The sequence below is a fragment of the Clinocottus analis genome, unplaced genomic scaffold (genome assembly GCF_023055335.1).
Source record: "Clinocottus analis isolate CAN_PGR_092001 unplaced genomic scaffold, fCliAna1.0.p SCAF_5, whole genome shotgun sequence".
Taxonomy (NCBI): Eukaryota; Metazoa; Chordata; class Actinopteri; order Perciformes; family Cottidae; genus Clinocottus; species Clinocottus analis.
Genome location: NW_027176207.1, coordinates 13,173,417 through 13,288,479, shown reverse-complemented (window position 1 = coordinate 13,288,479; position 115,063 = coordinate 13,173,417). Strand labels below are relative to the sequence as shown.

The 115,063-nt window shown below is 41.3% G+C and overlaps 4 protein-coding genes across 7 annotated transcripts; 1 reads left to right on the top strand and 3 right to left on the bottom strand.

The window, feature by feature from the left end:
- Nucleotides 1-5,536: 5,536 nt before the first annotated feature.
- Nucleotides 5,537-21,853, bottom strand: zgc:100829 (uncharacterized protein LOC445149 homolog). 2 transcript variants are annotated; one of them, XM_068599689.1, is made up of 9 exons: nt 21,779-21,853; nt 20,509-21,030; nt 17,266-17,410; nt 16,957-17,059; nt 15,790-15,828; nt 15,652-15,693; nt 14,015-14,297; nt 6,448-6,667; nt 5,537-5,803 (listed from the first exon to the last, which is right to left on the bottom strand). In XM_068599689.1, exons 2-9 carry the CDS (start codon nt 20,693-20,695, stop codon nt 5,710-5,712), a joined length of 1,113 nt encoding a protein of 370 aa, XP_068455790.1. In that variant the 5' UTR covers nt 20,696-21,030; nt 21,779-21,853; the 3' UTR covers nt 5,537-5,709. The 2 variants fall into 2 exon arrangements, with proteins under 2 accessions (XP_068455790.1, XP_068455791.1); XM_068599690.1 differs by having other exon boundaries at nt 5,537-6,667.
- Nucleotides 21,854-24,060: 2,207 nt separating this feature from the next.
- On the bottom strand, nt 24,061-32,693 carry puraa (purine-rich element binding protein Aa). Its single transcript, XM_068600714.1, has 2 exons — nt 32,532-32,693; nt 24,061-28,276 (listed from the first exon to the last, which is right to left on the bottom strand). Exon 2 carries the CDS (start codon nt 28,194-28,196, stop codon nt 27,339-27,341), a length of 858 nt encoding a protein of 285 aa, XP_068456815.1. The 5' UTR covers nt 28,197-28,276; nt 32,532-32,693; the 3' UTR covers nt 24,061-27,338.
- Nucleotides 32,694-33,825: 1,132 nt separating this feature from the next.
- Nucleotides 33,826-103,845, top strand: nrg2a (neuregulin 2a). 2 transcript variants are annotated; one of them, XM_068600587.1, is made up of 11 exons: nt 33,826-35,195; nt 66,859-67,027; nt 69,076-69,194; nt 87,136-87,256; nt 90,598-90,656; nt 94,029-94,052; nt 95,673-95,775; nt 96,094-96,217; nt 96,363-96,490; nt 96,797-97,018; nt 100,691-103,845. In XM_068600587.1, exons 1-11 carry the CDS (start codon nt 34,787-34,789, stop codon nt 101,343-101,345), a joined length of 2,133 nt encoding a protein of 710 aa, XP_068456688.1. In that variant the 5' UTR covers nt 33,826-34,786; the 3' UTR covers nt 101,346-103,845. The 2 variants fall into 2 exon arrangements, with proteins under 2 accessions (XP_068456688.1, XP_068456689.1); XM_068600588.1 differs by lacking the exon at nt 33,826-35,195 and adding an exon at nt 57,082-57,285.
- A 6,089-nt stretch (nt 103,846-109,934) lies between these two features.
- On the bottom strand, nt 109,935-114,015 carry slc22a6l (solute carrier family 22 member 6, like). 2 transcript variants are annotated; one of them, XM_068600970.1, is made up of 10 exons: nt 113,611-114,015; nt 113,431-113,534; nt 113,087-113,241; nt 112,800-112,968; nt 112,518-112,641; nt 112,314-112,429; nt 111,996-112,210; nt 111,809-111,917; nt 110,493-110,696; nt 109,935-110,276 (listed from the first exon to the last, which is right to left on the bottom strand). In XM_068600970.1, the coding sequence occupies exons 1-10, from the start codon at nt 114,013-114,015 to the stop codon at nt 110,189-110,191; spliced, it is 1,689 nt and encodes a 562-aa protein (XP_068457071.1). In that variant the 3' UTR covers nt 109,935-110,188. The 2 variants fall into 2 exon arrangements, with proteins under 2 accessions (XP_068457071.1, XP_068457072.1); XM_068600971.1 differs by lacking the exon at nt 109,935-110,276 and having other exon boundaries at nt 110,489-110,567.
- Nucleotides 114,016-115,063: the final 1,048 nt, after the last annotated feature.

The following is a 115,063-nucleotide window of genomic DNA, read 5'->3' as shown; positions in this document are numbered from 1 at the left end:
GTTTCTACTAAAGCTTATATTCAAGCTATTGTTCTGTAAAATGTCCATTCTTTTCATGTTTTTTTTAATACATTGAAAAGGAAAGGAAAAAGTAAAGCAAAAACTCTTAGATAGGAAGAAAAACATTTTTTAATCTGAGTAACGGGCCATAAAAGTAATTGAATGGTGTTATAAGTGAGTTTATGCACATTCTTTAAAAGTAACTAAAGTTCATCTTTAGAACGCAAGCTAAATTGTTGAAATTCAAACAGGTTCAGATTCACAAGGTCATCACTCACCTCAATGGCTATTTTATTGAATGAAGCGCTGTCTTATCCGTCACTCTGTGTTATCTCTTTCGATGTGTGTACATTTCACGCGCAGGTATGTCTGGGAACATTTTTCTGTTATCTGGATAAGTGCGATCATTGTTCCCTGATCTCTGAACTGTTGAGATTCTTGCTTTCTCTCTGTTGCCGAAAAGATATGTGTGGTATTTAGCGGCCACTACGTTTTATACCTTACTCCTGGTTGGCTTTTCTTCTGTCATACCTCAGTCTCCCACTCTGCAGCGACCAATCCCATAGGCATTAGCCAATTTCCTAGCACCTTGAATGTCTTGCCTCCTTTGCACCTAAACACCTCCTCGCCTCCTATGAGGAGGAAAAACTGACCACCTTCCAGGCAGCTTCGATGATCAAGTGCCCATGACATCTTTTCCGGGCGACCACTCATGTTGGATTGGTCACCGTTCTAGGGAGTGAAAGCTGGCTCTGTTGGTCCTACGACTCAGGTGTTGAGGGCGCCCCCTAGAGACAGGGGGAGTCATTACGAGCAGTCCCTGATGAGGCTGATGACGACGACTGCGGGGTTTGTTTTTTTTTTATTTCTCCGTGGCTCTTTAAGGTCCTTTCACACACGCTCCATGAAAGAGTATTGAATCCTTGTCCTTCTGCACATCGGAGCATGGTGGGGAACAGCATCCACGCATGGCAACACCAGCCCAACAACCATCTCCTAGCAACGCACGTCCTCTGCCCCAGGAGGAATCTGGAGGTCTCCGCTGTAGTCACACCATGCATTTCCTGGAGGGCAATCAGCTTTTCCTCATCTCTTCTCAAACTCCCTCGCTCTTACCCTACGTCTCGCTGCTTCTCGCATCCAAATACTTCATTCCAACTGGCTTAGCTGTTTTGGAACGAATCTTTCTCGGGATGAAAATAACAAGCCCACAAAATGTAAGACAAATAAAGTGAAAGTAAATTAGCCTGGACACCTCGAAACTGCTTGGCAAAGTGAATTGAGACCAATGCAAGGAATATAACTTAAGCTGAGATGGGGTTTCTTGTCAGCGTTTTCTCAATTGTATTTACTTGTACTCATTTATCATCCTATTACCAGAACTAATAATCAACTGTATCCAACAATGTAATGTACCTTACCAAAAGAGAAAGTTTTTGCATGACTTTGCGTGACATTTTTGATTTGCTTTTAAGAAACAAAGCAAAAAAAAAAAGAGGCTAAACTCCAACGAGCCCTCGTGTGACAGAAGGTACCTAATCAAAACAGCCTCTGCACGCATCTGCTAACATGCACGCTCGTTCCCCCGCTCTGTGCTAGTCCCCTTCCTCCCAGCCCCATCGCCACAAACCACCGTTCCCACAGTATTCCCATGACTCTCGGCTGCTCCCCCTCGCTTCCCTCCAAGGGCCCAGACTCCACCAAAAGGCAGGAGGGCTGCGTTGGCGAGCAGCGAGCTGCTCGAGCCCACCTTCCTCACATCTGAGAACCTCTGTGAAATCCTAATCCCCAGAGCAGGGTGAAACGCAGGCCCAGCTTGCCTGACCTCTCTGGTTGCCATGGATACAGCGCACTATAAATAAAACAGAGGGGGCTTTTTTTTCCGAGCAGTTTGGCAGGGCTGTGTGGCCTGCTCACTGGTGGGGCTTATTTTCTCTCTCCCTCCCTCGTTCCGTCTCTCCTCGCTCTCATTCTACTCCCCTTCTCACTTATTCTCTCAATCATTGAGTGTCCGTTCTCATTCTCTGTCTCGTGCTTCCTCCCTCTCCTCGGCTCATTCAATAATTTTCATTCAACCCTTTCGAGCCGAAACACCTGTATTAGTACCACAGCTGTATTTAGATGTGTTTCTTGCGAAACGTGGCAGTTTAACAAGTCACTGTTCAAATTGAGAGAGTAAACGCGCAGACGGGCAACTTGTTTGTTTGTGAAATACACTCTGTGAAGTAAAAACGCAGAAAGCCATCTCGACAGAGGCCAAGTTCGCGAAAAGGAAGACTTTCGGTGATTGTTGCAGAAAGTCACCGAGAGACTAGGGAGGAGTGCTTGTGCACTGAATCAGGACTGTGCTGCAGATTTTTGTCTGGCTCGGCACATCTCGGGAGGCTGGAAAATAATTTGGTCATGGCTGTGGGAGGTTGTTGCGAGTGGGAGGCGTGTGGGTGATGTGGGGGAGAAGGTTTGAGGGGTGACTGCTCGGTGGGAGGAGGAGGAGGAAGGGGTCGGGTTTTGACCGTCTCGCTGTGGTGAAAACATGCTTGACACTTCATTCCTTTCCAGTTAATGTGGAGCGGACTGCAGGATGTTAACCCCTTAGCCAGCCTTTTGATGCTTGGTTTCCACTGTAAGTCCTCAAACACTTCCTGCTTGGCGGCTGGGCGGAAACTTTCCATGGCAGTCCTGGGAGGATATCAGCCTTGCTGGTCGTAGGAGGGACGCTTACAGTATACATTATTTTCTGGTATCATGTCTACATTAGCTGAGTGTAATACTGTGAGACAATATGACAGGCCTGCTGTGCAATCTTCAGAAGCTGTCATCATGATTTGAAAATTTGACCATCACATGCCAGATACTCTTTGTCTGGGAGAATTTTGAAGAGTAAGCTACATTTCTTGGACCATCTGCCTCGTATGAATTACACAAAAGACAAGACCGGCACCAGAAAACATCCACAATGTTGCCTGGGAGACAGAGGTCACATGAGAGGATGAGTCACAGAAACCCAGAACTACCTAGAAATCAACACTATCGAACGGCCTCACTATCGTGGTGCTCTTTACAGTTTGGCGACATGCAGGAGGATTAGTGTCGTGTCAGTGCATCAACGACGGTGAGACGGCGCCCTTGGCAAAAGACAAGTAAACGGTTAAACTTAATGGGGCCAGAATGTGATACCTCAATAAGAATCCAGTCACTATCCTTTTCTAGATACGCACACACACACACACAACCCTGTGTGCATATCAACCTATGTCTGACCATGTGTCTAGTGCTGCGCTGTGTGCGTGTGTGTGTGTGCGCGTGTGTGTGTGTGTTCATGCAGACCTGGAGAGTAGGGAGTTAATGCAGGCAGGGCTGTGGCAGTCCTCCTGCCCCTCAGCCAGATTAATCATGCAGGAGAGACACAGCAGGCCCCCGTTCATTCTGCCTGGGGGTGAAGCTGTGCCCGCATGCTCTCTCCGTATCACATGGCCTCGGCTCCCCTCTCCTCTCCTCTCTCGCTCTTTCTCTCTCTACTGGGGGTGCTGTGGATGGGGCTAGCGGTGGGGGAGGAGACGGAGGGGGTTATTGGTGGAGTGGTGGAACGCCACAGCACGCAGTATATAGCTTCCTTTCTATTTTTTTCTCTTTTTTTTCCCCCCCTCTCTCTTCCCCCTTCACTTACCCTTCTGTGGGTGTGAAGCGAGCGAGGCAGAAAAAAAAAAAAGAGAGAAACAGGCGTCCGTCTCTCCTGCGAGGAGACAACAACAGGCTCTTTTTTATCTCCCGTTGGAGGGCCCTGACGACAGCAGTGGCCGGGCTCGGTGGATGAAGAGTGTGGGGTGTGGGGTGGTGGGGGTAGGAATGGGGAGGGGGGGGCATACCGAGGGACTTGCCACAGATATCTCCTGGAAACTGCTCGACGATGTCTGTGCGCATCAGAGAACAGCCACGGCCATTGTCGGGCTCTTCGGGAAACAGTTATCTCGGTGGCATCGCACAGTTTTTGCAATGTTTTGCACAAGCACTTACAGTGTGTGTGTGTGTGTGTGTGTGTACAGTATAGAGTATTATAGTATTCATGTTTTGTTATGTTGCAGGTCTTAGATATGAGCAGTGTACTGTTAATTTGACTGTGAATAGTACATTTGTGCATTTGCTAGTATTTGCATGCAAGCAATACTGCCTGTACCTCTGTGTGGACATACACGTACACACACATACACTCACACACAGACACACACATACACTCACACACGCACGTACACGTGACACAAACACACACAACAAGATCCATGTGTAATTAGCTTTTTGTTTTTCTCAACATTTTGAACCACATCAAACGAGCCTTTAACACACTTTTTTTGATATATAATCATTGTCTTTTTGTATTTTATCAAACAAAGCAATGATTTTACATATGTGCCACAAAAAACACCAGCCTGACTTTGATATATGTTTCCCCAGCTGGTAAATGTGTACGGGAGAGGTGACCAAGACACACTTTCACCCCCTGTAACAATCACTGTAAACAAGTTGTATTTAGTTTCACTACAAGTTAAAAAGTTGAAACACACAAAGCTATTGAACTGTGCTGCATATTTTCCCAACGTCCTACAATTTGGGGTCAAATATACTGTACTATTATATGGACTAGTTTATCATGGCCGTATTGGAAGTGGTTTGTGCAGGGGCATTTTTCTAACTTCAGTGTGCAAACAATTCTGACATTTAATAGGACTACTTCTTTCTCTTCAATGCCATCTTTAGTCATTGATAGTATACGATATAGTGTCTATACTTTCTAAATCTGTCTTTTATCTGACAGCATATAGCTCCTGTAATACACAGGTAGCACTCTTGCTCACCTGCAACCATATTCTTCAATGGAAATTATTCTGCCACTGTACCGCAGCAGAGAGCATTTCGACTTCATCATTACTGTAATGACGTATACAATGTTAGAGAGTTGCTTTTATTCACCCCAGTGAGCTGATTTGTACAGATTAGCTGACTGCCAACCATTAGCTGCGGTAACTGCGGTCTACAAAGGAAGTTACAGACGCAAATGTGAAAATATGCCTTATAATTTTAGCATTGGCAAACATTTGAATTTTCATGCAAAGCTTGGGGAGCATCGCTGGAAATTAAGCAAAAAATGTCTGCGCACAGTAATAACAAGCGTGGGGGTGGATGTGTGGCCCTGCTGAAATTCAAATTTTACACTGGCTCTGGTGATGCGTGCAGATCTATTTGCTGAGGCATTTAAAAAATTGCATAAATTTTCAGTGAACTAGCTGCAACCTTTAGAGCATGTTAGTGTTGTGCATTGCATTCTGCGAATCAAAGTTTCTATTCTTAATAAAATAAACATATTTCATTGAAAGGAAACATGTTCATTTCAGTCTGGAAATTTAGTTCGCTACAAAAGCAGAGTGAGAGGGGGATAAATAAAAGTAAAATACACAATAAGAGAGTACTTTAAAGATACAAGGTGTACAAGTTACACAATTTTATTATTTCTTTGATTTCATCATACAAGCTTGACAGCAAAGATAAAAATGTCTTTCATTTTACAAGTGAACATTGCAGTAATGTTAAATATCCCATTACAAAACATCTTTCTCCCCATAGAAAATGTGAAGAAGAAAAAAAAACGGAGAAAGTACAACCAAGCGTCTCTAAAATATTACTGGAAATATTGCAGAAGAGTAACACGGAGCTGGATTATTTGGCAGCTACTGTCTGACTTGATCCGCTGGGAGTGACAGACGATGCATTTGGCACTTTCACTGGTCCACAACAGGTCGCACTGAGGCTCCTGCCAGGTGGCAGAGGGAGACATACATTGCATTGTGACAAATAAACAACCCTAAAGTATTCCCAAGGAGGAGACAGCAAGATGAAGGAGGACCCTACTGCGCCTTATTCTACCCCATTATGCCTGCCCATGCCCAGCCTTTTGTCCTGAACCGCACACGTGTGTCTGCATATGAGCTCATGCAAACTGTCTTATAAGTGATGGAAATTATGTCATTGGCAAGTAAACAATATTGTGTGTCTACGGTTTGTGAATTGGACACGAAAATGTGTGTTCTTCCCGCATGTGACACAAAGTGGAAAGCATCAACATCAAGTGAATACATGTGAACAATCAATTCCCCTGGGAAAAAAAAAAAAATACATAAACATCGCAATCAATTGTTTTGGAATGTCTTTCCCATGAAGAGTGTTTACAGTACTGGAGCTTCCAAAAATACAACAAAACCATTACATTCAAGCATTTCCATTGCTGTGCTTTGGGAGTGATAGCAACATTGTTAACATTACCATTTTCTTCTCTTTCACTTTAGTGTTGTTTATCCCATTAACCCACTGGCTGAGGCTTCACCTTCGGTGTCCAACATTGTTCAGTGTGGCGTTATTTGATTCACTGGGATGCGTGAAGCAGAGTTTCAGGATTACCTGACGGTAGGTGTGGTCTTTAGACGCAAGTGGCCAGGCTTGTTGGGTAGAGCAGGCTTGACGCTGCGAGAGGCGGTCTGTGTGGGGGTTGCCGCGCCTTCAGCGCTGAAGGTTTTCATCAGCTGAGCCACCCGGCCACGCCCTGCGCAGGTTGGGGCGCTCCCTGATGACCCGGCCTTCTCCGAGCCAGCCCTCCGAGACGCTTCTGATGCACCAATAGCTGGAAAACGAGAGAGACGATTTTGTTAAGATGGGGGACGGCCGTAAAGAAATGGGTTATTCGTTGAAGTTTTGGTTTTGTATTTCAAAAAGGATAAACAAATTGGAGTATGTATATTTCAAAACTGGCTGATAATTGGATTCAAACACCATATACAGAATCGATAAGGCCAACGTATATTTAAGTACATCTTTCTTAAACTGTATTGCAATTGCATTTTCAGTTGCTTTGTTTTAAGTGCTACACTCTGCATCTGCTATACCGTCAGATCCTGAAATAAACTTTTTCCTAACTTCCTTAGAAGGATTTTGATACATGATTATTGCTTCATTAGCATTCTCTCTGTTTTTCTCTTCATTGTGTATTATGGGATGATTTTCGGGGCTGCGCCTCAAGTAGTCGTTCTGTACGGTAAACGACAACGGTCAGTGTCTCGCAGCACCAACACAACACCTTTTGAGCATGAGCACATCAAATCCAGGTGGAATTTAGTTTAAAACCATCAACCTTAAACAATGATAGTTACACAGTTAATACAAATATACTAGTGTTGCAAAAGCAGGAATCCAGTCTATCCACAATACCTGATAACGTTCTCTCCAAAACACAGCGTCTACATTTTTCCTCACTCTTTTCTACCGGCTTTATTCTCATTTTCATTCGCCTCCCTTTATCCCACTCTGGCTGAGCAGAGGTCATCCTCACTGGAAGTGTAGGGACACAGCTGGGTGTAGTTGGTGTGTGTGTGCTTGCTGAGGTACTGTGTTTTGAAGAGGGTGTAATTGCGGGAGGAACGGAGGGAACAGGAGTAACCGAGGGGAGGGAGGGAGGGAGGGGGGGGGGCCACAGGGACGGCAATGGAGAGCAGACAGACGCTGCTCAGACACCAGAAGGCTTGAGGAGCCACATATTTTTAGCGTCATCCCCGGGGGACAGAGATATGTGAGAGCGCCCGCGTGCACGGCTCCGACTCACACAAGCTCACACACACACACACACACACACACACACACACACACACACACACACACACACAGGCATACACGCATACACGCAGTTTCGGTTGAATTGAAAAGACACACGCATGTTCTCGTGTTACATTCAGGTCCGTGCATGGTCACACACAAACATACACCTTCGCACAGCCCTCCTGCTCATGGATTCAGTCACGCATGCAGCCGTCTCTGACTAACACCATCGCATAGCACACACACACACACACAAACATACACACACAGACACAGATGAACACACATACACGTACACACACACACACACATAGAGGTGGGGTACAGCCAAAACCACACAGGCACTCCCGGGGCCAGGAAGCCTTTAAAGTTCTTGATGTCTTGCAGGCATGAGAGTGGGAGACCTAAAGTTTCCTTTAAAGCTTGTGTTATTTTTTATTGTTGTTTACCGTCTCCCCTCGCTCTCTTTCTCTCTTCCTCTTTCTCTCTCTGTGGCTCTAACGCCTCCCTCCACCTTCCTTTTCATCCTCCTCTCCCCCCGTCTTGCCCTGCCTTCCTCTGCCCCCTGACCCGCAGTTCCTGTGTTAATGTCCTCTCGCCGCGCTGCGTGGGCTCGCCTCTGATTGTCTCGTTGTGTTGTGTGGTCACCACGGAAACCTTGGATAGGCTCCAGCAATTGAGGCTGACACACATTCAGGCACGCACCGAGCACACACGCTGTCGCACACACAGAGACGCATAGACACAGACGCAGGCACATACACACCCGTGGTCAGAGAGTTTTTTGAGCTCAGAGCCTCGGTGCAGGTCTGAGTGGAATGCTTAATAGAGAGACGGAGAGAGAGAAAGAGGATGGAGAATTGGTGTTGTGAGCTTGGACTTGAGACTTGAAAAGAAATAATACAAATATATATATGTGTGTGTGTGTGTGTGTGTGTGTGTGTATACATACATATGTATGTATGTATGTATACACATACATACATATATTTGTAATTTGTATTTTGAGAGTATTTCTTGAAGTAAAACCCAACCTTCCCACAGGTAACCCGACTAACCTGTCTTCGCACACCTAAAAAAAAACCTACAAAAATGCTCAATCCCCACGCCTTCTTGCCTGAAACTCTGCCCGGCAGCTGCACTCTTCGCCCTGTCAGCAGAAACCATCATTAAAGCTACCTGCGAAAACACCTATTAAAAAGGAAAGAGAATATCCGCATTAAATCACTCGCCTAGATTGATTAATCTCCCATTTGAGCTTTCGAACGCCACTCCTCACATCTCAGTCCAACTCGTAAAATGTACAGGGAGGACAAAGAGGAGGGGGCGGGAAGCACTGTCACTGACCAGGCGAGCACGAAAATTAAAGACCAATCTTTCTTTTTAAAGACCTCCACGTCTCTGGGAGAAGGAGGAGGGGAGGGGGGGGGGGGTTAGGGTGAGGAGGCGTGGGGGGGCAGAAGTGGGGCAGAGGGCAGAATTCCCGAGCAGCATGTCTGTGTACTGAAGGGCAGGGAGGAAAGGAGGTGTGTGTGTGTGTGTGTGTGTGTGTGTGTGTGTGTGTGTGTGTGTGTGTGTGTGTGTGTGTGGAAGCAAGAGGGGGGGGGGGCCCTCCTGTGTGGGGGCTGGGGCCCCTGTCACTTATCAGCTCTGGCTGAGCGTCGCCCTGGGCTAGAGTCGGGAAGCTGCGCTGGAATGTGTGTCCTTCCCTCTGAAGGTGAAGAGAGAGGAGAGGAAAGCCGGCCGACGGACAGAGAAGGGTTTATAAACACGAACACACGCTTATGAACGCATACCGCCAGCTGCTGGAGATTGATACTTTTTCATGCGTACACGCATATGCTAAAATTGTATGACTCTTACGCAGCACTACACACGTTTTATCTGATAATGTGCCTTCACTCTCGTTTTATGCAGATGACACATCACATTAGCATAGCACCAACTTGACAGTTTGCCTCATCACTTTCCATATTTACAGATTTTAAAGGGAAAATCCCCAGGCTTTTTAGGAACAGTAGAGTTTAAACACATTTCACCTAGTCTGTATTTGTCCTTGTTATATTTCCTGCTGAGAGAGGACACTGATCAAAGTGGTTTGCAGTAAATTAGGTCATCTTATGACATTGAAAGCACATAAGATGTTTCAGGTAATAAAGAAAGATTTGAGAAAAGAGGATTAGTAGTTAGCAAATGATAAGCACGGAGTAAATAGACACAATTTCTACTTGAAATCGCATTATATTTAATTATTTGTTTACATTGATTTTTTTACATTCCACTATTCTTTCTTTTTATTTATGTTTTAGCTGACTATCATCAAAACATCTTACAGCTCGTCATTAAACAAAACTAAACAATCATTTCTAAAGTTAAGATTCCTGTGTTTCAAGCAACAGTACCCTATTCGATTCCTTAACCTTCCAAAAACCCTCCAACTCTTTCCTGAAATCAACATGTCGCCAATATGTAAAACTTACCTTCTGATTTGATGATGCTTATTATGGCTTAATTAAAACAGAGGGAGTTGTTCGTCATGGCCTTCAGTCTCGTGGACCATTTCAAAGTTGTAAAAGTGTATTTCCTGTTGCAAAGTATGTGAAATGTATTTTTTTTCCAGGAATGTTCCACATAGTCCTGTCCTGCTGTGCTGTGATTGGCTAGTACTACTTACTGTGCTGGGATTTTGCTCATTTTGCTCACGAGACAGGTTTGCCTTCAGGGCTTTCTGCCAGAAAGAGATTATTTTAACCCACAGCAAGATCTTTTCTGAAACCCAAACAAGTAAGTTTGTTGCCTTAACGTTTGAAGATTTCTGTTTGAGGCAAAATCCCCAGTAAAATTAGCTAGCTAGCATGCTAAGTAACCAGCCACTAAACGAGTGAATAAAACATAATGCTTTTACGAATTCTTATCGCCGGGTAACAAAGCACATTGCTATCGTCCTACGAGTGACAACTTTGTTCGGCTAATATTTATTTTGACCAATCCTGGAAGTTAGTATTCCACCGGTGGCCGTGACAAAAAAGCCAATCGGATTGGCCATTGGATTTTGGAAGATAGCTTTAACTAAGCTCTGTCACAAACACAAGTTTATGATACATACACATCTTGTCCAGCAAGATATAGATAGATGATTTTTGAAACGTGAATCCAATCGGCAGTAGTAAAAAGCCAACATTAGGCTATAAACCAAGTACGGGGGGCTGTGAAGGCACAATGTCGGCCTGGTGGTGTTTTGTATTCTCATTTAGCCACAACACGTAAAAGCTTCAAAGTTCACAAGACGGCTGTAGTATTTTATGTTGTAGAACAAAACCAAGGAAATTCTGACAAAAATACACGTTTTCCCTCTCACCAGAGTGCTGTTGATCAATCGAGAATGATTTGGTGCGAGTTGCCTGGTTTTGGAAATACTGTCTGTGGAGATGTCTCTCTTGAATATAATGGGACTGTATGGTACTGGGATTGGGGTGCTCAAAGTGCCAAAACAAAAATACTCTGTTACTGGCTCTGTCCAGAAATCATGGCCAGGTTACTTAAGATATTCAACACACGTTGTGAGCCGTTTCATGTCGGCTGTGGTCGGAAGTAAAGTGTTCCTCCATGAAGCGGCACACAACAAGTGGTCTGCTGTCGAGCTTATTGAATACTCAAGTGTTGTACTCAGAAGAAGTTTAGGAGAGCTCCAAGGGGCACTGTAAACATATAAACAAATGCTATTAGGTTCCTCTTCTACAACTGTTGTGTGGGCCACAGTCTCTGCTTACAGGATGCAGGAATCTTCGCCATCACCCACATTCTAAAGAAAACAGCTGAGGCATGAGCCTTATCCGAACCGGCCTCCTCCTCCTCTTTGGAACAAGCTTCCTGCCATTGTCAAGGACAGACACTCTGTCAGTATTTTTTTGTCCACAGTCAAGACACATTTATTTAGCACTGTGTTCAGCCCACCTCGACTCCCACCACACCAGCTGTGCCTTTCTCTTTCTTTACCCTTTTCCTTCATTTGTGTGTTATTTGCTGCCCTGGCATTGCCCACTGGCCCCATATCCAGCTACCAATGTGGGCACACACACACACACACACACACACACACACACACACACAAACCTAAACATGCCTGTGCTACCATGATTGATTTGAGTTGTATGTTTTCTTATTTTCTTTCTATCCAGGTTTTAGTCATTTGTGATCTGTGAAACTGATCCAATTGATTCACTCACCGTACATGCCTCCACAAACAGATGTCTTACTTGATGTATTTTAAGAGCATGAATTCACTATTCGATAAAAATGTTCTATGTTTAGCCATCTGTAAACATGATTTTTTTAAATACTTCCAGTATTTTCCCTCGTGGTGACACTATTAAGAGAATGTTAGCTTGCTTGTGTCTTGCTTTTGGAAAGATTGTCATGGCCTCCAAAATCTACAATAAATTGCCAGGAATGTTCAAAATGAATTCAGCTATCAAGAAGCCAGCACACATGCAGGCTGTTTCTTTATGAGAGGATCTAAATAAATAAATAAAAAAGATTCTGATAATATTAAACAGCTTTAGCAGCTGAAGCAGTGATGCTGTATGTTTGCTTTTGTGTTAGCTTTTTTTTTTTTTTTTTACTGTTTTTGAGCGACTTAAGAGATGATGATGATGATGACAGGTTGGACTCCTAATCTCAGTCATACCATTCAACTCTCCCACAAAATATTCAAATATTGAAATGATCTTATGTTGCATTTAAGCTTTTCTGAAAAAAAAAAAAAAAAAACGTGACTCCATCTTTTCAGAGCATGTCAGCGTCCAGCAAAAGTTGCAGTGTGTTGACTGTGAATGTGCTGCAGGAGGACGGTTTTTCCAGCAGGGGGATCTTTTTATAGAGATCAGGATTTCTACCCGACTGCACTTTTTTTTGTACAGTTTCACAGTTTTCCACTGGATGGTGCTAATGTCTCTGGACACTACCCATTTTTCTAAATAACTGGGTCACTGGATGTATGGAGAATGAGTGTTTGGTCAACTCATAAATTGGGTGCTGTGTTTAAAAAGGAAGTCTGGGAATCACGTTGATAATTCAAACTAGAGGTAATCAGACTAATGACAATACAATTAATGTGAAGGCCCAAGATATATTTTGGGAAGACCCCTTCTATCTATGAGCATCGGACTCACAAAGGCAGAGATATTGAAGTAACACAGTCCACATAACAGACACAAATAGAGATACAACATCCCACTGCTTTGTGAAAAGGGGTAATAATGTTAAAATGTAATGCTCGTGATGGGTGCATTTAATAGGTTAGCTTTGCCACCGCTCTCCCCTTTACAAAGTTATCTGTTCATAATGCTTTAATGACAACAAAGGCTGGCAAATAGCACAGACGACATTGTGTAAGGCCAACAAAACTTCCAATTTAGATGACATGATTAAATGCTAAATTGCTCATAACAAAACATATGACCTTATTTTCCATTCAACTAAATTGGGGGGAAGTGTTTCGAAGATATTCAATTAACGTAAAATGATCTGCTTATTGTCTATTGAATATCAACCAAACGCAGGGTTAATAATTATGCTAAATAACTGAATAGCAGAGATGAAATGTAAGATTTTAAGTTAAATACCTTTTACTAAAATAACATGGCCGTTGGTGAAGTTTGGGGGGAGTTTCAAATATTCTTCATTCATGGACCAATGGTCCATTTTAGCATCAGTCTATTTTCTTGCATCAGCCTTGATCTGTATGGCCATGCACATCACCCAAGCTTGCTAGTCAGTGACAATAGAGCTAAGCTACCAAACAAGTAGGTGTGTGGGGGGCGAGGGGGCGACGCTGTACCACCACAACACAAATCCCAGTCACAGAAGCTTTTTCACCCTCTTGGCTGGTCTCCTCTAACTCTGCCAGACCATAAAGATTCCAGCCGGCTGAGGCACTATTTGGCGAGCACCTTAGATTTGCAGAAATAAATCCTTCATCAGCGCTGCAGCACTGAGAAACCCATCGAGTATGAAGTTTGTTCAGACCGGTTCTGCTCAGCTCTCTGCAGCCATTATTGCTCACCGAGAAGAAGCAGGAACTTGTGATGACTGTCATGTAAGATCGTTGCAATATTGCGGATTCAATTCTCAACCCACAGCTGTTTGTCACTGCTCTACTACATATGTAACACTAACACACAAACAAACACAATGGAAGTTATATTTATGTAGGATTTATGGATATCTGTATTGGCTGTTAATCCATGATGACACCAGTCATCATTAATGTTGCTGAGGGGCCAGGAAATATATAAGATCATTTATGGACTTAGAGGAAGATTTTCTTTTGGCATCAGAGCCCTTACACACCTTTACCTGTGATGCTATGCACACTCACCTTTCCCACTCAGTGATTGCTGGGGCTTCTGAGGATCCTGTGAGTGCAGGCCACCTTTGGTTGTTCCAGGGTCCATTTTGACAGTGCTGCTGAGGGAAGGGAATGGTGTGGCGGTGGCCGGCCTCAGATTTTCGAGGCAGAGCCTCGTGTTGACAGAGACTGGTGCTGCATTTGCAGAATCTGGTCTCGCACTGACAGGGCTGGCTCTCGAGAGAAGCCGGGCGCAGATGGAGGGCTGGGGAACTGAATTCTCTTCGGTCACACTGGCTGACTTCAACTCGGGCTGCAGAGGGAAGAGTGACAAAGGGGGGACTGAGGAGTGCGATCAGTGTTGACAGCTAATTCACATACAGTGAAATTACTGTCATGTTTGATTAAATCATTGGATAAATGATTCACCAAATTACAGTTCTCCAATGACTTTAACGCGCCATAATGAAATACACAGAACTATGACCACTGATTAAGAGTCTGAGGACGTGTGGAGTGAAAATTATAAGGTGACTTGGAAATCAAGCAGCCTCGGTAATCTTCCTTCCTGATCTTACGCCTTCTTAATCAACAATCTCACTCTCTCCTCCTCTCTCCGGCTGACTCCTTCCCTCTCTAAATCAACTGGAGAAAATCTGCAGCAGGGCTAGCAACAGCCACTAATATATCTGCAGCACCAAACCAGCCCCTTCCTGTTCCCAGAAACAAATGACTCTACCTACGTACAAGACATTCAACAGAATAATGAATCTTGTAAGGGGAGGCTCAGGCTGTCAGACTGGCCAAACCACCTAAGGTGTGGATGTTCATTGCCACATCGGCATGGGTTGCCCAGCGATGTGTTGGGGCCTTTAAAATAGAGAGTCTGGTATAGATATAAGAAGTGAGGGCGAGACATCTCCTTATGTGGCAAAGAGGAGGGAAAAACAGAGAGCGGCACAGAGCTCACGCGTCCAAACCTCAAGAGACTATCCCACAATCCCATCCATCTGCGACTGACGCATTCGCTATCTCTGGCGTTTTAATTCCCCGATCAAGTTCATCAACCATCTGTTCTAGGGCAGTCCAGAAATCTTGCCTTGCCTCTGTAATTCAGCTGTTCTTTCAGCGCGTGTCACCTGCACACGCACACACACACATGCGCACGAACTTGCGTGCACGTGAACAGAGAAAGAGAAAGAAAGCCAGGGGAGATGGAGAGCGTACTCCCTAGACAACTCAAGGCGATGATGGAGCCGGTGGGAGGACAGTTCAGTTCAGCTGTTCCCCCGGAGAGAACTGTGAGGGGTGCGGCAGCTCAAACGAGCAGGAACACAGAGAGAGAGGGGGGAAAGACGATCCGCAGAGAGGCTGGAGTGAGGGGACAGCTGGCCCAACCACCATTTCCTGTTACTCACAGAGGGTGGAACTGCCATGAAAAGACACGTAGGCACACTAAAGCCACATTTGAACAAGCTGAAGAGTGGATTGTTATATGCTGTTAATCACACCTGTTTTTCAAATGTGTTGCACAGTGCAGAACACTAGTAAGCTGGTCTTTGCTTAGAAACCGTCGAGAATGCGCACTGAGAGCAATATTTGTACAAACTGGATTGCAGCACCTATAAAGAAAAGAAACAACTACAATTACTTTGGTTCATAAATACCTTTTCTGTTGCGGTAGGTGATGAATGCTCACTCACTGACACCTGTGGGTTTAACGAAGACATTACACAAGTGTTACAGGCCATGATGCAACCCCAGAACATAGAGCTCAATTATAGCACGCAGTTGCTCCAACTCACCAGCAGAGGGAGTGAGGTGCTCTTCTCCTCACACCTCCCCTGCAGGGAGAGACAGTGACATGTTAGAGGAGGGACTTGTCATCCTCCTGAACTTTAAGTCAGGGGAGTTAAGTTGATCATATACAAATAAATATTGCAAATGATCAGTAAACTGTTTAGAATCAGTGCAGAGAGTGTGATGATGCGAGTGCAGGAAGATCAGTGACCGGCTGGGATGCTCATATTTCCACTGCGCGTGCGAGCGTACAGCTTTAGCTCAAAGCTCAAAGAACCGTCGTGGTCGGGCCAGATGAGACCCCGGCTCGGTCGGGCTCAGTTTGTGCAAGGTTGCCATGACGACCCAGCAAATCTCTTTTTAAGATAGCGTGGCAAAAAGCCCAATACCATCTTGTTATGTGCATTGGGTCTTTTTTAAAAAAAATAAACCTCCGTCTTTGTGGTTTTGTTGTGAACAGGAAGTTCACAACAAACCACTGTCAAAGGTCGAGCAAAAGAGTGGTTTGTGTTAACTTGACTGACATGAAGTCAAGGAAATGCCAATGTTACTCTGAATTTCATGTACAGGACAGCAAACAACAAACATCTAGGATGAAAAGATGAACATTTCACGGCTGGCATTTTTCACACGTTAGATGCAACCTGTGAACAGCCCATATCTCACTCTTTATACCAGTCAGTTGCTCTGAGCGTCTAATAATGGGTGGTTGTGGGTTTACATTGGAGTTAGTATCAGACAAATCTGGGCTAAATGGTTCAACCAACTCAGCTAACTAAATAATGATTTTTCTATATTGGGTTGTTTTGTTTCAACAAATAAGAAGACTATATCTTGAATAAAGAAAGTAGCACTTTAGTAGCACCCCTTTAGTAGCACCACAGTAAATGGCTCTTACTTATAGCACTTTGTAGTTTTGCTTTCTTGAAGAAATTGTACTTTCTTGATTCTTGTTCTTCTGAGTTTGTACTCACGGTTGAATGCACTTATTGTAAGTCACTTTGGATGAAAGCATCAGGTATTAAATGTAATGTTAAAGAGGCCAGGTCATTTCACAGAAAAATAAATAATTAAAGAGAAGCATTCGTATGAAATCCTCTCTGTTCCCCAACTTGAGAATCATGACAGACAAAAGGATTTGGTTACAGGGCCACAGACAAATAGCTACACACCTTTAAATTCAATGAAATTCCAGGTTGTGTGTTACGAGCGAGGGTCTCGCATTCAGTTCTGACAGGTTCTGTGGTTTTTCTGCTCTTCAAGATGGTTTGATGGCTGCAAAACACAATCAGACCACGTCATATTTCTTCAAAGCTCTACTGTATTTTATATGTTACATTCTGATCAAGGAAACATGAAAACACGTCAATGTTTCAGTAAACAACATTGAAACTCTAAGAGATTTTTCCATGTTACATATTGTTCACTGCCTGTAGGCAGAAATACAACACTGTCTGTTTTATATTACAAAAGTTTATTACTATGCAGTGTTCTGAAGACTCGGCGACTTCTTTTCTCCAATTCCTGAGCAGATGAATTTGGAGCTGAGCTCATCCAACTCCCCGATCAGGATGACCGTTATATCTCCATTTCGATCGAGCAGCCAGCTCACATTCTTACTGTTGGCTGGAGGAAACACACACACACACACACACACACACACACACACACACACACACACACACACACACACACACACACACACGCACGCACGCACGCACGCACGCACACACACACACACACACACACACACACACACACACACACACACACACACACACACACACACACACACACACACACACACACACACACACACACACACACACACACACACACACACAGGGAATAGAGTTAGTTTGACTATTGACACACTGAGCATAAACATGTAAACACATCTAAATAGTGCAAAGATTCTCATTTCAAAGAGGGGTTCAAGAAACCAAACAATAAGACATTGTATGATATTTTACAGGAAGGGCTGGCACACTGAAAACAGGATAGGGGAGTCTGCACTTCTGGGTTCCTCATCTCGATGTCTACAGTTTTTATCTATATTCTTTCATTTGTTTTAGGGGAGATGATTGATATGAGATCTTCGGTTAACACAAGCTGAAGAAATGATATTGTTTTGTTTCACGATAACGTCAGTAAAGACCCCTCTTGTGAGTTTTGCAGCTTTTAAGTGTCAACTAGTGCAGTTAGTTTATTGCCTTACATTGTCTTTTTACTTCTGCCAATTGCATCAACATTTAAAAAATTACAAAAGTAATTTGGGAAGACTATAAAGCGTGTAAGTATTATCAAAATGTGTTTGCCATCAAGCTTATTTTTCACAATATTGCAAATTCCCTTTAGCTTTTTGACGAGGGAACTGGTGTGACGATAACTTTGGCTGAAACAACTACTTCAAAACACTCTGTTCTTTCCAGTCATCGTCCAACACAGCTCCGTTTGATCAAAATAATACTTTACTGCTTCCATTGCCTTCTTTCTTTGACCTTCATAAATTATGTTGCAATCCTGTCTAGAAACATATTCTAGCTCTTTCAGATAATCAGCTGTAGTTCTGCACATTTTAGTTTCTTCTGAGAAGTTGAGGGCCGCTAGACCATAACAGGAGCAACAGCTGCTGGGACCCAAGCTACAAATCACAATCGAGACTGGCCCTTCAGAAAGCAGCGCTAACAGGAAAAGGCTGTCTCGTTTTGGTATAAATATACTTGTTGTTTTTATTCCCTAATCTCAACAAAGTCTGAGATAGTCATGACTATTGACTGGAAGCATACAGAAGTTACTTCATGGAGGAACCAGCTGACGTGGGCTCATAGGGTGAGAGCTTGTTGGGTTGTAAACCGTTTAACATACTTTCATGGTGAACTGGTTTTGCCAGCCTGCCCTGTGGATTGTATTGTAGCAGGGCATACCAAGATGACAAGCACACAGGCAGGGTAAGTTATTAGCCCAATCTGACAGCTACAACCACAACAACACCCTTGCCAGGTGAGAGGCATCCTGTCAGCTGAGTAAAGAGACACAACGTGACCGTGACGCCATACGTCCGGGGCCCCACTGTAAGAGGCAGACACCAGTTCAAACGTTTTGTAAAACTTCAGAGCGAAGACGAAGTACCTCATCTGAAAGGTTAAGTCGCAGAAGCTGAGCGTCTGCCTCATGTGAATGTCACCAGTTTGCACACAGCATCACATACCATGCACACAAACACAGCAGCACAAAGTCATGCGTCAGAGTACATAAACACAATTTACCACAAAGGCAGCCTAACCACAGCAAAAGTCTGAAACTGTTAACAGCAGCCGGCAGAGACGCCGGCTTCGAGCGAGGCCTACGGGCAAACTTGGCATGTAAGCTCTCCCACAAGGCCGTCCAGATACAAATCTAACTCTCTCTTTGTTTCTCAAAACACATACATTTCCTGCATGCTTCCTGTTTCACTCCCTGCTAATTGTTGAAGGGATCGAGTCTGGACTCACTTCCTATTTTTACACAGAATCACACACTATCCACCACTTCCTCTGCGCTGCAGCCTGTGTGGAGAGGAGTTGTGTGGCCATGTGATCTCAGCACGCATCTCCATCCAGCCTCCTCAGGACAGCTGCATTGGTCATTAGGAAATGAAAAGAGCACTGTTCTCTCACTCTGCACCGCGGTTGATAAGTGCTTCGTTATGAGCCAAGACAACAGAGATCACATTACTATGTCAATCAGAGCAAATGAACCCACTGCAACGTGCCGCTAATTGGCTGTAAGTAACATTCAAGTGGGTTTTCGGCAACTGTTGTGTACTTCCAAACCCTCTGTAGTTTGCTTTGTCATCTACACTACAGTAGGAATCCTTCTGTGAAAATTAAAAATAGATCTGTTTATTATGTCAGAGTCAGAACACCATGCGTTCCTCATAGTACTTGTTTCCACTGAAGATAAAATGCAGACAGGCAAGATTCTGAACAATGCGTCAAACCAGTTTCAGGAAAGAGTTTCTGGCTGTTTAGTTTGATTGCGGCGTGTACGCTGTTGACTCAGACTCTCGCTTTAGAGAAGAAGACAGTTCCTGGTAGTTTTCACACCGCCAGTGCATTTCCCCCCTCGCCGACATGCTTTTCTATCTACATATTTCCATCGAACGCACGTTCCACGTATGACTATCCTTCTCTGACTTCTCTAATTTAGGGTTGTGTGGTGTGACAGTGAACAGACTTATCTAGATGAGAGCCTGAGAGCAAAATATGTGTGTGAACACATACCCACACAGCCACATACTTTACACTCACCGTGGCGTAAATATCTCCATCACAATGACACTTCTTAAAACACTTTTCGGACACGTCTCTTCACACTCTCATTTTAGAGTGAATATTATTTTACCATGACATATACTTTACTTTGCTTGTGTAAATGTTAGCGTCAGCTGTGAGTGTGATGTCAACATGAATTCACCAACATCATCGGCCCGCTGTGATTGTTTAGGACTTTGGATATAAAAAGAACTCCATGTGAGTTAAGTATAAACACTCTTTGCTTTGTGTCTGTGTATCATGCTGCATTACAGACACATTAATGTGGAGCAGCTGGTCTGTGTTAGCCCAAGTTTATATTTCAGGAAACTTTAAACTTGCTAAATGGTCTTCTGGTAAACGCTGTGCCCGTCTTGGCTACCAGCCCACAGTAGATAAAATTCACACGAGGTGATGTGTTGGTGTTACCTTTTTTTGGCTTCATTCGCTTGCACTCAGCGTCCCCCGCTTCTCCATCTAGTTTCTCCTCCCGTTCTTTCCAGCGGCGTACCTGCTCCTGGCGCATTTTCAGGAACAGAGTCTTTTTCTGGTCCTCATTAAGAGCATTCAGCACATCGGGTTCGATGAACATGTCCTTCAAAATCTGCTGGAGCATGTTGGCGGCTGAGTTGCGGGTTACCTTGGTACCAACGGGCCAAGCCAATGGAGGAAGGAGGTGCTGCCCCTTGGCCAGCAGCTTCTTGAGGTTGACAGTGTTGGTTTATAGTCTCATGTCATTCGAAAGAAACTTTCACAGCTTCTTTATCCTGAAATCCCTCGTATTTACCCGCATAAACTCTTCTTCATCAATCGCGGTGCGTGCTCATTCTCACACACACTCGGGTACATAAGGTACAAGCTCACACAGAAAATTATCTTTCCTCTCTGTGTCGTCCCCACCCTAAAGAGATGTCAGTATTCTTTGTCTTTGGAGGTCATCTTTGGGACTTTCTACAAGAAAAAAAACAAACAGGAAACACTTGAAACAAACATTCTGAACATTCAATGGTGGGCTTTGGATACCACATTGTTTTCTTATGTCCTATCGACATCTCGATCCCTCCTTTGTCGCTTTCAGAAACTTTTTTCCTTCCAGCCATTTCTTTAGAAAGTCTCCTTCAGTAAGTAGTCTGTGTTGTCCCTCCCTTCATGAATACGGAAGAGCCCAAACCCTGTTTCTAAACTGACACACTGTAGCTCAGAATGGGAGGAGATTCCAAAGGAATGGGACTGTTTCTGTCATCAGTGCCCCCCTCCCTCCTCCTCCTCCTCCTCCTCACCACACATCCCTTCCCAAACCCCTGTTCCTTCGCCCCCCCCCACCCCCCACCCCCCCACACACCCAAACTCCCATGAGATAGCGGCTCCATTTTAACATTGTCAGTTTCTGGTTGTAAGAGAAAGAAAACAACAGGGTCTAAGGCCAGGACAGCATGAGCCGGTTTCTCTAATAAGGAGATTGCAATGGACTCCTCCAATCACAGTGGGTAGTTAAACAATGGCTACCACATAAGCAGCACTTGGAGGGAGAGAAAGCTTGTCTCAGACTGAGAAGTATCACACTGGTGGAATACAGATGTGTCTACTAAACACATTGTAGGGTGCAGAGAAGGAAACCCAGGGAAAGGGAAACGTTCGTAAGTGATACACAACACAGGAGGAATTGTAAGAGAAGGGTAGAATTGGTTGAAGTACTCACAGTGGGATGTAGACAGCCGCTCCACTGCAGAGTATGCTAACTAAGCTGAGAGAGTCAGAGCGCTATGGGTCCTCCTTGTCTTTGTGTGTATGACTGGGCTGATGACATCACAGCATTCCATAATCTCCCTCCCTCTCTGCCTCTCTCTCTCTCTCTCTCTCTCTCTCTCTCTCTCTCTCTCTCTCTCTCTCTCTCTCTCTCTCTCTGTGTGTGTGTCTCTTTCTCAGGCTGATACATCAACACACACTTAATTCTTTTTTTTTTTTTAAGCGGAAGAGAACAATTCAGGAAGTTGAACTCGCACATTAAAGAAGTTGTAAAAAAAAAAAAAAAATGAAGAAGAAAAAAAGGGCGGAATTTCTTATATAGCCTAAACTTGTAAACTCCTTTTTCTATAACCGCTCTCGTGACCACACAGCTACATCTAAATACATCTAACATCAATAGTCCATGTACCACAATTCTAATTTCCAGTTGTTTATACATAGCCAACATAACAAATTTAAATAAATACAAGATAGATAGATGTACCAAATTAAGAAATACTTGTGATGGTTTATCCAAGCATTACATAGGTACATTCATGAATATATGAGAGATTTCCTGTTTCTTCACATTACACATACTGAAACCCCTCCGCCCCCGACTTTGTACTCAGTAAATCTGCATAAAGGATGTGTTGATGTAATGCTATGTACCGTGACATTAAAACATGAGCTAAGGCGATGTACATGTTGTGTTTTGTCCAAGGAGTGTAAGCAATCAAGCAGATGTTGAAACAACAAACAATATAATTAGTGGCCTTTCTTGAATGAAGTGTTAAATTGTGTACAGATGCAGGTCGAAGCTCGGTAAAGCTCTGTTACTGCCCATGTGCCTTGAGGCACAGTGAAGCCATCTTCCTTCCCTTCGGTTGCTGAGCCTCTCATTTATAGGTAAAGAGCACCCTCTGGTGGTGAGAATCCTGCTAAGCATTACGTCACCACCATGGCCAAACCGCTTCAGCATCCTAAACTAAATGACATGAATAAAAATGGATGCAACAATAACGCAAAGGCAGCATTTACAAACATGATTGGTGGAAAGCGCAGCAACACCACAGCACAAAGAAACGTGTGTGCAGGCGCTGGTACACAAAAGGTAAAAGGTGGCACGAGTTGTGCGATAGGACATTCATAGTGCAGAGCTGTCAGGAAACACTCATTTGATGTTGACCATGTTGCAGCTTCATTAAATATGAACAGCGAGCATTGTGGCAGCCGGACCAGGCTGAACCTGCTTTCTTAATCTTCTCCAGCAGCATACCTGGGAGTTATTTTGCCATTGTACATCAAAGTACGATAACTTACATACTCACAATCGGGCGAAAAAAGAAAAAAAGGATTCCTATATATGGAGCACACAGGGAGTTCACAAACATAGTCTTATGCTTCCAAAGCTGTGGTGACATAAACTAATCCTCTGTGTGGGTTCTTGGATGAAGAGCAAACTCAGAGTTGGCATATGGGCTCAATTCAGCACATCTCCTTCTGTTTCCTTTCTCCCTTCCTCCCAGCCAGCAAGAGGGTAAGAGGCCATTGACTTCCCTCAAAAACTCCAGACATACATGTCCTGCAGAAATGCCTTTGAGCATGTCCAGACCCTGCCCTCTGACCTTTCTGGAGGGTGGGTGTTTCTGGTGGTGGGAAATACAAACTTAACAAATCCTTCTATTTATTTTAGTTTCTCCTGGCGCAATAGGTGGCCGAGGAGAAGGTACGGCCTGTTTAAAGTAATAAAAACCCTCTCAACGTGGATGGCCCTGGTGACAGCCACCTACATGTCATAGCAACTCAGCCATGTTTAAAGAACCAAACGCAACTTCAAAGCTACTGATGATCTGGTGAAGGATAATGCCTGCCTTATTTTTATACATATGGATCAAATAAACATTGTTGTCTTCTACATCTTACCATTAATAAGCATCACACCCAAACTCTAGCTTGTGACTAGAACTTGTAAATAGCTATTAACTTAAAAGTATTAATAAACGCTGCTTTTGTTGTTGTATGAATCACTAATTGGGAAACCTCAAAACCCTCATCAGAATGGTAATTTGCAAATAAAACTTATAAGACCCGGTTATGTTATGATCAATAAGCTCTCATTGTTTTTTCAAACGATAAGTAAAGCTCATAGAACAACAATTGTTGCCTACAGATGATCACAAATAGCATAGTCGGGTTGATTAGAGAACAAAGTAATGCTTTATTTTACAGCCCAGTATTATACATACAGTACTAATGTAGAAATTGCTAAGAAGACATGAGTCATCAGTAACTTGTCATTGCAACGTTTGCATTTTAAAGGCTGTAAAATTAAGCTTTCATAATTAGTATCATTGTAAATGTAGAGTCAGACATTGTGGACAACACTACATCAAAATTAAACATACTTTTCATCAGTGAATTGAGGACATTTTGAGAAGGTTTTTCCTTTTTTTCCTCCAACAAGAAATGAAAAAAAAAAACAAAAAAAACATACATTTTGAATGTAGATTTTCCCTCAGTGGGTAAATAAAATTTATTTTTGAAATTTGTCAAATGTACATAAATTATATGTAATGCATTAAAACCAAATGAGCAACTCAAATACTTCTTTCTTTAAAAAAAATAAGACATTCTTTGTTGAGATCATTTTAAACAAGTATTGGTCAGGCGTTTCATTAACCTGGGAAAGCAAAGTGCTACACACAACAACCACTGAAGACAGTTCACCATACACCTTAATGAGAATTGGACTGAAGCACCTTTTCTTAGCTTAAAGCTAAAATGGAGATTTCACTGTTTTTTTTTAAGTTTTCCTTTTCACAAAAACTCCATTGTGGGTTTATAGTCTACCTTTGACAGCCCATTAAGCCAAGTTAACTTTTTCCTAAAGAGAGGCATACTTGCAGTGACGTTGTTCTATTTCAAGTTAAAGTACTTGTGTGAACTGCTTAACCCAACAGGCTGCTAAGACCTTGGTTTACTATATTTTCCTCCAAGATGGAGCTTTGAGTGCAAATAAAGGCATACAACTCCTTCACAAGAAATAAACATGGAATTCAGTCACATGCTTTCAAATAGTAATCATATATTTAATTGATATACATATATTGCCACCATTGGCACATACGATATTGCACACAGTGATGAAATGTTGCACAGAAAAAATAGATATATTTTTTGTGGGCGAAAACATTTCAAAAATTACAAATAACGTGGAATAACGCTGAAAAGGTAAAACTACGGAACAAAAGGAAAAAGAGAGAACACAAGACTTGCTTGCTGCTCCCCATTAATTGAGCGACTTACAACTCACACATAAACCTATACCTAGCCTCAGAACGAGCATTTCAACGGGGGCTTGTCAACAATAATGGATATTATTTCAGGCTACTGATGTTCCCAATCAGCCCCTGCTCTCCCCGCTAATGTGCTTAGCTATAGCGAAGAGCCAACTCCTCTGCATCATCTAGGTGACCACCCCCTTCCATGTTTACATGTAGGCCGATACCCGGATGGCTGGAGAATGGGGATGGCAATGAGGTTAGGAAAGAAGGAAGAAAACAAACAAAAAAGTTAAGAATGTTGCTCCAAATATGTTCCATAAGGGTTTGTAACAAACCCTCTTTAGCACCACGAGTTGTGCGCTAGCACACAAGGGGGCTGAGACACAAGAAGTTGGAAGAAAGAGGAGGAAACGATAACAAAAAATAAGAAGCCAAACTGCGATCCAAAGCACCAGGCCAGCGTGTAAGCATGCGGAGTGTGTAAGGCACCAGGTTGTTTATATGCTGAGAGGATGCTCCCAATCAGGTATCACTCAGTTCTATACCAGAGGCTCCTAAAATAGGTGGTCAAGGACTGTCTAGTTTGCAGGTTTCTAGTCAATCTAAACACAGGAGCAATCATTTATTTCGATGCTGAGGTAAATCTGACATTATCTGATTGTTGCCAGTTTCTCTGGAGTTTACTGACAGAGTTTATAAAACTGCTATCACACATCTATGAGATGCGACTGAACTGGTTTGGAACCAGTTGTTTTCCGTGTGGCAGCCCAAATATTTACAATTAGACCAAAACAGAATCGAAAATGGAACTACGAATGTGTGTCCAAAGTAGCCCCACTTAACTTCACACCTTCAGGTCTTAAACTAGGATGCACCAGTGGGGGAATCGAACCCTCTTCACTGTGGCTCATCCAGTGCTCCTCAGAATGTGATGGAGATATTTTGATTACTGTTTGCAAGGTCACTCCTTTTTATGATCGTGCTTTGAAACAACTTCCACTACAACTACACCAAGCCTTTGGATGGAAATCACTCAGTACTCAAACTTGAGATTTGTACACTACAGGCAGATAAAGATACATATGGAAGAGTCCTTGAGCCGATATTTTTGGGAAACCAACGAAATCTATCTTAGTGCAGATTAACATGCAGCAACAGCACTCCTTGGCACCATTTGGACTTTTATGACTAAACAAGATCACAAAATGTTTCAGATGTACTAACCAATAATGCTCTGCCGAGTTTTGATTCTTTTTTTTCAGACCACTAAGCCCATCAGCACAGTATGGTGTTTGCCTCGTTAGGTAATCTGCAATTCAGGCCATTTGCTACACGTTGTCACTGCATTTCCTCTATCGATTACACATTTAGTACCTTTTTTAAATGAACACATTGCATTAACAACGAGACACAAAGGTAGTCTATTATATATCCATCCGCATGGCAACAATTTCAACTGAAACAAAAATTACAATATTAATATCTCTTTGAATGCCTCTGGCAAACGTCATCAAGAGCCATTGACCAGTTCAATGTATTTGATTTTTAATGTAATGCCTATTGCACGACAAATAGAGCACTTATTTCATTTGATGAAAATGCCTATGGTCCTTTTATACTGCATGACATCTAACCAGTTTTTTCGAAGCAGGCCTAGCCCTCATATGATTTATGTGTAAACACATCTCTACTCACAGGTAAAGGTAAATAGGATGGCAAGTCTACACGTGACAATCCTATTACCAAGTATTTGAATTTTGGTTTTGACAATTAAAATATCTGATTTGTGCTGAAGTCGTTAGCTCACATGAAAAGAAAACGGGTTTTTCCTCAGTACTCGGAAATATATCCATTTTGAACATTGCAGACACTTTTTTTTCTTCTTTTTTTTTTTACAATAGCTTTAACTGGTACAAAAGTTTTCTGTTAATAAGGGAAATAAACACTCAGTTCAATATTGTTTGTCAAGTAGGAAACAATGTTCAAATATAATGTTATTACTTTGTTTAGCAGCCTGTTACTGTATTAATAGTGGATAAGTGGGGTAACATCCAGCGATGAGTGACAACATGTCATAACTGTCAGGTTGTGGAGGTTTCTTATATTGTGGGTGATGCTCCCTTGGAGTTAAACCATTACAGTTAAATCTTTAGATTTCTTTCTTTTTACAGTAGAGTTTTTAATTATATTTCTCTTGTTATTTTCATTACTCTTGCATGTTTATTTATTTTTTGTAGCTATCTATAATCAATCCTCGTCTCCATCGTCCGCCTGAATCTCCTCTTGTTGCTGCAGCTCGCATGCCCTCTTCTCCCGCTGCTTCTCCTGGATCTTCTTCATCTCATCGGCATATTTACAGAAAGTATTCCCGAATTTGGACCACACTTTGTAGGGCACCGTAATCGAGTTGCGGTACGTTGGCTTCACCTCGCTCACCCTCATGAACACCCCATACTTATTGGATCCGACGTCGAAGAAAAACCGTTTGTTGTCCACAGTCAATGATGACCCTTCGGGCAACTCCGCCGGTTCGTCCTCTACACCGTAATCGTCAATAAGTTTAGCCAAAGCGTCACGAAACTCAATAAGTCCCTGGGCCGGCAAAGCGATCGTCTGGCCTTGCGTGGATCCCAAACCGGGCCCCCGGTTAACGGTCTGTCGGATCCTCAGGAACCGTCCCCTCTGGTTCTCTTTCAGATCCATGTAGTATTTCCGATTCTCTCGGACCAAGAATTCGCTCTTCAGCGCTCGCCGGGGCTCGTCTTGCACCAACGCCGGGTTGCTCGGACCCAGCTGGGCGTAATGTTCGATGAAGTCCCCCAAGTAGTCGCGGAACTCGACCGCCACGGACATGGAGAGAGTGAGGCGGCTCTTGTTTCCACCGGCCCCGACTTCTGCTATCTTCAAGAAGCGGCCTTTTGCGTTCTGCTTTACGTCCAAATAGAAGCGTTTGTTCTGGATGTCAACCCGCTTCGACGCCAGCTCTTGTGTCTCGTGCTGGAGCCCGGAAGCCGAGCCCGCCCCTCCTGTCGCTGGGTGCATGGAACCGAAGCCTGGGCCCGTGGGTGCTCCTCCCTGCTCACTACCACTGTCTCTGTCCGCCATGATGCTGCCTGCCTGCCTTCTCCCTCTGTCTGCTGCAAAGCCACGGCCAGCTACCGCGAACGCCGCAGCTCTCGCGAGATCTACACAGAAAGGTATTAAAAAAAGTGAGGAGGGGGAGGGGGGAAACGTTAATGCAGAGCGAGGACGCTGTGTTTGCTCATACGGTGTAATGTCATGAGCTGTCAGTCATATCGAAACCAAACCAACTGATTTTGTTGTGAATAAATGCACCTCGAGGAGTCTGCTTAAGTTTCGATTCGGCTGAACAGCTTCTGGAAATGATGGAGTTGGTTACCTGGAAAGACCCTGGCTTGCTCTTTGTTTTAAAGCACGAGAAAATACTTGTTTCTAACGCAGCACTGCATAGCTGATATCAAAAGTGTCTGTGCACGTTTAATGTGCTTATTATAATAATAAAAACATATGTTTTACACACAATGAGGGAGTGGTGGTAGTTTGACACACACACACACACACACACACACACACACACACACACACACACACACACACACACACACACACACACGCACACATTGTTTATCTAAAGTTTTGTGAGATACAAAATGAAGTCAAGCTCATTGACTAAACGTATGTGAAGTCATGGCAATCAAGCCCCTCAAAGCCTAAACCTTCTTCCCCTAATCAGACGAGATCACCAAGTTTAAGTATATGTTTAATAAGTGAACTGCATTGCTACGGCTAGTAGCTTAATACAACAATATCAACAATAAGACTAATAACCATGAGTGAATCTTTCAACATAGAACATAGAAATGACACAGCATTGCAATGTATGTAAATTATTTATTTAAAAACTCGTGAATTAGACTATATGGAACATCACACAATATTTTTCCGAAACATGACATGATAATGTGTTCTCTTACAACTGAAAAAAAAAACATGTTGGTCGTTTAACCCATGTTAATGTCCTTATGAACATTATTTTGGGATGCAAAGCGTACCTTGCCACATTGGGTCAAATAAGGGATGTTAAGTTGTTGAGGTTTGAAATAGAACAACGTAAAAATAACCGAAACTATTTCAGTGAACTGTAATTTCAGCTTTAAAGAATTTCAGATGCAACATTTTCACCGTGCAAAACGTTTCAAAAACCTCAATAAGAAACTTGTAAAACAACTCCATCCATATGCAGTTGCAAAGGCCCAGAGTCCAAACACACGTCCGCCCGTAAAACTATATGGGCCTAAACTTGCAGCATAAGTGCATGTAGCCCACGAGCTCGCGCATGAGAAGTACATAAAGCATAATTTCTCATCTTTGGCGATAGCGACTATCAAGTCAAGTCGATTTTGTCATCTCCAAAGTCATCTAATTCGTGACGTCAGTGTGCGCCTCGGCGCCAGGAGAATATTTTAAATTCGTCCTCACAGGAAATGTGCGCATGGTCTGACCGCGTTGCAGCAGCTGCTGCTGACAGGCCCTCCTCTTCTTCGTGGCTGCCCAGGCCCACTGACTGAATGCCGTGATGGCATTAAACTACAGGTGATGTTAATTGTACAGCTGTTTTTTCTTCTTCTACAGCAGCATATGCAGCAGAGGCCTATCTGGATACGTATTTCTGTCTGTGCTTTTATTGTGCATATTTAGACGTTATTAGACAGTTATTGTATGAAAACACCAAAACATACATGTTTATACAGGCCTACACATACATAGGCTATTTAGATAATGTTGTAGGATGTAGTATCATTTTTAGGCATATAAGTGTCATATAATTTAGGGATAGGTGACTGACAATAGCTTAGCAATTTTAATTAGAGCATTCTAATTTTGTATGTATTTGTACCCACAAAAAGTAACCAATCAACACATTCTGAACACATTTAATAGGCTTCAAACAAAATACCTTTATTAGACACTGACTTTCTCCACAGTATAATGTCCTTCTTGTTCTCACCCGCAAACCTTTCACTTGAACCATTTATATGCTACATATGGCCTTTAATACAATTTTACCTAAATTCGTTTTTGCGAATTTCCTACTGCTTTATAGCTTTTGCATTTGAGCGTTTGATATTTTTCTAAAACAAACCTTTGCATTTCTTGCAAATCATATACGAAAATGATGAATCAGCGTAATCCTGTTTTGAAAAGTTGTAAGAATGACACCATATACTTTTATATTTGAGTCATTAAACAAACGATTTGTGTGAATGTTAAAAAACTAATTAGGCTAAAACAACTATTTTTTCTTATTATTCAATCTGGCCTTTACATACTACAGGTTAATATTTTCTTTCAATAAAGTCAAATTGAATATTCACAACAGTAAATCGCCAATGTCCATCAACACATGATAATTGCACGTGCATTTTTAGCCTAGCTTTGTGAAACCTATAGGCTACATAGATGCATAATGTCATCTCAAACAACGCACGCCTTTTCTTTTTGTGACCGAAATATCTCGGAGACTGAGAGCGCAAAAGCGTTCAGTGAAGTGCGCAAAATGGATAAAATAAATAATTAGACGGTCGTTCAGACCTTCTGCAGTTCGTTATGCACTTCACAAATATTTATTCTAAAGGTGCTAGCATTGATCCTAAACATTTCAATTAGCCTAAAACAAATTGATTATTATAGGCTACTCTCTGTGTTTCTTTTTCAGGTTTTGTGATCTTATTATTTAAACATGCATATCTGGATATTATTTTCCTGCCAAAAAAAAAAAGAAGAAGAAAAAAGAAAAAACGAATACATTAAGAGTATTGTTGGGAAAAGATGAAAAACGTGGAAGTGTCTTCAGTGTCGGCGTCCCAACGGCTGCCTGAAGGCCTGAGGGGAGTTTAGTAACATGTAAAGGGAGTCTAACCCAGAAACTAAAACACTTCAAATCTATTAACGATGCCTTGTTTTATTCTATAAGCCTAATTATTGTCACACAGGGAACTATTAAGACATTAATATTTATAATAATTGTAAATCTAAAATGTTGATTTGCACTTGTAAATATTTTCGAAATACTGAATATATTTTATAAATATCAAAGCTTTCCACAAATATATACGGTAGATGTTCAACACTGAATTAACCCTCAAGTGGATGACCTTAGACCATTAAATAATATAAAATGGACAAATGTAGAACAACATTGTGATATGATAGTTTGAATGTCAAAGATGAACTAATTATTTACATTTTATGCTGGCAATTATAAGGTAAAAGAAAATATATACACACTATTTTCATATTAGAGATATATAAGGCAATATTAAAAGTACAATAAAACACCGTTATGCACATGCTAAGCATAGTGACGTTCATTAACTGATAATGAGCCTTAGCCTAAGTCTAAAATAACCATTCAGACTCAAACATGCCGTACTTTGCTCATTTAGTTCTGGTGATGAGTTACTATAATTTAGTTTTATTTATCTTCCACAACTTTCTTATTTACCTTCAATCGGCCTCCTGGTGAGCTCCGCGACAATCCTCCCGTCTTGTATCACAAAACCCATAATGTTTGGTGAAGTAAAAAAGTGAGTAAATCATTAAGAAACTCAATAAGACAAACCAGTTATAAGGACATTAAAACGTATAAATAACCTCAAAAAGAGGGCGATTCATACACCTATCATTTTGATGTTCAGCGTCAACATTATACAGTGTAATATATTCTTGAAGTTCAGCATAATCAATATAATGCTGAAACTTTGCTGGTCGGTAGTTTATCCTCAACTCAGCAACGTTATCTTGCCCAACCTTCGCAATTATTTCGCTAATTGATTTATTATTGTTATTGTGAAAGCAGCGGCTGGATTTATTATGTTACTCTTTTGTGACTCTTTGTTTTTGTTTTCATATATTTTTATTTTCATATATAACTTATTTTAGTTTTCACTAAGGTGTTGTTTTGGTATGATATCTATAGGCCCACCTATACGTAACATGTAATATCACCTTTTCCACTTGGGGCGATTATTGCTCATACAATTTACCAATTTATAATATTTGAATCATTAATCGGTTAAATCTGTCTTGATTGGATGCCGCAGGCACGTCCAATGCAGATTTCAACCTCAGCAAATGTGTCGTCGCAGTTTGTGAAAGGCTGCCGCTGAGATCACCTCACAAAGTTTTGCCCTACATCCCAACACCGGAATGCAGTGGCGCTGCTCCAAATGCAGCTCCATTATTATTTCAGGCGCACGGCTGTATGCTCGAGCATATAATATGGTCCTGGTAACTCTGCAAGGCAATGACACATATGCTTGGCTGCACGTTAGGACACTTAAATGCGCCAGGACATTGACAATCCGGATGGCATGTAAATAAAGCGTCATTCCGAGCCAGCGAGATCCCATAACCTACCTTACACCGCTCAGTCTGCAGTGGGCAGCGCCTCACAGACACGATCGCGAGCCGCAGAGGACGAGGCAAGGCAAATGGCACATGTAAATGCTCTCGGAGGCCTTTATGACACCGCAGCAGTCTTGCTTCTGCCTGCTTCACAAAATGGACAAGGAACGGCGAGTCGTGGCACGGAGAGAGACACACGCACAAGTTCAACGCCGCACGCTTCACCTCTGATGTCAACACGCACTGAGGCAACGCAGAGGACACGCGCCCCCCCTTGGCGCGATGGAGGAACTGCAGCTTTGCCTTCTGGCGGTAACAGGTAGGGCACCGGTCTTCACAACTGTAAGAGAAGAAACAAGTGAGCATTGCTTTCAACACCTCGTATATGGTGTTGAAATCTACACCTTGGGGTTTCAATCTACACCTGGGTTTCAACGGTTGAATCTCTGAGGAGATAAGTGGTGCATTCATGCACACACCCTGCGATGTTGTAACGAGTGTTGTTTAAAAACGCACAATGACGCTTCTTGTTACATTAAAGAGGGCTTCTGATCACATATGCGTATACCCTGTCTTACAGCAGCACTCTATAGGCCTTGATTTATGAGAGTGACATGTGTAGGCCTGCTAGAATTTCAGCACCACGGAGAGCAGCCAGATCTGAAAAGTATAAGTTGTGTGGGTGTATTTTAAAGATGTATAAACATATGAGTTTGTTCTGAGCCTTCCGAAATCAACATACACATGCATTGCCCCTATGCAGTCCACACATAACATATTGGACAGGATTTAAATCTGCTAATTTAGTTAATTTGCCGTTTGAGTTACAGCAACATTTACAGCACTATGTCAGAGAGTCATACACACACTGTGGTCAGCAGATGTCGCTCTTTGTGAATACTGTCGTATCAACATCCTGTATCCGCATTCTATATGCCATATAGGCGAAACCAAACCATTACAATCATAACTAAAATCATCAACAGAGCTATTGGATAACTATCTTGTTAAATTATATGTTAGGTAGTCGTGCAGCAAAGTGCTCCCTCAGAGCCTTAATATCACGTGAACACATGCAAATGTTATATGAAGAACACAGAAAAGGATACTTTCATTGAATCTTCTCCGTCCAAAGTGATTTAAATGTTTTTTTATTCCTAATGTGGACCCCGTGCTACAGCTATTTTATGGATTTAATGCGGGGCTTCAACATCTGTTTTTTTAAGAGGAAGAGCAGCGAATGTGACCTGAATGCAGGGCATGGCTTAATGGGATGAGACGCAAAACTCATTCAAAACAGTCTCTTGAAGAATCTGAAATGCTTTCGCAGCCTTAGTCATCGCAGCCATATGATTTTTTTTAGGCCCACCGGACTATATGCGGATGCATTTTTCATCATGAACCTGTTTCATTACTGGAGTAATGCCTTGGCTACAGTGAGATGCGATTTTGAGGAGGGACAGTCATGGATTTAGGATTCCGTTTGTTTCATTGTAATGTGAGATCGCCGCTGATACAACACCATGGAGTGATTGACATACAGTAGCTGGGTTTTGGGAGAGAGGAGATCGACCCTTTGGTCCGTCGGTTGCCTGTATCTCAGTGCTCCAATCCTGCGTTTTTGTTGACGGAGCCCCTTGGCAATCGGCATTTTCTCTCCGTCTGTGGCTAGTGGGGAGGCGGGGAGAGAGCCACGGTGGAAGGCGCCGTGTTAGCGTTATAGCTGCCGACCAGAAATATTCTTTTATTTTTTGGAATAAAACGTGGCTTATGTTTTGCGACCGGACTACCAAACTTGTGCTTCACTGCAGCATTTTGCGTATTTTCCCTCCGCTGCAGATGATACAGAAAACCATCATAGCGGTACCCCACCACTGCAATTTTTGGGCAAAGATAAGAGTGGCGTCGTCTTGCAGTTAAGGCTACTATGGCAGCATAGGGGGCATCTTCTGGAGGGGAGAAACCGCCAATTCCTCGCTTAGCCTATCTACAATGCCTTATTATTAGCAGAAAACAGTGACTGGATTTGAAGCCCAGCATCATCCCGCGGTTCCCTCCGTTTCAAAGCTGCTGTTTACCCATTGGAAATCACTCGAAAAAGCAGCGGATCCCGATGGCATGGACACTTATGCAAGGTCTGCCGCGCTGCCGTGCTACTGGAGCCTACTTGCCGTCTCTTCATTTAACCCAGCTCCATCGCCATCGCCCCGCCGCCGAGAGAGCCCTGCCGCAACGCGACCAGCGACCACCGAGCCAAAGCAGGCGGCATGAGGCTTGATTCAGTACATTTATCCATGCTGGTCATCGGGGTCTCATTCGCCTGCTACTCCCCGAGTTTGAATTCCCTGCAGGACCAGGTTTACAAATCCGCCGTGGTGATCGAGGGCAAGGTGCAGTCTACGCCTGTGAACGTCTCCGCGGAGCCGTACCGTGTGAATGTCAAAGTGCTAGATGTTTGGCCCCTAAACAGCGGGGGTCTGGAGCGAGAACAGCTCGTCACCGTGGGGGAATTTGGATCTGAGGCTCCGTGCACCAAAGTGAAGAAAAACCACAAGTACATTTTTTTCATGGACCCCACTGACGAGCCCTTGGTTTTCAAAGCATCGTTTGCGCCTCGGGACACGAGTGTGAAGAACCTAAAAAAGGATGTTGGGAAGATCTTGTGTGAGGACTGCGGTAAGTTAATGTATTGAGGATTACCGGTAAAGTCCAACCCGGAAGACTGAACGGTCTGTTAACAGCGCCTGGCTTCGGGCTTTTGGTAACAGCCACTCTGGTGAATTGTGGTTATTTTGGCCACAGCATGGTTTGAAGTCAGTGGGTACCCGATAGGTGCCTAAGGGGCGTCTATGCAGCAATTTTCAACAACTCTCGCAGGCTCCCATAGCCCACATGATCAATCAAACTCTCTTTCTCTCTCCCCTGAACTGCATCAGACATGCGCCTCGCACTGTTGCTTGTGAGGAATTGCAGTTTGAGTGTATCGAACTATCTGCATCCTGCAAACCCGCATTATACCTACACGTTGTAGACATGTCTAACTTCATACGCGTTGTATGCAGATTTCTGTTTCGCTACATTGTAGCGGCTTCTTATGTGAACATCGGGCACATGCTGTTCATGGACCCGGTATAATTTCAGGACCAGGGACAGCGGCCTGTATCACCGGCATCACGTGTGGAAAATCACGCTGCCCTAAGCAATTTGGTTCCTAGGCTATATTTAGGCTCCCGCCCTGCTTTAATGCTTTAATACCCCACACTATGCTACCGTCGTCCTGTGTGCACACTTGCATCTTCAGGGTAAATAAAGGGCTAGCAGTGTGTGGTGTAGCCCTAACCTGCATGAACTCATGGGGTTGTGGTTGAAAAATACCAAATTGCCAACTTTACAACACTTTAGGGGGTTTCCTCCTTAGATTCATGCACAAGTGGTTCAGGACTGGACTTTGGTCAGTAGATGGCACCCTTAAGGGAACATTTTTAATCCCACCAGGCACAATTTATTTATGATAAGGTGTTTTTTAGTATATCAAACCCGAAGCTCTTAGATTGGTTCAATAGACAGTTTCTCTTGCTGTGAGATTTTCACCATTGATAATCAAGGCTAATCATTCTGCTATTGATTGAGAACAGTGCAGAATAGTGTTGCTCTAGATGCAGAAGGCTGCACACAACTATACTCATTAATGTGCATGTGCACAATAATTCACATTCATTTGTGTTTCAAAATGATGCATTGTTTAGCCACTTACGGGTTGCTTTGTTAGTAGTTTTGCTAGAGTCGCTTGTCAACAGCTCAAATCTCACAGAGAGTGTATTTCCTGCACTTCACCAGGGTAATATGAGACTCGATTGCATGCTTTAATTATAAAGTAGTGTCACTATCTGCAATTAGATCTTAAGAACAGCGCTTGTCACAGAGCCACTCTCCTACTTGTGTCTACAACTGATGTCCCACGCTGGTCAGTCTGCAACACAACTTGTGAGGCAGCTCATCTGAAATACTTTGAATGATTGTTGAGCCAATCAGGGAATGTGCCACACATGTATTAAAACATCTCTTTTGCTACCAATGGAATGGCACAACATTGATCTTCTAATATTGTGGTAGGACATGACGTGTGCCGTGTACTGTCGCCCTCTTAAATCCTCTTAGCCTGCACTTGTGAGACACAAATGCTCCACTCTCCTCTTGATTTTACCACACTCACATTTTAAACTCATCCCAATAGAGAGGCAACACCAAATAGACCATATTACATCTTAAGTTTCTTGAACAGCCCATACATCCCCTGTCAATTCTTCAGCCACTTAGATAGGCTTGTCAGTGACGTGATTAAACTGGCACCGACATACCGCTGTAATACCCGAGAGAGTTGCCACGCCCACTTCCTGGGCCTCCGTTGATCTTTTTTTATTTAGTTCAAAGTAGCAAGACAGTTCATGTTGTTGTAGTGGCGCCGTAGTTGAGGGGCTTCTTACTCAGAGTGATTGATCTAATCATTGTATCTTCTCTGACCCCGCCTCCTCCCTCATCATGCCATTTTAAATAGACAGATAAACAGTCAGTCCCTTGACAGCTTGTCCCTTTGAGTTAATTCATTCAGCAGGGACTCTAGATCAACAATGTTCTGTGTCCTGCTTTTTTTCCTCATATTTAGTCCTTAACATCCAAACAGTGTATCTATATATTAGGAAATTACATCTTGGCTTTGAACCTTGAACTGCTCCATGAGCAGCTTTGTCCGGGTCCAGATATTGCTTTTAGGCCCACTTAGCATACATCTCAAACGTGCCTTAAATCCCTCTTGTGTACTAGCTCCCAAGTGTGTGAACCAGGGGACTGAACGTGTACAGCTCTCAAAGTGATGCAGTTGTTGTGTTCCCGCTGGTGGAAAAACAGGCTACCAACAGTGCCACCTGCACCCCTTCCTCGGGACTCAGCTGGGAGCTCTGGGTTCCTACCAAAGAGGAAAAGAAGCCACCAATACATACTTTTGTCTTGATAGAGATTACAGCAAACATATGCAAACACAGGCTGATGTTAAGCTATCAAATACACTCATACTTGCTGCAAAGCAGATCATGTTGTATTTGACTGGAACTGCAACATTATTATGCAGTAAAGAAACATGAATGTAGTACAGACTGTAACTATCTCAGTACTGGGGCTGCAGTCGAATAGTCAAATAATTACCTCCTAATGTCTAACCCTTAGCACTTTTCCTTGACCTCTGTGGAAACGTCACAGGGTCAAGGAAAAATGGGAAGGATAATTCATGAGGAGTTAGGAAAAGACAACCGCGGTGTTCAGAGAACGCAACTCCACTTTCACTAAGCGACGTAGTTGTGACGCGACGGCAGGCGAAGATAGTGACGTCAGTCTGTCTGCAGCGGTGAAACCACAACGTTGTCGTCCATCTCGGACCACATAAAAACATCTTAAATACTTCATCTGTCTTCTTACAGTGTTGCGTCATGCAGACGATTCAAACAAGGAATATTACTACTAAACTGTCTCTTCAGTTTCAAACACGCGGAATTAAATACATTATCCCACTAACAATGTGTGTCATATATGTGTGTCTCATATCTCTTTATGATGTTATGGTTTATATGCAGATTATAATCTGATCATAACAATATACAGACAACAGTTTATGAAACAACACACAACTTGATAGTGTTTTGTTGTAATGTAACAGGATACATTGAGTTGATTCAAAAGATGATAATCATAAACATGAGTCAGACTGAAGAGATCGTCCAGTTTAACTCTTTCATTAAAGCTTCTGTAACTGAAGTGAAATAAAAGAATGAGGGCTGAGGCTGCCGGTCAACACCAGAGAGAGAATATCAAATACAGCAGTTTTATCATTTTACAGCCGTGTTCAGCAACAGCCACGCAACGTTTGTAGTTTGTCATCCGGTTTAACAAATAATTGAAAGTATTTCCAAGTTACACTAATTATTATTTACATGATCTGCATTTGTTGGTCATGAATGAAACGTTACTTTAAATGTTGCCGCCGCAAAGGATTGTAGGTCGGCGTTTTCTCCTTTCCTTTCGTTCGTAGAGTCATGGGTCCTAAGCTAAAGGAGCTAAGTTATGAGGCATGAAGCTCTTTTCCTTAGGTACTTTCATCATCATTTCCATCAGTTAGGAAGGTACCTAACCAAAAAGGACTATTTGACCGCGGCCTGTATCTAAAAACATGGCAGCAAGTTTTTTCTGGAAGTCCAGTGCTGTTTGTAACAAATCACATTGAACAACACCATCAAGGAAAGAGGAAAAGAGTCTAAAATGTAATCCAGGCACATATTTTAAATATTGTTTCCTGTTTGGAAGGATAAGACAATTCACATGAAGTGAACTGTTTTTAAACAAGTTAGCGTGTTGTGAGTATCCACTAATACCACACACTGTTTCATTTGTATATGATGTGATGACACAAAGGAAATATTTGCCTGAATGAGAGTGGATGTAACAATAGTGTGGTTGTCCATCATGACTCAGTCTAAGTCTGTGCAATGAATTTGATAGGTGAGGTTCCTAGCTCTTTGTCTGTCCATACACCTCATAGAAGAGACCTACATAATTGCATTTTATGTGTGTGGGTGTGTGCAGACTGGTGGGAGCATCGTGTCAGTAAAATCGGTGCAAACACTTGTTCAGAGAGAAAAAAGGTCATCTGAGTCGAGGAGTAACACATCGCCCTAAAACCGCCTTCATATTTCTCACTCTGCATGTTTATTCATTGTTCATTAAGCCCATTTGGATCTCTGAAGCAGATGAATACAACTCTGTTGTTGTGAATGCACACTCTATCACTAATCTGTCACTGTGTGGTCCCATTGTATGCAGGTAGCAGGCGATACAAGCAGAATATTGCCTGAAGCATGTGCATTTTTGTGTTAGAGACTTCTTTAGAAGAGCTCGACATAGAACATGAATGACCGCCGCTGATGGCTCCTGCATGGGTTCTGCTGTTAAACCATAAGTTTATATGGCAGAACAAGCGTTTACCGGCTGGTCATTATACTCTAATAGCGCACTTAAAGACAATGTAGAAAACAGTTGATTGTGACAAAGGCATTCATTTACTGTATTTCCCCACCAAGATGTGGTACAAGGTGTGTGTTTGTTTGGATAAGAATGATTGAAGCGTTTTCAACTGTCAGTGCGGTAGTGTCTCAAGCCCCGGGCAGAGGAACAGCCGAATGAGATTGACCAGCAAGAAGCACAGATTTGTTTCAACTGTATGTTTGTTGGGATTGTTTTATATGTTCACTGGGTCTTTTTTGTAGCCTTGCGGCTCTGGTGAATCTCTGCTCGGCGGCTCTACTCTGACAAGACAGCCTGATGTATATTTATAAAAAAGGGCATGGCCATTTTCAGTAATTGGCCTCTTATTTTCCTCTCCTATTATGCATGTTCTCACAATCACTGTCTTTTACTCCACATTTCTAAAGACAGACTTTTACAAGCTATTATGCTGACATAGTGAGCATTTTGTGTCAACAAATGTCTCAATTCTGTGATGATGGATGCGTTTTCATGTTTGAGTTGAGGTAGAGGGATTTAGGGTCATGGTGGATATCTGTTTGCAGAGCACACTTGTGTGCATTGGCTTTTTTAGTAGTAGTATTGTGTAAGCCACTATGTTGTCTAGTCCACTCCAGTGTCAGTTGATTAATTTATTCTGTTGGAGCTGTTCTGTTCTGTAAATAAAGTTGGAGCAAAAAATTCATGTTTTGCTCCAATTTTGTTTTTCTTAGCATTTACTTTTTGAGCTCTGTACATTCAGCAGTGCTTCATACGAGGCTTCATTCTACTTTATATAAACATAAATGTACAAATAGACATAGATGTAAGTTGATGTATAAAAAGTATACATCAACTATAACACTCACCTATAATAAAATGACTAATACATAAACAGAAACCAGTTTTTTGGTGATGGTGAATTTTCAGACTTCCAATTGATTGGAATGTTTTTTGTTCACGACAGGCCAAAACAAGTCTACATTACTGACACATGGGAGAAATATTACTGCCAGTTTGAAGTATTTTATGTTAAATTTCCCTGTGCATTAAATATAATATATGTTACACTCCTATTCGCCATAAGTGTAGCCTTAATCTGTTTCCCATTGTCATTTTGTGGATGTTTTGTCATGGCCAGGTCATTAATGACAGCCCGCACGGGTGCCAGTGGGTCAAATAACGACGTTTTTTCACACTCCTTGGCATCTAATATTGACACACAAGGCACCCTGTAGCGCCTGCATGAGACCCACCGTGCTTCCAAGTTACTACAAAGTAAACCCATCGGCGTCATTAGTAGACGCTCTTTTAGGAAATGCTTTAGGAGTGTTATGACGGAGTAAAAAGGCCAAAAAAACATACAGGGAGGGCTCGAACAAACACAGGACCTGGATTACAGGACTAACCTATAATAGTGATGTTTTTGATAGTTATGTGTCCATATGGTACATTAGTTTACGTGTATATATTTTGCCCAAACATGATGTTATTTCTAAACCAAAATCTTTTTGTTTGAGTTCACATAACCAGGTGTTTTGTGCGTATTGAAAATACGCCAAGTGGTCTAACGAACCGTCAGTATGTAATGAAATAGAACAAGACATTGTTGTTAAACTATAGACAGCAGATATTAGTCATTTAGTTGTTTAAACGAGGACTCTTTTGGGATAGCTGAGACAATACTTTTTTTTTTTTAACTTAATGTCATGTCTAATTTGTAGGTATTTAAAATCAATTGTAGGAACCTGTAATTATTTCATTAGTTGTTAATAAAACTGTTAATATAAATCAGCAGCCAGTTGGATTTTCTGGACTTAAAGCCATTTTAGTATCATTACGTATTTGTCATAATATTTAATAAACGCACTACATTTGATACTAAAGTGATTCCCAATTGCTGTGGCGTGTTCTAAAGTGTGATTTATTTCCTACTTTTTCGTATTTTGCCAAATGCAAAGGTGCAGACACTATTGTTCCATTATGTTTATGTTATGTTTGCATTATCTTGTGCTGCTGTACAGCAGAAACTAATACAGCCCTGCAATAATCAGGGGCGTTTATTGTTAAAAGGGTCTAGTTTATCAAGCTAGCTAGCTAGTTAAGCTGCATGTCTTTCACTGTCCAAACACTCTAACCAAAATGTGTTTCTGGCATTGAGTGATACATTTCAATGTATGTATGTAAAAATACCATTCATAGCTTCAACTTTATTGGATATAAAATGTAATTGAACACAAATGTATGATATGTGTGGCATATTAAAGTGAGAGCACATAAATAACATAGACGTGATCAATATGAGTAATGAGCTGTGTCTCGGCTAACCTGTGTTTTTCTATTTAAAGGGCAATCTATTGTGCCAGTTAATGTTAAAGCCAGCACACCAAAGCAAAGTCCCACAACTACAATGTTAGATGTAGAATTATAATTCATATCAGTAGTTTGAAAAGAGCACAATGCAACTTAATGCTCGTTGGTTTGAAGACACTTAAATTGGTCTTTTTGGTAAGCATTCATTTGGAGTCGTCATTCTGGCCCCGTCATAAATGTAAGACCAATATTAATAATCCTTATGTGTTTGTTTTGCTCTTTACCAAGTTGGAGAGGCGGATTTGTCGCTATCTTTATTTCTCCCGTTTGGTGAAGGGAAAGTGGTGTAATGGTGGCTTGATTTAATTTATTGAACTTTTTTTTGGTAAGAGCTGCTGCCTGGCAGGCGAGCCAATAGGAATTGAGGACAGGGGGAGACAATCCAAATTTGAACCCTCATTCATTTCATACTACTCCAGGTCATTTCAGTTGATACTACTATATTCACCTAAACTGAGCCAGCTACTACAGGTTTTATTTTAAAGTCCAGCTTCTCCCTTTGACCACGTTCAGCTTTGCCGCCTGTCCTTTTTGGGCCAGAAATTTAGCCATGGCCTCACTGCTACTTTCATTTTCTTGTTGTCTTTTTTTTTTGAGCCCCTGATTTTTGAGGAGTGATTTTTTACTTCTTTGCATTAGTGTTCTGCACACACATGCGGTCGAGTTTCAACCGCAACATTTTCACAATAACAACGGAGGGTGGGTATCAGACTATTTGAAATCTATTTTTTCATCATATAAATACATGCAACTTGTATTGTAATTGATGTAAGTCGGTAATTAAATTATTGGACTTTAGACTCTAGACTTGAGCTGAAGCCATGTGTGCCCTTTGACCCCCTGGCTGTCTGGTGCTACTGGAGCAGTAAAGTGCGAGACACCCTCTGTAGTTGAAAGATTGTTTGTCATTAGCAGCAATATGTATTTAATACATTGTTTTAAAGGATTTTTTTAACGGATGCTAATTTTAAATATAAATATAAAAAAAGTCTCAGCTACCTCCTGGAGTGGCTTCGTGTACCCTCAGGGGTACACACACTCCCATTTGAGAACCACTGGTTTGGAGATATGACAGCACTAGTTATTAAAACAGATTGATAATTGACCCTTCTCAATGCGTACAGTTTGACTTGTCATACCAAGACGAGCAGAGGTGTAACAGGTAACAACGGTTGCTCTGATGTTCCAGTACAATCTGTAAACTGGGAGTATTGGATGTTCTGCCAAAGAAGACAAGGAAGTTATATTTTGATTGAAAAAGATTACAACAAATATATGCAAACTTAGTCTCATACTGACTGCCTGTGACTCAAGCAGATCATGCTGTTTCTGAATAATAGGATTTTATTCAGTTGGATTACCTTTTCATTGCAATTTGAATGTGATATTAAAATGTTACATAGCTATATTGCTCCAAAGTTCATTTTGGGCTTACAGAATTCCAACAGGAATTGTGTGAGATTTGTAGAGATCTTCTGGATTACACGCCTAAAACACTAAACATGAGAAAGTGAAAACAAAGGTTTTTTTTTAAAGACTACAGAGAGACAAAAACCTGGGATTATACTCAACATACTGCTATCACAACAAAGATCCACGTCTGATGGAAAACGACTCCCTTTGATGAGTTACAGCACTGTTTGCTCGTGAAAGCTCTGGATATGACAGAAAACTTAGTTGTCATCACTTCCTAATTCTGCTCTCATGTGCTTCACCGCAGAACTAAAACACTAGCAGCCAGTATGAGTGGTTTAACATGAGTTTAGTTCTACATGAATGGTTTAACCACTCCACTGTGACAGATATTGTCCACACACTTCTCTGTCTAACATGCCCTTTGATTTCACACACTCCAGAGCAATGCTTTGGATGATTATAAATTGACATGCTGAAATACAGAACTATGTCTGGGTTCAAGGAGAATAATGGGATTACTCTAAATTCAGCCGGATAAGAACAATGAGAACAAGCCTGCAATGCCATGCAGTTGAAGGCTTCTAACTTTAAATTAAATTAAAAAATGTAAACATTTGTCAGATCTTAGGGACCGCTGAGGTAACAGTCTCCAAAGGACCGTGTCAGAGAAAAGGGGGGGGAATAGTTTGATCGTTTTCTTATGATTAACATTGTCATCTTATGTTTTCTAACATCACAGTTAAACCAATGGCTCGATATGTATTTGTGCATTTAAAATCTGTTTTTATCTTCTTACAGTGTTCACATTTTCTATTAATAATGTATTATACTCTTGTCAGGTTAGTAACACAAAGTGATTTTTAAAGGTAATTGTGTCAGTCCAATAGTTAGATCAAACAGGGAAATATATTATTATAAATGTGGTTGATATTTTCTCAGTTCAGCTGCTTGCTCCGCTGCATGAGAGCCAGACTATATCACTTGTATTAACCAAGGATACAAGCATTCACATTACAAGAAACACTCATCACTCATCATTTTCTATATTTGATACAGCCATACTATTGTTTCATATATTACACCATCATTGGTATCATCTATGTACTGCTGCAACACTGCAGCTTAAACAGCTGGCTGAAGTCAGACACAGGAGCCGGATTGGGTCGGCTGGTGGTGGTGCGAACGCAGATTAGTTCTACAGTTAGAACATAATGTCACAACCAATAATCTCCATTAATCTCTGTCTTAAATAAAATGGGATGAGAGCTGCTTTTGAAGCAGCAAAACCACATTTCCAGAGGGGGCGCATGTCTTACGGGTTTGGAGGTAAAATTGCATTTGGATTTGTCTAATGCTCATCAGAATTATGCCGTGAGATCATTTTGTATTTGTGTGTGATTCCAAAGCTGCGTCCACAAAGCCTGAATGAAGAATATACCCTGTATCAACGTAGTGATGGCTTTTTTTATGTGGACAGAGATGAGATGACCTTGATACGAGAGGGAGATGAAGACAGCTCATGCAAACATCTTGAAGCTGTTCCTTTACTATATTACCAAGATCTTTCATATTGTGGTGTTTAACTTCATTAATGAACAGTTGTTTTGACATGTGATTACTTTGACATGTAAATCACAGATGTCCCAAGCCCCATTATTTGCGAAACAACATGAGGTTTACATGATATTTCTAGAATATCTAGAGTATCAAGCTGTATTTACAGCCATCCTTCCATCCCTTCATCTCAGCCTCGGATAAACTGTGGAACAGGAAACACAGTCCCTTGCATTGAAGTTGCAAGAAATGAATTACATATATATTTTGTGAGTTGCACAACTTAAATTGACAAAAGATTCTTAATGCTTTATATTTTAGCTATGTGGACGTTGTCCCAACTGTTACTACCATCAGCAAGTGGCTGTTTGTTCAGAACCAAACCTCTATGTACTAACTATAACTGTAATCTGAGAGGACGAAGAATAATTTACAGTAAATCTTTAACTAAACAGAACAGCAGTCTAACAAAACAACTTCCAGGATTTTACTTTAGCCTCTGAGATCACAGTTTACACCCAGTCCCTCTGCTTTTTCAACAATTAGGTCTTCATTTCTCAGCCCACTGAAGAATGTTGCCTTCACCACAATGAGGCAGTATATGATCAGGATCAGGAAGCAGGAGAAACACCGAAAAGTTGAAAGGGATGAGTCCGTTGGGAATGTCACAGCAGTTGTTAGACTCCCTGCCCCTGCGTCTGGAGCCGTGTCAAAAACACCCAAAAGCCCACAGTCACGGCACAGCCTGTGAGATATGCACAGGATAACAACTGTGAAAGCCACTTCCATTTGGTTTGTATTTTGTTCCCAAAAGGAAGTCATCTTTCCAGTGTTACTGCTTTGCTTTTAATACTGCAGTTGGCCATAAGCCGGTGTGTTCTTTTGACTAAGCTAACCATAATGGTGTCCCTCAGGGAGAAGCCAGCATGTACAGCGTTGGACCGAGGTCAAAAAGATGCCCTGTAATAACTTTGAGCTGTTGTGTTGATAGAAAGCATCCTCTGCTGCCTCCAGTGCTGGATATATTAACCAAAAAAACAAAGGATCAGTAACTTTAAAATACTACAATTTTAGATCAGATTAAAAGCTTTTAAATATGACGTCCTGAATACATTTTACGTCCTTTTAAATCACAATTAAACAAAAGAAGGCATGTGCCAACATAAAAATGTAATTGTAGATGAAGACAAACAAACCTGCTTTATAATATGGCCTTTTTGTTTTCCCATCCTGATACAACTGTTCAGTGGGTTTATATTGGCCAGCTCTTTACGGCTTGTATCCTTCTGCTTCGTGAAGGCAGTTTAAGTTTTCCCTGCCTTTTGAATCATTCAGCAATTTGCAGCTATCTTGGGCTGCAATACTCTTCCTTTACAGGCTGCAGCCAGTGCATGTAATTAAATATTTATAATGTTTTTTTCTGTGCACAGCATGAAAGGTTGTTGACTAAATTAACCCTTTAAAGTCACAAATAGTAAGAAATTGAACAAGAAATCAAGGAAGTTAAAAATAGGGAAATGTACTATACGACACATTTCGGTGCAGAGTTTTCAGCATGATCATAAATGTGTCATTTTGCAACTACAAAAAAAATATATCATTCACCTCCATTTATACAACATTATTTTCCATCTGTTTTGGCATGGAGTCTGAAATGTGATTTATTCACAAAATAAAGTATTTTTATTCCCTAAATCTGTTCCACGTATATAGAATGTGACAGACAGATTTAAAAATATTTGGTTGAAAACGCTGCCAATAATTTCTTTCAGGGCTATTACCATTCTTTCAGATGCATTTGGCTTTGTGCACATCTAGTGACCTCTCCATTATTAACGTCGTTCAGTCCGGTAATCCAGCTCTGGATCAATGCATGTAAATAGCATAACTCTGAAAAACCCAATCTGAAACCTGATTAAGCCGCTTTGCTCGCTTTAATATTAAACTGGTTTCTGTGGTATGTGACATATTTTTCTCCCCACTGGCGGTGCTTGTTATTGCTGCAAACTCTTACAGATGCAGAGTTAGATGGATAGTTGATGGATACTTTTTTTTATGAACAATATAATTGCCCAAAACACCAGGCTTGTTGTCAGGACTGACAAGATCACAAATTACTGTGGAGATCAACATTGTTTTGGCATGTTGTGTAGAAGTAACCTACTATTGCTCCGTGCAAGGAGGGAGGGTGAAGCTGGCGGGCACACATTTCCATGTTCTTTCACTTGTAGATCTTTCTAGCTCTGGGCGTAGCACCACAGAAAACACATTCCATAATATTCCATAAACTGGTTTAAAGATGTCAACAGGGATCCTCAAACGCAGGGTATCAAAGGTTTGTGTAAACAGCTTAACGCTGTCAATGTCAAACTCTGCTTTAGTTTATTTATCGTGCAACCGTGTCACATACAATTTGAAAGAATAAGTGCATTGTTTTATTGCCAATTTTACTGAAGGACACAAGTTAAAACTTGAGCAATGTTGCAATGTTGGTATGCTAGCTATCTACATTCTTTATGCGTGTTTGTGCATCTTATTTTGTTTGGTTAGAGGTGTTGGGTGAGTTTGTAAGTCAGCGCTGTTTAGAATATGAAGCTTGCAGAATGGATTTATTACAGCAGTTTGTGCATGAAGCCTGCTCGTCAGTTCTTCATTTGATTTTCCTCATTTCAGCCGCTCTTCACCCAGGTGTCAGGTAGATCCACAGGAAGCCGCGTGACACTGAAGGACAGTGCAGGAGATAGCCTTTCGTTGCAGACTCGTTTTTCTGGCATTCATTTGCCGAAGGCCCCCAGGCCACGTCTTCACTCCCATCACGCACCAGTTTCTGTGTCAACTCCTGGTTTTATTGGTATATTTGAGAATGTTATGTTAATGTCATGATTAGAATATCAGAAACGGCAGTTAGGGTCATTCTTCAGGTCATGGTATAATGTAAGAGTTTTCCAATACAGGAAACTGAGACTTTACTGCGACTGGCATATTACTTATATATTCAGTTACAAAACTATGTTTACGCATATGTTTTACCTTTATGACCTTTTTTTCAAACTAAAACTTGTCTCTTTCAATTCTATTTGTCAAGTTTAGCTTGAAGGTATAAGAACATTTCTTTCCAGCTCTCTGAAGATGCTTGCCAGTGCTTTGGGTGTGTTTTTCTTTGGGTAATTGTCTAAATTTCAGTGCATTCGCTATAATTCGGTGTCGGCAAGCATATGCATGTTTTCCTGCGTCAGTCTTGAGATAGCTAGTTTTTCTGCATTTGCGCAGTGATTCAAACATGATTAACGCCACGTAGTCCTGAAAGAAATGTCATTTGTTAAAGTGAGTGTTTGTCCAAAAGTGTAATATAACTGTCTTTTATATGTCCAGAGAAAGCTGACAGTGTCCATGACAGGAACTTCAACAAAACGATAGGGAACAAAAGGACCATGGGAAGGGCAACTGTGTTTGTGTGCAGCGTGCCGAAGTGTTGAAAAGAGGGGCTGCCGGCACTCCTGCTGGGCGCCTCCTGGTGTGTTTAAGGGACGTGTCCGGCCATGTTCACCCCATACACACAGCACATATCACGAGAGAAGGTTTGTTTCCTCAGGTATGTTGTAGGTGTGGATTGATGTGTGTCTTAACATGAAAAGACTTTAAACAGAATGGAATGGCTTGTTAGCAGTGTTTGGAAGTGGACGAAGAGAAAATAATGTTTCCCTCAACAGTGAAGGGGTCTCCTACTTTGTGCCGGAGCTTTGTTTCAGCAGACTTAAGCGAAAACATGCTTCCATGGTGGAGCAAAGATGAATTGCTTAATCCTGCGGTCTGCGATTGAGCCTTACCTTCCTCAACGTAACACAGAGGAGGAGCCGATAAAAGATCACGACACTGCTGACTCACAGAATAACTATACAGAATAAACAACTTGACCCACATATTCCTAAATATATAGAGTATACATGTGGATATTTAGACACATTTTGATTCACAGTCATCCCATTACAGAATGACTAGATACTCCACGCCCTCAGTGACCCGTGCATGCTGTCTGTGTTCCTAAAAACTGTGACGCCATCAAGTGATTTCTTTGGGAATGATAGCAAAAATCCCCCCAAGGGCCTCATCTATATTCATAAGGGACATGCTTTAACTTCACAAACAACACACTTGATGGTTCAATTCACATGCAAAGTACAAGGGACACAAAGCTGTTGTTAATTTAGACAATGTCAAATTCAGAAACATAAAGATAAAAGCATACATGTCTGTCTGTGATTACTCAAGCATGTATGTGTGTGTGGGTGTATGTTTTGGTAGAAGGCTGTTACTTTATCCTTTACCCTTGCTTTCTTCTGACCTTCCACCAGTGCTTCTGCTCATTATTGTGTTGCTCTAATCTGGAGGGGACAGGACTGGGTGCAGAAGTGTATTTATCTTCCTGCACAAATAGGACCTCTTTCCGTCTGGTCCCTGCTCGGCTTGTTGTTGAAAGATAGTGAGCAGCGTCGAGCAAGCTTCAGTGTATGCGTGTGTTTGTGTGTGGGGTTCGTGTGAGTGTGTGCGTGCACGGGTGAACTGAGATGTGTCCCAGCTGGCCCACAGACCAGCACACTAACCATCACCTCACTGCAGCAAACGCAGACAAAAGAGGAATATATCTCCTTTGTGATATTGATAGCCCTTAACTCCGGGGGTGTTTTACCCTAAATGAGAAAGCAACATTCCTCACAGAGGTCTGTTGTACTTGTAAAAGCCAGTAAGATAAGTGTTACAGAAAGTCCCTGTAGTGTGAGCCCTGTAGCCCCGTTTCCGCTTTTCCTCCATCACATCTGTTGGGATGTGTACTTTTGCTACGCATTGTCTAGGCATGTTTCTTTTCATTCCCTTGTTGTCTCCATGACATTAGGATTGCAAGCAGGCAGTTATCATGCAGCCAAGAGCCAAGGGCCAGGAAACCACTGTAAGCAAGCCAGCATTGCAGAAAAAAAGACAAAATAATACAAAAGATGTATTATCGTTTTTATTCTGTGAACAGTCTGTAATGCCATGCTGATAAAACTATTGGGCAACAGTTTGAGTTCATATTTTTTGAACTAACCAGTGCCCCATTCTGTTGACAAATATGGTTTAGTATTTATGACTGTATGCCATTTGAGCAACAATTAATACTCTGTTGGCTAAAACTCAACTATTATATTTTAGGCTAAAGCTTTTGCACTGCTCCTCCTTCGCTAAGCTGCTCAAACTGGCTTGCCTATTTAGAACAATTACAGCTTGAGCTAGCTTTAACCTCCTTCTTAGTACCGTGGTTGTCGGTCTCTGGTGCGCTTGGCTATGATTTTAAGGTGGCGAGGGTTTCGCAGTCCTGTGCAGTCGTCCTGTTTGCTCTGAGATGATCCAACCACGATTCTAGCTTCCTGTCAGCCGTGCCCGACTCGCCAGAGCACAGTGGGAGGCCGTTCTGGCACCGTCCACCGGGGCCACTCTCTTGCCCACTTATCAAACTCACTCAGTTTGAGACCACCTTGATCTGGGTTTATGCCGCCAAAGCGTGATCTAAGCTTACACATGCGTAGTGGCCTGTTTTCCAGGAAAAGCCATTGGTGAAAAACAAACAAAGAGATAAGACAGACTGTTGATAAGCCAAGCTCAGCCATGAGAGGCAGAACGCAGAAATGCAAATGATTTGACCAAGAAGCTGCTTTCACTCTGTGTGAAACTCCTCACAATGTCCTCATCGTGACATGTTTGTGCTGCTCTAAAAGCACATTCTGGAGATAAAGGACAAGTGCAGAGCGCAGAAGGAATTTGATTTGATGTGAAGAATGCCAAGCAGAGAGCGGATGCACGCATGTTTTTGAAGAGGGGGGCGGTTACTGATAAGAGCACAACTTCCCTTGTTTTCCCTTGTAGTAATTTACACTTCTGCAGTTTGAAGTGGATTTTAGACATGTATGAATGTTGATGGATGATTGAAGAGACATTCGTCATGGACTTATTTCAATATATACAATTTCTATGTTTATTGTAGTCATGGCTTTACTCAAACAAAGGTTGGAAGGTTGGGAAATCTTTCCAGAGATTTAGTCATTGGATTGTGAATAATACAGCGTCATTGTGTCCGAGTGTGCATGTTCAGACAGTAACAGACAGTAAAAATTATAACATTTATGCCTATGCGGAACATTGAAAATTATCTTTTAAGACGCAGTAGCTTCTTGGATTTGTATTCACATATTTCTTCACACATGATATGCAATGACGACATTTAACATGTATAACACGTTTAATCAGTTGTTTTTTAATAGAAAATGTGTGCGCAATGGAAAAAACACACACGCAACAAGCCTGGTGTTATGCTGTGATTCAGACGTGGTGTCATAAAAGTCTGTTTTGCAAGTGAAATTCCGGGGAATGGTTTGTATTAGGTCCACTAGGAGTGGGAATGAAGTCCATTTTGAACGCATCAATGACCCATTTGCTTCTTCTATTTACTCGTGGATGCACCTGTGTGTTTGTATGCGTATGCGTATGTGCGTGTTTGAGGGGGTATGTTTGTGTTTGAGTGTGACAGTGTATACTTTGTCGGCCCGAGGACACTTAGATGGAGCGTGTGTTGTTCTCTCTGGTGAGAGCACACATATGTGTTTGCATGAAGACCTGGTTCTATGTGGGTGTGTGTTTGATAAACTGTGAGAGCATGTGGGAGACTGTTTGTCTATTCATCTGGGTAAGAAGAGCAGGAGAGAAAGAGCAGAATGAGGAGGTGGAAAAGATCTGCTTCCAGCCTCTATCTTCAAGTCAATCTGATCACAGTCACACAAACCTCTTTATCTCTCCCTTAGACTGAAGGGAGGGAGACATGCAGCGAGAGAGAGACAGACAGAGAGGAAGAAAAATAAATAAGTTTTAAAGAGGAAAAATACAGAGGGAAAAAGAGATTAAATCAGGCGGCCTTAAGAAAATAGAGCAGATTTTTTGTTTAAGAGGATCATCAAAGCTCAGACAGCATCTGTCATTGAAGATGTTTGTGCTATTTCGGTATCACACCGATAAGCTATTATTGTCCAAATGAGAGGCTCTTTGTTATCAGGGAAGACAGATATAAATGAGGATGGAGCTAGCATGTCAACTTTGATACTTTAAACTTTGAAGCAGACTTTTACTCTTTTTTTTTTTTTTACTTGCTACTTAAGTCACATAGAAGTTTAGTTTTAATTGACCTCCTCTATTGCTTCTATTGTGTCATCACACACACATAGGATGCATACGGGGCACGCTCAAACGCTCCCTCTGGCACACGCCATTACTCAACCATGACTGATTGCAATAAGAGGCGTCAATTTTCAGTCCTAAAACTAAAATGCACATTGGTGTCTCAGCATGGGAGTGCCTGTCTCTCTGTCTACCGAACATGAATGAAGCAATAAAGAAAAATAAATCAACATGATCTTAATTGCAGGTCTGAGTCAAATGTATGGCTGTCATTGGGGATGCAGCGCTGGCAGCCGTCCAGATGAGGAAGACGATCGGTAACACTTTGGAGGCACAGAGTTCACACCGGGCAACGGGGCCGTGTGTGTGTGTGTGTGTGTGTGTGTGTGTGTGCGTGTGTGTGTGTGTGTGTGTGTGTGTGAAGCTGCCGTAGCGCTGGCCTGTTATTGCAGTATCATGCCCCATTGGCTGATGAGTTGCTATGCTCATCTCTTGTTCCTCTCAGTCCCGATCAAACCTGTCACAATATGAGTCAGCGTGGCGGTAAGTGGGAAAGATGCCTCTTACCATCAGATCAATCAGTTATCTGACACATCAGTCAGATTTTATCCAGCGTGGAGCCACATCTGAAGCAGGGTGAGGTGGTGTGATGTGCTCATGAATAGCTGGATAGGGACAGATGGAGGCTGGAATAGAGCCGGAGAACTGTACAAACTGGGAGGCGAAAGAGCTGAAATTTAATTTTCTCCGTGGCCTTGAGAGTGGAGCATGCTCAGTGCTGATGTTTGTCACGTCTCCCTCTCCGAGATGCTACTGCAGTGCTTCCCACCAGGCTTGGCACAGGCTTACTCGTGGACATCTCTCTTATGGAGCGATAGAGTGGCCAGGCTGCAGCTGCTCAGCGGATGCCTCTTCTCTGTGTGTCTTTGTTTCTTGGGTTTTTCCTCTGCCTCTCTTCGTCGCTCTCCCGCGTTACCTTTCTTTCATTTCTGCCACTCTCACTTCTTCCTCCCGTTGTATTTCTCACACGTTATCTTCTACTTTCTCGCTTGCATCTCTTCTTGTCTCTCTCCGCCTGTCTCTCATCCTCAATCCGCCCTTCCACATCTCTCTCACATCCTCTAGTTGCTACCCTTAAGACTGTGGTTACCATGGTGACAGCAATGTGCTGCGGAAACGTCAAAGAGCTATATCCACCCAGGATCACTTCCTTGTTTAACACTTAAATGCTTTCTTGCTATTTTCTCTACGATTTCTTCAACCAATCAGCCATGCTTGATGTGAATTCACCTCTCCGTTTGATATTTTGTAAACGAGACAGAGGATGTGATATTTGGTCTCTTTCTGAGCTCCTGATCTCAGCTGTTGCTGAGCAGAGTCATTAGTAACACTCAGATTTGAAATCTCAGTTGACCTTGGCACAGACGACCTTGAGAATAAAGCCCCTTCCTCAGGGCCTCCATATGTCACTGACATTGTGTCGTGTCTATCTGATAGGGGGCTTCACCAGCCCGCCCAGGGACACAAGTCCTCGGTTCCTCCTCTTTTTTCCTGTCATTCAAACAGAGAGCCACTTGCACAGACTCTGAAAGTACATACATTTGAAAAAAAACAACTAGCAAGACTGGCATTATGAAGCATATTGTATTTATGTGTTTAACGCAATCCCCTGTCTGTACTACAAAAGATACTGCTGCTGGATGTGCATGTTTTTATGGAAGTAATCGAGCAGCCTGCATGTGTTGTTCCAACATCACACTTCAGTGCACGCTGAAGCAGACGCCTTGTTGAAATGTGAATATTAGCAGGTGAGGTTGTTTGCTTTCATCTGATGAAGAGGACATTATTTACATTCCCAAATCACCTTTTCACACATTTTACCCTCTGTCCTACCCTTTCTTTTCCTCCTCTTTTTTTCCCTTGTCCTCTCCATTTATTTCTGTTGGAGGTTGTGAACCCTCCTCTCTTCCCGCCCTTACCACACCTCTGATAGCCAAGACTCCAGGCGTGCATTAAAAGCAGGCAGTATACGCTTCTCTAAGCCTCCCCACACCCCCGCCCTATACACTTTGTTGGCAAAAAAGCAGACAGATGTAAACAACACAACCTAATGGCTGTTTAGCCATTATGTCTAAAAAGATAAACTCTGGTGCCTGTGAAAGGGCAGGAGTGCTGTTGAGCTGTATTAACGTGATGATGTGCAGGTATGCTGTTGTTAGAAGGGAGCTGCTCAACTCCATCATGCAGGAAAGCTGTCTCCCCTTTTTTGGGGGGCAGTGAGAGGGGATTAGGAGGCAGGCAGAGATGGGGCCTGTGGAGCATTTATGAGCAGAACTTTTAGGGCTTGGCCTCATTTTTCTTTTCTCTTTTTTTGTGGATGTGCTACTCAAGTGGTGCTCCTCCCACACTGGCCCACTGTGCCCCTCCGCCTCCGGACCCTGATCCGAGGACGGCCCACGGCTGTTGAAAAACAGCAGATGCTTTTGAGTAGACCAAAAAAAAAATGAGAAAGAGATCTAGATGCACATGTCCATGACCATATTTGTGTCTGGGTGTGAAACATGACTGTTAATTTCAGTCACTTGTACTCCTGAGGCTTATATACGAAAGCTCAACCTTGTTCGAGGCTCTTTACCAAATCTTGAGGACAAAACCAAAAATAATGTGACTTAATGTTATTAGAGTGTGTAATAAAATATGTTCTTTGTGTATGTCCACTTTTTGCTTATCCATGTTTTATGTAACTGCTGTGGGACACAGCTGTGGCGAGTTGTGTTTAGGTAATTCAAACATTTTTGCATCCATATTTCTACAGTTTTAGAATTTGCTCACAGTTTATCAAAAGCTCGGCAAGTTTGCAAAAAATTGATCTCCACACTAACCTCGAGGTTAACCTTTTCCAAATGCTGCTACAGCTATGTGCAGTACACCCTTATAACTCATGTCAGCTCGGTTACATTTCACTAATTTGCATCTTGTGTGGTTCTGCTTGAAGACACATGTGGGCTCCTCAGGAGCTGGTTGAGAAATGCTGTGAACGGGACACAGACAGTGTAAATCAACATTCCATCATCCTGAAAGTACCATTTCTTTAGCCCTGACGTCACAGATACTCACATTTCTGACACATACATAAACCACACACCCACCCAGAGACATAGAGCTCTGGGAACAAGTCTCATCTTGTTGAATAGTAGGAGGAAGTGAGTGTTGAGGTTGGGGGGAGATAGGGTGGCAGGGGCAGCTCTCTGACACACCGTGTAGCTCTTGCCAGCCGTCAGCTACCTCTGCTGACAGATTAGATCATCGAGAACAACCACCCGGAGGTGAGGAGAGAGGAAAAGGCAATTTGTTTCTGGAAAAGGAAAAGCCTTATATCGGTGAATGGTGTGTGTTGAACTTTGGCCTCGGTTTGACCCCTCCAGTTTTGTGGCCCGCAGTTTATGCCATTGAGTGTGCTGACCTGCTAAGACACGACCCTTCTGCTGCCCCCCTCTCCAATCCCTGCCGCTGCCGCCCCCTCCCGAGAAACGTGAAGGCTGAACTGAAACCAACCCTGGGAGGGCCCCGCAGATGACTCATCTTCAGATTTATTTTTTCACCCAGCTGTTGTTTCGATGTGTTTTGTTATTTTGTCACCACTTAGGACAGCCGAGTTCAGTCAGCATGAAATTAGAAAACCTTACTTTGATACAGCAGCTTAAAATAATACTGTGATCATCATGTCGTCACAGCTTGGGCTATGTCAAATACAGATTGGCCGCAATGTTGCAGCTTATGTCATTTTCGTGTTAGATATTGTCTCACGCAAACCTAAGTCAAATGTCCTCTCGCTGTGTTAAAGTCAGGCAGGGAGCCAACTCTTCGAAAGTTTTGTTCATAGATTTCTTTTTTTTTTTCCCGCCAGCCACACATGTGCCGCTGCTGGCCTTCAACTCAGTCTTGCCCCACCTATATATGTGTCTCCCCTTGCCCTACTTTCCTCTGTGCTTTCAAACGGTCTATTGACGTACATAGAAAATACAAAAAGTGAGAGGCCCACTGATTAGCAGAAGGCCACGGTCTGGTACTATATGCATAAAGCTGAGTTTTAAAAGATAAAAGCTTGTTTTAATGGTTGGTAATCCTTGCTGCTGCGTGGACATTGATGACACCTGGCTAACAGCTACAGTGAAAGAGCGGGATGCAACCGCAGACACGCTGCGACTCGCCTGTAGTACTGAGAGGGGGCTGACAGAGAAGAAAGGTGAGGAAGGGGAGCAGCTCGGGAAGCCAGAGATGATTTTGTGTAATTTTGCAAGGAGCAGTCTGTCGCAGATTGTGATCTGACATTCGGCAGCTCACACACCGCTCTCTTGCACATATCCACAGAATCTGTGCTCGGCAAATCTGAACCAGATGTGAAGTGTGTTGGGACCCCGACATCAACCTGGCAAGGGCAGGTCTCTGACTGAATTATCTGGGTGGGGTCAGCAGTGCAGTGGGGACAACTTAAGTGGTCTCGCAGCACTTTTTTGTATGGATCTTTAGAAAAGAGAAGATGCTCCCCCGGTAGGAACTAGAAACGGAGTTGGCTCCAAGCAGGGCCAGGGAGCCTGAATGGGGAGACTTCATATTGCTGTGTGGACCATGTCTCTCTCTCTCCGTCCTCAGCTGTGTCTGCAGGGCCTGGAAGAGCCACTGCTTATCTGATAGATCCAGGGAACAGTTGATTGCCTTAAAGCAATGGGAAATGCTTTCCTTGCTCCCTCCCTCTTTCCCCCCTCCCTCCCTCTGTATTCTCTCCATTTTCTCCTTGGAGTTTCTTGAGCAGTGACTCTCTACCTTTCTCTTCCTATTTTTCTCCCCGCTCCCTCCCTCCCTTCCTCTCCCTCTCCCTCCCTCTCTGTCTTGCTCTCTCTCTCGCTCCCTCTGCCGTGTTTTAAGTAGGTGGTTCCTTGCTTTATTTGATTGGTGTGAGTCTATATAGCAGGAGAGACGCTCTAACAGGCTCAGAGTCTGGTGGTGCCTACTTGCCACACGTTCCCAATAGGACTACCTGGTTTTTTTTCTGTCTTCTCCTGAGAGGATTTACCTTCTTCTGACAGCATGACGGAGAACAAGAGGAAAGATAGAAAAGGGAGAAAGAAGGGGGGTAAGAAAGGACAAATGGAGAGAGTAGTTGATTTCACAACAGGTAAAATTTAATTAAAGGTGTTTTTTCTTTAACATTTCATGTACAGTATATACAAATACATATATGTGTATGTACACCTTTGTGTGTGTGTGCGTGTGTGTGTGCGTGTGTGTGTGTGAGCGTGTTTGACAGATAGTGAATCTTGGACAGAAAGAATCAGATAAAGTGTGTCTTGCTGTATCACGGAAGTGTGGGACAAACCCCTTTGCTTGTCAAAGCTTGCCTCTTGGTTGTCACATGGATTGGGCTCCTGATGTGGACAGCCTGTAGAGGCACATTTGGTTTTGGCAACACTTTGGAATTGCAGGGAAGTGAAACGATATGACTTGTTTTAAAAAAAATCAAATAAAACTGAAGTTTCAGCTCAACCAGCTCTGGACCTCACAGAGCCAAAGCACAGTTGTAATATAAGCTCTCTGAAAAAGTAATGATTAGTTAAAACCATGCTTTAAAAGTTGTTTGTCATTTCATGGCATAGTTTTCACGAATGTTCTCCCACATATCGTAGCTCTGAAAGGTTTATTTCTCCATACAAGTGATGTCTGTATAGTAGAATACAATATATCAGAACTCACTTTTTAACAGAGTTAACAGTTGCTCAGTTTCGTCTGAGTTAAATGTGATGAGTCATCCAACATAAAAGTCTGTCTGTATATTAGCTTGAAGCTATTTGTCTTTGAATTGAAGCGCTGCTTGTCTTTCAGAGTGTTGAACGTAGCAATGTGCTGGCTCAGTGCTGGATCCAACAAGCTGCAGCATGTCATTGTAGTTTGACCTCAGGTCACGGGGAAGCCCAACCCCCGTTTCAGGGACACTTTAAAGGACAATACCATGATTATCACTGCAGCTATGACTGCTCATTCTTGGTGTGAACGAATATTGTGTCGTAGACAGCATCTCTTGATGATGGTAGCCATTTTGTACCTGCTGATGTCACTACTGTCAGCTTCCAACAGATAACTCTCAAAACTGGGTTTGGCAGGTGTTCTAGAAATGATATGAACTTAAATGTGCTACTGTGAATGTTTTTGGTATCTGTGGTTCATGTTTGTGTTTTATTGCTCTTGAAAGATTAAATATATAAATAATTTCTCTATGGATTATGATCCATACACATGTGAGATATATATTTCCCTGAACTAAAAGGGACCCAGAATGCTGGCAGAATATTTTTTAGGTCTTTGTTCATCATTGAGCACAGCTGCCGTACACAGAGAGAAGAGCCGCGTGAGTGGAACGTAGCCCGGTTGATTTTTCAATCAAAATAAGCTGTACTTGTCTTTTGTTGAAATTGACCAATACACATGTAACCTTGTAACTGTTGTTGTTCATCTGTCAGCTGACACTTTTAGTTTTAACAAGCTTTGAGAGCTTTTCTCAATTTTTTGTTTTCTCGTCGTAGCTGGATTATAGTATTTCCCCCCAGATATATCAATAGGAACGTAGTATCTATAGGAGCACAGTGAATGGCAACAGTAAAATACCCCACCGTCGGTCTAAATCAGCTTTCTCCGTAAAGATTTGTCTATACGTTATCAAATGAAATCCAATTAATTCCAGATTAAAAATATGTTACTACAAAAGGCTATAAGCAAACCAGGGCGGTACCAATTTGTAGCTGTAAATTGAAAAGGTGTTTTGTGGTTTTATCATCCGTATATTTTAATTTCAATTTACATGTAAAAGCCCAACAAGGGACAAGAGTTGAAAATTAGCAATAGCTATAAACTCTCTTTGCAGCAAACTTCTTTGCATGTATGTTGTATTGCATTGCTCCTATCAAAATGCATTCACATTAAAAAATATCCAGAGCATGATAATCTGAAAATGGGCAAGTGTGAAACTACATGCTTACTGTACTGCCCTTTTTAAAATGGAGCTCTCGAAGTAGGCCATGATGACAACATGCTGATGGGTGATGCTTGTTGTGTCTGCTCGAGTGATACTTCACAGGCGTGCGTGACTGCATCAGGTGTTCTGGGCCTAAGGCTCCCAAAATGGGTCATCCAAATTAAAAAGAGAGATGGATCCTCTACCTATTACTTCAGTTTGATCTGGCTCTTTAATAAATGTTACCAGCCTGTAATTATGCACATATGACATCACTTCATTGAGGATGTGGTGTATCAATAAATCATGTTCAAAAGAAATGTAAAATCTAGAAAAATAAGTCTGCACAAGCAGAAGTGCAGCTATACATGATCTCTGTCTTAATTAATTAAAAGAGTAGACATGTATACAGCGTCAGAACAGCATGCCAACTTCCTGTAGACGGCCTTTGTTGTCTGCTCTGTTCAAAAGATAATTATCTTTAGCTAGCCAGCTAGCCAGCTAGCTTCACTGGTGTTCTGACGAAGCAACGCCAACAAACCCAAATGTTGTGAATTCTGCTCAAACAGACAATTTGAGATTAGCGCTTGTTTTTTGAATCTTATGCGGTTTTGCTTTGACATTGCGTACATCCACCAAAAAAAGGATGTAACATAGTTTAATTTGGACAATAATCCCATGTATCTACCAAACGTGTGTAGATAAGTAAATAAAGTGAAGCAAATTACAAAGAATTTAAAATGATATGTTTGTGTTTTTGCCAGATATTATATTGCTCAATCTTTCCTCATTATTACTTGCAGTCAAGTTATTTAGCACTCATTCTGACTTTTAGTTTTCTAGTCGTGGCTGCTCATATGCTTTGAATAGGTTTGATATTCATTGCAATTATTACAACTATCAAGATCTTATTTCAACTAACTTTTTGCATGTATGCAACATTCTGTTATGTTGCGGATAATACGTTGTATTGCGTGTGCGTGCTCATCTTCGTATGGAGACATGTGTCAAAAGATAATTACATGTACTGTAGCCAATGGGCACTTCGTTGAAGGTGTTAAGCTGTCAATCAACTCACACCAACATCGCAGGAACAAGACAGTATTGTCTATTGTACTGCACCACACTTCCCCAGAGAACTTTGTTTCATACCTTTATTTAAGAAAATTACACAGCAGGTACTTCTCAGCTATAATTGCCATTTCCTCGGCTATGACATCACCAGGATTTGGACGAGAAAGTACTTGAAAAAAAGTGTTGATTTATGGATTTCTGTTGCCTCAATATATTACACCTTAACGCACCCTCAAGTCTTTCATTTTTTAAAGGCTTGTGTTTTGTGGCTGAAAGTTGACACTCTTTAAATAATGTTGCAGGACTTTTCCAATGAAGCAAGGAGAGGGTTGGACAAGGAAAACGTCTGCAGTGCCTAACAAAGATATCTCTGTCAAAAAGTGGGTTCTTGTTGGAAAAAAAAGGGATGGAAAAACTTTGTTGTATAGACAAGGAGAGCAAAATGCCACAGACATTCCATCAAATCTGTCATCAATACAATGCAACATGAATGTATATCTCTCTTTTATCATAGTCAAAAAGCCCTGTACAGTCTGCACAATCTACTTACATAATACCCTTGTGTTGGTGATCATTTCGTAATCCATTCACATCTACCATCCGTCTTATATTCAAAACAAAACTCAACAAGTTCTTTTCTGACTGGGTTTGCGTGCGTAGTGACGGTGGTAATAATTAGATGTGGAAATGGAGAATTGGCTCCTTCATTTAGTGCCAAATGCTTCTTCATCATGCACTAATACCTACCACTCCTTTATAATTGAAATAGATGAACTCAATTATTCATCAATAAAATGTTTTGCAGAGACCAGTAATCAGAGGAGGTGTAAATCTCAGCTAACAGTTCAGGTATGATCTTGCTTTATATAATTGCTCTTACAAGATTGTTTTTCAGTGTGCCGATTCAAAAAACAACTAGAAAACTAATCAAAAATCCAGCTCATACAACTTCAACTGGTCTGTACGTTCAGCATTATAGTGCATAAAACGTACCTGGAAATCGATGCACAGTGAATGTTTTGTGTTACGTTTGCTGCCATATCAACATGGCCACTAATCAAAACCACGAAGCAAACAGAAGTCTCTTGAAGGGTGGTTCTCAAAGAAAATGTCTTGGGATAAATTATGACAAGCTTTTAATATAAAAGCTTTTTGCAAACAAACTTTTAAAGTTGGTTGACTAAAGAGCTTCCATGTACTGTTGTGAGTGCAAGTTGTACACATTAGTTTGCAGTGCTGTTAGTGTTGACCATTTTCGGTAATTACTTTAAAAGTTCCCTTCACTTCACTATACTAACAGATAATAAATACACATATCTTTCGAGCAACTACATCAAATGTAACATGTTTGGTTTTCCAACTTCGTCATTTCCTTAGCCGCCCACTTATGTTTGTTTCTTTGTAAGTCAGTCAGCAGCATGACACAATAATGCCCGTTGACCAATGTCAGAAGCCCGTGTCGAGGCCAAATGACTGTGTCAATCTGATTACACATCGAGAAACAGAGAAACAAGTGCACCTCTCTGTAACTGTTGAAATTTCATACAGTATTCTATCTGGTTTGATCTACCAACTCATGAGAAACATATCTCTTTGGCTTTCTTCACCAGCCTGGAGTTCACTAGCCTGGAGTTTACATTGTTCCCTTGCAGTGAACATCCATTAAACGTATAGCTGTTAATCTAAATGTTTTATTGATAAATTGTTTTTTTACATTCCCTGGCTGCCACTGAGAGGCAAAAGTCAAGGGAGTGATCATTCTTACACAATATAATGCATTCAGCTTTGTGTAGCACAGTTGGTCGATTCCACAGCGACTACAGTGTACAAAAATAGTCCTGATCATGAAAGTCATGTAAGACCAGGACACAGCAGATGATCGGTCAAATATAATGTTTTATTGTTTCTACTAATGCACTGTTCTTCATAAGAAGTCACAAAAATTATTATTGCAAAAGAGCAATGTGCACTGAGACCACTAAAGGTCCCAAAACAAAACACTGAGACCACGAAAGACTTTTACATTAGTTTCTACTTAAGTTGTGCAAAAGTAATGTTATTTTAGTCTTTTGACAGTTTGCAATGAATATTTATTTTTGTTTTGGCCTGAAACAATATTGCTGTAAAATGATAGATTTTGTGAAGGTAATTGAAGCAGAACTCAGTTTAACACTTGGGCTCTCTGGACTTTCCATGTTGGTGGTTTTTGCACACATGATGGTCATATAGCGGACTGAAGCAAATATGTTCTCCCTTAACAAACATGCTGTTTAGTGTTGGTGACATTCTTCTGGAAACAAACACAACGGGCAATCACAACGGGCAAGATCAGCAGAAATGATTAAGATCATGTATATTGGGACAGGCCTAGTTGTACTTCATATTTAATCATTATTGATTGTTTAACCAATAAGACTCACTTAGAAACTCAGTGTGCAGGAATATTCTCTTCCAGGGGTGGACAGAAACACAGTGATCATGCCGGATTGGTAATCTTTTGGTTTCAACGTGTTCACGGCAGAAAACTGACCCGTTCTGCTGCTTTTATGCAAATACAAATTATTTGGCTTCTTTTGGCTCTAATTCGCCCAAAGGGAAACCCGGTTAGTAGCATGTCTGCAGAGAGAGAGAGGGAGAGAAATAGAGTGTTTTGATTTACGTGTAAACAATGTAGCGGATCATTGTTTGTATATTGGTTGGGTGGGAGGCTGTTCAAATGATATCTTTCAGCAGATGTTGTGTTTCAGTGACTAGTGTGCAGTATCTGAAGACCATTCCCACATGCAGAACCCATTTCTCTTGCTGTCTCGCCATGTAATTTGTCTTTTGACAACGTGCAGTGCAGTGACATAACACCAGAGTAATCAGGGATACTTTGTCTGGAAGGGGAAATACAAAGGCATGCCTCAAATTCCTTTTCTAAGCTCCTGGAAGTAAAACAGAAATGTTAACTCAATAATACGAGCAATCCATTGTTAATTCATCAAGTGACTTTGTTTTTGAACCTCTCTCTAGTCTGAGGTTTCCAACTGTTACCCAAGGCAAGAGCTGTTGACACGCCGGTTAGGCTTCTATTCTCAAATTTGGTTTTTATAGTCCATGTCTGCAGCTGCCCCTCCGCTTCAAAAAGAGAGAATCAGGCTGTTGTTCCGGCAGGGTTTATCGTCGCCGCCTGACACTTTTTCCACTGGTGTAATGGAAAATGAGATTACCATTTGTCTCAGAGAAATTATTTTATTTTCAATGATAATGACGCTTTATTATGTTGTTGGACAATATTAAGTGGACTTTGTTATTTTAAGATGCTTTATCTCAAGTGCAGTAAACTTGATTGTATTGTACTTAAGTTTTGTTCGTCACATTATCAACTTTATCATACTCTGTTTTTCACATCATTGCAAACATGAGGAACTGCATATCACTGACCAAGTTCTTACAGTACATTCTTATATGATTTGTATAAGTTCATGGATGTTGAAAGGCATTTGTTTATATTAATGTATTTTTGTGTTACATAGATTAAGGAGCTGGAAATACTTGGCATGGCCGTGAAGACTAATCTTGATGCAGTAAAATGTTAAACATCTGTATCTGAAAGCTGGGGTGTCTGATAGACTCCTGTGTCTTCATTAGACCTGCATCCTGCAGATGGAGCAGACCCTCACACACATCTGGCTCACTGGGCTGATGAGAAGTACAGTCCTGTGTTTCTGTAACTATTCCAGGCGAGGACACAGTTTGTTTAATTTGCTTGGCAAGGACAAAACTGTGTCCAGGCAAAATCATGTACAGATGCCGACTTTTTTTTCGTGGACATTTCTTAAATCATTAGTTACAGCAGTGTAACATTTTATTTCTTCTCGACTAAAATAAAAGTTTCCTTACAAAATTAAGTTTTGAAACTTCAGAGCCGTCCATGAAAATGTACGATGAAACTGCTTATCAAACATCTGCGTCATTAAGTTCAACAGATTCAGTCAGCCAGCCTAATCTGTAAACAAGAAGGATCAGCAGACCAAAGAGCATTTTACATTCTGATCTTTCATTGATTTATTTAACATCAAGTCCCATATAACATCTGGCGTATTGGGAGTCTCATGTTCAGTACATGTTCTTGCTTGAGAGTTTTGATCAACCCTCAACACGTCAAGTTGATTTGAAATGGCGATATACGGCATGTGTGCTGCCCATATCATTTTATGATTTCAGCCTATTTTAATGTTATTGTCTCAAACCCTTTTGGGACAGTGAAATCTCAAACTAACAGCTGGAGCAGTCGCAGCACAAATATCTTTCCTGATAATACGCTCGTTAAGGTTACTGAGGGTCTCGACACAAATGCACATCTGTGAGTGAATCTCTGTCTTTGTGTTCCAAAACCCCATGAATATCATCACTCACATTTTCCAACAAGCGTCTCATAGATAAAAGTCCACGGTCTTCCAGCTGCAGAATAATTTTAGTAACAAATAGATGCTTTTGAACTAAGAATAGTCCATTAAAATTGTAATTCCATTGATGTGAGCTGTTTTGGAGCTATTTTAAATTTGACATTTTTGACTATCATCAGTGCTGTCAATGATCAGGCGACTGTAAAACTTAAGCTAATTCTATTAATAGCAGAATGTATTTCTTCAATAATCTGGGCAAACATCTACATTTTTGGACACATAGGGACAACAAATGCATTTGCAGTACACAATGGATTGTGGTGGAAATCTATGTATAATCTTCTTGTGAGAAATCCAAAATATTCTAAACTCTTGTATCTTTAGGTGTTTAAAACAGGATAAGAAATGGGAAACTTATAAATAGGGTACAAGTCATCAAACATGAGTCAACGAGTACAAACAGAGTCATAGTGTCTTACTCAGTTGGATAGGGACAGAGGTATTTCACCAAGTGGGATCAAGAAAAATCTGACCAAGTTCTCTGTGTTTTATTAACGTCAGATAGACACACGTTGCCGCCCAGCAGGAGGTAACGTTTACTTCCATGTTTGGCTTGCCAGTTCATATAAGGAATATAAACTTTAAACAAGGAAAGAAAAACATGTGTTAGTAAGGCAAGCACTGCTGACACAGTGAAATAGGTCCAAGCTATAAAAAAGTTACAGAGTTTATAACATTTATTTTTCTCCGACATGGATGCTGTTAGACGTTTGATCTGCATCAACTGAAAGGTCGTTCAATGTCAAAGAGATCCACAGCTGGAACCTCTGGCTCCTAACAGGAGAGTTAGTGCCAGGTGACCAGAGGTGGCAGGTCTCACAAGACACAGTACTTCATTGCAGACCTCTAGAAACGACCCATACGTGCCAGACAAAGCTCTTTGCATGTGATAGGTTGTGTGGCTGATACAGTGAGCTGAGTTAGGATCAATGATAAACATGACATTGACTATTTTCCAATAGCTAACGTATGTGCTTCATTGGCATGTATTCCATCTTAAAATGCTGTTTTAAATCCAACTGAACTGCAAACAAATAACTCCCCCCTTAAATCCACAAGGAAAAATAAAACGCAGCATCATTGAGGTTTTTCTTTCCGTGCCGACTTGTCGCCATTACCAGGTCAGTGAAGTAGGACAGCCTCTCAAAAAGGAGGACGACAGGGGATTATTTATGTGCACCTCTATTTCAATGTTTAATTGAAGTCATTACCTGTGTAAACTCTTCACTTTGCTTGTCATGCTTTGTTTGTCGCCATTATCCTTTAGTGATGATGCACAGCAAACAGCTGTGGGACTGCTCAGTTTAGCATAGGCATTAAATTGTAAATGTTACACATAAAGAGAGAGAATGTTTGTGTGTAAGAGCGGGGGGGCATCTTGGCCAGCCCCTGGTTGACCCTTGTTCACCCCTTCTCTCTCACTCCGCCCTGATGAGTCTTCTCCTAAACATGTGTGCAGCTGTCAGCTGGCAAGTGTTGGTGGTGTGTGTTGCGTGTGCATGTATGTGTGCATTTGGACAAAGATCATTTTTCATATTTCAATTTTTTTTTCTTCCGAGGAAAGACATATACAGAAATTACAAAACATAAGCTTTTTTTTAAAGACCATATTTTTTTGTCCCGACGCTGTTTGAGAAAAATACGTGGTCTTTATATGTAAGGTATGACTAAGCTCGAGAGAATATGAACGTTGTAAAAAGTGACTGAATCTGCACAATGTGTGATGTAACAGGTTTTACATTTTTGCAAAGTAAATACACAAGTTATAAAAAAAGATGTTTCTTTATTCAATGTTGTCATCACAACAAACTGGTTATTATAGCGCCAATGTTTTATTGGCTTTCCGTGCTTACCACTTGCCCTTAATTGTGCATCAGTTTCTGGTTGCAAATCTTCCTCATGAGCTAGTGGATGTTTGCTAAATATTGCTTCAGGTGTTTTTATAGCAGCAAAGACGGAGTGAAATGCAGCCTGTTTATTAGTCTGAGGCAAAGTTGATAATGTCTCTAGTGACAACATCTGGTGGTCACATGAGAGAGTTGTTGGCTCAGTCCATGGAGATGATGATTGGCTGCTCTGCTCTGTCCTTCTTTGTCTTGCTGTTTTTCCGAAAACACAAACACACACCAACTTAAATGAACTGTGCAAACTAAACAATCATCACGGCTGTGTCTATAGTGGTTAATAACGTTGGCTATTTCTCTTTCTCTCCTTTTAGCTTCGGCTCCAAAGTTAAAACCAATGAAGAATCCAATAATAGTGGTCGAGGGAAGCAAGCTCGTAGTTAAGTGTGAGGCCACAGGGAACCCAGCGAACCCCACCTACAGATGGTTCAAAGATGGCAACGAGCTGAAGAAAAGCAGAAAAATCAAAATAAAGAACAGCGGGTGAGTACAAGTCACCCATATTCTGTAAACATAACACAAACAGTGTAAGATAAAAAGAGACTGAGGCAGTTTTCAAATTCAAAGATCTATATCAAGAGAGCAGTTGAAAAAAAATATGTGTATATTGTTTGGGATTGCAAAGGTGTATTCGTTATTGACACTGCCAACTGTCATGATTATTACTAAATCAATACAATTCATCATCCCTCCTTATGGCCATGCGTCTTTCTCATACAAATAAAAAGCAACATTTAGAGCACGGGTCGCTAAAAGGGGGATCTGGGCCCAGACGCCGTTGTATCTGAACCCTGGACTTATGACCAATCGATAATTGAGAATTAATACATGTTGACAGAGCGCTTATATTTCAACCGCCGCAGCTTTTCCAGCCTTTACGGCACTCGTTCAGCAGTCCAGGAAACACACCGGTCAATAACGTGCATGTAAATCACATCACTTGATGGTACTCGGTCGATCAAATATGCACATTCGGGTAAGCATCGCAGCTTTATTGAGGGATAGGAGGGACTGGACGAGAGGCCGAACAGTCTGAACAGTACGCGAGTGAGAGAAGTTATTTCACCAGGCGTTCTGCAAAAAGAGAAAGGTGGACAGCGAAACCAGAGTCTTCAGCCAGACTCTTTTCTGTTAATTCTTCCCAAAGGCAGTCCAAAACTAGTATGTCTCGTGTGTTATGACGATTATTAAAAGCGCAATGTGAAGCTTTGCTACGAGACAAAGCACAACTCTTTTGAGCAAACGGACGGACTCACGCTCTAAATGAAGGAGCAGGATCTAAGAGCCAATATAATCAGCATCCTAACATTCATTTACTGTCCAACAATAATGTCAACAGAGAGAATACATCTCAATAACAGATATATTTATAGCACACACATTTTATCATAGAATAATACTGTATAATACTGTGGCTTTTTTTGGTTCACATCACTAGACACCCAAATTAACACAAGTTAAAGCTACAAAGCAAAGACAAATAAGTTAAATGTATTTTTGTAAAATGAGTCATTTATTTTAAGATTTTTCAAAACCTTTTCTGTAATGTTTTTTTTTCTTCCCATTTTTAAATCCAGCCTTTTTAGTAATTGAACTGAGATACAATATGTATTTATTATTAGAGTATTTATAAAGATAGAACCAGTTAGATTTGACTTCATACAGATGTTGAAACAACTGCTGGCTACTTTAATACGTATGGGACTGAATCAGAGCGCAAGTGAGACATTACTGGGACGTTCCGGACCTTTGCATGACGTCATTTTCTCAAACTGGACCTTGTTGAACATTAGTTGAATACCCCTGATTCAGAGGAAATAAAGCACATCCACCCTCAATTGTGATCCTGTTCCATGGCTGTGTTACAAAAAAACTGGATCAAAGATGGTGCACATATGTTTGAATATCCAAACAAGCCGCTGTGGGCCCGACTGCTCAGTTACTCTCAGCCCAAAGACTATACAATGGGATGACGTCACACAAATACATAGTCCTTTTAAACTTTAAGTTTAAGTCATAATATTACGCGTCATCATTTACATTGTTTGTAGTTTGAGGTCTTCTTTAATGATAATTGTTTTTTGTTGGGCTACACAGGATTTATTTTGGTGCAGTTCTACAGTCGCCCACTGTGGAAACAACATTGTCACCGTCATATTCAGATCTCTTAATACATCCATGTGAGACAATGTTTTGCTGAAATTAGGAAAAAATACCCAGCAGCAAAACAGCACAAAAAAAGAATGAGAAGAGGATATTGTGCCTGTCAAACCAAGAGCCCCTTTTATAATACAGAACGCTAGGTAACACTTGTTGCTATGCTTTCTTATTGTAAGCTGTTTTTTTCCCCTGATATTTGGCTCCAGAGTCAAAGATTATGTGTACCTATCAAGCAAAGAGTTGTTGCCATGCTGCTGCGTGCCCTGTTGTCTGCCTCTTTGTCCCCCATGTTTCCACTTGTTGCGTTTCCATGCTGTTTCCTCCCTGCCCTGATTCCCCTGACTCAGCTGTGCAAGTGTTGTCTCCCACAGGAAAAACTCCAGAGTCCAGATCAACAGAGCAAAACTGGAGGATTCTGGGAATTATACATGTGTGGTGGAGAACCCGCTGGGAAAGGACAACTCCACTGGCACTGTCAACGTCCAAAGCAGTGAGTACTGACTCCTAAGCAACAAGTGAAGAGGCACAGATGTACATTGTTGATGTTCTTATGACTGCTCTTTTGCCAAATGAGAGATGAAAAGGAGCCATCGCAAACAGGCGTGTGACAATGGTAACATGCATGAAGAGCAACTGTCCACACATGTGTCTGTGGCTCATTAATCAGTGGAACAGCACATCGTACTCGGAGACGAGAGGAATTTAAGTGCAATCTTTTTTTTTCCTTCACTGTAGTGTGCTGGCAATATCAAATCCAACATAACTATACACACAACAAAAGCTGTAGACTGCAAAAAGATAACTCGACAGAATATGAAAAGTATGAACGTTGTATAAAAAAAGGAAGTGTATTTGGAGTGTGTGATAGAATCTAACAGGCTCGTTCTGTAGTGGTGTGTGTGTGCATTGCTGAGTTTTGCAAAGTACTGTAGCAGATGAGAGAGTTTTGATAACAGCTGCTTCCATTTGGTGGGGTGTTGAGTTTTTGTTTGTTCCAAGCAGTGCGGGTAGTGAGTGTGTAGCTGCTGTGGTTGGCTTGTTGTCTGAATGGATGGAGCCAGTATAAAAGATACATCTAAAAAACATATATACCTTACAAAGCGGATACAATCCATGTAGCGTTGCTTCTTCCTGTATCAGGGGAGGACTTGATGTTATCTGGTTCAGGACTGTCAAAGAACTACGTGGCAAATGGTCTGGCACGCATGAGTCACAAATGGGATGTTTACCTGAAAGACCTGAAGACTACACGTAATGTCTCAAGACTTTGATGCTGTGCAGACAGAAGTCTGTGATGCTGAGCAGAGTTAGTGCAGGTAGCGTTTATTTTTTACCTAACTCGACGTGCATGACGACATATTCATTTTGGCGCAGGTGAACCGTGTCTGAGTTGACTAGATTCATATATCCGTTACTTTTCCTGCTTATGGAGGAAATAAAGTTTCATGAAAGAGGAGATACTCTAATGCTCATTGCTGACCTCGACAGCACGAGGACTTAGACATCCCACATTGGCCTGAGAGGTATAGTTGGTAAGGTAGAAAAAAGGGACTGGAGTTAAGCCATCACTCAGTGTCCTTGTATTCACATTCAGGCACAATAATCACTCCTCCTTCATCTTTCTTATTTGTCAAGGCCACCCTTTAGCACTATTGTTGACGGTTAACAGACGTAAGCTAAACTGCATTATCAGAGTAGCAGCTTTTTTCAGATAAAGAAAGGGTCCAGTGTGTTTAAAAACACAGAGATTCTTAGTGCTTCCAACATCCAAGTTTGATTTTCAGAAAACAACAATGCAGAAAAGAAGTCATCCATCTTGTATTTAAATAGGGCTTCATACCGCCTCTTTTTTTTTTCTAAACATCTGAAAAGCTTTAACTGAGTTTTATAGCTGGGTTGTGTGTATACTGTACGCTGTATAGTATGCTCTTTTTACCCATGAGTCTGCAATATTCAAATTGTCAGAGACGCAAGATTCAAAGCATCAGACATGCGGTGCTAACATTTATGAAAAATTAAACGGTAATCACTGAGTCATGTTTAATGGCAATTAAATAAAATAGGTCAATTTGTTCTGTACATCCTGCAAAGGTCGGGGGAATCCCTGGTGGTTGCACCTGTCTGCCTGAGTGTTTAATGAAGGCTTATGAACATGTGACTGGTGGCCCATGAAACTCTATATGATGATCTTAGCGGGCTAAAGGGCTCGTACTGCAACGATATGAAAGAAAATATAATATTACAAAGCAGTGAATAAGTGGGCTGAGGCGTACAGTAGCCAAAATGGATAAAACATGACTGAGCAATTATACGGTACACCAGACACTGTTTCCACTTACAGCGCACATTCTTTAAAACATGATATCCTTAACTTCTGGTGCAAAATATCCGCTGATGTTAAAACCGTGTCTGTTTGTGCCACACATCTTTGCACATTGGTGTGCGTTTTCTTTGCGTCGCTGTCTGTCAGCACTGGTGTTTTCTTAAGTCACTCTCTGGGGAAATCAAACAATGGCATCCCTGTATGTCCTATCATGTGCCGTGATCATCAGATGTCTGTCTCCGAGGTGTTTTTGTTTGTGTATGTGCGAATGTGCCTGTTCACTATTAAATAAAAAACAGTCCCATTGTGTTCGAGCAGCACGCCTAGTTCTGTCAAGCTTCAGGGGAGAAGAGAAGGCAAGACAGGGCGAAGCAGGGGTGGTATGTCCATATAGGCAAGGGGAGGGCTTCACTCAAACTACATACAGTACGTCAATGAAGGGAAATCGCAGCAAACTGCATGTGGCTGTGATTGTCACATACTGACGAAAGGCCGAAATCAGCAGATGTTTGCAGAGAATGAGTGTAACAATGATAGCCTCTCTTTGCCTTAGTTGGATTTAAAAACATCTGTTTGAGCGAAATGTGCTATTTTCTTCATTTTGATGCAGTGGACACGTAATTAATTTCCAAGAGCTTCTTTTCATCCTAAGGTTATGAGATAAATGACTACTGTGTTAAAGGGCTGCAGTGGAGTACGCTTGCCTGCTGCAGTATGTTGCCGAAGCAGCATGTAGCCGCAGTATTATCTGTGTATGTGTGCCTTTTAGGGAGAGAGAGCAAGGGGAGGGGTGCAGATGTAGATGGACAGAGAGAGCAAAAAGAAGAAGAGAGCGTGAATAAAGGCAGGGGGGGATACAAAACGAGGGAATGCATGACAGGAAGCAGACAAAGACATTACGGTACAGAACAAGAGGGGAATACCGCTGGAGGAAAGAGAGACAGACAGTAAAGGACAGAGAGAAAAGTGGGAGAGAAGGAAGACAAGAGCCTGCTGTGCTGCAGGAGGCTTTCACACCCATTTTAAAATGCAGTTATTGCTTTCTATCTTTGTCAAGGTAACTACTGTATCTGGCATGTCTACAGTTAGCTCCGAGAGCATGGGCTCTTTCTACCTGTGGCGTGCAAAGCATGCTAACACGGCTTGAACCTGCTTCATCAATGTAAAGTCTCTGAGGAAAATGCCATTAGTCATTAGAAGAATCGGATTTCCCACTGACTGACTCGCACAAGACAGAAAGTGAAAGTCAGAGAGGAGCATCATCCTCACCCTCACAGGGAGAGAGAACACAGCACATGGCTGTGTCTGCCTTGCTGTCTGTTCTGGTGAAGGCAGACTTTGGGAAACCATCACTCAGCTCCACCACATGGTGAAGACAGGCCACCACAAGCTCAGCAGCTCACAAAGACTGTACCAGTCACTGTTTTGAATCCTTGTTGTGTTTGTCTAAGGTGGAGCGTAGAAGTAGCTCCTGATTCATATTCTTTTTTTTTTTTTTTTTCAGGGCCAGGGAATATTTCTGCATTTCGATTTTTTTTCAGTAGAAGACTAACAACAGTCAGTCGTACCAAATGCAACACAACTATTTTATTAACTAGTTTTAACGTAGACCCTTTAAGTTGATACATACAACATTAATTACACAAGGAGTGCTAGACAAACCTGACACGTAGCCCTGAGTGGTAATTAAATAGGGGTTGCCAAAAAGTTCCTTAAATTCAAAGTGATTGTCCCACGTATTGCAAAATGTGTCGCGGAAGGAGTACCCTCATTATTGATACTACACATAACAGCTGGTCATTACACAGTTCAGCCAACAATATTTGTGTAGCAAGACAAATGCGACACCTTTCTAGCTCTAAACTGAGCCATGGAGCATAATGTGCAAATAGCCTTAGGCTGAAGAAATAACTAGTGTGTTCAAGGCTGAACCTATACTCAAAGTGAACCCCTCGTGCATTTTAAAGCACGCAGTACAATTTGGCTCAATGCCAGCCATGCAGTTTGCCAATAGCGTTGAATGATTGGACCTGTTTGGGGATTTTACTCATGTCTTTGTTGTTTGACCAGGAGAAGAGAAATGCACTCTGTCAGTCGGACATTGCCAGTTGTGCAATTATTCAGCACAGATGGTTGGATGTTCTGCTGAGTTGAGCGTTTAAGTTGCTTCTCATTAATGTTTCAGCCGAGTTTCAATACTCTGGCTGCATTTCAGCTACTTTTGAAACATGATATGAATCAATGGAGCAATTTTTTATATTCTTTTCTGGATCCTCCCCCTGTTTTTATTGTTGTGTTTTGCCAACTTCGGCATTGTGACAGATCGCATATGTGTATGCACGCAGCATGTGTGTGTGTGTGTGTGTGTGTTTCCTGGTGGTCTCGAATATCATATGTCCTATTAGCCATTTCTGTAACCATTGCTGCCTTTTCCATAGCAGTGTTTCCAGCCTTATACCCAACCCCCAGTGTAGAGGACCAGGGACCATTTGTTGTCCATTTGGTCTGACCTCTACCCTGTAATCAGTCTGGCATGGTAAGACCTGCTGGCCTTCTGCAGAATGGTATAGTATATCATCGACTGTTTTCTATAAGGCCAGTGTGAAGGAGCAACACGAGTCAAAGTTTGCTTGGCTCCACGTGGCTTCAGATTAAGGCCTCCCATTATCCTACAGGCTGCTGTGTTGTGATAAGCGCTTGTGAGGCAGCCATGTGTCTGCAGGCTGCAGGTCACATCCTTGGGGGGTGCTGTGCTCAGCTCCACTGAGAGAGTGTGTGAGCGTCCAGGAATGTGTTGATGGAAATCACAGCTGAACATATGATTGCTCCAACCTCAGCAGTCATGCTGGGGCCCACCAGCAACAACTTTGTGCACACACGCACACACACACACACACACACACACATATATACATATACACACACAGACACATGTGCACACACCTTTACATGTATATTTTCACTCCCCATTCTGAAGCCAAAGACGCACACACACACACCTCATCACAAAACTAATGCTAACTCGAAATGACACAACTTTTATAATGAAGTGGACAAAACAACAGTTCTCAACCACAACGTGGCACGCTCAATTTGTTGAGACTTCACCAGGTGCATCTTGGTCACACATACTATGGTTAGATTTTTGCTTCAAGTAGTTTGTTCTCCCACATCCTGTATGCTAAATTTGACTTCAGGCCACTGCAGGAAGCAGGAGTCACATGCACAATGCATTGCAAATCCTTCAGCTACAGAAAATCTACAAGTCACAATTAAAAGGTATTTCTTCATGCAAACCTTTGAGGAACAAAAGAATGGAGCTGATTGATTGTGATTTGGCACTGTGGTGTCACGCCATCGAGTGTATGCCAGAAAAACAGACCAATAACAGAAAAACACCTGAAAGTGATAAAGAATCAGAACATGTTGCACTTTTAGTTTGCAGTAAACTCACCAATTGGCCCTTACAACAAACAAACAAAAAGTAAAATTGTGTGTCATTTTCGGTACTTCAAAGGACACTGATACAAGATGCTATAGCAACTATTTTCCCGTTAAGCTCGGTTAAAACCAATGTTTTACACTTCAGTCGTTTAGTGACCTAATTGTCCAATGTGTTGTTAACCTCTATAGACAGGTGAAATCATGCTGAATGATCCGTGGTCAGGTTCATTCCTCATACTTGCTGAAGGTAGTTGGCGACACACAAGAGAAAACAAATTAAGTGATGTGATGACACTCTGACTCATGTTCGTAGATGATTCAGTAACTTTTAGCCTTCAAATGGAAAGACATTACTTGTTTTAATTTATATGTAATGTTAACAGAGGACATGATTCAACACAAATAAACACCAGGCAAAAAACCTCCCACGGCCTTTTCTGTTTCTTTAAGTAATTTGTCATATCAGTCCTATGTAAATGATGCAATACAGTAAGTAGTACTTTGAACTAGATAAACAACAACTTCCTTCGCTCCTTCTATGTCTCCATTTAGTCTGCGTAGTAAAAACAAAACTCATTCCCTCTTACTACGCAAGCGACAAGATAAACTCATTTCTAATGACGCAGAAGGATGTTGTGGTCGTGGCTGAATGTGGAGTATCTGTATGCCAATCAATTCTATCGATCGTTGTGGGTAAGCAGCAGCAGCAGCAGCCATGAGAGGAACAGACCTTTCACATCTGCCAAGCGTTCTGTATTTACAGGCCACAGGAGAACAGCGTGTCGGTTTCTGTGGATCAAGCCGCTGGGCTATTAGTCATGCCCACTTTTTCAAAATTATCTTCAGTCCCGGGGTCTGGACAGGCATTCCTCCGAGGTGGCCGTCTGATTGCACCAAAATCCCAGGTCTTGACAGTTGGCAGGTTTGACCACAAAATCAGGATCCAATTTATGCTCTGTGGAACAAATAGGATGTCGTAATCTAAAAGACACACAAGACACGGAACAAGTTGTTGTTAGCATAGGCATTGTGGTTTTAAAATGCTGCCGAATGCGTAATGCTTAAATTTAACAAAGATGCAAGGAATTGACCCTGATTCACGGCTTTGGAAGCAAAAAGTATCGTAACAAGTTGCAGTATCACAAAGTCTTCAGTTCTGTGTGGTTTTCACAACAGCCTGCAGGCAAATCTGAAAAGATGTTATCCCAGAGATACATATAAAAAATATATCCTAAAATTATGTTGCTCGAGCTTACAAGTGTTGGAAAAAACAACTGCTGATATTTACTGCAGCTGACCACAGCACAAACAAGAACATTAAGAAGTGGAAAATAACCTTGATGTAAAGGTCTACATTTGATATCTGAATAAATGCAAAACAACGACCACACAAAACCAACAGTTTAAAATACCATGAACTGAAATGACGTCTTACCTCAAGACAGCTGGCGCGTGTCAGAGTTCAGACCATGTTTAGCTATCGTCCACAATAATGTTTAGTTCTGGAGGCTGTCACAAAATGGTAACTTCACCCACGCTGCCACTTTGTTTTTGTTTATCGTCAGGAACTTTCTGTATTAGCGGGCAGCATCCGGTACAGGGGGAAGATCCAGAGTGGATGGAAGAGTTTATGTCATGAGCGGATGAACACCCACAGCATCGTAAGCACACATGGTGCATTATCGCTGAGCCATCGGGCCACGGCATTGGATGGGATGTGACGAACGGGTTCAGTGTTTACATGCAGCGCAGGACTGAGGAGGACTTGAACAACACTTGAAATGTCATCCAAAGGATTTAGGGGAAATAGTAATTCATGATAAATAGCAACCAACTTGATCAGACAAGGTTGTTGCGTGCTTGTTTCGCCTGTGAAAAAAACAACACATCCTTGTTTTGGCTGCTTTCTTTGGCTCATTTGTTTTGACTAAGCATGTAATAACTATATTTTGTGACATTTTATATGTCACAATTTGTGAACTCTTCTTTAAACTCCAGATTAGTTTTCAGGTGTATTCATGTATTTTCTCATATAGCAACAGGAGCAAAGTTTTTAAAGAACTCCAACAAACTCAATTTATTGTCGTAGGAGATAAGTAATGTTAAGTGGTTGACTCATGACACATGAATCAACCCCCTAATACGTTGGTGATTTTATCGAGTTTTGACAAGTGCTATACATGGTATGAGTTTTTAACTTTGTACATACATGGTAATGTGGCTGAGAAGAGGCAGCTGCAGAATCATTGTCAGAATGAGAGAAACATTAAGAAGTTAAATATTTTAAATAAAAAGAAGCGTTTCTCAGAGCTTCATTACGTTTCGCTTGCTCTCTTAATTCACTGTAATCTCGTCGGTCCAATGCGATAAGTGGGCGCCCTCAATCAAGTCTTAGCAAAAACAAGTAAGTCATTGAAAAACAAAACACATCTCACTTTGTAGGATATCCAGTAATCTAGCTGTGTTATGTGGGACAGTTAAGCCCTCAGTGTGAATGAGTGAGGATATTGCTATGTGTGTGGAAGGAAGCAGCTGTTACACTTGAAACGCTGAGTGATGTGAGCAGGAGGTGACATGAGGTATTACTGTGTGCAGGGCTTTGTTAACTCTTCCAGGGCCCGGGACACAACTTATCTGAGACTTAATTTAATATCATTATAAAAGATTCCCTGTCAGGCCCTCCTCAGCTGTCCTGGTGGTCTTTCCCCGATGGTGACCCCAACTGTCGATGACTGTAGAGGATTCTGTTTTAACTTGCCAAACAACGAGTAAGCACTTCTGCGTTTGTTAATACTTTGAAAGGTGCCACATTCTGGCCCAAAATGTATTGAATGTGTCATAAAGGCTTGCTTGTAGTGGGTAAGTAAGTAATAATTAGAAGTTTCTTGGAGGTCCAGTGAAAAACTGAGATCTATTGTTCACCCACATCAAACAAGATCCTTGCTCCTTCTGTTACTGAGCATTTTGCGGAATTGGACATGAGCAATCCTGCGTGTCTTCTAACTTTTTCAAAGTTTTCTTTGAGCCTAAAGGGGAACATATACTTACCATTCCATTGCTTAAAGCTCAGAAGTGTAGTACTATAGTTTGTTAACCACAGCTGTCTCTCAACCTAAACCTCCCATTACTCCATCTCGCTGCTTCCTTTTGTTAGCGATATTGTATCTGTCCTTGTCACATCACTGGCGAGCTAAGTAAGTCCTTTCCGGGTGACTCTGTATGGAGTGCGTCAGCAGAGTGTAGTGTGTGAACTGTGGATGGAATAGGCCTAACTTTAATCACAGGTACACTCATTCTTTAGTATACAGAAAGAAAACAGCCGGGCTCCACTGGTCGTTTTCCAGGACGTACAGCGAGTGTGGGTGGTGTGTGTGTATATGAGTAAAGAAGGGCTGCAGCACACACATGCAAGCAGACCGTGTGCTTCCTGGCTTTTGGGGAACAGCAGAGGGGAAACCTTTAGTAGCAGCTGGCCACTACTGTAACTGTGAGCACAAGAGCCAAATATGGAGCTGTGGTATATGTCGTCTGTATCTGGTACAAGGTTGCAAAGTTTGCCTTTGCTTGGAAATGAGAGCCAGCTGTTGAAGATGAAGGGCAAAGAAAAGCTGCAGATGCTTCAGGTTTTGTCCTGTTAAAGTGATACAATATGAAGAATCATTTTGCCAAAGTAATACTGGTTAAACCTTTAGAAATATCTGGTTGTTTCTGTCGGTGACTTCTTTGTCTGTCCTGACCACTAAAACTACCAAAGATGTGTTCTTTCCTTTCCAAACAAGCTCCTCATGCAGCTTCTAGTGTCTCATCTTGTGCATCCTGCGACTAATCAGAGTTGTACGTGGAAGTAGACATCACTGACATAAGCTTGTTCAGCAATCAGAGACTGTATTTAAGAAGTGGATCTATTGAACCATTGGTTTGTGAACTGACTTTTGAAGCCTTGAATTTGCCATCTTAGATTTTTCTAACCAGAAATAACAGTAGTGGTTGGACATACAAACTCTAAAATAATGCATTTTCATGAACTGAAAACATAGTGTTGAAAAGCTTAAAGTTCAAAGACAAAAGAAATGAAGACCTGTCAATTTCAAGGTAGCCCCGCCCTAAAGCATATGCTGCTTTATGGATCATAATTTACAAAATGAACATCATGCTGTATTAAAGACTTGATTTTGGCTCACAATGTTTTCTGAGGTAATAAATTAAGTTAAAAGTAGGGTCATGTTCTTAAAGACCTTTATACAATCAGACTTATCTCTGCAACTACAGGAGTCGCCCTCTGGTGGTCATTTTTAAGGCACTTTCGCATTGGCTTCACTTTTCAGAACCGCAGGCCGCCTGTTAGTAACTAATATTGTCAGCATAATTTAATCAAGTCAAGAAGTACAATATTTCCCTCGAAAATTAAATGGAGTTATAGCATTAAGGAGCATAACATGAAAATACTCAAATAAAGTGCAAGAACCCTAAAAATTGCACTTAAAACTACTTGATAACATCTGCCACTGCATTTAGATAAAGGATAAGACAAAACTTGAAACTTTTCAGTGAAATTTAGCTCAGTTTACATTTAAATCACACTGGCTTCATGAAATATATATCACATTGTCATCTTATCTTAAATCAGTCAGACTGGGCTTCAGTCGCTGTATGAAGTGTGCACATCCCCCATGATAAATCCTTAGGCCCCAAATATTAAATGATCTCCAGATTAAAAAGTGGTAGACATCTGTTGTTGATCACTGACCTGCTTCAGATGAGCAACATCTTGCTTCTATTATTTCAACAGCAGATGCTTGCAGCACAGAAGAGTGTGTTTTTACAGAATATTCTATGATTCTATTTGTCTACAGAGTTTAAACACAATATGGCACTATGTTCACTTGCTCTATAGTGGATGACCATATGTACTGTAAACATGTGGGGAATTTTGGTTCTGTGTGTTGTTTGTCATTAATGTCTAAGCATATGATGTCATTGAAAAGTGTTCTGTCGAGTTGTCATCTTGCTTCTACTAACTTTGTGCTCCTCATCTGTGACTGCAGTAGCCAGACAAAGATGCAAAGATGCACGCAGTAAACAATAGTTGCTCACGTCAGAGTGGAAAAATTAAAGCAACAGGCATCCTCAGTCTAAAAACAAAGGAAGCGCAGTAACATAACGCTGAGCCCGAGCTGCTTTTTGAAAGTACAGTGCATGGAGCAGCCCTGTCTGGCACTGTGCCACCAAAAAAAAACATGTGTCAGGTTGTTGCCAACTGTACACATGCCCGCCACACCAGCGGCCATACCAGCACCCGTTTGTGCAGCCGCACCATACCCGGCCTTTCCTACGTGCACTTTGCTTCTTTGCCGTGCATTCGCAGCTGTTGTGCAATCACACACTGGGCTGCTCTTTGATTTCACTTCAGTGCTGAGACAATTGAGGCAGGCAAGACCAGGCATATCAGCTATGTGACTAAAACAAGGTAATAGGAGACAAGAATATAAAAGAAGACACACTGGTTGTGGCAGTGTCAGTCTTGATGAAGAGTGGGTGGTAGATTAATGTTCCTGGCAGGCTCCATTTTGTTCATTTCTAAACATTCCTGTTTCATATTGAAGGTGTTTGAATTGTGGATAATTTTCTATTGAAAAAAAAAAAGCCTTAAGTCTGCTCTCATTCATAATGGGTTCTTTTGTGAGTCCAACCTCAAGTAAATAGTAATTTAATTCCTCTTTGGGTATTTGTATGAAATCCTTTTTGCTCATTTTGAACTCTGTAGAACATGCTGGAAGACACAGATGCTGGATGTTGCCATTGATTGGGTGTGTCGACAGTATATAGCGTATGTGTGGAAGTAGGTCCGTGCATGTTTTTTGTTGGCTTTGGCAAGCTGAAATATATTTTCCAACTTAAGATCCAGTCGACGAACCTCCTTTCTCAACCCACCTCTTCTCTTCATTACTCCTGTAGCCATCTCTTGTTTTTTTTGTACTTCCTTCTCATTGGTTTAGTTGTTTTTCTTTCATTGCTGCTGCATTTGTCTGGACTTGATCTCCTGTCAAAATAAGTTGCCATTCTAAATCTGGAAATTAAAACATATATTGTTTGCCGTGTATTAATTATTAAGAACATTATAATACAGTATACATATTTCATTGCAGCACATGCAATGTCTGTAAACAAGTCCCGGGCATTCGTCTACTTTGTTATTGGTGCAATTTTTCTCTGTCTCCACTTTCTATAGAACCATAATACCACCATTTAATACCACTATTCTTACAATATAATGGCTAAAAAAATGTCTCTTTTAATGCGAGCATGATCTTAACCCTCACTGCACATCCTCTTTCATCACATCAGACCAGCTGTCAACAACTTTTGAACAAGAACCACACACATTTGGTCTGCTGTGCTTTTTTGTTATCTGTTTATCTTGTTAATTCATTCCATCCTGGATAGAACTCAGATCGGAGACACGGCCATAATGCAGTCCAAGTGTAGCAAGGAGGCATGCAATATGAATTAGCCTCTAGTATAAAGATAAAAGATCTCGGTCCCAGCTGTAACAGGAGACATGTCAGACATTCCCTGCCAAGTGTCGGGAGAGGAGGTGAGGGGCGCTCCCAACTTTTTTCTGCTACATAAAACTGACTTGAATCTGTAATAGCTTTGCATATCTGGGTGGCAGAGCTATAACAGACACCGTCCTTTTTATGCGTCTCCTGAAGGTTCAGTACTTAAGACATTCATCACTTTCCCATCTGACAGATTTTTATGGCTTGAGTTAAATTTTTCTCTTTGTTTGAATTGTGTCTATGTATATTTTACGATGAAATAAGGAGTTAAAGACCCTGTGTGGTTTTGCTGTATTTTGCCACCTGTTGACCCGTTCCTGCCCAGTTTTGACCATAGTTTCATGGTCAATATCTTAATGGTAGATATGCGTTTTAGTTTTTGGACCTTCGTGTCCCTTAATTCTCCGTGCCTGACTGCAGAATTGTAGTAGTGGCTGAGACAGACCTGGTCTGCACACTGTTCTCGCTCACTGACAAACTCCCAATAAGCTACATAATTCATACATTTTATCCTGACAACATTGCTTTTAAGAGTGAAAACACAAAGGAATAACAAAGTCCAGATGGAACCGATCCATCGTCGATTGAATAACTGGTCTTGGCTTTCTTCCTGCGCAGAATCAAATTCTGTCTCATGTTCGGAGATGGCTTTCTGTTCAATTGCAGCGCAGAAGTGAAAAAGATTAAGCCAGCCAGAAGTAAATTATCAACATTTGTCATAAATTAGGGGCACATGTGTAAAACTCTGCACATAGACAGGCCAATTGAAAGTGTACTTAATTACTCAATTCAGCGTATTGGGCTGGGTTGTGAGGTGCTGCGCAGCACTGGGCTTCAGTGTGAGCACTTTTCTGTTTGCTGCCTATGCACGGGTGCCTTAAGAGGAAGAAAAACTGTGCTATAGGGACCCCTCTTTTCATTTTTACGATTTTCCTAGAATCCTTTGGAGAGCGTGGAAAGACAGGCATGTTTATGAAGGTTTCCAGATGGTCCAGCCTGCACCCCCAGCTTTTCTTTTCAGTTCTTTGGCCATGAAGGATTAATCAAAGTCAGCGGCAAGGGCTGATGGCTAAACACTGTGGCTTTCGCTAACCGAGAGGAAACCCCTCTTCAACTCCAACTCAGATTCAGCCCCAGGGCTACAGGGCAGAGGAAAGTTGAAACCTAGGTTTAAAAAAAAAAACCAAGCAAACTTAACTAATCCCTGGCCACATAAGTACAGATAAACGAACTCAGTTTCGCAGAGCCGCTGATCTCCTCCATGGGTTAAAGGAATTTGTGTCCGACATCCAGCCAGGAAAGCAGAGTCAACCTTGACGAAAACAACTTAACTCCTTTGTGATATTTATGGATTTTCTGTTACATGTAAAGACTTTAATGGAGTTTGATATCATTCTGGCCGTGACTCAAATCCTTTCGCAGTGATTGAATGCATTCACACTGCAATGCAAGATGAGTATGAAACACAGAGATTGCTATGATCAGGCCATGGTCTCTCTTTAATCCACCGTTTTTAGCCTCACCATTACCGCCTCGCCTCTCGGGGATGCACATAAAAGTGCTGTCTGTGGAAAGAGCATGACAACCAATAAAAAACACTAAAGGGGAGGTAGAACAAAACAGCTAATTTCCAAAAAAGATAAAGCTATTTTAGTTAACTGTGCTGTCCACTGTTGTCATTCCCTTAATTACGAGGAAACAATCTTTCAGTTGACACTAACTGGAGCAGGTGGAACAGAAGAGATCAAGTAGGACAGAATACATGTCTTGATTGGTTCATGAAATAAATTGTTTGAATTACACAGGGTTCGAAACCATTATATATTACTGATGCATGACTGTGCAATGTGCTGTCTTTGTTGGACACATGCTGGAATCACCGCCACATTAACCCGGCTGAACAGCTGCTTTACGTGACAATGATTCACTACATATGTGATATGAAATGCTGTGGTCTGCTCACAGCAGCCTCACTTTATGATCACAAATGAGTCCATTGCTGTCCACATAAAATAACTTGCTTTGGATAAAACAATACAGACCACAAACAGTCAAACACAGATTGAGAAAAGACAGAAACTCTGAGCCTTTCAGAGGTTGCGGTCAGTGATTATGGAATGTATATGTAACTCTACGGTGGTCCAATCAAAGCAATATGTTGAAGACAAAAAGGTCCGTGCTAACAGTTGTTTTAGTGCCGAACATTGTTGTAAAATTGCAGATTATGTTATATTTAGTTGGAGACAGTTTGAGTTATTGGGGAAATGTATTTTCATACAGGCTTGCCAAAAATCTTCTTGTGAGCCACACTGTACACTAACAAATAGCATTTTTCATTCACACTTTGCCACTACATGAGATGCTCCTCTGCTGTTTGTATTTGTATCTCTAACCCTGTTAATACATTTTAAGGCCTTGTCATTAGATTTAATCTAAAGTAAACATGTGCTGTAGCCTGAGTAAACACTGTATTGGCTAAGTCAGGTCACCTCAGAAAACACTGTTCTTGTAGTATCACTGGGTGCAGGGACTGCATGCAGTTTTACTTGTATGGGTTTACCGGCGATTTCTGTGGTGTTTCTGGTGTGTCACGTTAAATTTCAATCCGACACAAGTCCATGGCCCAAAAAACGCTCAGGGTCACTTCAACTCTTGCCGTTTGTCCGTCGTTACATAGTGGACGGGCTTTTAAGGTGAGAATATCAAAAAGGAAAGATTGAACGAGAAAGCAATTTGTGTTTAATTTTAAGCTTTTACCTCTACGTAAAATGCACAAATTACAGTCGTTTTTCTGTCAGTAAATGGCCTTCTGATTTAATAAACAATAATATTGTTTCTGAAGAAAGGATTTTTAAACAGAAGGATGTTCTTTGTATTTGCAAAACAATTACTTCATATATGGCAGACTCTAGGAGGGACATGGATAGTGCATAATCCAATCAACAATGGACAATTTACAAATCCAAGATTTTCCTCATTTTGCATATTCCAGGCAACATAGCATTTCTTTCCAAATATATTTGCTGTTGTAAATGATTATTGTAGTATATAACGACATGTACATAACATAATCTCTAGCAGACAAAGGTGACAAGGAATATTCTATTTATCTCTCGACAGGAATGCTAGCAAACTATTCGGTTGGTTGCTGCAACATCGCATGGGAACACATTCGCATGTTTATTTTTATTTTTGTAAATGACCTGCTAACACGTGCTCTAAAGTTCATCTTGACCTGACGGGTTGTTGACGACAACAGATACAATAGTGGAAGTATTTATGATAAAGACATGAAGTCGCTGGCTGCAGTAACAAACTGTTCTACAGAAAGTCCAACGTTTTACAGTTTTTACATACTATTGTCAGGTTTTACAGGTTTATTATAAAACCTGAAGAGAGGGTGCACCAGTGTGATTTATAGATGCTCTCTGCATCAGTTTAGTTGCAGTTCCCTCGCTCTGGCCTCTGGCTGTTTAAATCAAAGAAGCCAAACTTTAACCTCTAAACTTGACACAATAATCTGAATCGTTGCATCTCTGCTTGTTGATAGTTTCTGTTGCTTTCAAGTTTTCTGTGATTTTGTGCTCATACTGAAAACAGAACTTTTAGCCCTAACCCTACGGGCGAGTAATTGGAGGAAACAAAGGAAACAAGGAAGGATGTTAGAGAAAAGGAAAAGAGAGAAGACAACACGTCTGTATTTTCTGTGTTGTGCAAAGATTGGATGTCAGTTGGTGACTGCAGGCTAATAGATTTGCGTGCCAACTAAAGCTAGTTGAAGCAGTTAGTTGAAAGTTACAGGGGGAAATATTTCTGGAGATATATATCTTGCATACCTTTCTTTGCAGTTTAGGAAAGTGCTGAGATTGTTTTGCAAAATTAAGTGAAGAAAATGTCACCACAAATGCATTTTAAAATCACTGAGCTGCACCAATGTCGTCATCTGGACATTGAATTATCTGAAAGTAGTGTGCCTTTATTTGGTTCTGGATCATTATAATCCCAAATATCATACAAATATTGTAATTGTTAACCTCTGTGTAAAAAGGAATATGTGACCTTAAAACAGATAAAAGTAGGTTGTGGTTGACAAGAATATATTTTAAGGTCAAACGGCAAAAGCATCAGGTCATGTAGCCTTTAGTCATAGTATCCTTATGAGGTTGAGCGAAAATATATTTTGTGGCAACAATCACCAAAACTAAAATGCATTCTCAAAAAGGAACCAGATCATACAAGTTATCTTTTGGACAAAAAAAAAAAAAAGAGAAGCAGTAAAACAGTCAGTATAGTGAAACAGATTGAGTGTGACCAGTAGCCAAATAAACTTGTCCAGGGTTCAAACATCAGCCTTGATCCTTTCTGTGTGAAGTTTACATGTTCTCCACCTCCCTGTGTGGGTTTCCTCCGGGTCGTCTGTTTTTCACCCACAGTCCACCCACATGTAAGCCAGGTGGACTGGAGATGATGTGTGAGCATGATTGCCTACGTGTTAGCCCGCCCCTGCAGAGGACTGATGATCTGTCCAGGACGTTCCCCTCCCTTACACCAGTGCATTCTGGGACGGGCCACTGCCCCAGATAGAGATCCACGCAGCTTGTTTCGCTGTCTTTTGTGTAGCGTGTTCTCAAGTTGAAGACCGCTCAAGGCTTCTATTTTGAGCGTGGGAGGGTTTTACAATGTTTTCAGGTTCCTTCCTCCCGACAGCTTTGACTGATCTTTTTTTTACGAGGCGTTTTACATGCCAGCACTCCGAGCGAGAGGTCAGGTGTGACAATGAGGTAGTTCTGATTAACTGGTAGACTTGGAAATGTTTTCGGAAAATTTCTTGAGGTGAATGGATGGGTGATGTGTTATGTTGAAAACATTAAAACATCTTTATGAAACTTTAGTAAAGAGTAACAGCTTAAGACTAACTTATATCATTACTGATATAATACATTTTTTACTCCAATAACAAATGGTCAGTTATGAATACCAGCACGTCTCATCTGATTAAATCAGCTGTAGATGTATGACTCGGTTTGTTGTTTGAATGGATGTTGGTAATAGGAAACCTGTAAGTCTGCCAGAGCAAAAGAACCACCTGAATACAAGCCAACAGAAACACCAAAATGAAGTTGACATCCTTGTTTGGTATTATTGGATATTTAAAAATAACTATCATTTCTAATTTTAGTATTAATATTGTGTTTGAATATGCAAAGTGCTGACTCATTTCTGCAAGTAAAGCTCACGCGGGTGTCATCTGTTGGTTTTCTTATGCTAACTAGCATGGGAATTAACCTCTGTTGTTCTAGCTAAACTAGGCGTGTGCTTGTGAGCAAACTGACTTCTTCAAGCGTGTAACAAACGGGAGTTGGGAAATGTATTCAGAGCCGACGGCGCCAGCTCAGTAAAGTCCACCTGCAAATTTCTTGTCACAACATTCTACATGACACGAGGGTTAAGCTGCTGAAGCTGAGGTTATTGTAAAGGTCTTCCAATCTGCTTTATTCTAACCACACATCCTGCGTAGGTGCTAATAGCGAACACGGTTGCAATCATGTGTCGACATCTGACACACGGGGATCGCTCCTCCTTCCTCAAGCCCGATCCTGCCACTGCGTACTTCTCTCAGCACTCCTTCCTTCAGATGTCCCCGCTTTGGTCCCGATAAGCAGACTTCATCCCAAACATATTATATCTATTCAGGCAGGGGGATTAAGTACAGATACATGACATTTAGGGCCATTCCAAGGACCTGAGTCAACGTGTAAACAACTCCTACGCTATGTCGGGGAAATATTTATCTTTCCTCATAGAACTTCTTGAGATAGTGTCAACACTGCTTAGAGGCACAATTACATTTGTGGATGGAAAATGAAGAGTTCTTGTTGAAATACAAGTGTAAAATATGGGTAAATCTGGGAATACATGTAGAGATGCAATGCTATCAGACTGATAAAAAATAACAAGCAAGTTCATATTAAACCAAAATCCTGTGTGTGATCATGAGCCACAATGCCACCATATGTTTTTTTTTACTAAATTGTCATCATCAAGAGAGTATAATGAACAAAACAAAGATAAATTCAAGATTTTTTTTGTCTGTATTTCCTCAGTAACCACAACGCCAGCTCCAGGCTCAGGCCACGCCAGAAGATGCAACGACACAGAGAATGCCTACTGTGTGAATGGCGGCGACTGTTACTTCATACATGGTATAAATCAGATCTCCTGCAAGTGAGTTACCTTCTTTTGTTTTTTATTCACCTCGATAATGTAACTTTCATTGCCAACCTTTCTTCCTTTGTGTCACAGTCTTAATGAAAACTGCGTTCATGATGTTTTTGCTCTCGTAATATTCCTAACTAAACATTTGTTTTATCCCGCTGTTTATTTTCCTGATAGCACTTGATTTCCGTTCTTCTTTCTTTTCAGCAGCAGCAGCAACACATCACAGGAAAATGCTGCCAGTCTGCCTAACTACCCACCTGTTGTGTATTTTAACACTAATAACGGAGTGAGGCGGCGGTGTGCTCATCCTTTTAAGTCATGTTTAGTGTACTGGCCATGAAAAGCCTTTTCAAAATGTCATGAGTCACTGGTTTAGTAGAGAGCAAATATTTATGCCTGTTAGAGGCCCCCAGTGAGGTAAATAGAATCATTGCTTACATTTGAGGTTCTTGGCAGAAGGGATCAAGACCCGTGTGTAAAGTGCACTGGAGCAATCTTGTATCTCTGCTTTTCAGGAAGAAAACAAGTTGACATTAGCACTTTTTTTTTCAATCAACAGTTTTCTTTCTGTTTATCAGAACACTGAGAAAAGCGTGTAGAGAGGCGTTTTGATCATTGAAGTAATTTTCAAAACAAAAGTTCCAAACAATAACTTGTTCCCATCTTCTCAAATTTGAATCTTCCGTCATATTAAACTGAATATCTTTGGGTTTTGGACTGTAGGTCGAACAAAACAATCAATTTGAGTATGTCATCTTGTGTTTTTGGTAATTGTAATTTACAGACCAAAAGACATCAATTAATCCAGACAATAATTGTCAGATGAATTACAAATGACAATGATGTCGCTGCCTTAATCATGCAGTAAAACCAATGTATAGTGTACTTATAACACAAAATATGCACGTTATCTCTCGTCATGGTTGTCAAAGATTCTGTTGCATGTTCTGTTCCACCATATGTCATGATCGCATAAGTCCTCTGGCTGGTTTGATATAGAACTGAAACATTGGCAAGGCTTTTGTGCCCAGTTGGCCCAAGGAAGAATGCGCGACAAGCAATGAGGACATGGCTGCAACAGCCGTCCAATACGCTGTGTACAAATTGGAGGCAGCAATAACTCAATTGCTGCAGCTAATTCACTCACGACCGGGGCATGGGTCCAGAAAAGTTTGATAATGCAGTGAAGGCCTGCAGGGATTTGTTGCCCCACAGCCATCTCATTCAATATAGGCCAGGCTTCAGTGGGTATTACTCACTGGCTAAACAAGTCCTACAGACAGCTAGCCCTACTTTAATGCCTTGCTCCTTCACTTTGAAATATAAATTATGTTTTGTGGAGACGGTTAATACATGACCTAAAGTAAGTAACTCACGAAAGTAAATACATTCTTTCTTTCCGATGATTTACATCCTGTTCAGGGCTTTTACAAAAGTGATTTAGCCTCATTTGAACACATCAATCATAAAAAACAACAACTAATTGTCATTTTCACAAAATGCATAAGCGTACAAATGTCTTTTAAAGTCTTCACATTTAGGTAGATCTTTAGATGTAACACATTATCAATATGAGTCTTTATGGCGTGTGACAAAAGTAAAGGGAGTCACTGATTTTAAAGTTAAACAAGTGTAATGTTTATTTCTTTATAATAAAAGGAAAGTATTTCTTCAGAAAAAAAGAAGCAGAATCATCAACAAGGTGCATTGGGAACTTTTATCAAATTAACTCTCTCTGGGACTTCAGAGAGCAAGGGGCTGTGTAAGTCTATTGTATATACAGTACGTAGAATATAATAGATCCTGCTATATGTCTCCGAACACATGGTAAAACCTTCAGGTTTTTCCTCCTGAATGTTTATTTTTTGATCAGAGAATAATAAATAATGACAGTGATTTATTTTAAACTAAAGATAAAAGAGTGGTAATAGAGTTTGCAGCTGCACCACGCCGGGCATTTGCACGCTCATCTGATTTTTAAATGATGCAGTGACAGTTTATTTCTTTCATCTTTCAGCCAAGTTTCCTTGGTCTAGGTGGTGCTATCCCCCAGTTAAACACCATCGCTCTGGATGAGTAATTTAATGCTGAATGTTATGGTGCTCCTGGGAGGCGTTGTGTGAAACCAGTAAATCACGAGCAATGACCTTTGTTGGACTGGTGGTCTAGTTGTGAATGTGAGTGGAATGTCGGTGCCTCTAAAAGACCAACTGCTCATCCTAATGGGATTATAATGAGGAAATATGGTGTGGCTCAACGTACTTGATGGTACTGATACAGTAGTCTGTGTGCAGTTACAAAAATATATACAATCTACAGGTCACAAAATCGGATTTATATCTCAAACCAGATTTCAAGAGAGTTGTCCAGTCATGTTTCCCCTTTAAAGAGATCCCCTCAATGAAATTGCCGTTTTAGAACTAGAAATTTAGGAGTTATTTCTTCTCGATTTGACCACTTTTCCACACATACCAGGCTCTCAACAGGCACCAGCGGAAGAAAGCATATTACCCCACTTTTTTTTCCTAGGTTTGAGTTATTAATCATAGAGCAGTGGAGAATTGTTAATATACAGATATATTTACGTATTTCTTCATATATACTAATAATCTTTCTCTTGAAAAAAGTCTTAACAGTGAAAAAAGTGTCTTGGTTGTTAAGTGTCTTAACACTTGATATGAATTATTTTTAATTAAAATATGTGTCCACATTCATCGGTAAAGTTGGGTCATCTTTGGAAGTGACAACATTTCTTGCTGTATCCATATGGCTTCACCATGACCTTAAACAATGTTTGAAAGGACTTAACCCCATAATATTTACAGTGCGTTTTCTCTTTTCATAACACTTGTCTGCTCCTTCCCAGATGTCCGGATGGATACTTCGGCCCACGATGCTTACAGACTGAGCCACTGCGGTTGTACATGCCCAATCCTTTCAAAAGTATGTCCACTTGATATGAGCAGCTGAGAACAGAGACACAGTTGTCACTGGATTACCTCTGTGGACTCCTGCTGCCTCCTCCCGCCCCCCAGTTCTCTTCCTCTTTCTCTTCCTCTTTCTCCTTCTCAGGTCAACACGCAATGAGCTGTGCACTACTCCATGTACACGGTGGTGTCATCCATGGGAACACTCTGCTTCTGCTGTCTTTAGTGGTGCTGTTGTTCTAATTCTCTCTCTCTCTCTCTCTCTCCCTCCCTCCTTCCCCCCCTCTTCACTTTTTCTTATGCATACTCTCCTTTTCACTCCACCCTTTCTTTCTCTCTCTTTCTGTTTTCTCATTCTTTCTCACTCATCCACCACCCTCCTCCTCCCTCTCTTTTTGTGGCTTTGTTTCTTTCCATCAGGTGTCCGAATGACTTTACTGGTGATCGCTGTCAAACCTACGTTATGGCCAGTTTCTACCGTATGTCAATTTCCTCTTCTGTCACTCTGTCAGACTGTCTTTGTGTCATGTGTGCATGCTGGGTGTAGAGAGATTGCATTTATTTACTGGTATTACCTAGTAGTGTAGTTGCGTCTGTGTCTTTCTAATGACTCATTCACAAGTTGGCGTAGTTTAGTAGAGTCTGTTATTGTGGTATTGTGACTGCATGTGATGTTGTGCGCCCTTTAACTCGCAGTGTGTTGCATGCACACACTCGGAATACGAGCGAATAGTTAGATTGATAGCAACAAGTAGGCGGCTGAATGTAGGTGCTTTGTAATAGTGGATTTGCACAACATCAGCTGCATGAAACAACACTGTCAAATGGCCAAACAGTTACTAAAACCCTAACTTGATCTTACTAACTAAAGATGCGTGTTCATGCAATCAGTTACAAACACACGCATGTCCAATTATATTGGAGTTGATAGCGAGATGGGCCTGAACAACTAGCATTAAATAACAGGCATGAAACATGACTGAATGACTGAAGCGGTGCACTGATAAATGACTGTTTTCTGAGTAGCCAACAAGATAAGTCAAGTAGGATTTCTCCATGAATATAGTAGTTTAAAAACAGGATGCCTTTTAATATGCATCGATGAGAATGTAGGTTATACATGAGCCAGCATGACAAAATGTCTCTCATTCTTGACTAATGTGAGTTCATCTTAAACATCAAAGTCAAAAACATCATTATGATTGGGTTCTCGCTCAAAGTTGAATATACATGCACAAACAGGCACACAGACATTTTTCGCTCACTTTCTAATTGACTGCAGAACTTGCTTAAGACCTGAGTTCCATGAAGACTCTATAAACACCAGAACATTCAGCGAATAGCTTTTGGTGGTGCTCTCACGGCAAATGTCCTCAGCAAAGAGTTAATGTGCTGCACTAGAGTGCCGTGTCAAAGAGATTTGCCCGGGGTAATAGAAGCCAACCCTGCACCCCTCATCACATCCATCAACTGTAAAATTACACCTTGATTAGATGAAGCTTTGTGAAAAACAACATCTTGATAGATCTTGCCTTGAAGGTTTCCTGAATTGAAAACCTGTTACCTGTTGGTGGATTACTTGTAAAGTATCTCAAGGGATAGTGAAAGCAGTGACTCTCTGACGGAAGCATACATACACCGCAAGGTTAAAAATACTGTCTGGCAATATTATATAATTAAATGTAAAGCCTATATTCACGGCAGATGAAAGCAAAACATCTCATCTCATATCAATCTTACTGCAGATTTGGCAACGTCGTGTCTTTGCAAGCCCATATGGTTGCCATTCAAAGTAACATTACAGTTGAATAAGTAACTGCATCTGTGTTTGGAAGTTGCTCGATGTTGCCTACAGAGTCTCATCCCTGCAATCTGACTTGTAGAGCTCACACATACTGGTTGTTGTATGTTGGCTCAGAGTACAATGCGAAAACCCCCTTCTTAACTACAAGTAATTTCATCTCACATTAAGTCGTAATACACTGTGCTGAAATTACTTGTGTTTTTGGCAGAGCAGACAGTGGTGTGTGGGGGCTACACAGTTTTCTGCATTCTGTCTAACTTCATTGCAGCTGTGCGACTGCATCAAGGACATGTATTTCCAGTTCTCATCCAGCCATATGAACATAGATCAGGTTTTCATTACTTAGTTTACATTTGCACAGTATATGTTCAAATTAATGAGTATGCTCATTCATTATAGTTTATAATCACCTAAACATATGAATCCTTGTGTTTTTGTCACTTTAGAATGAGCGATTCCTAACTACACGACGAGTGGATTCTCTTTACGTAATCGGACGCCGTGTTTTTACAGTAGCCCGGAACAGACAAACCAAACTTTAGATTTAGATAGGGCTATTTGCATTTACATGTCTTTGCTTCAGCTAACCTAGTTCTCCTACATGATTGGCACACTGGAGAAGTTTGGTTGCAATTATCAAATTAACCGTATAACATGTCAGCTCACTCCCAACTCGTCAAATATCGGTGCTTTGTCGGTGGTTCTACGCTTCAAACTGAGACGCTCCACACACCACTGCAGCGTCAAGCGTGTAATAAGGACACAAAATAGTCACTCCATTCCCTGACCGGGCTGAGATATTTGACGCATTGGGAGTGAAAAAGGTTGCGCCACTAGTTGCTGTCAAATTCTACATACTGTTCCTATAAAAAGAAGATTTATAAGAACAGAATGAAAACATTCAGTTCTAATGTCCGCTGTCCACGATTAAACTATCATCCATGAAGAACGTGTTGTATTTTAGGCATCACCTCTTTTATTACAGGCTTTAATTTGAAATAGAAAAGCCTCCCTTCAGTTTAAGTGTATGATGTAATATCGTCTCATTGGTTAAAAAATGCACTTCCACCTTTTAAAATCAGGTTCATGAAAGGCACATTCAGACATGATAGATGTGATGGATGGAGGCTTCAAAGTGATTTTTATTTTTGGGAAAACTATATTGCAGTCGTTAATGGACTCTCACATATTTCACGTAATCTACTCAGTTGAGTAGAATAAATCATATGTTCCCTTAAAGAGCAGGCACACATGTACACACATCCATATACTTAAAGACACACCTCCTGTAGGGGCGCCTCCCATCCCCAGGAGATACCAACGAGAAGGAGGATGGCTTCTGCTCTTCGGCCATAAGGGCTTGGCTTCACAAGAGCATGTTGTCATAAGAACAGCTGGGACTTACTTCAACTCAAGTAAAGCAAGAGAGCTGCCAGAGATATGGATTCAGCTGGTTGGTGCAGCCTCCCTTTGGCCTCACTACCATATAATATAAAGTCCAACTATAATTCTTCTTATTCAGAGTGATTATACCGATACTGTACACATACACTCCTTTTAACTTGCCTGTTCATGTGATGGGTGTGTTCGGGAACTGCAACAATTTTGTAGAGGAAAACTGAAATCACCGGTAATCTCAGCAGATGACGCATATTTTCCCCAAACATAATGGTAGTGGCTTTGAGCATATCTGTCTGAAATCACGTGCAAAATAAAGTAAGCTGAAAGCAACTTAACCAGGAGTGTGTTTAGACATACAGTAAATAGAAACTGCACGAGGGGACGGTCCTAACTAATTGAATTTGATTCAGAATTGAATTTGTTTGTATGTAGCCATGTAGTTTTGTGTAGTGTGGGTTAAGGTGTGTGTTGCATGCTGTGAATGTGTTCACGTCCTTGTCGTTACTGACCACTGACAAGTATTGTCTCAGTTGCCGTAATGCCTATTTTTGTTTGCTCCACTTTATGTTAGAAGGTGCCACTCTCTTAACCTGGTCTTTTGTTTCTTTTTGTTTTTCTTCCAACTGTCAACCCTCTGCAATGGCAGAGCATCTTGGGATTGAATTTATGGGTATGGAACAATCCATTTTTCCTCTCAGGCCTAGCATAGTTACTAAATAGATGTCCTTCGTTTTGACTTGCTCCCGTTCCGTCTGTGGTGTCAACTGTTAATCATATCGTCCCTCGATTAACCAATCAATCTTTCAGCCGATCGTACCATAACTCATTGTAATGACAAAGCCTCAGCCGATGCAACTGATCCTCATCAATCATCATTAACATGGATGCTGTCACCTGCACCTCTTATATGTGTGCAATGGAAAAGTAGAATTAACAGAGTTTCCCTCTTACTCACAGTAGAATACTTTCCTTTTTGGACTGATTTTTGGTTTTTCATTATGTCAGTAACAAGCGTTTTGTATCATGTTTGTAGCTACCTGACGTATTTTTCTCTATCTTCAACTCTATCTGATCCTTTTAGTCTCATACCTAGTAGCCTTTCTCTTTGGTATGCCATCTCTTTACTTTTATTTGTGTGATTTCCTTTCTTGCATCACCCCGTCGTCAGCGTAGTGAAATGTAACTTTAATGTGTTAAATAAGGTTTGCATTAACCTTTAAGGAGTAGATGCTGTGATGTGAGCATGCAATGCTATATTTAGAACCTAAAGTAATGTTGTCTTCTATCTGCCACTATTTCCATCCTCCTCCGTTGTTAGCTCTTGTTTCCTGCCACCTTTTCCAGAAAAGTGCTTGGTTGAGAGTGTAGAATACATGCTATGTGCATGTAATCATGTCAAGACAAGTACATGCTGCATCATAAGCACATTGTGTTGTCATACCAGCAGTAATACAATTTATGAAGATGATTTATTTACCGTGTCAGGAATTTGACATAAATTGGTATGCTAAAATGGCTGCTTCAGATGGAAAGAGTTGTACAAATTAAATTACATTTTTACGACATTATTTATCAAGGGACCACTCTACCTCTTTACTACATCATTTCCTCCAGAGACACAAAGAGTCTGCCTCAACCTCACACACGCTCTTCTCTGGAAAAGGAAAAAGCTTTGCTGAAGATTTTTCTAGTTTCATATTTCATGCTTTTTCATTAAAAAAAAACACTTGTATCATACATTACAGTCATATCAGCTCTAATGACTGTGCTTACTGAATGCCCGAGCAGATGAAGACTTCTTTAAGTAAATGAGAATCAAGATCGTGTCAAACATTGCACATTTTCATATCACAAGTGCATTGGTGCCATATTGCACAGTTTGCAGGTTCTCCTGGTTAGGGGCCAAACTTTTATAGAATCGTATATAATTTACAGTTGCTTAAAAGATCAGTCTAAATCTTGCTGAAGCCCTGCCCCAAGCCACGCCGCCTTACTGCGGTCCAGGCTGCAGGAAAGGGGAGGAAAGGTTTGACTGTGAAGCGAGTTGTCAGAAAAGGGAAGACGAAGCTTCATACTGCTCCTGATTATTCTAAAACCAAAAAAAGACAGAATAACAGACAAAAGAAAGTGGAAACCTGCACCTTTAAGAAACTAATTTTTCCCCCTGATATTTCTCTCACTGTGTATGTGTGTGTGTGTGTGTGTGTGTGTGTGTGTGTGTGTGTGGGTGTGGGTGTGTGTGTGTGTGTGTGTGTGTATATGTGTGTGTGTGTGGGTGTGATGTTGACAGAGGCAGAGGAACTCTACCAGAAAAGAGTCCTGACAATCACGGGTATTTGTGTGGCTCTGTTGGTGGTGGGCATCGTGTGTGTGGTTGCCTACTGTAAAACCAAGTAAGTCCTCTCGCTGATGAATGAATCAGCTCTTTTTGCATTTCCTTTCAGATTTTTATCATCATCTGCATTTCATTAAGACAAAACATTCTTCTCAGGCGACTGATGCACTTATTGCAGTGCCTGTAATATTCTACATAGGTGGGAATAATAGATTATTGTCTATATGTTTTAAAACGTATCCTTTTCATATAGTATACATAGTTTTAGAGTTTTTAAATGTTGATATAGTTGTAAAAAAAACATCATGTTAAATCAATACTTAAGAAATCCAAACAAATAAATAGTGAGCGAGAATGACCGGGATTTGCTCAACAGGAAACAAAGAAAGAAGATGCACAATCATCTGCGACAAAACATGTGTCCAGAACATCCCAATCGTAATCTTGCTAACGGACCCAATCACCCAGGACCCGGCCCAGAGGAAATCCCTATGGTAGATGTGAGTTTCTGAAAAGATTCCTAACATTATTAAAGTAAACGCACACAGATGTACACCAAATGGTTTCATGCTCAGTTATATAATCAAAGCTTTTTTATTCTTCCCATTTTTCCCCCATCTGTCAAACCCATTTTTCCCGAAACAGTACATATCAAAGAATGTCCCTCCAACTGAACGAGTCATACGGCATGCAACGGAGGGATCGTTCCCTGCCAGCCATGCCTCTTCCAGGTCTCACAACTCTTCCACACGAGCCCATTCATCAACTCACAGGTAAGCATGCACCATATGAGTCCATGTGTTGCCCTCATGCCTCGATCCAATGCAGCACTATCCTTTTATAGGAATACAAAATCATACACAAGCCCTTTAATTGAACTGGTTATCGAGTAAATACCCTGCCTGTAGAAACAGGAGCATGATACTTCAAAAGTATAGAAAGAAACAAGAACCACACTGGTACATGCTCTGGTGTGTGTGTGTGTGTGTGTGTGTGTGTGTGTGTGTGTGTGTGTGTGTGTGTGTGTGTGTGTGTGTGTGTGTATGTGTGTGTCTTAACACTTCTCTTTCATTTGTCAGACAAGAGGAACGTACATGGAGCCTGGAACATTCTGACAGCATCCTCTCTGACTCGCCGGGAATGATGTCATCATCCGTGGGGACCAGTAAATGCAGCAGTCCTGCGTGCATGGAGGCACGGGCCCGGCGCGCTGCACACTGTGGCTATCCTGACCCTCATCGGCCGGGCCTGCAGTACGGAGACTCCTTTGACTCGCTGGGAGACTCTCCGCACAGCGACAGGTGGGAAATAGGCCTGCGAGGCCGATATGGCACTCAGTTTGTCGTGAACATTTTGAGAAGTGTCCTCTCACTGCTGGTTCTGTCTCAGCCTCGAGAGACCAGTTAGGGCATTCTGAGAAACTCAGTGGAAACTGGCACACAGCGGACACGATGATGAAATAAACTATGGCAGGCAAGAGTGAAAGGCAGAACTTATTTAAATAGGAACTCATTCAGTGACTATTAACTAGTTACATTATCTCATGGCCAGTTTGCAATTCTGATTGGTTAGCGTTGCCTTTAATTTCCCTGAAGGAATAATGTGACATTCTAGGAAAGATACTTATTTTCCATGTTGTCGAGAAACAATTGTATCTCTGCGTCACAGAAAAAGGTCCAGTATGGGTTGAGGAAGAAGCAGTTAGTAACTACTCTAAATTTATCTTGCACCTATTTCCGTACTGAAGCCACAGAGACATCAATCTTTTCAACAGGGCAAGATCGTAAAGAAGCACATTTCCCAAAATGTTGGAATGTTCTTTCAACATAAACCAGAACATGGCAGCTTAAACACAATTGATTGACTCTAAATAATGTGCGTTTAGGTCTTTAGGCTCTCTACTTCAGCGGCAATGACAACCGTGGCCTAAATTTGAACCTGCTTTTTTGAAGTGCAAAAGAAGCACCCCCTGATTGTGTTGTAGGGCTCAATAGTGACCCTCTGAATCCCAAAATGCTCTCCCCACTTCCTGTTGATGTTTTGAATTCCAACATGTTTCACAGCCAAGCATCCACTACTCAGTCAGTCTGCATTAACGTTGAGCTGGGAGGAAATTTGAGGATACGGGAGCACAACTGGGCCATATGCAGCTACAGACAACACCCATAGAAGAGTTGGCTATTTTTGCTCAAAATAGACATACTTTTAACCAGGGAATGATGGTTTAGTTTGGTAGAGGGAGTATGTCTTTGTTGACCCTGTAACTGAAGACCCTGTGTTTAAAGTTTGAACAAACAAGCTTAAGGCTATACATGTAGTCACAATGCCCTTTCCTCTCGTATTGCTTCTACACAAGCCCTCATTCACCTTTGTTTTAAGTCTTTGGAATCACTATGAACCCTAATGTCATCCTTCGTGGAACCTCAGGTATGCTCAACATCAGGTAACCCATTTCAGGTGTGTCACCATAAAAAAGGGTTGGCCACAAAGTAGACATGCTTTATGAGATGATTTTTTTTTGACAAACAAGTGGTCACATTCTCAGACAAGTGGGAGGTTTGAAGTGTTTTAATTCTTGCACAACGTTGAACTACATAGCAAACAATTGATTGGGCAAATGCAAAGAACAGGTGACATGTATATGTGTCAAAGGTGCTCTGGATGAAGTATGTGGCCATATTTCCTAATCACACACAAAAAGCGGACAACAACAAACAACAAATAGATCACAAACAAATCTCGGTCAAATGTATGAAACAGTCATTAAGAAAAATGTACATAGATTAGAAACATTCGCTGGATCCGTGTGCATAGTGACCTCAGATCATCTGCAGCAAAGATGCAACTGGATGAGCCAACTGTTGCCTTATTAAGGTTTCATTAGCAATGCAGTTTTAGGTACATAACATTCAGGCCAGCCAGAGGCGCATTTGGGACCAGATGTAGACCTGAAACACCTCACATGAACCAATGCTGCAAAATAGTTAAGTTTAATATGCAAATCAGCACATGCCAGCTTCAGCATGCTTCAACAACTGAGCCAACATTAAAGTGTCGGAGCGAGGAGGTCCAAGGAGGTTTATAGCTGCGTGCAGCCACTAAGTGTTTTAAAAAACTAATCAAAGCAACTGATTAGAGCATTAAAGACTGTCAAAAACAAACCAGACAAAATCTTGTGTCTTACATTTTATGTGCTTGAGCGTTCAATCTATCAAACAATGTCAGCATTCAGCAATTGTGTATGCACAAATACAGCCTTGGCCAATGGCTTGTTATGCAGAGCCAGATTGCATAACCAACATCCCCTTAGAGTCATTCCAGGTAACAAGCTCCTCTTCCATCATGGCAACAGCTTCTGCTTCAGCTGAATCAGCAGTACTGTGGGAATGTCTCAGGATGGTGTCTCACACGGCATTTTGTCGTTTCTTAAAAGCAATGAACAGTATACACAAATGTGCTCATCCATAGTCAGTGACATGTGAATTATGAGTCGCTTTTTCAATGCGTTGACATTCATGTTTAGTTAGTTATGATGATGGTATTATAACTGTGGGGAAAACAAACTGATGACACTCATACATTACTGATGTTTTGACAACACAGACAATCCAAAGCTGAGATACTTGGGTTTAGGCGAAGACAAGGGAGGGATGGAAAGTGGCAAGCATGGCAAGTGAGTGTGAGGCTCAGACTTGTGTCGGTCTAGTCAGTAAGTAGTAAATCTAAGATGGATTTCAAGAAAAAAAACGGTGTGATACTGATTCAAATAGCTTGATCGGGTCATGTGACAATGAGCTAATCTGGAATCGGGTACTGTTATTCTAAGAAATAAGATTTAGATCTATGTATCTCTATCTATTTATTTGTTAAATTGTGTTTCATACAATTAGGATACAATGTTTAAGTCAAGGCCCAATGTTGCCTTTCACATCTAAAAATGATCCCTGTCACCATGCCCCATAAGAATATGTAATAGCTGAGTGCTTATTGTGCAGAGTTAAGGAGCTGGCTAGGTATTATATCCTATAATATATATGATATAATAGTATGCATTAGTATGCATGGTGATCAACCGTTACTATAACATGCTTAAAAAAACACAGAGGATAAAATACTGCTTCAAAGAATGCCTTATATAAATAAAAGACTAGTGAGGTAAAGTGTAGATCTGTTTTCCAAGTAAGAGCCAGACTTGAAAGGTGTTATAAAGTAGGACATTGGGTTGGCTAGGTGATCTTGTTGTTCAGGTTGGTCCAGAGCCTGGGGTGGCAGAGGAAGACTGTTCACTCACGAACAGACTTCTGTATAGACTTAAAGCAGCCAAAACAGCTGCTCCTCAGGCTGAGCTTTGACTTAAACTGCGTGAGAGGCTCAGATATAGACAGGTGGTCATTAAAAAAACTGCTGCAAATGTGTTTTTGTTTTTTTAAACTCTAATCTTTCTAAAGATAGTTCATTATGTCCAATTAATGTCTGTATTTTGAATCACTTTTGCGAATCATCAGCGTCAACCAAAAGACACCTATGTCCCAAGGGAATTAACAATAGAGGTGGATCCAGAATAGATCCCTGGGGTATGCCACATTACAGAGATTTCCATTCTGCAGTCAGGAAGAAATCAATCTTGCCAGCAATCTTCCCCAAGTCATTTTTACCTTTTACGTTTTCCCCGAAAACTTCTCAAAATTGTTTTCTCTATTATTATTTAATTTGAAAGTATGTAAATGGTTAGAAAAGATTTTAAAAACCACCCCTATTATGCTCAGTGTGAAAACTACCTTACAGCATTTCAGCTGAAAGGCAAATCTAAGTTAAATCTATGTATGGACAATAATGTTTTCCTTTGAATATTTTACTTCACGTTTACAGCTTGCTAGTAGATGGGCTCTTACAGCGTAATCTACATTCAGTCTTTTTCACTTCTGTTCTTTGCTCTTCTCTGCCTAACTATTTACTCTCTGTATTTCCTGCAGGTACGTGTCGGCCCTGACAACACCAGCCCGTCTCTCTCCAGTGGATTTCCATTACTCATTGCCCTCGCAGGTGCCTACCTTCCAGATCACATCCCCCAATGCCAGCCATGCCATGTCTCTTCCTCCTGCTGTCCACAACCCCTACCCTCTCGAGGATGACCAGCCTCTGCTGCGCCGCTACCAGGTGCCCCTACACGATGCCCAGTGCCAGGAGCCCTACCGGCAGCAGCGTCGTACCTATCTGAACGACAGCAGGGGCAGCCTGCCCTCCAGCCCCTACCGGCTGGCTAAAGAAGAAGACTATGAGACCACCCAGGAGTATCTCTCCTCTCGGGAGCAACCAAAGAGAAGTGGGTCCAGTGGAACTGGTAGCCGGCGCTGGCGGAGATCCAGACTGAATGGCCACGTGGCCCCGCGTGGATATGAGGCATCGCGGGACTATGGGTCTCGAAGCTGCCTAACAGATAGTGAGTCAGAGGAGGACGGTGAGAGTACGCCCTTCCTCAGTATGCAGAACATGAATGCCGAGCCCTCCACCATCTACAGGCCGGTAGACACTCGGACTTCTCACTCATCGGGGCGGCACAGTGGGCATGGAAACATGCATACAAGACTTACACACTCACGCTCCAAACCGGACAATACACCTCATTAAAGAGTGAAAATGAACCAACAAAAATCAATATAGTATAGACCTGCATCTATAAGAAATATTTTTATTTTATATAACTGACAGATATTCTAAACAAATGAAATATTTATTTTCATTTTAGCAAAAGTTGTCTACTAGTTAACAGCAAAGACTTTTTTATAGGGAAAACTCTATTTATATGTACATTTTGATTTACAGCATAAAAAGATGTGCCAGTTTTTTCACAACGTAAAAAAATAGAGTAATATTGTGGTGCCTTTTGCTGTATGCCGATGCCAGAGGGCCAGTGGAGGTTTTTGTAGCCTTTCTTATATGGACGCCTCATTTTTTATACACGTTTATGTTTTTTTCCTCTCTGGTTTCCTGTTTTACTTTCTTTCCAAGTTGCATTCTTTGAGGAGTCTAGCCCAACTGGAACATAACCCCTTCCATGTCACGCAATATAAACCACTTCAACATAAAGTGTATGTTTACATTATTATGATTTGCCTGTAGGGTATACTTGGGATCTGATAGAACGCCTGATGAATACAATGTAGATCTTTTTGCCCTCTGACTAATGTCTACAGAGCGAAAGAGAGAGAGAGAGAGTGAGAGAGATTGTGTGTGTGTGTGTGTGTGTGTGTGTGTGTGTGTGTGTGTGTGTGTGCGTGTGCGTGTGTGTGTGAAAGCACATGTCAGTTGGCTTGCATGTATTTGTGATCGTTAGATGAACTTCATTGTTTGTTGTGGTGACATCAGGCGTGTGGGTCTACTGGTGTCTCAGCAGAGCTGACAGAAGAGTGTGGCAGAAGTTCACTGACCAGTGCTTTATCAGAACAGTGGCCCCCCCGTGTAGGTGGACAGTTACGGCTGCTTTAGGGTTGTGCGTTATGCAGCTCATTGCTTGATGTGTTGAAAGCTGTTTTGCTTGTTCACCAGCCCAGCTAAGTCCCCTTTTATTTCCCAGCAGGTGTTTCTTTATGTTAGTCTGTTATGAGGCCAACAAACACTGAGCCGCCTGGCACAGGGTGACCCCTGCCATCAGAGGTGATGGCAAAACAGAAAGATTACATCTGTTTTCACTCAACTCAGCCCCTAGTCCCATGCCTCATCATCCTTCTGTGTCCATTCTGTTTTTTGTGGCTTGTGTTAAAGGCCACACAGTGTCTCAGGATTTCCACATCCCCCCTCCCGTACCCTACCCCATCCACCTTAACCCCTGTTTTCCCTCTTCCGCAACGTAAGGTCTACCCAAGACTACGATTCTCAGTTAAAAAAAAACGGTCTACATGTTAACATACAGCCTACCAGTCCCCCGAACATTCCCATACAGAGAGAAGGAAAGCCAAGCGGAAGCAGCTCAGTGGAGAACAGCGCAAAACATACTAGACAATATAAACGAAATAGCTGTGAAACTTTGGAGGATCATACAATGCAAAAATATGCAAACTTTCTATTTTGCTGATTGATTACATCATTTTCTAAGAGGTGACTGTCGTGTGTTGTGTGAAAAAAACTATGTGATGCCTATAGTGTAGAATGAAATAACATGATATAAATGCATATTTACATTAGTTAGTTTTTAAAGCCATTATGCAGCCATCTTTAAAGTTGTCAGCCTTCCTTGTTCACATACTCACGCCCACCGAATGATTGTGTCCATGACTTGTTTCATCACTTGGTTTAGACCGCTTCACTTTACACGCACACTTCCAAGTAATGTCAAATAGCATCCAGATAGTGTCTCCTCCAATAGTACTGTGTACTATTTTGTCTTGTTGGCAGATCTAGTCATTTTAAATTTACTCCGTAAACGATGATTTGAAAAGTAAACATTTAAGTCCTCCACTGAAGGAAAAGTCAATATTTCAAAGGAAATTCAAAGAATGTCCAATCCATTAGAAGTGAGAGAGAACAGTAGATGTTTCATCGCTGTTGTATGTTTCTACCTTGTTAACTTTGCTGAATTATCAGATTTCTATTGGTTTAAAAAATTCAAAAAAAAAGAAGATAGATCTGCAATTCTAACTGCTATGTGGTAAATGCACAGTGGTATTGTTATAGAAGGGTCTTCGGTCACACCTCACTTGCAGATATTTCATTGAGTTTCTCACCTCTGGGTCTAATTTTGTATGTCTGAAAAATGTAAAAGAAGACAGTGCTCCTCTGGTTGAAATGTGATACTCCCTTCACTTTGCCAGTCCTCTCACCAAGATGAGATGCTACCAGGGACGTCCTGTCAGTCTCTTCTGTTTGATTTTATGACCCCACCCCCTCACCTGACCCCGCCCTCGCTTGAAATGTTTGAACACCTCTCCTCTGCATGTCCTTGTGGTCACGGTTTGATGGGTGCATGGTAAAAAAGCAGCAGACAATTCTTTTCCAGTCAGTGAAAGTGTATTTCATTTAACATTCAGCAATAAAAAAGACCCTTTCCCACATGTCATTCCTGAAATATGCTAGAAAAAAAAGAAAAAAAATGCGAGATTGTCATAGATTGTAAAATAAAATGAAAAATGAATCCACCTGTTCATATGAGAAAATAAATCTTTATTCATATCATTTTATGATGTAGTTATTTCTGTAGAATGCTTTGCTCTTCATTTTGATGCATCATAATGTTGGACTCTTCTGGTGTTATGCATACACTGCACAGTGTGTCTCCGGAGTACACTCATGAAAACTTTGACATGAAGTTTCTTTTAGCTATTATAGATTATATCAAAAACGTTTTACATGGTAGTCGTAATCTCTGACGTTGTATTTTATAAAGTGAACACATAGAAACACACACATACTGCGTGTGAAATAAGCATTGTGACATTGTTTTTAAAGAAAACAATTTAAAACTTTGAAGAAAGACATGGTAGACTCACTATCGCAGAATATATAGTATTTTACTGATACATTTATCAAGTTTCTAAAGCATAAAAAACACCCATTAATAACCATTCTTCATTGCAGACCAAAGTGTATTTGTAAAGTATTGAAGAATGCATATTTAAAATATGCATCCTACTTATTTAAGAATTTCAGGCAAAGATTTATTGTTATGTATTAGCATTTACATTGATTAAATATAGATTCTTCATTCATTCTGTATGTCAATGTATTGCGCAGTGGCATATATTATCCACTAGATGGTGCCATAACCACAAGATTAATACATTACACACCAGATGACTGGCCATTTTGATGTGGTGAGTTATATTCTTTAGTGTATCCAATCATATTTCCTCATCTAATAGAAACCCACTTTGTAGATAGTAACAGTGGTGTTTATGTGAATCCGTTGGCAGGCTGGCTGAACATGTACTTCTCTTGTAAATGTTTGAGAGCAAACATGAAAAAACAATAGTGCGTCCTTCCAAAACCTTCCAGTTTGATTTACAGTTAACTATTTTTGTGTAACAAGTTTGTGACGTTGGTTATCAGCAGCAACTTAATGGCATCCTAAAAAAAATATGTTCACCATTAGATGTTAGTGTGTTTTATTTTGTGTATTTATTAACAGCCTTTAGTGTTATTCGGACAACCAGGAGTTTATCGACTGCTGTAAATTCCAAAAGTATCAAAGTTAATTTTGCATTTCACTATAGAACAATGTGGGATGATGAGGAAAATGCTCATAGCATATGAGGTGAGTGAAAACAGATGACTGAATTTGTGAAATAATTTTGCAAAGTCTGATCCAAAGCCATTGTTCTCATAACATGTATCATAGGAAGAATGACGTTCAAAGCAAAAGCTCTTTTATGATACTTAACTGTCTTTCAGAAGTAAAAACAATCATCTCATTTACTGCACTTTACCCACATGTTCACTGACCATGGATACACATGCTCTTGTATTAATGGCCACTGTTCTATTCTGTATTTTTGTACTTGTCATGGTCATGCAGGTTCATCCTCTGACTCATGTCAGTAAATTTAGCTAACAGTAACTAAACAAGTATAATAACAAATCATGTTAGTAGTGTCACAACACGGCTTCAAGGTTGCAACAAAAAGGGAGACTAACCAGCAGTTGCTAACAAAGAGCAATTTATTTTTGACAATAACACAAGTAGAACTTACTCAAGTTGGCAAGGAAGGTATAGGAAAACTACAAATCAAAAGCTAAATGGTGTCAGTGACACCCTGGATGTCCTCCCCCAGTGAGGGTGAGCCAAAGGCAGAGTGCCTTTTAAAGGCCAGGCCCAGGCGTGGCTCATCCCGGCTACCAGTACCTGTAACAGAAAACAAAACAGTGACACCTCGAGCATGGAAGGAGGGTCGTCACGCCCTGCTCCATAAAAACAAGGTCCCCCGTGGGGATTTTGACAGTCCTCCAATCCTCTATGCGTGGCAGTGGATAAGCATCAGGTTTAGCTACCCCATTAACCTTACAACACAGAGGACTTTTATCCAATATATCCACTAGTAAATAGTTTGATGCCCAGCTGGAAGAAGATTTCGCAATATTATTGTCAAGCATAGACTATATTTCTTTTTCTATTACTCTGTTTTGTATGTTCTGATCACCGGTAAAAACGCTGGCGGATTGGCTGCCCCCCTTCTACGTCAATGTCCCATTCTATCAAATGCGTTCGAGTTAGCGCGTCACTAACTGAAGACAAATAGTTGTTAATCAGAGCAGTCAACTCCATGAAATGCTCCTTTGCCAAGTGCTCAAACAAGGAGTCCAAGTCACCCAGCATTTCAGAATTCTTTAACCTACCCGGCAACAGACTCTCATTAAGGCGAGCCACCCTATCATCCTCATGCACCGTCAAATTAACCACCGACCGTCTTCGCACAGTCCCTGCCATCAGCACAGGTCTGGCAATGCAAGGCTCTGACCCACGAGTGTAATAGGATTTTAAGAGATTTACACACATTTGAGTTTTCCTTTTCTGCACTGGTGTCGACAACAAATGGTACTGCTTGGAAACCTGATGCAAAACTGTGAACGGACCATGACATTTTGCCTGAAATGGTGAACCCACAAGTGGCAACAAAGAAAGAACCTGATCGCCAGGACTGAACTGGTGGATCTCAGGTCTTCGGTCATATAGACTCTTCATTTTGTCCAGGGCAGAGGTAAAACTCTCTTTAGCCTTTTCTCCAGTCAAGTATAACCGATGATGGAACCCGTTACGTAATATCAATTCAATTTCAAGAGGCTTCTGGTTAGGCAACTGGATCATGCAGCAAAGTAAGTGGCCCGTGCACCGTATGACCAAACACAAGCTTCTTTGGGCTAAACCCAATGCTCTCCTTCACAACCTCTCTGACAGCTAACAGCAACCAGTGAAGCCCCCCTCCCAGTCTTGATTTAACCTAACGAATAGCTCTGCAACAGGGACTTAAGAGTTTGGTAAAATCTCTCCAATGCCCCTTAGCTCCGAGGATGTATGCAGGAGCTTGATTATGTTTCACCCAGAGATGTTTCAAGACTTGAGCAAACAAATAGGAGGAAAAATTGGAACCCTCATCACTTTGAAAAACCTTTTGAATTACAAAGATGAAAACAAACTGCGCAAGTGCTTTAACCACACATATAGCAGTATTAGTGCACAACGGATAGGCAGCTGGATACCTTGTACTTTGACACATCACTGTATGCAAATAGTTACTTCCAGACTTTGAACGTGGCAAAGGACTAACACGATCAATGACTAGGTGCTGAAATGGCCGGGCAACTGGGAATTGGAGCCGGCTTGATGGTCTTGTTAGGTTTACCTGTCATCTGACATATTTTGATATAACAAAACACATCCTTCTTTATTCAATGCCAAAAAAACCTGAGAACATAGTAGTATGTCTTTCAAACACCTAAACGCCCTCATCACCTCTTCCCAGAATCTGGATGTAACCACAACCTGGAAAACAGAGTTACCCACGAAATTATTTCCGTGCGGCATCCATTTCCTCACCAACAAACCATCTTGCAGCAGATAACCCTTGCAAGCACTCTTCCTGTTGACCCTCAATAGCACTTGGTTTAACAGCTCCCTAAGTGTAGGATCAGCTTATCCCCCACATGCATCAACGGTCCGCAATTTTCATCAACTGCTCCTGCGAACAACGGTCCAAGAACTCCTCCGATGGATCTCCCAAGAAGTCCTCAACACTGGCCATGACAACCCCGAGGATTATTACTTACTCCCCTGATCACCCAAACAGTTTTTTTTTTCTCTTCTTCACTAACGCGACAGCCACAGATCAAACGTCCCATATACAGCCAAACAACACTGAAATCCTGCCACCCCAGCCTCGGATGTGATCCTGAGACAATTGCTCCAACCATTTTTGGCACCACACTAGCAAAAAAAACACCTTTCGACACAAAAAAGTAGCGGCTCGACTCCAAGCTCCCTCCTGATGTCCAAGCTCCTTACCATTTCTCTAAGGCTGAGCCCGGCCACCCTACGGAGGAAACTCACTTTGGCCGCTTGTATCCGCAATCTTGTTCTTTCGGTCACGAGCCAGAGGTCGAAAAAAATATCTTCGAGAGCGTAGCTATTTTTCACCCAGAGGTCGTGACCATAGGTGAGGGTTGGATTGTAGACCGACCAGTAAATGAAGAGCTTTGCCTTCCGGCTCAGCTCCCTTTTCACTAAGACGGACCGGTACAGCGCCTTGTTTTACTGCTGCAGCCGCACCGATCCACCTGTGGATCTCCCGCTCCACCCTACCCTCACTCGAGAACCAGACCCGAGATACTTGAACTCCTTCGCTTGGGGTAGGCACTTTGTTCCCACTTGGAGGGAGCAATCCACCGGTTTCCACCAGAGCACCATGGCCTCAGATTTGGAGGTGCGAACTCTCATCCAAGCCACGTCACACTGAGGCTGCAAAACGCACCAGTGAATGCTGGAGGTTACTATCGGAGGAGACAAACAGGACCACGTCCTGTGGTCATGAACAGGACTAGTGATAAAGGACAACGCCCACCGGGAACGTGTCTGACTTACTACCGAGGATACGAACATTTGTACATCTTGTTTCAGAACAAATTGGGCTAAATTGGGCTTGGAATATGTATGCAAGTGTGATGTCACATAAAGTGTAAATAGTTATATGACCACAAATGGTCATATAGCAAAAAAAGAAAATATGTCTATTCTTACAGATATTTATTCAAATCAAATGCAATATTAAACAGAGTTTTGGCTTATTTGCTTTAGTAGGTCTTGGTGAAAAGGGGGGGTGGGGGGGGATTAAAATATCAGCCACCACAAATCATAAACATTACATTTCTTTCTGTCAAATCACTATTTGATTTTTCTTTAAAAAATATATCTGTGTTTTTCCTAAAAGCAGGTCCTGTCTGAATTGACAGTGAAGGCCACATCACACACAATGTTATACAAGACCCTGATTATTCATTCAAGAATAAGCCACATGATGTTTTTTTCTATTCGTATTACCAATTTGTATATACTTTAAATTATATTTATATTACAATGTCTGATGTAGATAGTTTTTTCTGTCTTTGTATATTGAAATGGTATGACTAATTGTTTGTACATCTATATCACTAAATTGCATTACAGAAAAAAATAATCTCTCTCTCTCTCTCTCTCTCTCTCTCTCTCTCTCTCTCTCTCTCTATATATATATATATATATATATATATATATATATATACATATATATATATATATATATATATACATATATATATATATATATATATACATATATTTATATATATATATACATATATATATATACATATATATATATATATATATATATATATATATATATATATATATATATATATACATATATATATATACATATATATATATATATATATATATATATATATATATATATATATGTATATATATATGTATATATATATATAAATATATGTATATATATATATATATATATATATATGTATATATATATATATATATATATATGTATATATATATATATATATATATATATATATATATATATATACATACTGATTTCTTAGTACACCCCGAAAAATCGATACTTATTCTACCCGTCATTTTCATCTCGATGCCCAAGCAACACAGATATCCATGATACTAATTTTGGGTGGATGTCATGTTTACCTTTGTGCAAGGCCTCCGAGATCAGCACTGTTACACACATCAGTGGCACAACGTCTGATTCGTAGGCATACCTCCGACAATTCTCAACCCAATGCATTCATGGGATATACATCTTTCGCTTGGTAGACTTCAGAAAACAGCTAAGCACATTAACAACATCTTTGCTTTGAACACAGATACCTGGATAAACATTTGCAAAAGACATTTATTGTTGAATTTGTTAGTTTAATAAAAAGTCTCTAAAATATATACTGTTGTTCCAGCTTCTGAAGCAAACTCTATGGCGACAGAGGCCTTGTTGGGAACATTCGTGACCAGCCAATTGGTTGCAATTTAAGGTGAACGTCTAAACTTAAGTCCTCCAAATATACTCTAAAAAAAAAAAAAAGTAACACAAATATTTAGATTTGGTAGAAAACATCATGGAATTCTTTGTGAAAATACATTTTTGTGTACAAACACAGGAGAAATATACCAGTGAAAGCATAACAGTGTATGACCTGAAGAAGGCTTGTATATGAACGCTGATATTAAAATCCCTTAAAGCCCTCAAAGTTACTGTATAACTAATAAACAAAGGTCTGTTTGTTTGCAGCCTCTCATCCCACTGTATTGACCTATCCAAAAATAACAATGCAACTCCAACTGTCCAGCCGTCACACGACACAATAAACTTATTATGCTCATCAAACAGATTAACAAGCCGAGCAAAAAGCAACAGTACCCACTCTACTTTCATTAAAGTGTCAGCAAAAACATCAGCAGTACAATGCAGATGCCCTCAGGCAGCCGGTTTCAAGAGATTGGCCTGGGTGTCTTGCAGGATTATTGTTTCCTTTGGTGGCTTTTTGGAGCATATCCCAGATCCCCTGTGTTGAAAAGAAAATGCAAACATGGATAAATCTGTTTCTCTCTCTCGCTCTTCGACCGTCTTTGCTTTTTCTTGCGTAAATCATATAGATTTACTGTAAATGCTTGACCTCAAGCCCTCCTGTGTGCTGTTTAGCAAAGTTATGTTTTGATTTTGGAACATGCAGAGATTTTAAGAAAATGAACAGATCCTGTCTACTGGAGCTTGAAATTACCTGTTCTCGACATCCTCTATTGTGTCAGGAAGAGGTGAGCCAAGGGTTTCTGGAAGATATATTGCAGCCACTCCACTGAGAATCGGAGCTCCTCCGTAGATTAAACCTGGAAGCCAGGGTATGTAGTCGGCCGTGAGAAGCACCATAGGGGCCACCATGGCTCCTACACGAGCCATCATGGATACCCAGCCCATGCCATTCTGACTGAGAGAGAAAAAGAACAGCCATTACGACACTCTTCCTTTAAATCAGTGTGTGTGGTGTTGCAATCAAGCATATATGAAGAAAACATATAATATAATGTTTGACAGAGATGGGTGGTTTAAAATTACTGTTTAACTGAACTGGAAAAGATGCCTCTAAGTGGGTTATTTGTTGGTTTCCCATCTCACATTTAAAATTACTGTTTAACTCAACTGAAAACAATGGACAAGGACTGTTTGTTGTTGTCACATCTCAGAAAAAGCTGGCTTCTATGGATGTTTGTGTACTATGGTGCCTGGAGTTTTTAGAAGATAGTATGATGAGCAAAGACACAATGTCAGCGGCACTCCTGCCAGGGCACATTCTTGTCAACAAGAGAAGGCAGCAAATAATGGTACGACAAGCTAAACGAACAAAGCTTGTGTGCTCGGACAACATCTTTTTTATTGAATCAACATAACACAGTTCATGAGAATATGATGAGCCTCCGCTGACAATAAAGTCACAATGACTCCACAAACTGGCACCAAAAGCCGTATGATTCTTCCAGTGACTTGTTGAATGCATATTTTGACAAATGTTTTGAAGGCAAAATGTATCTACGTGTGTTACGATTCAAGCATTTGTAATGAAGTTGTCATTGAGTTTCCAATGATCCTTCACTATTTACCTCTCAGGCGGTTGAAATTGAACATTAGTTTTTATCTGCTCATCTGCCCTTTGGACATTCTATTTGCTCAGCTTTCTGCATGAACAGCAGTTGAACAAAATACACACCAAACAGCCCTCCTTTGCTGTGGTTTGTATTTCTTTTGATAAATTTCCCCATTTGCTACAAGTTATTTGTTGCATCCTTTACTGGATGTATTTGTTGCAACCTATTTGTTAGACATATTCTTCCTTCTGAATACAAGTTACATATGAGTGACCTGCAGACCTCTGAATCATTGTTCACATTTCTAATTTGTTCAGTCAAAAGCAATTCAGTCAATCCAATAGGTAAGGTAATTCTTAAATAGAGATCGGATTTCGTTAAAAAAAAAAATGAATATGAGCTGAAATCCCTTAAAAAATGAACTAATTTATATGTATCTTTGCCAAATAAGACTTACCGAATGATGGTTGGGTAAAGTTCTCCGGAGTAAAGGAAGCAGCAGCTGAAGGAGGCAGCAAGAAAACCTTTACCCATTACAGCCAGACAGGTGCGTGCCATCTGTTTGTCTGCACAAGGGAAACATCCATCAGATCATTGTTGTTTCTGGATCATAATATTTAACTCATGTTTGTGTTCTGACATACCTTGAGGTACCAGCAGGTTAATCAAAATAGTGATTCCAGCAAGGACAAGAGCACCACTTTGTGATGGTCGCCGTCCAATATAACTCATAGACACAGTCATGATGACTTTAGCAGGGATGTCAACAGCTCCAAAGATTACTTGGATTATGTAGATGTCGATCCCAAATTTTTGCAGGTCCATAGCAAGACCATAGTAAGCAAAGCTGGTTGATAACCTACATCATTAAAACAAGGGGGAAACAACATGCATGGTGTTATTGCAATTTCCTAGAAGATGCATCAAAACTTTAACTCATTAAGTTTTTCGTCAACGCGTACCAGACAGCACTGAGGAAGATTGTCATGTTCCTCATCGTAGGGGTGCGAAACAGATCCAAAACAGAGTAGGAGCCCTGCACACAGGACATCTCTTTCTGCATGGACTCCTGCAGCATCTATGCGGAAAGAGGATAGTTTTCTCTGTTTACATTTATTTTATACACAAATATAAACACAGATAGATTGTGCACCACGCTTCCTTACATTAATGTTGATTTTTTCTCCCTCTTCCTGCCGTCCGTTAAATTTAGCCACACTTTTAAGGTTCTTGACGGCTTGTTCAGGCTTATTGGTCAGAGCTAACCATCTTGAAGATTCATGAAACCACCTGTTTGATACATGTGTTTAGTTTGCATCTTAATAGGAAATAACTATATATATATATATATATATAATAACTATATCTCTGATCACTACATCTTAGTTAATCAGTAACTTTTGTTGCAACCTTTGGTTTTATTAGCATGCCAGCACTGGGCGTCTCACCATGCAATGAGGAAGAAGACATAGAAGGGCAAAGACACAGCCAGGGTTAACCACCTCCAGTCACGAACAAAGTAGGCTATGAGTGCCAGGAACAACTGGCCCAGTGTGTAACTGTAACCTGTTATTGTCCCCACCACAGTTCGCACATTAGTGGGGATCCACTCCAGAACTTGAAATAAAAAAGAATAACACAACAAGAGATATTTAATATAATTCAGCATGCATGTTGCCTGCATCAAGTCAAGTGTTTCTCCACTGATGGTGCTCTATCCAGCAAGGTGTCTCACTGAGCGAGAAGGTGTTGAGTCCCAGCCCAGACAGAGCCATGCCGCAACCAAAGCGGAACAGGCAGTAGAGGGCGAAGGAGTTAGAGAAAGCAACACATGTTCCTGACACTGCCATCAGCAGGTTGGATATGAGCAGGAGGATGCGTCGGCCATATCTGGAAACCAGGGGGATTTGCAAAGAGTCAGATCAGACTATACCACATCATATGGCTTGAAAAAGACATACTGCATGATGAAGAGGCAAGTTGTCTTTCGTGATACTCATTCATGTTTAAAAGACACATGCTTGATTGATTTTATTATTTCTACAACTGTAAAATTACTAGAGACACAATTAATGTTACCTGTCCGACATACTTCCGAAGACAAGAGCTCCCACAAGCACGCCTCCCATGTAGACCGTTTGTCCCATTTGCTTCAAAGAGCGCTGGTCACACACCAAATCCCACTGGCAAAAGTGTGACAAAATTTAACACACATGACAGGAAAGCATTTACACATGGGAAAGTAAGGAATATTTCTACCTCAGATATGATCGTGGAGGTCATCTCAGTCATGTTATAGGACCACCCATCTGTGCATTCCTGCAGGACAACATCCAAACCATCCTTAGTGTCGCCCTCACCCCCTGAGCTGGAAGTCCCATTCTTAGTCAGGAGGTACCACTGTGGATCTATGTAACGCTGGCACCTCTTGGGCTTCCCTTTGTCGTCCAGCGGCACTGTGACCAGCAGCGTTTCCTCCGGGCTCAGATGTAACTGAGAGAGGTTTGTGTGTGCGCTGCAGTAGTGACGAGGCACAGCGGCCACGAAGTTCTGCAGCAGGTTGTGACTGGCCATCATCACGACGGGTATGCAGAGAAGGGTCACATGCACGATCTGGAACCGTCCTTTGCCCCCCACCTGCTCGAGGAGGTCACCAAACGGCATAGTTGTGTACCACCAGAACTCCACAAGGTGACTGGATGTTATGGACACTAGATCCTTTTGCTTGTAGTTTTAGTAGAGTTAGATGGGAACAAAAAAACTGTTAGTTGTTCTAGCACCTTGGAAAATATTGATAAAAACATTTGTTGCCAGAACTAACCAGATGTACCAGATGATCTTATGCATTTCAAGGTGTTACCAATATAATACAACATCTTATGAACTTACCTCTTGAGTTAATGTTCTCTTGTTCCATAAAATATTGACAAAATACAGTAAAGAATATGCTGACTTACAACTTGTAGACCTTCATTAAAACGACAGACAATTCAAATCAAAGTTTTCCAGAAAAGTTCACTAAGAAAAAGACAAAAAAAACAAAAAAAAAGATGTAAAAGTGGTCTTGTTGCTGCAGTGTGTTAAAGTAAGTAATCGGCTCCCAAATTCCAACAGCTTTCCAAAGCTTTGGATTATTAGAAACCTCGAGGTATTAGCCGCTCGTTGATTGAACACTGAGGTAGAAGGCAGGGTCCATACTGTGCAGGAGCAATGTCTGCTTGAAGTGATTCAGTGATAGTGAGCTCCAGCACCACAGTGGTCACATAACCATGGTCTGCTCTTTTTCCCTCTTCCACTTTGCACTGAGACACACTCCCTCACGTTTATTGATTACTTAACATGAAGGTGTGTGTGTGTGTGTGTGTGTGTGTGTGTGTGTGTGTGTGTGTGTGTGTGTGTGTGTGTGTGTGTGCATACTCACAAATGTTTTTCCTACATCTCATTAGTTTATTCAATGTTTTCTTGTTTCTTGTTCTTGAAAAACAACAAGTTGCTGTTTAACATGTATTGCAAAAATATTTTGAGAAATATTCAAGTATTTAAATGTACTACAAAACTGTGATCGACACCCTCTGTTCCATCTTGTTATAAAACAGTTGGCTGTAAATAAATGACAGATCCGACAGCAACAAGTGTAGATGTTCTGGTAAACGTTATGCAGACATGGTTCTGAAATGTACATATATATGTGTGTGTGTGTGTGTGTGTGTGT

What these genes read in the sequence shown, in the direction of transcription:
- slc22a6l (XM_068600970.1), bottom strand. Translation starts at nt 114,015, where the DNA reads ATGCCGTTTGGTGACCTCCTCGAGCAGGTGGGGGGCAAAGGACGGTTC. An exon ending in GTCTTCTTCCTCATTGCATG is followed by an intron (nt 112,642 to 112,799) that starts GTGAGACGCCCA and finishes TGTATCAAACAG; the next exon opens with GTGGTTTCATGAATCTTCAA. An exon ending in ATCTTCCTCAGTGCTGTCTG is followed by an intron (nt 112,211 to 112,313) that starts GTACGCGTTGAC and finishes TTAATGATGTAG; the next exon opens with GTTATCAACCAGCTTTGCTT.
- zgc:100829 (XM_068599689.1), bottom strand. Translation starts at nt 20,695, where the DNA reads ATGCTCCAGCAGATTTTGAAGGACATGTTCATCGAACCCGATGTGCTG. An exon ending in GAATTTCATTGAATTTAAAG is followed by an intron (nt 15,829 to 16,956) that starts GTGTGTAGCTAT and finishes CTCTCCCTGCAG; the next exon opens with GGGAGGTGTGAGGAGAAGAG. An exon ending in GCACCTCACTCCCTCTGCTG is followed by an intron (nt 15,694 to 15,789) that starts GTGAGTTGGAGC and finishes TTAAACCCACAG; the next exon opens with GTGTCAGTGAGTGAGCATTC.
- puraa (XM_068600714.1), bottom strand. Translation starts at nt 28,196, where the DNA reads ATGGCGGACAGAGACAGTGGTAGTGAGCAGGGAGGAGCACCCACGGGC.
- nrg2a (XM_068600587.1), top strand. Translation starts at nt 34,787, where the DNA reads ATGAGGCTTGATTCAGTACATTTATCCATGCTGGTCATCGGGGTCTCA. An exon ending in GTTGCCTACTGTAAAACCAA is followed by an intron (nt 95,776 to 96,093) that starts GTAAGTCCTCTC and finishes TTTGCTCAACAG; the next exon opens with GAAACAAAGAAAGAAGATGC. An exon ending in GACTCTCCGCACAGCGACAG is followed by an intron (nt 97,019 to 100,690) that starts GTGGGAAATAGG and finishes TATTTCCTGCAG; the next exon opens with GTACGTGTCGGCCCTGACAA.